Genomic DNA, 144,179 nt, shown 5'->3' on the forward strand with positions numbered 1-144,179 from the left:
TCGCATTAGAGCTCAAGGGGTAGGCACAGGGTCGTCCTGTGGGGGCAGTAGAGGGTGGCGGACTTAGGGGAAACCGAAAACATTTTAGTATGAATTTAGAACGACTTCGTATTCAGTAAAGGTGTTATATTCATTCGGAAAAGGTCCATCGGGTATTTTTGGCATAAAAAATCAATAGAACAGATTAATTTTGCAGGAGAAAACACAGTCTTTGAGATTGTCCTTATATCAAGACAAACAATACTAAAACTTGTTTGTACGAGATAAAAATAGCGGAAGGAAGACTTTTTCTCAATTTTGTTAGCAAAAATCTTCTAGTTTTATTATTATCTAATGTGTTCCTATATTATTATTATTCACTAAACTTCATTGTTTTTCTCAGACAAAATATTGAACACGGATTAGTTTTAAACCAATATTTATATTCTTGCTGTCATTCAGACCTACCACTGCGCAGATATGCCCTTTTAGAAACGGACCTGCCCGTAGCAGCCACTTAAAGTATTAAACAAGTTTAAATAGTTTACCAAAGTACTTAAATTCCTGGCAGGTTCAATTTAACGTGATGTACTGCCAGTCCTGCATTGATTTAATTAGTTTTATGATACGTGGCTTGCCATCCGCATAATTCCGGGAAAATATGGCGCCGTTTTATGCATGTAATAAACAAGGACTCAGGTGTTAATAATTTGCCTTGTTCGTGAAGTTTTGACATAAGTTATCCAGGTTATAAACACGGACTAAGATAGTTTCATGGGAGTTTTTAGGGGCTGTTCGCCGTTCATGAACCCCGTCCTTATTATTGACTTGCCCGGATCTGCGTCGCTTGTTTGAAGACTATTAATTTCATTTAATTATGCCAGGGCGTCAAATTTTTCAAGGTCAACGTTCGTAAATTGAATTGAGGAACTTAATTTTGTAATGAATAGTGTAGCATCCCTTTTGGTCTGCGGCACGTCGTAAATAACAATCCCAAAGATATTTTAAAAGACGTCTTTTTAGAGTATGTGCCTAATTATGTATAAAATATTAAATATTTATCATCGAAATATTTACTTTCAAGCAAAATACTACTTTTTTCTTGCATCCTTGGTCTCGAACTCAATGAAACTTGAGTGTCACCGTAATTTAACTGACATTTAGGTAGTTTAACATATATATTACGTACTGTAGACGAGTTTTTGATTTCAAGGGGAGGGACGAACCCCTGCTGCATAGTAATGCAATTCAACATGCGATCTGACGTGATCTAGACAACAGAATCCCTTGAAAAATGGTTTTTGGGGGCTTTCTAAAACAGATAAGATGTTGGCAGATACGGGAAATAAGTTTATTTTAAAATCATGTTAAGATAAACATGAGTTATGTGAATTTTCGAGTAATATAAATGTATAAAATGAAATTACGTCCCAGTAAATATTCATTCAGAAAAGGGGAGCAGGTTTTTTGAATTATTTGATATAGTAGTTCATCTGTTAAATGTAGAAGCTGTATTTTGTTACTTGACAGTTGTACATCATAAGAATCGTGACCAAAATTGTCTTTAACCTACGAAGTAGTGGTTTACCGCCCCTTCTGCTGCATTATAGACTTCTAGATGAATCCTCGAGTCCAAAAAACGAAAAATAGAACATTTATGTTCTTATTTCACGTTTGTGAAAGTACCCTGTCAGGAAAATGAACAATATCACCCAAAAGCACACGCCAGATCAACCCTCTTTATAAAACGATTACAGAATGTTGCCGCAGGCCTAACGTAGCAACCCCCATGTAATAGTATACTTTTACTAGTTGTTATTCAAATTTATTAATAACCAATCCGACCGCATAATGGCCAGATATTTATAACAGCGGTGCCCAAGGAATATTACTCGTTATTTACGTTGAGGTTCTCTACGAATTCCATTTAAAAATATGCAGATGAGCGCGATGGGGTATCCTGAAACCGGATACCCGCCGAAATGGAATTAAAATCACGGAAACCTCGAACGCGAAGCAAAGAGTGCTTCGGGAGATTAATTAAGCTGTGGTAACTGGATTAGTAGCCACTGGAACGTAACAAGTTTGTGACAGTGTTCTGAGGAGTACTACAAAGGTCGAAAGAAAGTTTGGTTAAACGTTGTTGTACATAGTATTCCACAAGGCACCGTACTGAGACCTATATACTTTATTTTGCATATAAAAAAAAATAATATGGTGATTGAAAATGGCCACAGCGGTTCTAATAATTTCCCGTTTCTGTGTAAACCATCTAATTACCATTCACGACATGAGGATAAGTACTTGGGGTATAAAAATAATTATGTTCCGACTTCCTCTACTTCAACATTCTAATGTGAATCGTTAAGAGTCGTAAAAGTTCCGTTAACAATAATTAGAAATATGTGTCTGGCTTATGCCAACTAATTGCTTATTTTATTTCCATTTAATGTATTCACTTTTCTTCGAAAGCTATAAAAATGGAATGCCAGGTTCTTACCTGCATGAAAATGTGGGTAAAACTATTTGGTACCTCATCAAAAATATATAATATTTTGATTAACTCAAGAATTTGTAAAGATTTATTGACTGGCACTAAAAATTAATATACCCAAGAAGAAATGATTGACTATGATTCCAAGAATCTATTAAACATATTGACTGTGTATATTTTTTATCTTTTTAATTATATAATTGCTTTACTAGACCAAGTTTTTATACAGTTGCGAGCTAGTTGTGGGTCAACTTTCGAACGATTTACAGTTCATCTATAATAGCTAAATTACGGTTTTTATTTCTTCAATGGCAATAAAACACTCGGAAAATAATAAATCATACTTAAAACCGAAAAGCAACGCATTGCACTATCTACAAATGGAATTCTAATCTAAATCAGGATAACAATCTCTAGCGGTCTTCAAATATTATTACTGTTAGATGACAAATAATTTACTCTGAAGAATGTGTATTACTGGGGGATAATTCTTGACAAATAAAACAAGCCGATTACTAAAAATTCATCTTACTAGAAGACAACGGAAAACGAAAGGATGTTTTTGTTAATGTGCGTGTTTCTTTAATTCGACGATTCTTATGAGTTGACGATGAATGTGACAGATGTAATGAGATAGAGATGTCCTAAAAAAGTTTGTACAACTCTGTATGGGGAAAAATAAATAAAAAGTACCGGAACTCGGAAAATGTGATTAATATGCGCACCACGCAAAAAGTTTTTGTTTCAGGTAAGAGCATTAAGATTTGTGGGACGCTGGGGCCGTGCTTCCTCGCATTATCCTCTTCCGCTATCTTCAAGGAAGTAGGAGTAATAATCTTTTAAGATATATTATATAATACACCTCGCTAATTATGTTCCAAGCAGGCATAAATCAACCGGAGAAAAATGTTTATATAGTTCCCTGCGCAGTAATAAAAATATATCTTCCGGGAAAACGGCGAAAGTAATCTTGGCCGGGTTTTAACAAAGGCCCTTTGTTTCGCCCTAAGTATAAAAGGAACTTCTAGTTTTATAAAATAATCTGCGGGCTTTTTATTCCGGGCACATCTTTACTGGCATGCATCACGGGATAATCTAAAATAGAGCTAAGTTACGTTCTACTTAGGCCCGCTTTGTTCGTTTTTTCGGAAAACATAGATAACATAAGAAATGAGCGGCTGCTTATAGTGCGGGAGCATGTGTAATTCATAATCTAGTATTATATGTATAGGTTATTACCTATGTTAAATTTATAACACGTTTGTTCAATTTCCTTAAATTTCCATCTGACCAGAAATATCACTAACCGCTATTACCCTCAAAGGTCATACTAGTGCAAATTCGCACCACTGAATACGTGTCGAATAGACTAGAACATTGTCAATAATTTTTCAAAGATTTTTTTGACTAATAGTTTAATTGTAACATGTATTTGTCAATATTTATGGATAATATTGTTTAAATTAACTTTTTTATACAGGGAGTTTCAGAAAGACCTCCCGTAAATACAGGAGATGATAGCATGTCAAAAAATTAAAATTTTTTGTCATATGAACTATATAGGTATGTCTTTCTTGTTTTCGAGAGAATTAGTCATTACTTATTACAATCACCAAATATCACTAAAATTTTGATATAAAGTTAGAGTTTAAAATATTACTAAGAATGTAAGCGTTGTTTATGAGACATCCATCAACAAGTTTTGACAGAAGCCCACTTCGAGAAAAGTCAGTTATTTTTTTATACACCATAATATTGTTGTAAGAGTTGAATTAAAAGCCTTTTTTCTTGAAAACCGCCCACATTAGAAAGTACTAACAAGAGTACCTTATCTTTAGAAAATAAAATTATACATTAGAAAATGAAGCCCCAATGGTAAAAAATCTAACTTTAAAAAAATTAGAACTGTATATGTAATAGGAATGTAGCATAACTAGCGCCCTCTATGATCTATCCAAAAGATAATTAGACCAGCGTATTTGGCGTCCTTAAAAACCCCGGAATACCAAATTTCATAAAAATCTTTTGCACCGTTTGGAAATTTTCGTGAATATTCTATTAAAAAAAAAAATATTTTGTCGCTCTGTACCTCTGAAAACTCTCTGAAAACAAGAGGAGATAGACATATAGTTCATAAGACAAAAAAATTCTTATTTTTTGACGTACCATCACCCCCTGTATTTACGTGAAGCCTTTCTGTAACAGCATGTATAAAAGAGTGCGAAATAAACATTAATTTACAGAAAAGAAGCCAAATATTAATAAACGTTGGAAGAAATCTTTCTCTTTTTGATTTGATTTCTTCCGTTTATTATTTTTTTTTAATTATTTTGAGAAAAAAGTTCATATAAACGTAGCTCGAAATATCTTCGTTTTCGAGATACAGTGTTTAAATTTTAATTTTTTATTTATTTTTATTAATAATTTCAGTTTTAAAGATATTGAAATTTGAAAAACGCTTTAGAGGGATAAATGTGCATTTTTCGGGGTTATCCGAATATTTATAATTGCACCAGTGGCGTTCGTACGAGAATGCCACAAACTTTTTAATTATAAAAAATAGTACGCCACTGACTTTTTCTCGTTTTAATATTTTTTTAGACATCCGCCATCAATTCTGAATGAAATTGGTCACTTCAATTTTTTTCGTAAGATTCACCATTTTTGTGGAAAAAAATAAAACATATTTTATTGCAAGTTGTGTATTTTTAATTTCTATTGATACATTATCTAGTAGGTTGCTGTCAATATTTCTAAATAAAATACAACCATCAAATTTCGAGTCAATATCCTTAAAACTCTTTAAAATAATTAATAAAAATAAATAAATTAATTAAAATTTAAACTCTGTATCTCGGGAACGAAGCATATTTCGACCTACGCAACTGTGAACAACACTATTAGAGACGATTATCTCCTGGTTGTTAATTTTTATCCAGTGTTTTGAACTGATTGAAAAACATCGCTGATGTTTTGAATTTCGAGACAGTTGCGCCGTTTCTACGAGTACTGAAACAATATTAGAACTAAACAAAGCTTGAAATTAGTCGACCGGTACAGTTTCTGCCTCGTGCCCCGCGACTACGCCCGACGACGCGCATCCAAAAAGTTTAAAATTCAGGCAGGTAGCCGAGGTGTGCTCCGGTACAGACGAGCAGCAGAGGTGAATTTTAAATGAATATTACGGCGATTATTGCCTTGTTTTGTGAGCATACTAATTCCGCTTGTTATCTTGATTGTATTAATATTCTCGAAAGCCGAAGGGCCCAGATCGGGAGAGCAGTTTGGGGGCTACGTGGCAGATAAAAGTAATGAAGGCTTCCTTCCGAATTTTGATAGGAACAATGAAGGGTAAAACGTAAATGCAGATATTAAAAGTTCGGGGTGTGGAAGTTCCCAGCGACTTTCCAACTTTAAATTAAAGTTTTACGTCGGGAAACCTTGCTTAAATGTAAACACTTATCTCAATTGTGCTCTCCTCTGATTAGGCCTTTCATAAAACTGCAGACTTTTCCTCTCCTCCTTCTCTAACGTTACACTGAAAAAAAAGTATTTGGATCGAATGAGCAGATAGTTTTAAATGGAATTATTTGCCGTAAATGTTATTTTATTCTATTCAAATGTAGGTATATACTTTCGTCAAACTATGTGAAATGTTTGCTGTAACCTATATAACTTATATTATTTGTAAATATGTATAATTTAATTCAAATCTTTTATAGTTTTGAAATATATTATCTCGGCCTTTAGCTATTATATAATATTTAAAATTTAGTATTAATGTAGGAATTATTCAAGGCAAATGTAGCATATTATAATCAAACTTATGTTTTCTTGAAAGAAAATTGTAGGTCACAGAATGGCGAATAATACTTAATAGAAATTAGCATACAAATGACAGCAATAAGACAAGTGGAAGACGTCAATTATTTGATTTTCGTCTAAATCGTACTTAAGAAACTTTACAGCTAAATTAATAATACCTGTAGGTACTTAATTGTAATTTAATGCAACAGCATTGGAAGTTTCAAAGCCAAATATCTCGAAAACGGTGCGAGATAGCTACTTTAACAAAGTATACCTTTGTTGTGCGAAAAAAGTTGAAAAATAAGAATTTGTTACCAAAGATGAGACACCTTAAAGTACAAAAAAGTTATGTCGTTTTTAACACATTCAATCTACTGTAGCTAGCGCCCTCTATGAATTTAACCAAAATGTGAACAGATTTCAGTTCCTCTACTCAAAGAACTCCAATCCCCAAAATTTTGTGAGGATATTTGCATTTGTTAAGGAATAAATTAAAAAAAAACTGGAATAATATTTTACATTTAACACCCTGTATCTCTTTAACTATCAACTTTTGGACTAAGGTAAGTTCGGCTAAATCGCAATATTTTTACTTGGGGAATCTACCCATGAATTTTGGCCCATTACCAAAACTATTCAATTTTGTATTAAACAAACGATACATTAATATACAATACGAAACATGTTAAAATAAAATTAAGAAAAAAACTCGTTTAACTGTAAGCATCAAATATTTATTTTAAATGTTGCCTATTTTTAAAATAAGAAATAATATTTCTGGGTAGAAATTTAAATTATTTAAATAAATAAATAATTTCCTTGAAAGAAGAAAATATTTTATTATTATATAAACGTAAATGTTGTATATTTGAGTCAAGAAATTTTTTTTGCGTGACAATAGCTGAATTTTCGAGAATGTTTTCGCGAATTGTTTTCGGGAAATTCGTAGTTAGATGACTTCATAATAATTTTCATCAGCAACACCACAAGCCATACCTATTTCGGTTTGTGGGAGTGGCTATAAGTTCCTGTCAAAATAACGAATTTTTGCTAATGATATAAGTATTGGAATTAATGTTGGATAAAAACTGCTTTTTAAAAACAAGAGACTCAGTTTATAACACTAAAAAACATTTTTGTTTATGTTGAAACATTTCAGTCCGATTTCTTTTTAAAATAGTTAACTCTACAGAAAAAATCATATTTTTTACCAAACTGTGACAAGTTGACTTCATTTGCATACATAAATAACTGGCAAAATAAAATATAAACGTTCTAAGTCTAGTCTGGTCCTATCCTGCCAACAACCAAACTCCGAATAATTCCGTAATATATTTAAAAAATAATTGTGACATTAAGGTCACAATACATACAACTGTCTCCATCTTAATAACATCCCACTCCGTTCAGAATTCGCTTTCGGCAGTTGTTATATCATCTTAAATGTTCTGTTGTTAGCATAATATCCTTATCTATTCAAATTTAATTATTTCGTCCTACCGATCCAGACACCATCGCCTGCGCGCATTAGCACAACAAACGCCGGGGACATTATTTATTTTGTCACCTGTTATAAATCGGGTACGGGCTCGAGAATATTATAGGCCGAGATGGAGATAAGGGAAATATGTTTGTTTATTACGTGGAGGAAAATTTGTTCGGGAAGATAATAAAGTAACTGGGAACTAATTAGTATAGGTGGGCCCGATTTGCATTTTTGGTGATTTGTGGGCACCCGAACCGCTTTAAGAGATTACTGGGATCGGGTTTTTACCTGGGAATGCGGTAATGAAATCACATTTAGGATAACAAAAAAAGGAAATGAAGGATAGATCAATATTGTGTGAGTTGTTAAAAAATATTATCTTTTTTGCCAGTATACTATACTGTTTTATTTTTCATAAAAAAATATTAGTTGCATTTATTAAACAAGCATTGAACTCACGTTTCCTGTGTCGAAAATAAATAATTTCAAATGAATACTGGAATTATTTTTACATGTTAAATGCATATGTACGTGCAAATATATTTATATATTATTTATAATCACATCCAACTAAACAATTTTAGAGATTTTCCACGTCCATTAATTTATAATTCTGATCATTTCTGAATTTAAAATAATGTAATATATTAGGTTCGAATGGAAATGTTGCATTAATTAAAAAAAAAACGAAATAATTCTATTAAACATTTCATGAAACAGTAAATCGTTCTTTGTTGGGCCCGAAGCCAGTTAAAAGTATTTTAAAATCCTGACTGAATATAAATAAATGTGTCAATACCCTCAGCGGGATTTATTGCATTAATTAAAATAAATTGGATTTTATATGTATGGAGCTGAATAATGGTTACAGGAAAAAAAAACGGACGGCGTGGATTTGTGTGGGTGACAATTTTTTGAACGTCCAATTTTACTGAGGCATCGATTTTTATATTTGGCAACGCATAAATTTGCAGTTAATTGCGGGAAATATCCGAAAGGTTGCTGTCAGTTGTTGTTGTTAAATTATTTTATACACAATCACCTTATAATCGGACTTTTATTGACACATATGAACCGTCTAAAGTGATACTATGGAATAAAGTAACTTTATTTCACTAGTAGTATAATAAATCAAATTTAATTTATTTACTTAGTAATAGATCTTTCGTTTTTTGTCTTATCACATTTAACTTACTTTCCGTTAATAACAACCCTTGTAGCATTGTTGCCATCATTTTTGGAACTCTTAACATCTACCGAAGTTTGTGAAGAATTTGCACAAGTTACGGATGTCTCCTAGTACCTACATTTTTGATTGATGTATCTTTGCTGTTTTTAAATTATTTATAGAGTTTATTTCTAATTTTACTGACGTTTCCAATTAAAAATTTCTCAACATATACATCTTATAATTATTTTTACTACATCAGGAAAAACCAAAATATTGCTCCACAATTTCCACCTGTTTATAAGTTAGCCACCATTGTTATTATTATTTGAATCGTTTGTTTGCTCCAAAAAATGCACAACGAATATTCCACGACTGCAGCAAGCAATAGCCCAGTTCGCGTCGGCAATCCCGCATTATAAATTCAAATGGACCAACTTTCCGGAGGACAACAAATGGAATTCCGAACTTTCCGATTTTACTAGCCTAAAAAATGTTTTACATTAGAATTCACTTAAAATTCTTACTTAATCACTTTTTAATTCGGTTCTTTGTCATCTCTGTAATTTTTATGGTTGCGCAGCTTCCCGTTTTACGAGCTAGACGCGTCCAACGGTGGAACAGTCGGCTGGTCCCACTAATCGGCGCATAATTAGATTCTAATGGCCCCCGTGCGACAGCTCCTAATGCGCTAAAACCCATACAAAGGGCTTAGGATAACAGTTGACGGGATCTGAGGTGCCAATTAATTTTCGTGGAATATATTGCCGCGGTAAAAGATTGAATCAATATACTTCGGCTTATAATGATAATAGATTGCCCCCTCCTCTGTAGTTCTGTATTACATTTTTAATAAACTGGATTCGCTACCAAAAATTAATTTTCTCAAATATCCTGAAAAAATTTGCAATCCGGCAATACTGTACCATTTTACCCAGTGGCGTGTCGGTGTTTTTTTTTCCACTCGATTATGATATGTAAATGCGTTATTACACAGAAATTTGAAGTTGTCACGGAATTAATTGGCCGCAGATAGACAGCGTCGATAAGGCGACTACTTCATCATCGATCCTTGGACTTACCCACGTGATGTCTCCGCTAATTCTCGGGTGTTTTTTTTTATTCTAATGCCATCAATTAGGCCGTGAAATCGGCCAGGGATTTGCATACATCATGGGAGTGCGTGGATCGGACGATAAAAGATTGAGGTAATTAAGACATACCTAATTTTGACGTTTTATCTGATGAAGGGAGATTTTCTGAATTGACTTTTCAAAGCACGCCATAGTTACGGGCGATACAGCGCGATATAAGCAGTATGAAGGAATAGTATTCCGCAATTTTATTTATCTACATTGTTTTTAAGGATGTAAGTGGATTTTACTGTTGAAGTGGAAGTTGCTATGGACAACGTGAGGTAAGTGAGGTAACTTACCTTCCTAGGGAAAAAAGCGATTTTCAGTTAGAAATATTTGTTGAACATTACATTTTATTAATTATTATGAATGAATATTTATAGTAATTGTACAGTTATTACATTTAGTAACATTTATAAAATCTGGATAAATATTCCCCTCGCGTTTATTAATTGTTACATTTTTCTCAAAATAATTTGACCGCTCCATTTCAGTCACCGAAGGCTCAATATTATCTGACTGATCCATTAAAACAGCATGATGCGACGTACTACTAGAACCTAGAGTTGAAGTGTCATTGTAATGTAAAGAATCCTATTAGCTATTTCATTTTTGTTACTTAAACTGTCAGCAACATAACTTTACAATTGTGGCTGATTTCCACCCACCATGTCTCGTGATTGCTACTACATCAACGCCTGTATTAGCCAGTCACGTTGCCGATGTTCTTCGGAATGAATAACCTGTATATGTTTCAGGATGTTCTAGTTTCAAAAACTATGCAATCTTATTAGGAATCATAGAAAGGGTATTCTTGTCGACTGGTTGGTTATAACATCTACCTGCTTGATAGCGCATAAAAGAGCGTGAAATTTCAGTTTTAATTTCTAATCTAATCTTGATATATTTCTTAAGAATTTCTAGGTGAGAAACAGAACCCAGACGAAAAGTAATTGTAAACATATATGACATACCATTTTTACAATCTGGAATTGTAACATGTTATTATATTTCTATAAATTTGTCGTCGTTCGTCTCATAAATATTCCGCATTGTATATTTAATTATGTAGTCACATTTATAGATTGTCCCGAACGCTATCTACATAACACTTTTATTTTCTAATTTATAAACTTGACAGAAATATTTGTTCCGGCATGATTTATCATCGGCTATCAAAATAAGGCTGGTTAACTATATTTAAAGTTTCTTGTTGTGACACACATTTAAAATATTTCAAATATGACGAAGAATTTTATGAAGGTGTTAAGCTGACTTAACACTCCAAAAAAAAATTGAGAAAAGCTTTATTTATTGTATAATTAAATTAAAAAAAAATATTTCCTCATTCTTTGTTTTAAATCAACCTTATAATTCATATAAATAAGTAAATAATTGCAATTATAAAATATATAACGATAATATTGTGGGAAAAAACTACTCTGCGAACTATTGTCCCGACCAGCACCGAATGTAGTAAACAACTAGATCATTCGTCAACATAACCACCAGACATATACTGCTGCTGCTGATTGTGGATATAATTCAATACTGACTGGGGCTTTAGTCCGCAGAGTAGTTATTTCTCGCGATATTATCAGTTAAATATTGTTTCGAGTAGTGGGGGCACAGGCGTTACAAAATAGCAAGTTACTTTGACCATATTCATAGTTTATTACATTTTTCTCTAAATCTTTCAAAAAATATATTTTAATTTCTTCCATAAAAGAAAACATTGAAATAAATTTTTTTCACTGTCATTATTTTGAAGCAATTTTCTTTCGCATTTTCTAATGTTTTTTTTTGCTGTACACCTAGAATCAAAATTAACTATTTCTGATGTTTTTGAAATCGAATTCCGTAACGTCATTTTTTCTTCTTTCGGAAATCCTTTACCAAAAGAAGGAGACGGCTCCTCTCCTCATTTTATTTCTTCAGTAATCGAAATAATTATCGCATTAAAAATCATGTTTTTCCAGTCGGTATCATTATCGTACAATGTCCGGAGCCGTCGAATAATACGACTCGCAGGAATCGGAGCCAAAGAAATCGTTGCCACGTTATCATAAGATCAAATTAAAAGCTATGTACATAAATAAATCATTATTGAAGAGCGATCAGCATCTAGTTATAAGCGCTATCTGGCCTGCCGATCTGTAGGTGTCAAGTCGCTAGGAGTCGCAGGCATTTGAATCGACTGCCCGCTTTGTGATCATTATTTTACCATCCCGAGACAAAAGTATTTGTTAGTTGGGAAAGCGATACCATCGAACGGTCACGTCAATTTTTAGCATCAATGAAGCAGTAAATTTAAGCTGAAAAAATGGCCGGCGATCTCGCCGGTGGTTTTCTCCGGGCAAGCTAAAAAGTGGTTAATTATGCTGCCATTTATTTTAGCTTCCTTGTGACAACTAAAAAACAGGATCACCGCCGACTGGCGGTCGACCGTTCGAGCTAGAGATAAGAATGCGAGGATGAGGTACATCCTAATTAGGGAATTACATAACAGCAGTTGTTCTCTCTCGTCTCTGCTTGCTGTTGGATTATCTCCGATCTGCCAAAAGATATTGTCCTATACGTTGCAATTGTCTGATATTAATGTACTAATATTCTAAACACTAACATCTTTGTAGACGATGATTATTATCAAATGAGTAAAAATTGATGATATCTCTAATACTTCTATCGCACAGAGAGAACTATGCTCGGTACTTTTCATGAATGGTAAAAAAGATAAGGATGGTATAATGTTGTATCAGTTACCCCGCAGCCTTCAGGCCTAAAGGTTTTTGTTGGTCTCATCCTTCCATTTCATATTCGAAAGTATACTGAAAGACAAGGGCGTCCCATCCGACACCTGCTCACGAATCCGAATCCAATCGCTGCGCCACCAAGTTCGAGACCCACGTTTCCGGAAGCGCAAGCTGCTGTCAACTTCCGACACCATTAACAACTTCGGCGTACAAACTGCGCGCAAGGCTTAAAGTTGGAACGGTTGAACTGGGATCGGCCTTTCCGCCAAATCCGGAGTTGCGAGTTTCGTCACGTATGGAATTATATCGAGTTGAGGGATGCCCCGATCATCCCCCAGGATGATTTCTAATCCCCGGGACGGCGTGACGTTACCCTCCCCTTAGTGCCCTTCGGGGATGCGTAACTTCAGCGCTACCCTCGCGGTCAACGCGTTAATGGAGTTTTTCACATGTGAAACCGCCAAATAATAATCAAAGTGGAACTGGTCCCCTAGGAGGGAAGATGTACGCGCTTGGTTTCTTAATTCTGGGAATGTATCGAAAAAAGCACGCCCTAGAAGAAAAATATTCATATACAGGGTGTCCCAAAGTGACGAGCCATTGGACATATTTCACAGACTACTTCGATTTTAATTTTGAAACATTTGGGCATGCCCTTCTCTACTAAAATAATGGCGTCCACCTAACGCTTCCGGTTATCCCGGAAGTTGACGTTATCTTCCTTATTTTAAATAGAACACCCTGTATATTATTGCAATTTTTAATTCTACGTCAATTTTTTGGTGAACTTTCATAAAGGTTTCCTATTCTTAAAGTTAACCGTTTTTGATATATTTAATTTTGTTTAAAAAGAATTAAAATAACACTGCCTAATTCAAAAAGATGCGTATTTTACAATAATAAAGTTAGAGCGATAAAATTTATAAGGGACATAACTAAAACTCTAAGCTTCCCTGCCATAATTCCAAAATGACTTTATTTCATACAGGGTGGTAGAAATTTAATGCCGAATTTAGTCAACTTTAAATCATCTTAACTTATTTTTTTAAATAGAACATCCTGTATATTTTTGGGTAACCTGATGAACAATTTTGTTCTCTTTCGAATGGTATAATGATTCCCTATACCTATCTCTTCAGGTGTTTTTCTTCTGGTACTGTTTTTCGTGTAATCAACGGATATCGCATAATTTCTTGCGAGGATGGCTGTGAAATTTTTAGTGAAACTTCAAAACAAGCACCTAATCTGTCACCAGTTTATTGTTATCCTGTGCGAAATTCAAGAAAAAATATCCTCAAATGTTTAGATTCTGGATGATTAAGATGTATTCTTATTTTTTTCAATTCAACTTCAGAGATGTAAATCGTTACATATTTTAAAATCACCTTGTATATGCTACTGTTTTATTGGAATATAAACTGTCTCGCAAAAGGTGTATAACAATATCAAACATTTGAAATGCAATTTTATTCTTATAGCACACACCTTTGCTCGGGATCCAACGGTAATCATTTGGTGGTCGTTGGTTTCCACCACCCCGTACACGAGGCGTCCTTCCGTGCCACGGCGCCGTTTCCTCCAGGAACTGGCGATATTTTACCCGTAATAAGGCAGATTACATCTAAATGACTCCGAGGTGGCACAGACAACGACCCGATTGCTTATTTGGAAGCTCGGATAGACCCCTCCCGACAAGTGACACGGAATGATGGCTTCATTCCTCCACCCGTCGGCTCTTGGGCTACCTGTGACCGCGCGCTAAGTGATTTTTTAAGTTTTTTAATACCTCCAAAGTGCTGCTGCTGATAACTCTCCCCGGCCGATGATTATTCCTCGTTACCAGCCGATCGGCCAGATAAGCTTAATGGGTGCCAATTTGGCTTCGGAAATGTATCGGCGAGCCGTTTTTTGTGGATTATTTTGACGGCTATAATTAGTAATTTATTGGGTCTTAAGCCCCTTATCAGTTCATTGCCGCTTTACGGGAGCAGCCCGCGTCCGTCTTTGTCGAAATAAATCTGCTGGTATTTAATCAATCGGCGTAATAAATTCTAATTCCTATTGGGACAAGCATTTTATTTTACAAGTCATCTACAGCGAGGATTATAGACACTCAAACGAGTTTGATTTCTGCTCGTCCAACTTTGGTTGAGTGTAAAAACTGATTAGTGGTGCTTGTAAAGTACATTTATAGATAGAAGAGAATGATTACTTCGTCGCATTACCACTATATGTCATGAAACAAGCATATCCAAATGGGTATTTGTATTTTAATAATTTATTTGTTATTTAGTCGTCCTTCATCTGTGGCTTGGTGTTTTGCCCAGAGGTTTCTGGTTAATAAGTTGTAAGATATCAGAGTCGACGATCAAACACCTTCTATGGAGGTTCTGCAGTGGTTTCCACCCTTACTTCTGGGCATTTGGCGTCTCCGGATTTTGCTCATCTTTAGAATCTGTGCGCTTCAGATGGGTTATTAACCTGTAATAGTTCTACTTTTTTTAATTCGATAAACTTTTTTAACTTAGGTGGTTTTTCTGAATGACCTGCGTGTCGTCGACTGTCGCTCTGCCAACAGCATCGGCCTCTGTACCGTCTGTTGCGGCTTTCGTAATTGTATTGATGATTTGGTAATGAATTTAATTAATATTTTTTAAAACCATATGGATTGAGATGTAGGAAAATCATTTTTTTGAATTGTCTAATAATTTAAAAGAAATAAAATAAATGTGAAGCTGTCCATCCTCCATTGTTAGTTCATTAAACCCTAGATCGTGTCTTTAAAAACGTTACCTTTCCGTAGGACATTATCCACCAACTAAAATTGTCCTCTCATTGTTTAATACACGGTACCCCGCTGCCATTATAGTTCCCTCAAAAGGGTATATTACACACATTGTCGAAGACTAAGTTAACTTTCCCACAGTCCTACACACACACTAACTAAGCAATAAATAGGCGTACCTAGGGACACTGGAGCTTTAAATATCATTCCTGGCTGTTCCATGATTAAATTTAATGGATATTTGTTTTTAAATACCTTCGGGATCCCCGCCGTAACCTGCAGGTCGGGCGAGCAGGTAATCTACCAAAACCGGTAGCTATAAATAGGATAACGAGGAAAACGGTTGTTAGTGCTCCTATAAAATTAATTCCTGCCAGCAGGAAAGATGTAGCCGCCGTATTACATAAATAATATATTAGTTGCGCGCGCGTTACTAATTTTTTTTATTAAATATGTGACGGTGCGGGTACGTTATACGTTTATTCCCTATTCGAAGGAACGAGAGAATAGTGGACAGTTAATATTAATGTCCAAAAAATCCTGTTGTGAAAACTGTAGGAAATACTCGCAATTTGAGCCGCCTGTGGACAAAGAAGCTTTATATATTTTTTACTGAAATGTACAGTTTTCTTCCAAGCGGCATTGAATATACAGAGTGTATTGAATAAAGGTACCACGAATTCCTAGGGAAAAAAGCGAAAAAAGCGAGTTATAAATGCATATTTTATGAACAAATAAATATAAATATTTGATGAACATTACATTTTTTATTAATTATTATGAATTAATATTTATAGTAATTGTACAGTTATTACATTTAGTAACATTTCTAAAATCTGGATAATTATTCCCCTCGTGTTTACTAATTGTCACAGTTAAGTAAAATTATTATCACATTTTAGCCGTAGGTTTTCGAAAAAACGCAACACATTAAAATTATTTGCAATGATTCACTGTAACACACCATAATCTTAAACTTAAATACTGAATTCTGTAATTAATATTCGGTTACTCTTTGCTCAACTCCGAAATATTCCTTGGTAATTTGTACCTAATCCCTCACCACCACTTAACTTCCCAATCATTGTTCACTCATTCGCCACTCACCTGTCCCTAATTAAAGGATATTTGGGCAGGACTCGCTCCTCTCAGTCCATTAATAAACCATACCTCTCGGACCCCCTGTAATAAATAACTTCGGTAGCGTGAACCGTCTTCGATAGATTCCCGATGTCGATAAGGACGAGCCCTGCAGTATCTCCTAAATACAAACAACGAAAAAATATTTAATCAAACTAAATGAAGTGCTCAGGTCGTGCCGGAGCTGTAAATCAGGGGAAGTCACTCGGATATTAATGGCCTGATTTCCATACGCGCCTATTACCACCAATTTAAGGTACATGGAAGATTGGAAGGGGGAGGGGGAGGCGAATATATGGAATATGTCCAATAGAAGTTATGAATTAATTATAAGTTTAATTATTTAATACATAACTCAAAAAAAATTGGAATCGTAGTTATGTTACGTCCTTGAAGGTGTACTCTTAACCAGAATTAGTCCTTTTATTAAATTTTGATGGTGTACGAAAAAAGAAATAAGAGAATGACAAAGTTAAGGATACTACAAGAGATTTCAGAGGAAAGATCTTAAGAAGCTTAGATTTACAGTTACATACACGATACGATTTAACCGCGTGATGAAGCGAGAGTGTGTGGAGAGCTTAATTCTGTATTTATTGGTTTTATGTAGACAAATGAAATTGCGAGAGCCACAATTCTGTGTATTATCAAAACGTAAGAAGATATTTACTCTAAATGGCCCTCATATCGGCAATATTCGGAAAATAAGGGTAAGAAAAGGTAGCGAGGCAGAACGGGAAAACTTTTAATGCCTGCCCACACGTCTCATAACGAAATTGGCTTTTGTTCTCGACATTAGACGGAAAAGTGCGCGTCAGCCGGCAATTTGCGTGGATATTGCCCAACTTAACGGCACCTTTGCGCCCGAAAATAGGTGGCTGGCAGACGTCAAGCGCGAGGTGAAATGAAAAGACTGTATGGTTATTTTGTAAAAGTGAGTTATAAAAGTTTTAAGCGAAAAATTCCTTACGCGAACAACATAAAACTCAATTTCAGCCGTCGTACGCGTTCGGCGGGGGAAATTGCGAGATGCTGCCGCACGCTGACGAGTCGTAAAACTTCTTTCCCAACTCCTCGACTGCGAAGTTGTGAACAAACGGGCACATGGTAATAGCTACGTATTTTATATTTGTAGGAATGTGCTCGCGTAAGTCTGTGTTATTTTGACTTTTGGTAATGTTGTTTGTTATATTCTATGCCTCGGAAAGCTTGGAACATATCGAAGCCTTTCTACGAAAATATGCTACCTCAAATTAAGCTTGGAACACATGCTAGCCTAGATCTTTGAGTAAAAACATGCCATCTCAGTTTGACTAGAAATTTAAGTTGGCTGCATTGGCGTTGCACATTGAATGATTGAAATCGTGCACTTATAATAAACTTATATAATATATTTTTCAAAAAGTAAGGAATATTTATGTTCAGGTACAGTTTTTATTTTTTTCATTCAACATTTTTCAATTAATTTTGTTATCTTACTCTTATAAACAAATTTGTTAATTAAAAAAATAGAATAATAATAACACGTACGTTACTCGACACTTTTATTACCGGTACTTTATGATCTGCTGGATATCGATGCGACGCGCTGCATATGATATGCAGGTGCACATTTCCGCGGTTCCACATGCACACATCTTTATCAGACATATCATTCAAGTTTATACATTATATTTATATTCTGGTTATTATATTAACTCTATTAATCAAATTTTATGAATAAGTGATAAAATTTTTAGCTATACTTTTAAATAGTTTATGTATTAAGTTGTTGAAAAAGTATGTTGTAGAAAATACTCACAAATTTCTTCTATGAAGAAACATTTATTACATCACCTTCGAAAAATATTCACAGAACTTTTGAAAATCTCGTGAAATGGAAACAATATCGATTTTGGTCGTTTTTAGTTTATTTTTTAAATCCACGATGTCAACAAGTTTCCTGTCTTAACAACTGGACAAAATTTGGCTTGTAATCAACACCAGTAATCGGCTTACCAACCCGGTAAAAATAAACATACTTAAGACCAAAATTAATATTTCATTTGGCGACCTCGGCTAGAAACTCATCCAATTAAAGACTAATTCGACACAGCGTGGTCTCGACGTCTGTTACCTGCCCGCTTAAGCGGTGGATTTATGCAAATCCGACTCTCTTCTATTTTTAATTAGCCAGAGATAAAAAGGTCGGGTCGACGACTCCGCTGTATAATGTTTAGAAACATTTATCTGTTTGGGCGTAATACCCCATAATCATAATCCTCTAAAGTCGCATGAGAATGTGTCTGTTTCGGAACGTTTCGAATTTTTATATTTATGAGATTACTCTAATGACGCTAAGCGCTGGAACGACGAAGGAAAATATTTAATCAGCTATTTGAAGGAGGACTTGCCAGATCAAAACATACTGGGTTATTTTCGGAATATGACATTTCATGAATAAAGTCAACAGATATCAAAGTATTAAGGTAGGTATTAACCTATTATTATTATTTTATTGTTTTTTTTTCTTGTTAATTGTTATTGTCCTTTTTTTCTGTACCTTGTATGTATGAAACGTGTCGCAGTGGCTATAAAAACTCATCCAACGGCTTGCTTCGTTTACCTTCCTGACACCTATCTGGATAATCCATCACTTATTGCTTCGAGAATGAAAACCACCACGAAGGAGGCAAAAACAATCTTACTACGTAGTCTCCATGGACCACTATTCATTTTTTATAACCCTCCAGACTTATAAGAAACGCTGTTCAGAATTTTTATGGCATACTCGATAATTTCCTTCGCGAGGACGGTGCGTGTACTCCCATAACTCTTCCGGAACAAAATTGAATCAGAACGTCAGCAGTTAGGAGAGACATTGCTCTAATAATTCCTCAGAAAGTTGTGGAATTGGACAAATACGGGGTATTTACAAACTTGTACATGATTTTTAAAATATTTGAACTAGAAAACTGTAAAAGTAATTTATTAAAACTTATTGGGAACCTCTGGAATAGCCCCTGACGTACGTACCATATAAAAAAGGGTGAAAAGTTGCGGCTTTAAATATATAAATGCGAATTAGCTGCATATCTTTATTTTCAACAATTTTCAAAAAGGCAAGTACGCTTGTAAACAGAGAACTATCGGTGGAATCAGTGGTTCCAAAAATGTTTGTATCGTATCAGTGTGGTAAGTCAGTAGGTATTAAAAACAGTATTCCATTTCCAAAAAATATGTCAGCTAATGAGTTTTTGCACTTTATTCTATTTACTCTTCATATTATACTTTTCAAGATTGCAAACAACCTCTATATTTGTAAAGCGTATAGTCTTTAACTATCTATGTCGAGATCTACCTATTATTATTATTAAAAGTAATAAATTAAAAACAATTTGTTGTCACCCTTCAACTTTCTAATCAAATAAAAAATGGACTTGTTGTTGCCAAGTTGAAAAAATTGCATTGATGATGTCACTAACCTTATCCATAAAACAGTATCACATGCTGCTGGCTTGATGGATATAGCATCATTACTTTGTCTTTCTGTTTGTTGATTGGATACTGCAGCTATGGGAACATGATGTCACTTATCCATGATTCTTTGAACTTGTTAAATTATCGAGACAGAAAGAATTGGAGCAAAATTTGTACAGGGTGTCCCAAAATCTGTTTAGATAGCGTGAATCGGGACACTTTTTTCAAAATTTGGAAAATAAAAAAATTATTCTATTCAAGTCATCTAAACAGATTTTTACTGTAATTTTTCGTTTGTCTGTTATGGGCCCGAGACGCGAACTTTGAGACACCCTGTACACAATAAATGCTATGAATTCGGGGCAAAATTGAAATTGTTGAAAAAATTTCCATTATATTTAATGCCTCTATTAAGTCTAACGACCAACTTACTTACCTTATAAATTCAACAGTGGAAGTAATGGGACCAAAGACTAAAATTCAAAATCCCATTTTTAAGGTCCCCGACAGCTTTGTGTTCCTACCAAACCTACTGACAGGCGTAGACCAAATCGTTATTTAATTACAAGAGAGAATAAAAGCCCTTCCTATTATTTGGTGGCTCGAGAGGCTCGCTCTTTCCACATTATTAAGTTTCTGAGTTGATAACGACGGGAAGTGGATGACTAGGCGGAAAATGAAACCAGAATTTCCACTGATAATAATTATAATAATTATATTTACATTTAGCCATGGAACTGACTGATACCACGTTTAATAGAAAAATAACTTATATAATATATAATAGATAATTATAATACAATAAAATATGTACAAAAAAATTAATTTAATCGATGCCAGCGAGCGAGCGGCCAGACCCAGAGTTTTGCGACGCGGAATCACAGTCTTTTTGTAGAAGTGGCGGTTCGTGCGGCAGAAGATAGTTTCCCGAAGATTACGCTTCATATTTAACTGCATTTTATTTCTTTTTGAACATAATCGAAAAATTGAAGTACAATATTCTCTACGTCTATTATATTTTATATAAATAGACCAGGGTCGATAATTTTTGAAACCAAAAAAAGTTATAGTAGGATGAAACCCATTGGAAAAGGAAGAGAATATAACAGAAATGAAAGGAAAAATAATTTACGGGCGATCTGAGGTCGGGAAGGGGAAGGGGGTGAGTTTTTAAGGGTAAAAAGCGGTTTGTCTTGATTTCCGGAAAAACTACAAGTCCTATGGCAAAGTTGTAGGTAATAAAAAGATCTACAACTTTTGTACTTACACTTTTTTCACATAACCTCAAAATTTATGTGAAATTCAAATAACCAAGTTTTTGGTTATTTATTTATATTTTTTACAAAAAATTTGTTTTTCACGAAATTTAATGAAAACTTACCTATTTATGTCCCAAAGACGCTGTAATTTTTTTGATTTGAAATATTTATTTTTAACCTTATTTTTACTTAATATCGAAAAAGCACCCTAATTTTCAATCGAAAATTCTCACGTCAAAATATCTGCTTTTTTAAAAACGTCAGTGGGCTTTTTCTTCGTCGAAATCTCTACTTTCTGATGGTGTAAAAAAAATATACATTGCTATGGTAAGTTTTCTCAGGAAGTGCAAAGAAACGAAAAAAAAAAAGAATCCGAAAATTTTTTTCTAATCATTATGTACAATTTTGAGCTATTTATTAAAATTTACACTTTAATTACTCGAAAAACTAAGATTCCATGTTACATTGATAAACAAAAAAATTACAAGTCGAAATATACTATTACAATTAACAATTAAAGTTAATAAATATTTAATAAGACATCTACAATATTTTGAGAATTGTAGAATCTTCTTTCGTTCCTTTTTTCACTTTTTACCATTTGTGAAGGCTTAAGCACTGGTCTAAAATAGCGGCAAAATGACTAAAATTCATCAGAGACAAAAACAGTGTGGAGGAAAATACTTCTCAGTATAGTGGGTTTAAATCTTTTTTAAAATTTGTGACATGTCTATTTGGAACAAATCTTTTAAACAAAAACAAGACATATACATAGATTTAGGACCACAGTTACGGTGGATGGTGATGGATCGAACTCAAATATGTTTCTGTACAGTTTACATTCGCAGACAAAACTCTGTGTGTATGCCCTGCTTTTCAAAGGGTCTATAATAGTCCAGTCACTGAAACCTTTTGGCTACCAATTTTTTCGGATGGAATGGATTGACGCGAAATTTGAACTGTAGCTAGGGAATAGCCCAAGAAACGAAAAGTTATATAGTACCGATGTGTGCTTTTACCCTAGGGGTAGATGCCGCCCCTTCTGGAGGGTGGGAATTTTTTTATTAAAAATTATTATTCGATAGAGGGACCAATTCTAAACCAAAAATGTTCTATAAGAATTTTTTGTACAGTCAATACTTTTTGAGTGATTTGCGTCTAAACATGTTCGTTCTTAGAACAAAAAATGCATGTTTTTGGGTCAGTTTTCGCGAATATCTCAAAAACTACGAGTTTTTTCAAAAAATGATCATAAGCAAAAATGAAGGTAATTAAATAGCAAAGAGATTGTTTTTTTTTATTTTTGTAGTTAGCATAGAACCCGAGTTATGACTCCCAGATGTTGAAGTCAATTTCGAAGATAGCTAGAATCGAAACGTTCAACGCCCTGGAAAAATTAAAGGTTTTTCGAGGAAAATTTATGTAACACTTATTAAAGTTCTTGAAAAGACCTTTAAATTGAGTGGTGGTAGAAGTCGTTAGCATGAAAACAAATGAAGTTAAAATCAAAACAAAATGATTGTCTTGATTTTTGAGAAAAAAAAAATAGTATTAAAATTAATGACGACGGAAAAAAAAATTAAACGTATTCCTTCTGCAATTTTCTGTGTTAACAGTAGATTCTGGGAATTTGAACTATTTTAGAAGCCTAAATTTAAAAAAAAACGCCCTTTTTTCAAAATATTTCAAAAACTAACAAAATTATAAAAAGAATGATAGAATAAGAAATTGTAGGTTTTTTCTTACCGAACAATTTGCTTTTTTTAAATTTTTGTATTATAAAATGACCGTTAAAACTCAAAATTAAGCTCTAAGACTGCCTTTCCTGAGCCTTCTTAGCTTACAAATCTAAAAAATGAAGGGCTCAAAAAAACCGCAAATCACATAACTTAAAGTGCTTTAAATTCCCTACAAAATGGTTTTTTGAGTAAATTTGTAACTTTAAAATTACAAAAGTTATGGTAAAAAAATTAATCGCATTTTTTTTATTTTTTTTTGAGTAAGTATAATACAGTGTAGGAAAGTATCGATGGTCTATCAGAAGTTACGTGAGAGCGATAAAGTAAGCCATAGAAATCCACGTGATAGACAAGGATGGCTATAATGAAGGCGTCTAATAGTCAACGCCCATTTCGCCCTTCCACAAATAAGAAGTGGATCTTATTTGTGGAAGGGCGAAACGGGCGGTGTCTATGAGACGCCTTCATTATAGCCATCCTTCTCTATCGCATGGATTTCTATGGCTCTCACGTAACTTCAGATAGACCATCGGTACTTTCCTACCCTGTATACATACACACACGTATCCCAGTTCATATGTATGTGTACATTCGGAAATTGAAATTTTATTTGATATTAATTTAATAAAAAAATATTAAGAATAAATTCAATAAAATTTAAAAAAATGAATTATATCATCATACTCACATATAATTTTTAGGAAATTTTTCTATAAGGGGTAGGGTTTTTTATGAGGGGTAGGTCTTCCATAAGGTTTTTTTGGGTGGCTGAAAAGTTGCAATATATCATAGATCATTTGAAAACCAATAAAAAAGTTTATAATTCAACATATGCATACCATTAAAACATCTCAAACTTTCAATAGTATTTTTTTGTTTATTTTATTATAAGGGATGGTTTTTAAGGGTTGCAACTTTGTAATGAGTCGTAAGCTTTCTAATAGTAGAGTATGTTGGAGAGTTCTAATCCACCCCCTCCCCATTTTACCCCCCACCACTTTTTTTGGCTCAGCCAATCAGAAGACGGTGAGTTCTAATCCGCCCCTCCCACTACTTTCCTCCCACCACTTGGCCCCGCCTCTTTTTAACCCAGCCTATTAGAAGACGGAGANGGGCGGATTAGAACTCTCCGTCTTCTGATTGGCTGGGCCAAAAAAAGTGGTGGGGGGGTAAAATGGGGTGGGGGGGTGGATTAGAACTCTCCAACATACTCTACTTCTAATGAATAACAAAAGAAATGCAATGCATTGTGAATGCACCAAAAGAATATTTTAAACTGTTAAAAACTTTTTTCTGTTTTTTGGCCTTGTAAGGGTAGTTTTTAAAGATTTTTAAGGGTTGAAAAGTGAGTAAATTTCATAAATTATATTAAAAAACATGAAAGGAAATTTAAAATACGTAAATCTGTGATTTTCGCTTTTTTTCGTACAAGGGTAGTTTTCACCCCCAAAAATAGAAAAAAGCACACATCTAGACAATATAACTTTTGAAGTGGGGGGTCAGATGAGCTTGTATGCAAATTTTCAGGAAAATCCATGCTATCCGAAAAAATTGGGAGCTGTTACCTTATTTTCGCCCTCAGTGACTGGACTATAATTGTGACACAATAAAATGCATGTAAAACTGGTCCTAAATATATTGCAACTGTTTTAATTTTTAAATTACACAAACCACTTGAAACGGAATTTGACGTTTTAGAGTGCGTAATATTCGAAAAAACTTTCGTGAGCTTTTGATTACATTTTGCACAGTCCAAAGGAGATTAAATAAAGTTTTTCTTGCAATTAGATAAAATTTATCAGAAAATACGTCCTGCGCGCTATCGTGAGGCTGAGAGAAGTTCGCCCAGGTAAAGAATTGATTCTCTGGGCATGGCCGCCACCGCGCTGGATATGAGACAGAAGAGCACACTTGAATCATGAGGCTAACCTATGGCCAACACTACTTAGATGAGCTAGAGTCCGAATATTGACAATTACATTTTGATATTCACAATTAGAGTTTGATAAAATGCTTCCATTTTTTGATTTAGCGACCCCTAGAACTTAGGCGAATCTTATTTACAAGATAATTACAATTTCTATAGAGAAAAAAAAATCGACGTCCTAACAGCGCAACTGAACTCTTCAACAAGTGGAAATAACGTACGAGGTGGTCTTTCCCTTCATTGTAATAAAACTTTTTATGCTCGGGAATAAAAACTACTCAATTTTTCCCGTACGTATTCGAATAGCGTTTCATAAATATTCAGAGAATGTTAAATATTGGAAACGTTCGTATTATGTCGGAGGGAATAAATTTGTTTAAATTTTTTATTGAATAAATATCCTATGAATATGCAATGTCCACTATATAGACACGTGGAAGTTCGAAATTAATTAATTTTTTTATATTAACAGAATTCAGCCTAAGCAACAAAATATTTTCATTGTTTTCAGTAACCTTTCCATTTGTTGAGGAGTTCACACGAATATATATCAATAAATAAGTAAACATCTTAATAAAAATAACACAGTCAAAAATAAAACATGATCTTACATTACACTAGATACAATTTCAAGAGAATTGCAACGAATACACCATGAGCATTAAATCCACAGAGACTTCGAATGTAAAGTCGATTTAAAAGAAACGTTTAAGCTTGCACCTCGACATTTTGCTTCTTGAGAATGTTCGACATAGACTAGTTTTTATACACATATACATTTATTTGTTGTCTTTTTCCGTCCGCCCGCGCGCGGCGCTATTCGCACAACACTCTTCGTCTCACTCTTTTAGGAACTTTCCGCGCGAGCAGCTAAGGCGTCGCTACTGTGTCGTCACACCTGCACAGTCTTTTCACTTTGGACTAGGAAGTTGCTGTTGCCCTGGAAGGCCACCTCGGGGGTGTCGCTGGGGCTCGGGTTCAGCGAGGGCTCTATCGAGGGGCCCATCACGGTGATGATCGGATGGAAACCTGAAAAAAAAACAGTAGTTTAGAGTCAAGTTAGTGTCTACTTTTAACCTCCAGAAACTACTTAAGATTGTCCGCACAGGGCAAGTAATAAACATTAAGACATTCAGTTAAATCGTTAATAAACATAGCAAACAACGGTGGCCCCAGAATTGATCCTTAAGGAACTCCCGAAAATTGAAAAAAATTATCTAATTGAAACGTACTGGATAAACCGGTGCCTGTTATTGAAATAGGACGTAAACAAAGATAATATAACATGGGAAATACTATGTGATTCCAATTTCACTGGTAAGCTTCAGTAAACTGGGTCTTCGCTCATAATATTTGATGTAGAATAACGACCATTTATAAATATGAAAAACTGTTTCAAGACTTTCAGAGATGGCTAGTTATCTTACATCGTTCTTAGTACCTTTTTGTAGGGGGCATATTCACTACACTTTCCATTGTTGTGGACCTTACTTGAATTTAATTATGGAATTAAATATGATTATTTAATTACCTTTGATTTTCTTAATTGCGTGTGATTATGTTATCTGCAATAACTGCGACAATGTAGAGTATAAGATGCAACAGACGACAAAATGGATGTAATGCTATTCTGACTATGATAAAGTAAAATTGATGCAGAAAAATAATTGGCAAAGCGATGACAATCAGGAGGATTGTTTATATGTATATAATAGTGACTTATAAAGGATAGAACTGAGGTAGAACTAGATCTTGAATTAACATAAGACCAAAATCTTAAACTAATGCAAGATTTAACTTCAGTTCTTATTTATCTAAAACAGATTTAATCATCAATGACTTTATTAATAATGTTACCGTTAAACCAAACCGGACAATGTCTAAACTAATGCAAAAAATTAAAGGGTCAAAAGAATTTCCGAAATTTTTTCGTGATTTTTGACAGACTGTATTTAGGTGAAAAAATGCATTTTGAAGCTCTAAGATTCTAGTTTTTAGATCTTTCGGTCAAAATTTTTTAGAAGCTACGGTTATCATGCAATTCCACCAACTTGGAATTTTTTTTCAACTCTATTCAACTTCAACTTCAACTTTATTCATCTTCAATTTCCTTTTTTATTAAATTTCGATACGTTAATGGAAAAGGTTCTTTTTTTTCTTCAATCATCGATATTTCGGCGACAAATAGTCATACAGAGAATTGAAGGGAAGTTTCGAAACCTGGAATAAATTTCCTATATGTTGCCGCAACTTTTCGGAAAAGAATTTTTTTTTCATCTCTTCTTACACGTATTTTAAAGAACAGAAAAAAATGGTAATTCATGTTTTTTTTAGAAAATTGACTGCTAAATTAGAAATGTATATTGTTAAGCATGACTTTTACAGTTCGATATACCCAGAAGAACCCTGTGAAGTTTCATCTCGATCTAGAGAACCGTTTCTTTGTTTCAGTCAAATTTTTGAAAAAAATTAAAGGGTCTCGTTTTTTGAGCTTAAACACTTCATAATCAAGATTAAAATGGAAAAAAAAAATTTTTGAGGTTTTCTCACACTTTTACCACAAATGCCGTTTGATGAAAAAAAAAAAAATTTAATTTTTTTTCAGAAAAGAAAAAGGTTAGATACTTTAAAAAAAAACCGACAAGAAAATTGAAATGACTTCAAAATGCATGAATTTATTGTAATGGGGTTTTTTGAGTCTGTGATTACGAATCTGGACTCTAAATCACGAAATTCAAAATGGCGGATTCAATATGGCGGACAAAAAAATTAAAATGTCTGAAAATGCCTGAATTTTTGTGTAGTAGTAAAGTAAAAAAGAAAAAAATAACAATTATATCAACTTGTAGATATTATATCATGCTTGTAGGTGTATATTGACTTCAAAATCGTAATTAGCGACCCAAAAAACTCCTCAACACAATTTTTCATTGTGAAGACATTTTAATTTTTTATACTCGCCAAATGGGACACCCATAGACACACCGGCCCTCCCCCTTTTTTCGAAATATATATTTTTTTTTTGATAGATTGAAACGTAGTGCAGGATACTATAATCATCCTCTTTTAAAAAACAACGCAGTTATCAAAGTTGATACAAATAATATCAAGAATTCTATATTTTTTATTTATAACGTGATTGATTTGGTCAAATTAACAAGAATATATGTATATCAGGAACTGACTACGTTCATCTTTCATCTGGGTGGCACTGCAGCTTATTTTATCCCCTTAATTTCCATATTTAATATCCACTACGAACCAAAAGAGGCAGCAGCCCTATCCAATCGCTCATTGTTATCATTTATTTTAATGATGGCAATAATTCATGTACAAAAGTATATCTAGAAGAAGACTGGGAGGTCAGCACTTGGCTGTTTACTTCACCGTCGTCAATCGTGATCAATTAGGTGAGACTACATGACAAGTATATAACCGATCACCGCCATATACTAATTGGTTTGTTCATAATAGGCTACGGCAGAGATCAGTCGATAAAATCGTCCGCGAGTGTTAACACTAACTAGAACACGAGTTTTCCGAAACTTCCTAACCTTTGAGTCGGTTAAATCCCTATTTCCATTAATTAAATCGCAAGCTGCAGAGACATTACATACCGATCGCATGTTTCTTGGAGCTCTCTCGGGGTTCGGTCGCATGCTAGTGCAGCGTAACTACTTAACAAGCCTTTATAGGGTATGGAATCCGACGGGGAAGTCTGGATCCGCTGCTCTTATTAATTGAACAAACGCTGGTCATGCAACCCTCGGATCTTTTCATATTTCCGTAATAGGAAACATGTTATAATGCCGCGATATCGATCTGGGAGTTAAAGAGGATAGAGCGTTACATATTATCGCTTACCTGTGTACCCCGTGAAGTCTTCCACGAGCTTCTGACTCCGCACCGTCGTAGACCCGGTGATCATGTTGTCTATGGCCATTCCGTGCCTCTTCCGACACCTCCAAGCTACCACCGCCAACACTATCGCGAACAACAACACAGCGGCGAAACCACCCAATACAAAGTCAAGGTTCTGGTACTTGTGTCTAGCATTTTCACCACGCATTGCACTGAACAACACCGAAAATAACGGAGATTTCACGTTAACATCATCGGGTGCTTCTTCCGGGATAATATTCATGTCGGTCTCTGTAGACACCTTCTGCGCTCGGCCTGTGTCCAAGTCCATCATCTCAGACTTGAGATTATCAACTCCTGGTATCCTAGACACCAGTTCCACTTGGATATGGTAGATAGTATCAGGCCATAAGGAAAGGGTGACGCAGGTTGAATCTGTAAACAGATTTCCTTTCAACCCACCACCGTCCACTTCCCAGGTGACCAGGTATACCCCACGAATAGCTTTCGGCTCCCAAGCAATCTCTCCGATCACCAGGACCTTCTGGTGGATCAAAGAAACTTCTCGTAGCATCCAAGGAGCGTCAGCGTCAGTAGTTGTGGTTTTACTAGTGGTTGCTTTTATCTCTGTGTTAATAGTCTTCTTTCTCTTCTTGTTTTCACGAACGCTAGCTTCGTCAGGACTGTAGATCGTCACCAACCCTTGGGGATCTACAACCAGGACGCGTAGCATAGCTCCGCCTTGGTCTGAATTCATGGGCACTCGCGTCGTGTGGTCCAAAGTCTGGATGATCTGCCTCCACGGTCCAGACTGTGACTTTCTCATGACTACGTAGACCAGTGGAGTTTGAGAGTCGATGGAAGACGGCCTTGGCCAGCGCGCCAAAGCTCCAGAGACTCGAATAACGCCCTCGCCTTTGGTGTGGATGACCGGCTGGGTCTGTTGGGTGCGGGTGGCCGCTTCGGCGTGGAATCTGCAGGCTTCCTGGCACCCAGGGAACTGCAACAAAAAAAATTATTGTTAAATTTCATTTCCAAATTCATTGCGATGATTCTAAGCTATAAGATATACTTTATACGGTCATTTTATGTGAAGGTAAGATCATACAAAGAATGTGTACTGTTTAGGTCATTAATTCTGGTTCTAAGCAAAAAGAAATAAACGGATGCCATCCACATCTGCAGACGCACGCGAGAGGTCGGCTTTCCTCTCTTTTGTGTGATATTTAAACTAAGGTATTTCGTAATAAAACAAGCGCACGAAACAAAGATCAAAGAAGAATATAAGTGTAATTTAATAAAGGTTATTCTGGTATTTTATATGGAAGGTCTTTGTGATGAGTCGGGTTGCAGTCTAGGCATTCGCAACGGATTTAATGGAGACACAAGACGGAAATAAATTAGTAAATAACGTCGAAATTTACGGAGGATCTCCTTTCGGTAGTTTCCTTTTTTATAAGCAAATAATGTTACAAAAATTGAGAATACGATTGCAAAAATGTGCTTGCTTTTTTGAGGTTACTAAATACTACAAATGTTACTACAAACAGCTACATACCATTGACTATAAAGTTTATAGTTTATAGTCTATGGTATGTTTATATAAACGACATATCCCCTTGATTTAGAAGGTTCTGAGCACTATTGCAGCCTCTTACAAAGGCAGACCTTCTCAAAAAGAACCAAGAAACCCCTATTGATTTAGAGACTCTTCCAAGAGATAGCAATCGCGGCATAGACGACCGTCTGCCGGTATGTGGGCCAGAGCTCGCTGCCTATCTCCCGAAGTTTAATTGCAGCCGCCTTATCTCCCGACTGCAGGCTCCCGAAGACCAAGTTGTCGGTCCCGGGGAGCTGCATATGCATCAGAGTTCGACGTTAGTCCGCCAGACAGATTAATTCTTCGACGGGCGCTCCGTCAGTGCCAAGTTGGCAACCGGCGAGGCGGACAACAATGGATGTCGAAACCCCAAACTAGGAAACTCACTTTATTTGATTAAACGGGCGTCTGGATGTGGAGACCGCGCCGCGGCGGGACGCGAAGGTACCCAAAGCGGGGAGAAAAATAAGCGCGGTCGGCGGGACACAACAAACGTTTTAGGTGGCGCGTTTTTGCGCCCCCCTAATTGTGTCGCTAATGGGAAACGCCCCGGAATGGATCGCTTGACGAATATTTACGATTTAAACGCATAAAATAAGGGTTTTAAGCCCGCATTAAGCGGGGTCAGACATATAAGTAAAAATTAATTTGTCAAATTGCAACTTAAGAGGGCTTTATAGCAAATAGGCAACCAGCAATACATTTTCTTAGATTTTATTACACAGTGTGTGTGAATTAATGTACAAATAACAGACTTTCCCTCATTTTAACGCAGATTTACTATAAAATGGACTTAGTTTGAAAATCAAATTACTTTTTGGTGTAAAGAAATTTTTAATTTGCCGCTTTTGAACAAGCTTCTAAGATCAAATTGTCATCAAACAAACGAACGCTATTAACAACTGAAATGAAAACTTAAAAGTCAACTGAGTACGTCGCTGTTACGAGCCGCGTGCGCCGAACTCCAACTTCCATCGTAAAAAAATATTCAATATTCAAATAACTTCCACTTATTATTTTTGTGTTTCTGGTGCATTTACCCCTGTGTCGTGCCGACGACAATTTGCATATCGACCGTTATTGTGCTGTCGCAGACACTGAATCTGTTTAGCATTTGAATGAAAGATTAATAGTTTTAATTTCGGTATGCTAGTGGAGGGAATCCCCCGATAGTACGCGAGCTATTCATTGCAGTCGAGAATTTGAATTTTAAGGAGTCTATTAGATGAAGTTCGCCCCCAGAAGATTTATATTGTACTTCCACGACCCACGGCTTCAGCCCGCTTCTCCCAGGAGGTGAATTAATAAATAAGTTGCCGGCTCGAGCTCCAGCTGCTGAAGACAGAGCTTCGAGTTCTGGGAGAGAGAATGTGAGATGTTATTAGTTTATGTTAGTTATAGTTTCTGTATTATTATTCCGGAGGCGCATACTTACAGTAATCAAGCATTGGTAAATACGGTGAATGTAGACAAAATGCTACGACCGCAGAATGTAAACGAATAGTTTTCTTGCCTTGTGTTGCAAGAGAGAAGAAATACTACGATTCATACAAATAACCGTAACATTTGTCGTATTTTCTTAAATTAATTTTTAAATGTCAGTATAAATTGTCGATATACATTGATATAATTATTGTGTCAAATATTAATATTTCATTTTCATTGCACCCAAGTCTGTCAGCGAAACATAAACATAACAGAGCGTTGTGATGTTTATGGAAAATTCATTTATTTTCATAACGGCTATTATACAGCCCAATATCCTGTAAAATCCAGATTATTCACTGCATGGTATTATAATCAGTGATCACCAACTATTTATGAAAACAGCGCATCGTGACAGCTCCAAACCGTCCAAACCGAAACACTCGTACACGTAGTCGTACCTCCCGCGCCCGTCCGAACGTCCAAATAAAATCAATAATTCGAACTCTTGACGTTCCGTCGCATGACAATCCCTCATTACGGCCGGCGTGAATGCTCCATTATGCGAGGCGATACAAAGCGCCTATTATGCCCCGTTGTATTTGGGCAGTTGGCGGTTCGAGGGCGGCCCACCGTTGCTGTTTAATTTATTTTTATTTACGCCTCTCATCGTCCGAACGGGACCGGGAAAAAAGCAGTCCGCGCGCTCTCGGGTAAGTCCGCGGATTTGTCGGCGGGGACGCGCGGGCGTGTGTGGTCGCCTTTAAGCACGCCGAGAGTGTTTTTTAGAACATTGAGGTAAAAGATCAGTCAATATTTTAATAAAAAATGTGAAATTTTGGCAAATTATTGTTAATTCCCATATACCTAAAATTTTCGATTAGTTTGTTGAACAAAAAATTTCTTGGGAATTCAAATTCATTGTTATTTATACAGGGTGTTTATTAAGTACCTGTACAAACTTTAAAGGGTGAATCTTTGACTAATTTTGGGATAAAAAGTTCATATGAACTCAACGGCTTAGTTCTCGAGATACAGAGCGTCCAAATTTTTTTTTTTTGTTTCAGCAATTATTGTAAATGTTATTAACTTATTTGTAGAGGTAGTTTAGTCTTAGTCTTGTAAAGGATCTAATGTTTGTCAAATCATAATACAATCAATAAAAGACACATTTTTTTAACTTGTTTTTCAAAAACTTTTAATAATTCAACTTAAAAAATTCCAATTCAAGTTTAACTTTAACCGTTTTTTTATAAAACTGCTGCTTTCAGCGACAAATACTAAGGGTACCTTTGTACGTAAAATTAAATGGAGAATATGTATGTATACTAGGGTGGCCAAAACAAAAAACGATTTTTTTTTTCGTGTCTTGTGAAAATATGTTAGTTTATCATGTTTTAAGGGCCCCCTCAAAAATTTGCTCAAAAAAAATTTATTTAGAGGTCGCTCAAGATTTTAAAAAATTTCCAAAATCGTCAAAAATTGAATTTTTTTTCTCGTTATTATATCATTTTCTAGGTTGAAAAAGATCTCGATTCTGAAAATTTCAAATTAGAAGATGATAAAATAACGAGAAAAAAATTTAAAAAAAAATCATATTTTGACAATTTTGGAAATTTTTTAAAATCTTGAGCGACCTCTAAAAAAAATTTTTTTTGAGCTGATTTTTTGAGGAGGTTCTAAAAACATGATAAACTAACATATTTCCACAAAAGACACGAAAAAAAAATCGATTTTTTTGGGCCACCCTAATGTATAAAAATGACATCCTGCTCTACACAAAAAGTTATGGTTATTTAACTCCAGGTACAACACTGTATGTGGCGCTCTCTAACATTAAACAAAAAACTAATATTTGAGTTTCTCATCATCAATACTCTTGAGTTTTCCGAATTTCGTAAAATTACCATGTTATTGAACGGAAATATAATCAAAATACCAAACAAAAAAATTTTTTTGAACGTTCTGTATCTCAAGAACCAAGCTGTTCTGGACCCATGTGCATATGAACTTTTTATCTTAAAAATAGTCAAAGTTTTACCCATTAAAGTTTGTACAAATATATAAACCCCTGTATATTATTTAACTTTTAACCGAAGAATTACTAATCCTGTTTTTGCTGTATATCTTAAATTCATAAAATACTTACACAAATCTCCTTCTCTTCACACATGGCACCCCACACTTGGAAGTTGGACTGGAGCAGCTCGCAGTTTTCCCAACACTAGAACAGAAAAAAATAAATGAGCTCCTATATCGACAAGCAGCGTGCCTTATGGCGAGATAGTTACGCTGACGCAAGTGTGAATGATATATATTAAAAGAACACATGATACGTGAGAACAAACGATACATCAACGAATCAACCATAGGCGTAGCCAGTGTACAAATTAAGGCTATGAGAAAAAAACGTGTTTTTTAATAGATACTTGTTTGGAACTAAGCCCAATTGTCTTACAAGAACATAACATTAATTCCAATTCCCTCTACCCATTCAGAACAATCAGACATGCCTTTAAAACGAATTTTATGGTGTAAACACAATTTTATTCGATGTTTATTACCGACACGTCCATGGGTTCTAACTAAAAGGCCATATGTGACTTTTACGAGTCCGTAATCACTTCACAATGGCAATTCAAATAATAAACCGTATCTCAATTAATAAAACTGATAACTACTTCCGCGCCATGTTCGTTTTACCAGATAGACAAGTCTTAAACTGGCATCACTATACAGCCTTGTCAAAGAAAGAGGTAAACGTACAACTTGAGATAAGGATAAGACGTGCTACTGGGGCTTCCGGACAAATAAAACTTTATTGGGTTTTTAATGCTCTGTATATCCTCTTGTATGATGTTTTACAACCTCTGTGTTTATTGTTTAATGACTCGAGTCAGACTTTAGTGTGTAGTGAAGTCTGTAGTTCCTTCCATGGAAGAAGCAATCGGTTTCGTCACCGAAAATATTATCCAACTGCGAAAAAGCTAAGATTACATACACTAATTTCATAAATAAAAAGTTTCTGTCCTTCACAACACAATTACCACTTTATTGAATACTAACAAAAATAAATGACACCACTGGGATGCTGGCAATGACTTTCGGAGAGAATCAGACACCCGCTATTGTGTCCCCTAATGAACACGGCCTTTCACTACAATCGAACGTTGACGGCGCCATATTTGAATCCTTTTTTACGGAACACTTGATTCACGTCAACTCCCGACGATGGGGAACACGAAACATATGCCCCGTCCCAAAAGATAACAGCCGTTGTTTTGAAAATAAATAGAATAGTTTTTTTAGAATTAACAACGCTACACAATGTATTCGGAGTGTATAAAGTTATAGTCAGCGCGCTCCCACTCGGTGGAAAATGATTTGTACAGGGCAGGAATAAAATATGTTTGGACTTATCCAATAATAATTTAGGAATGACTGGAGATTCAAAAGACATGCATTTATTTAACGAAATAGCGATAGCAAAGAGGAGGCCCAAGTGACACCGATTTGTGCCACAAAAAAAAATGATTAATGTCCACTACCTGACCGTGAAGGTCGCCATATTGTTGCGATGGCATCCAGTAATTGAGTTTAACTTAACAATGACCCTTTAACAACTGCCTAACCTCTCCTTCGAGCTAGAATTAGATCCGAACGACATAAAGAGAATCGTTTATTCCTTATCATTCCGCTTAATAGATGCCATGGAATCGTGATACAGTGATTCTGTTCTCGACCGCTGTCTCGTTGAAAGCGCTGTGACAGGTTGAACAAATATTGTCTTGCAGTGACACCTCGACAATGGGGTGCAGCGAAAAATTTTACTGACAAAGGGACAAAGGACTGTGGATCGGTGGCGTCAGCATTGCAGTGGGAGGGATATTGAATTTTAATGAGGCTATTTGAAGGAGAAAAACAACAATTGTCATGTCAATAAAATTGCTAATAAACCAAACACTTGTAGAATTGTCCCAAAGCTTTCTCACTTTAATGTATAACTGTCTTGGATGATTCAAAAGTATGTTGAAAATGTTGCCAGCAAACAACTTCGACTTTACCCGTTTCGCTGTGTCCCGAAGATAACCGGAGCATTCTAATTGCGAAATATTTATAGCCGACTCACTCCAAGTATATGATTATGACTATACACATGTAAGACCGCCTGCAGATGGCCAGATAGATAGATCTTAGTCATAGCTTAGGTACAGTAGCAGGAAAAGATAACCCCGCGGGTATCCGGAGATCTGAAATCAGATGTATTGTATTTAAAATCAAGCCATTACATACCGGCGAGATTAGTTGATTGCCTATCGAAATCACCATTCACATTGGAGCTCGCATATAATGCCTGGACGTATTGCTGCAGATGGAGATAGAGCGGATTTGCATAGTCCTTAGTGGTAAAGGAAAAATGACTGTTGTGACACTGTACGCAGTACAAGTCGTTTATTGTTAAGAGTTAACTTGGTTTTGTTGCACCAGCTACTAGGCTCGGAAAATTTTCTCAGCCCAAAGCAGAATTATTAATGCAACAGAACATTTGTACATATGTCCGCAATATCGTTAATACAGACAACAAATAGAGAGAGTCTAAGTATGGAACTTTGGGGAACACCTAAAGGTTGTAAGAAAGTATTAGATTTGAAACCACGGTATTGCACATATTGGAATCGATTACACTAGTCTAGACGACTGCATATAACTACGTTGTTGGGTTTAGTGGTTTAGATCAGTAGAAATAGTCCAGTTTTACACAGTAAGTTTAAAATTGAAGACTAACCTTGAACGGAAGCATGAGATTGTTTGAAGGTGTATCAAACACTTACTAAAATTGTTGAAAATATTAATATACCGCCCCTTCCCCACACAAGCCTTCGATTTCCCGGTTTGAGCGTTGAAATGTGGATTATTTCCGATAGGAACGTCTCCAGCCCGTCCTCCTGAATCTAGTTCAGAGTTTATAAATGCGGGCTTGAGTAACGACGGAATAAATATCACGCGATATCGCAAAGTCACACTGGTGCTCCTTGAGGGTCTGGGTGGCGGAGGTGAACGCGCTGCCAGCTGATAAATCGCCGGAATGAGAACGCATTCATTACGGACTATCATTCTTAATAAAGAAAATAAACAATTTACATTGTTGCTAGTAATTGAATTACGCTCATCTAATAATAATAATACCCACATTGTCTCGGAGATTTAACTAGATTAAAATTCATAATTGAAATGAATTATACCCACATATCACCCACCTAGCTGCGTGAAAGAGGATCTCTCGACCGAGAAGAAGGGCTGGTTTCGAGACTATGTAGTCATTTCTCATAAAAAAAAAACAACAGAAGGACAAAGTTATTAAAAAAACAATTTATATATCAACTTTCTGGCCCTATAGGTTATTGAATATGGGATTTTAAAAGGAATTATGACGTTCAAGATATTTTATTACATGAATCGTTCAAATGGTCATTTTAGATGAAGAAACCGCGGAGTGCTATTAAATTATAGAGTGGAAATTGGAGATAGAGGTGAAAATGCACCCCTTTGAGATTTTTAATTGTAGCTCGAAAACGAAGCAAAATTTCGCTATGGTTCATAGGAAAAATTATTTAGAGAATTGAATTTCCCATCGAAATGGCTTATTTAAAAAAATTAAAAGGAAAATTTTATGAAAAAAAAAAACGTTAATAAACAATTTGGAAAAAAGGAAAAAATTCAATTTTCTGATTTTTTTTACTTATTTGCCTCTAGTTTTCTTTTGAGTAAAGATAGATCATAGATAAAAAAGTAGATAAAATTTCCTTCAAAACAAGGGGTTGTAAAGTATTTTTGGATGAAAATTGACTGATATATGGACGCCCAAACTTAGCCAATTTTTCGATTTTTGTCGCGTTTACCCTTATACGTTTTCATTCTCATATTTTCTGCAAACAAGGAAGGAAATAAGACGTTCAAGGATTTTCATCACATTACTTGTTGGAAGGGCCATTAAAAATGAAAAAACGCGAGGTGCTATTAAATTATATAAAGGGTTGAAATTGAAGATAGGGGTGAAAATGCACTTCTGCAGTTTTTTTAATTTAGCACGGAAACGAAGCAAAATTTCGGTATAGTTCATAGGAAAAATTTTGTAAAGAATTAAATTCCTCATCGAAATGACTTATTTAAAAAAAGTAAAGAGAAAACTTTATGCAAAAAATCGTTAATAAACAATTTTAAAGAAAGTAAAAATTTAGATTTTTTGATATTTTTACTTGAGAATTTAAGTACAATAAAGTTTATTAATAATGTACATATAGTGTGTCCACGGATGGAGTTGACAAGATGAGAAACTCTTTTGTTTTTGACTTCATCGAAAAATGTCACTCTTTATAAAAAGTTCTGCCCCTCGAAAAAATGAGACTGTCAACCAAACATCTTAGATATATAGGGTGCTCATAAATTAAAAAAAAAACACGAAAATACTCAAGACAGAAGTACCTACCATTATTTATTATTTTACCCAACATTTTTATAAAACAACTCTGTTTATAACCTCAAATAATGTCCTAATACAAATTTTTAAATAAAAATTTCAATTCTAACTTTTACTCTATATGTATAGCTACTTCCCATCTCAAAAATTGAAATTTTCATTTTAAAATTTGTATTAGGACATTATTTGAGATTAAAAACAGACTTATTGGATAAAACTGTTGTGTAAAATAATAAATAATGGTACTTCTCTCTTGAGTATTTTCGTGTTTTTTTAATTTATGAGCACCCTATATATCTAATCTAAGACGTTTGTATGACAGTCTAATTTTTTCGAGGGGCAGAACTTTTTATAAAGAGTGACATTTTTCGATAAAGTCAAAAACAAAATAGTTTCTCCTCTTGTCAACTCCATCCGTGAACACGCTGTATATACATCTATACTAATATTATAAAGAGGAAAGATTTGTATTTTTGTATGTATGTTTGTTACGAATAAACTCAAAAACTACTGGACGGATTTCGATAATTCTTTCATCATTAGAATGCTACATTATCCCTGAGTAACATAGGCTATATTTTTTATATCCTAAAATGTTTAAAATAAATTTCCACCCGTGCGAAGCCGGGACGGGCCGCTAGTTATTAATAAACTTTATTGTACTTAAATTCTCAAGTTTTTACTAAATTATTTTATTAAAAAAGTAAAAAAAAATCAAGATCTTATTTTCTGCTTTCTTTAAAATTGTTTATTAACGATTTTTTGCATAAAATTTTCCTTTTACATTCTTTAAATAAGCCATTTCGATGAGAAATTCAATTCTCTACAAAATTTTTCCTATGAAATATACCAAAATTTTGCTTCGATTTCGTGCTATATTTAAAAAACTGCAAACGCGACGAAAATGGAAAAATTGGCTAGGTTTGAGCGGCCATATTTCAGTCAGTTTTCATCCAAAAATACTGCAAACAATCTCTTGTTTTGAAGGAAATTTAATCTACTTTTTTTTCTATGAAGCAATGCCTATGATTATCTTTACTCAAAAAAAAAAAATAAAGGCAAAATAGTAAAAAACAATCAGAAAATCGAATTTTTTGTTTTTTTTTCAGATTGTTTATTAACGATTTTTTTTTGCTTAAAATTTTTCTTTTAAATTTTTTAAATAAGCTATTTCGATGAGAAATTCAATTCTCTAAATAATTTTTCCTATGAAGTATAGCGAAATTTTGCTTCGTTTTCGAGCTACAATTAAAAAACTGAAAGGAGAGCATTTTCACCCTTATCTCCAATTTCCACCCTTTTAATAGCACTCCGCGTTTTTTTTTTCATCTAAAATGACCCTTTGAACGTCATAGTTCCCTTTAACCCTGTTTTTTTGGATATATTCAATAGCCTACTACGACATTTGGAAAGAAAACAATTAAAAATTAATAATAAACTGGGAAACCAAACCGAAATCAATATCTCAGACATCAAAATCGATAAATCTTACATCCTTGTCACTCAAACCGTCCACTCCACATTGTCATTAGTATTATTTCATATATCTTACGCTGAGTTATTGTTCCTCGGTGCCCACCGGCCGATCCATCTTTCACACTTGAGGAGTTTGTAAATCCAAGTGTTATATTAATCAAAAGCTACCTACTGCTCCCTCGAGCAGCGTGTTCGTGTCCGACCCCTGGCCAACTTCGATCCTCCGCGCCGGACCGGCCGCGGCGTAATTGTTTTTTCTCCCACCGAGCTTAATTATCGAATCGGATGATGAATGCGCGTTTACCGGCACTTTGTCACTTGTTTTCCAAGGCGCCCATACCGCGGACGCTTTATCATCGCGGTACGACTCCGGCTGCCCCCTAAAATTAGTTGCGTTCGCGAATTTAAATACAAAATGGCGAAAAGAGACGGTTCCTCATTTCCTCGCACAGAATATATTTGGATACGGTCCTGGGAGTAATGTAAAAAATATGTTCCCTGAGAAAGAGCTTCTGCGAGAATTCCGCACGGAACTTTTTGCGAATTAAACGTGTTGGAAATGTAGGCGTCCGTCACACAAAACGCGACTTTCCTTCAACTCTGAGGTCTATATAGCGCCAACTTAGCAGCGCTTAACGCATTTTCTGGTTTGGTTGTTTCCAACAATGAGCCTTTTAGAAAATAACTTTGCTTTAAAAGTCGAAACGAAGATGAATTGCCCCCGGAGTGGACGAGTGCATTTTTGTCATTTTCGGCGGCGAAACTGGATGTGGCCAGTGGCGTGCCGTCACTTTTTCAGCTTCAATCGAATTGAAAATTCAATACTTTTACTCACTAAATAAAAGTTCCGCCACCGTCAACATTCTCTAAAAATCAGTAAGTCACGCTTAATAACCGTCGTAAATTAATCACAGGTCAACAAGGGTCAAGAAGCAGACACACTAATACGCATTCCCGAAGGATTTTGGTGCGCTCTCGTCAGGTTTTTGAGATATCCTAACCTAAAAGTGCAAAAAACAATGTTTTTCGTCATATTTGAAGTTACGTAGTAATGCCATCTATACTTTTCCAAAAAAACTAATACATTGAACCCAAAAGTACAAGGCTCCCTCCCAATCCCCCAAGGGATTGCAATTCATACTCAGAAACATTCAATACATACGAACTCAAACCCACAAACTCCAAATCCACCAAACCCCAAACCCACAATCCCTAAACCCACAAACCCCAACCCCACAAAACCCGAACCTACAAACTCCAAGCTTATAAACCCCAAGCCTACCAACTCCAAACCCACAAACTGTATGGGTATGAAGTTTCTGAATTGCAGTCGACTGCTTGATGTCTAAGGGATCCTTAGTAGATTTTCGCATATTAAAAAACTGATAAACTTAAAAATTTCAACATGTGATATCTCAACGAAAAAAAAAATATTTGAGCAAACTCAACGGCATTCGAAGGAGGGTACATTACTACATAACCTCAAATATGACGTAAAACAGTGTTTTTGCACTTTTAGGTTAGGATATCTCAAAAACCTGACGTGATAGTGCAATTCTGCTGCCTGCTAGATTCGGATTCAGCGCACCTAAATCCTTCGGAAATATATATTCAAGTTTCTGCTTCCAGAAAAAGTTAAATTTTGTTGGTCTGTGAATTATAGAAAATATTAATGAACTTAAATATGTATGTAAATAAATATTAACTGAATTTATAAATTAATTAACCAACACTTTACCTCACTTTAAGTGGAAAAATTAATACATTTGACCAACATCTGTCACTTAACTTTCTGAAATATAACTCTACTCTTGCAGAATTATTCAAAACATCGGCAGCATTCGCAAGCTGACAAACGAACATCGGACGTCGTCTGTGCAAGGTATAGATTAAACGACGGTACTTAACCCCTTCCGTCGACGCGTGACGCCCCTGGAAGAGCTGGCAGCGCAGATTGGCTCCCATCAGCCTCTCGCTTTCCGTCGTGTTTCGTTAAAAGCTACAATTTCAACGGAATTACGTCACAGAAGGCTCCGAACGCGTTCACTTTTTATTACACACACTTAAATTACAAATTAGTGACCGGTGCATTCTTCAGGAATTTATGTAAACGGAACGTCTTCGCGAGTTATATCGACGCACATAAAAATTCACAGCGAAGAAGTTGAAATTCAACGCAGGTTTCACAAGAATTTTGGTTATTATAATGGAATTGCTACTGTTTAATAATCATGAACGCACTAGCTGTGTTTGAAATGCTCGTTTGTTTATTAGAAGCAGCCATGGTTGTTTGAAATGGACAAGGACGATGCGGTGGATACACCGAAGCAGATTTGCTTCTCGAGTGTGTGTGGTCGTCGCTGATGACGAGCATTATCTATGTACAAACAACCATACATATTTTTAAGTTAAATTCATTATTTAAAAAATAATTATTGTAGTGGAACATACGGGTGATAGAAAACCCTCTACAATGCCACAAAAAACTTGTAATAAATATTGAAATCAGAATATTTACGATAACACGTGGAGATTTTTTTATGGAATTGCAAACCAAATGAATTCAATGGAATATAAGAGTATTTTATCGAATATTATCTCATTTTTGGTTAGGTTGTTAACATTATGTATATATTGAGATGATATATGACCAAAGAAGTTATTTTTTTTATTATTGTTGCCAATTACAGACAGATGAACTTTTGGGATTTTGCTGGAATTGTAGATACATTAAGTATTTTTTGCTCGGCATCCTGTACATAAAAAACAGCATATAAAAATAGGATGCTATCACATATTATATGAGTTAGCATTTTGTGTAAAATTAGTATTACGCTTTAATAAGAATCAACAAAGTCACTAATAACAAGTCCTTAAAACAGAGGGCTTAATATAGAACCTTTGGGTATCCTTTTTGCTTTATACAGGTTGGGGTGTGAGAAAGTAAAATTACTCCCTTGTTACTCATAATACAGAAAAAAAGTTTATATAAAAGTTATACAGAATCAAGAAACCTAAACTAAAAAATTAATTTGATACATACAGGGTGATAAGCAAAAAAGGGACACGCCAAATATATTTTTCAAATGGAACACCCTGTATATTATTATTCTATTTTATTCACATATCGGTCCACTTCAACTATTATAAAGCATGTTCTATATCTAAAATTGTTAGTTTTTAAGATATAGCAATATTTCTGAAAAAACTTAATATTTATTATTTTATAGAATACCACAAATAAATATTAACTAATAAAATTAACTCGAAATGGAATGATAAATTATGAACTGACAAGTTGACACAATGCGACAGTTTTTATTCAAAGCGATTTCGTGCGACCGAAAATAATATAAATTAGGTTTTTCCAGAAATGTTGCTATATCTTAAAAATTAACCACTTTAGGTGTAGAACATACTTAATAAAAGTTGAAGTGGACTGATATGTAAATAAAATAGAACAATAAAATACATTTGAAAAATTTTTGAAAATCAAGTTTTCTTAAAATGATCGTATTATAAAAAATGACCTGTATAAAATATCGATATTAGTTAATATAGGAGTCTTTGCCTAACATTTGCCTATAACTCTGTCAAATATTTTTGCTCCAAGTGTTAATAGTTGAAAGTTAATACAACTTCTTCGAGGTCATGTTTTTTACAAAATTCGAAGAATTTTCTACATAACTTGGCAACCCCGCACTAAAATGTTAAACTGTTTATATAGAATTTTCTCAAAAATCCATGTTTAAAAATATATAGGGTATTCCATTTAAAAAATGTAATATTTGGCGTGTCCCGTTTTTACTGTGTGTTTCAAATTAATTTTGTCCTTTAGGTTCTTTGATTCTGTACAACTTTTAGATAAACTTTTTTTCTGTATTATGAATAACAAGGGAGTTATTTTACCTTCTCACACTAATGGCCCACCCTGTATGTATTACAAACTTTATTTAATCTTACTTTATAGTTGTAATATAGTACGTTGATGTCTACATATTTTAATTTACTGTATACGGAATTTTTTCAACGTTGGTTCCGCTCATCAAATTAGCATCATCTGGAGAAGATTGAATAACTGACTGAATTAAATTGAAATATATCTCAAAGGAAAAAGGACGTTTTTTGTTCCGTTAGATTGATATTTCTTCAAGATATTTCGAAAACTTTTATTCTCTCGGGTTCGTCCACGTGACTGTTCCTGCCCGATTTCAGGATTTCGTTAAAGCTCCCGACGCAGTCATTATTAGTTTTAATCCATCGGGAACGTGATCAAGCAACTGTTCCAGCAAAATAAGATTATAAACTTCCTGTAGGTGTTCCATGCTTCAGCCTTAAAAATAAAAATGACAACCCACAATGATAAATAGTTAAAAACAGTTCTGTAACCATAACTACGTGTACGTAAGTCTTGTATGTGGAGGGGGAGGTGTATGACTACTTTGTATGCGTTGTAAATATTTGATTTGGCTCATAAACAGTTTACGATGTATACATCCACGTTCCATCAAACACTAATTACGGATGCGAAGCCGAAGGAACAGCCGTCTAGCTTTACGGCATCACGTCGCATAACAATTGAGACGAGGAATTTTATTTCTAAACACCGACGGCAAGCAGCATCAAGCGAACAATAAAACTTTGTTTATAATTTGATGCTGATTCACTTTGGAGATGATTTAGACGCTTTGTTTACTTGACAGCCTTAAGCCGTCCTTTCAGCGAGCACAAGGCTCGATCGGCGACAATGCCGATGGTTATAATTCGTAATTACTCGATAAACTCATTGGTGGGGAAAGGACGGTGTCCATTTGCGGACGCTTAGGGGATTACAATCAAGGTATATTCAGCAAAAGTAAGAGTATTAGTGAGACTGCATTTTCTAAAATTACGCATTTCCGAATGCTGTTTAGCGGTAATAAAGGAACTTAAGGTAATGTTAGCAGAATTAGCGATTACGGTCTTAATCCGTACAAGTCAGGACCGTCTTAGGGTATATTCAGAAGACATTTGCACATATCTAAAAAAAAAGAAACCTGGTCTGTTACAAAGACTTATCCTTATACAGCAGTACTATCAATTATTTAGAGAAATACAATAAATTATATCTTTTAGATTGTATTTAATTAACCATATCTTTTGAACTCGCCAAATCTAGATGTGCCATAAAAGACAACCGCTAGATATAGTCACCAATATATTTTATTTAATGGATGTTGAGGTTATGTCATCTATTTCCACAAAACAGCGACTGATCACGGCTCCTGCGATTTAATGGTACCACCAACACAAACGGCATCTCAGCAACAAATCAGATGGTTGTCTAAAGTGAGCTGCATCTCTATGTTGAAGCCCGTGATTGTTTCAGATTTATGGTTAATTAAAATTTAACTGTTTTTACACGGCCCTGGTATAAAGTTAGATTTATTTTTATGGTGTATTGAAATGACTCCCAAATGGGCGATATTGAAATAAAAATAATGGCGTTTGCTCACAGTTTTATGGTACGTCGAGACAAATTTATGTGACTGCGCGGCGAATACATCAACCCGGCATTTCAACACTGGCTCTAATTAATCGTCCGCGTTATAGTTCGACGAAAACCGGGGCGGATTTTCTCAATTTGGCTAAAAAATTGCGCTCAACCTTCGGGATTGATTAAATTTTTAAGCCCCGGCGCTAATTAGACGCATTTTACGAACTAAGACGCGTTGACAGGAGTCGGTGTAACGAGCCGCCATAAATTCCCTCGACTTGTTTATTTTGAATTACGTTCCTCCGAAGCTCTAATGCCTGGAGAAATTCTAGACTCTGCGCTCGCACCCATCTCGAGGATGTGACAAAAACTATTTGTCATGTCGGATTTGGGTTAGACACTTTCTGTTTTTATAGCACCTCCGAGGATTACATTGCATATTTCCAAACGGATTTTCGTCATATTTCTTGCCGAGGAAAACCTTCGTCTTATTAAGTTCTCTTTTTTACCTGCGCGTTAAAAAAAGTCAGATTTAGAAGTCCGTTGCTCACAGATTTACATACATTCGTACATAGCGTGGTTTTTACACTTTATACAAGTTATAACATACTGCTATAACTCTAACCAATATGTTTGATAGGGCAAAGTCCCGGAAACTGACTGGCTGATTGTCTTTAGATGGGGTATTATTTTTGGAATTGTTATTATGGTTTTTTTTCAATTTTATTTGTGTTATTACTAGAAGAAAATTTTATTTTGTTGTTTTATTACATTATTATATCTGCATTTTTTTAAATGTGGAATTGTTACGATTTTTTCATGAATACTACTTGAAAAAACTTTTATTTTGTTAATTTTAGAATGTTGTTTACTGGAGAATTGTTAATTTAATGTGGAAAATAGGGCTACTGGCTATAAAAAAATGGTAACGCACCCTAAGCAATACTTGATGAGTGGTGTGGAAACTTGCTTTTATTTTATTCACGTTTTCTCATAATGTCGTTTAGTAGATTTTTAAAATATCCATCATATTAAAGGGTAATACTACTGTTCTTGAGCCCTTCAGAAAAGAAAATCGTCCCCGCATATGGTTCAGTCCGATACTGCTAAATTTATTGGACTTTGCACTATTCAAACAAATTAGTTTAACAGAAAATATATATCTTTTTGTGAACTTTAGCACCCTATATCTCGAATACCGAGTCCCGCAGGAAAAAAGTTTGTACTACTTATTTTTTGGTAATTTAGTCCTGCTGCTTCTGTATTTAAAGTGAAATCACCCTGTATAGCGTGGTATTTTACATTTTCTAGAAGTTATAACATACCACCAGACTGATATTTGGAAACTATTTGAGACAACCAGAAAGCAACAGCAATTAGTCGTAGCAGAACTTTTTACATTGTCAGGGGTACCACAGGGGTCCCATTTGGGACTATTATTTTTTTGTGTATAGTAAATGACTTAATAGATGTGGTTGAATTTTTTCTTTCCCATTTATCTTTATACATATTTGCCTTTTACATTATTTTGTTAAAGATTGAAATCGATTATTGGATAAATAAGGGCTGCAAAAACAATTTAAAGGCTCCCACACACGTTTAGTATTTCACAAAACAAATAAAATACCCTGCTAATACGTTTGATTTCTATAAATATCCTCGTTTTCTCCCTATTATTTTCCCTCAGTATTATTTATTTTATATGTGTCTTCCTCCCGAGTTATTTTTGTTATTTCGAAATTAATCCCCAAGGGTGAATTCTCGTTCCAACATTAGCATCCGCCGCGAAGGCGAAACGAGGGCAAAATTCATTTTCCGCGAAATTGAACGGTCGCCCAAACGTGCAAACACCAACAAAGGGCGACGATCGTACACAAAGGGCATTTATTTTGGTTCAATTTGTCCCCGAAACGTCCACAATTGCGACACACCTGGGCCGAGTATACCGTTTGTGAAAATTAACGTAGAGGAATTCTATTGGATCAGTTCCATGCATGACACTTTCAAGAAAGAGGCTTATTTATTCCAAACAAGCCGGTGAATGGGGGACCCAGGTGTCGCCGCGACAAAGGAGGGTTTCAAAAATTTTAATCCCGGCTTAGCGATGATTTCTGGTATTTTTGTCGACGCGTCGGGGTCCTGGAGAAGCTATTTCAGTGAAATGTTTACGGGGTATTAGGAATAGAGGACACAAAGCGCCTTAGACGCGGCTAAGCGCGATCTACAATTCACCAAAGCCAAAACAAAATATTGTTTTCCTTTGAACGCCTTTGAAGATAACTTAAAAATCTAAATAACAAGTCGACGGGGTTTTGTTTTACGTATTTTTAGATTTATTTAAGTTTTTTTAAATTCTTGTACAGTGTCTCAAACTCGATAGTAGGGACCTACTGCGAGGATACAAAAAATTTGGGACACGTGGTGTTAAATGGGATGAGGTAAACTCCATTTTCAATAGAAAGTATTATCTTTGGGATTTGACAGAAACCACCAATGACGTCAAATCCCGAATTTTCACCACCAAGAACGGCGGTGACATTTTTAACATTAAGGCGATGTTTTGCATCGTATTAGCACAGACAAAATAGCTATTGCCACAGACCGCTACTCGAATAGGCCAGCAGATTTAAATTTTCGAATTGCCGATAGAGTGCACCACCAGCGGAATTTTAGGAAGAATCAAATGCAGCGGCCCGCATACCTACGCGTATCCTAGCAACATATAAACAAGACTTTGATAATGTTGTCAGGCGTACTTACTCACGGATTTCTTTTGTACACTTTTTTATCAATATCTGTTTTTTGCGTTACTGTATTTACTTAAATGTATGATGTAGGTATTGATAAAAATGTTTTTAAGAATCAACGAATATCAATGTATGTATTTTCATATGATACTCTGCAGCGGTGTTACAATTAAGTTATTTAATCATAATTTCGTTGATTAGCTACCTACTATTTTAATTTTTTGGTATTGAAATACTGCAGAAAATATATTTCCAAATAAACAAAATTCGTAATGATATTTTAAACAGCTTGTAATATAATTTTTTTAATATTTAATGATGAAAAATTTATTTAATATACAAGGTGGGTTATTAGTACGTTGCGGAATGTAGGTACAGGTTTTTTTTTGTATTTTGACATCCACTTATAGGTTTAATAATTTAAAAATAGAAAGAAACTTTAAATACAAAATTTTAATTTATTTCTTTTGACATCAAAATTTGCTGGCATAAAATATATATGTTTAAAATAAAAAAAATCACTAAAAAAATTAAAATTCATCCTTATGAAAATAACAAACAACGATTTTTATAGCTAACCTTTACAACAACATAAGGAGAATACCTAAAAACAAAATAACATTAAAATACCTACAATTTTTCCAAATCAACATACAAGTAATTGTGATGATACAGTTGAAAATATGTTTTAATTTACTATTAATTGCTTCAAAAACAAATTCAAAATGATCAAACATTTCGTCCTGTATTTTTCTTTCAATACTTGTAAATTTTCAGGTCTAATAATATATTTTGTTGAAGTGTCCTCACAAATATATGTCTAAAAGGCTGAGATCGGGGCTGTTTTGTGGCCACCTAAGGTTTCTAATAATATTTTTAGTGTTCGTTGACGGGATTCTTCCTCCAAAATAAATTTGCCGATATTCCTAAAGAACTTTTGCACATTATTGTTATTTGAATAATACAGTTAATTACGTTTTATTTTTCGTCATCAGAATAACCCAATGAAATTTTTTTATTTTTTAAATTAAATTAAATTTGTAAGTACTCTCATCCAAGTTGGTCTGGTATATGGACTAAAAAAATCACCCAGAATAAAATCCATATTCGAATTCGAATTTACTTTAATTTTCTAATAATTAACTGTAAACTAGCAGCAATGCTAACCAGCGCTGATTATCAATATTAATTAACAACTACACTACAAAAAGCAATAATTAATAATTAAAATACAAAATTATTAAATACAACTGTGTTAAAAATCAATATAAAAGCACTGTATTATTTTATTGCAAATTGGAGTGCATTTACATCAACCAAAAACAGTGACCCTAAAATGAAAACTTATCCGTTGAAACCCTAGTTAGTTGATGAAAGTAGGACTACGCCAGATTGCTCACGAGTACATTTCGATATTAGAGATTAGCCTTCTCCTTGGGGGAGGACCACCCCCTGTTAACCGCGACACAATCCGAGTTTCGCCTACTGAGACAACCGCGATATCGCGCTTCCCAGCGCGCTGTCACGTGACTAATCCTGTCAGGGGCGCGTAAAATCGTTACTCGCGTCAGCGAAAACCCACAGATTTACTACTAGGGGCTTTGCCGTGAAGATAAAAGGTGAAGATTGTGAAAATTCGTTAAGGGGAGTGTGTAGCTGAGACTGTGCTCAAATTACGTGGGATTTTCACTCGCTCATTCAATGAAGGATTCTATAAATCTCTGTAACAATTCGTATAATTAAATTTATATCAAAAGGTTAAAGAATATGTATTAATATTGACAATATACTGCAAAAAATAAACAATAAAATAAATCCTTGCGCCAATATGACCCGTCAAGGGTTCCTTTTATAAAACTTGTTTTGCCTATATAGTTTCAGCAGGATATACTGTAAGAACAGCCACTGTTGTTCATTCGCCGTTTAACTCGATAAAGCCGTCGAGGCACATTTGATTAAATTTTTTGCATGGGAAACTTGGGGTTAGACAAAGACCGTCCGCATCGCCACCATCGCGAACCGTCTCAGCATGTAAATGAATCACGAGGCCCGTCGCAGCGTAGGCGAGGGCTTATTCATTTGTATAATTAAATAAATGCGTTTCCTATATATCTATCCGATCCGTCAGACGTCGCGTCACCCCCCGGGCTAGGGAAGGACAGAATTTAATCTCTGGAAATCCAGCCGGGATCTTTTATTGCGTGCCGTCTGGTCCCGGCGTGACGAACGCATGTGTCAATGGCATAATGAAGTAGGGAATGGATATTAGTCCCACTACGGGCGGGAAGATTTATGGGCGGGACATCCCGTGTCCTTGCCGAGACCGGAGTGAGGTTAGTCACAGTCGAGCAGCGTCGGGATGCGGATTTTCGCTCTTCAGTAGCTTGGGATGATGATTTTGGACTTTTTTTGCTGAATTAGAAAAGCATTAAGATAATTCAAGCAAATTCAAAATATTATAAACAAAAATGAAAGCAAACAATGTTCTTGGACAACAATTCCTAGTAAATTTTACAGAACTGCAAAGTACCAGAGTCGACGTTCGATCGCACCTCATGGTGGTTTTGCTAATTCACGGGAATTGGTATTGGGTATGGATCCTGGCATCTTGATTTCGGTTTCAAGTCATTCATGGCTTTGACTTTCGCGTCGTGGAATCTACCTGTTATTTTAGATTTATGTAAGGCAACTCGGCCACGTGTCCCAGTAGTCCAGACGGTATCTGTTTCAAAAAGTCCATATTTGGGTGAATCGTATATCCACGGAGATTTTTGGCTTTATGGCTTTCAACTATCACTAGAAATGAAAATTTTTCTATGCGCATAAAAAAAACGTGGGCTTAACTTTTGGCGGCACAATATGTTAAAAAAATTGAAAAATATCATATCTTTTCAAGAGTTGATTTTAGGCGAAAATGAAAGAGGAAAAAAAATTTTAATTCAATTTTTTACAAAATATGACTAGTTACAAATCGAATGAATCATGATTATTACAGTAAAAATCGAAAAAATCGCCAAAAATATGGTTAAAAAACTTTACTTTTTAGGGAATTTCTTTGAGGTCTTTAAATTGGGTATATGACCTTCATACTTGGCTTAAGAAAACTTCATGTTATGTAGAATCGTCACATCAAATTTCATCAAAATCGGTTTTATAGATTTTGCAATCCAAATTTTGAAAATAAAATTTGCAAATTTTCAAAATTTTGCACAGCAAAAACCAAGGCCCTTAGATACTTGAAAATTTAATCACATATAGAAGGGCTCTCAAACTTTCAAACGCTTTTTGATAAATTCGAATCCGTCAATTAGGACAGCTCTGGCGCTTGTTTAAACATTCGTCGAATTTTTGTACTTATAAACAATTAGAATAACTGTGTGAATATTCAACTAAATCAAATTTTTTAAAATAGGTTTTAAAAGTTCTTGGAAAGATGCTTCTTTAAAAAAAAACAGATCGATTGGTCAATTAATTACATAGCCGATCAAAGTTAATCGTCATTTATACTAAATATACTGGGACATCCAGGCTAATTTTTTGAAAAATACCTTTAGTATTCCGAGTACTTACCAGGTCTAAGTTTGCAATACTTTTCTTCATTGGCAACCTACTTTAAAACGTGTTAAAAGTTATTTATGCAAACGAGAAATTCAAGAAAATCGTATTTTTAAGTGTGTCGCGGTTTTGAACTCGCCGAATCAATTTCGAGCAGGACGAATCTGCCGCGCTCTCTGTTTGGAAAAATATGACATTTTTCGATTTTTTTTTTAACATATTGTGTCGCCAAAAGTTAAGCCCACGTTTTTTTTATGCGCATAGAAAAATTTTCATTTTTAGTGGTATTTGAAAGCCAAAAAGCCAAAAATCTCCGTGAATATACGATTCACCCAAACCAAAACAGTCTACAGTTCGAATTACGTGACATTCCTGGTGTTTTCATGAAAGAAATTCAAAACGGGTGCAATTTAGTACGTCTCTCGAGTCGTCCACGATCACTCTGCCAACAACATCGACCTCCTGATGTTGAGCTGTTTACGGATCTGTGGGTAGTTTATCTACGGTTAAATTCGAAACATGGGTGAAAATTGTGACTTTTTCGCTTCTGTTGAAGCGGCAACTGTTTTTGAATGAATTTTCTTGAAAACAGTCGCAAGTCACAGATTCGAAAGTTGAGGAAATTCGAGACTTACGGCACTATCCAACACACTGCGTCATTCCCAGCGGACAACTTTCGCGAGACACCCTGTACGCGAGGAGCGACAGAACCCGCCACGAGCAATCGCCGGCCGCGATCTCGGCAACGAGTGGATCGAAATTGAGGCCGAACTAATGCACGGGGTCTCGGTGCACTCGGCACCGAGCTGAACTAAATTATTTTTTCATTACTACCTGGTTAAATCGAGCCGAGATATCGGGTTCAACAAATTGCAATGACCGTGGTCGTGCCGCGGTCATTACTTAATGCCGATATCTCACGAATTGAGCGGCTCTCGGCCGCCGCCGCGCGCTCCGAAGGGCATGAGGCTCGCCACCCACCGCAGATATGTGCAATAAATTCATATTTCCGAACTGGGCCGTTGTGGGAACAGCGCGGGCTCACCGCTGACCTCTCAGACAATGCCTGTATTGTTCTCGATAACGAGATCTCTTAATACGTCCGCAGTTATTACGGAAACCTCGTCGGGTACCCAAGTAGCTCTCCTCTCGACCCGGCACTGGGATACGTAAAAGTCCGGTAACGGTGCCGCGGCAACCGCGATGGGACGGCCAGGAAATGTTATTAAAACAACATTAACATTCGATGAATGGGCAGATTGAGAGGATTTTGAATAGACATTAGCGCGTTATGTCGGGAGATCGACGTGGCGTGGGTGGAGGTTATTGACAATTCCGTACTGGGACTTTCTATATAATATAATGTACTACATGGTTCGAAAGACACTTGTAACTGTACATGAATAACCTTTTCCACTTCTATATTCCGATATAATAATATATGGAGTGTCCCACACAACAGTGACTAACAGTAACCCCAATTTTCAAGGGTAAGTCAACCCTTAGTCCAAGAATGCTTTTAAAAAATGAATAAAATTGACAATATCTTTGATATACAAGGTGACCCACTAAAGTCGGCGAGGTACCTACGATATTAGAGAAAGTGTAGGCCCTAGAGCTTCGGGAAAAAAATTTTGATCAATAAATGGACCAAGAGAAACGCTGGAAATAGTTTTCAAGTTCGTAGCTCGGACGCTAGGGGGCGCAATCTATTTATCCAAGTTTAGGTTGTTTCCCGTATTCTTAAAAAAGTAAAATAGCAGGATAAAACTTTTTATAGGTTAGCTTAAAGAGTATAAAAATAGCTACATTTTGACGCAAAAAAGGGTTCGATATATTTTTATTATTATTTATTAACCCAGATGAAGCCAAATGCCAAAATAATAGTACATAGAACATATTTTTGTTTGTAGGCTTCCGTGGCTGTCGTTAATGGTTGAATGACTTCCGGGCTGATTGCCACATCGACTCTTGACGTTTCGAGCGACATATCGCTCTCTTCTTTAGAAGTTACTGTGAAACTGAAGATCTACTAATATTGTCTCTATTTATATTTGATGTGGTCGCTGGTCATACGGAACATCATGGACCAGTGACCACATCAAATATAAATAGTGACAATATTAGTAGATCTCCAGTTCCAGAGTAACTTCTGAAGAAGAGAGCGATGTCTCTCAAAACGTCAAGAGTTGTAAATCGACGAGGTGGCAATCAGCCCGGAAATCATTCAACCAGTACCAACATATTTTGCTACTGTCCTTTTAAAAGACATCTTAAAATATTCCTATATTACCTTAGTTGTGATATTAAAAAACAGATGGCTTTATTTGTACTTCATTAGAACTACTTAGTAGGTTAGAATTTAGACATTGGTGTTTACATTCAATCCACGTGTTTTAATAAACAGGTGTCCAAAGTGAAGCGTTGCAAATTTAGAAAAACATAGCTTGCTCAAAATAAAATAAATTATATTTAATATCTCAGCAACATACAATCTACATTAATTTTTGCATGCATACATCAATATATTTGCTTGACAACACATATACTGTTTGATAAAAGTTAGAATTTTAGTTCTAGTTTATTGATGGCGTTCTTTTAAAAGGACGGTGGCAAAATCCATTACTAAAATGTGTCTATATGAAAATATTGGGGAAATGGGTTAGTTTTGAGTCAAAATAGTATTATTTTATAAAGATAACCCCTGAAAAGTTACTATCTAACAGCAACCTAGATTACCATATTTTCTTCGATAATTTATTTACATTTCTACCGTTACTATTAGAACTAGGGTTGAGAGGTGTTAGGGGAACAGGAACAATTCGTGAAGACCGTATTCCCAAAGACTGCTCAATTATGTCATCTCAGAAAATGAAGAAGGAACCTCGAGGTAGCTTTGACTTCCCTTCGACAGAAAGCAATGAAATTATCATAATATGCAAATGGCACGATAACAATATTGTAAACATAGCGTCAAATAATACGAAAGTTCTTTCAACATCTCAGGTAATGAGATTTCCTCAGAAAGAGAAGAAGATTGTTTATGTTCAACAGCCCCATACAATGAAAATATATATAATATAAAATATGGGAGGAGTTAATCGTGCTGATCAAAATATCAGCTTATATAGACTATCAATTCGAGGGAAAAAGAAGTTGGTACTTTCCCTGATAAGTCATTTTATGGATATGGCTGAACAAAACGCTTGGCGTATTTATAAAGTAAATGGTGGAAAGATGGATCACCTCAGTTTTAGAAAGTCTTTAGCAGTAGGAATATTGAAATCATTCAAGAAAATATCACTAAGGGTGTCTGGCAAACTTCCTAAAGAAGCTGATTCCTTTCCAAAGTACGATGGAATAGATCATCTTGTGGTGTATGTACTAAGAGAAGCAAACTCGCTGCATATTTTGTCATAAAAAATGTAAGAAACAGTAACGGAAATGCGAACCTTGTGAGGCAATAAATATTGGATAAGATTTAAAACCACTGACTAACATTGTAACAGTAACAGACAATTTTAATCACTGGCGATAAACTTGCTGATTTTTCATGGTGACTTGCGGTGAGCTCCAATCAAAAAATGGGACCACCGGTTCGCAACCGCGGAAGCTTGACTTTCTCGACGGACCTCGAGGGATACTCAGATTAATTCGAAGCATGACTCGTTCTTTTTACAGATGTGTAATGACTACGCCTTTCTGCACTACATTTCTTATTAGATCCGAGCTCTCTCTCCGCATTTACGACCCGATGATATCTTCGGACGCAGCGTACGAGTGACGAGATGCGATCTGATGCGACGATATGGATTTCCCTCGGTATCTGATCCGCTCCAATCGCGGCAGATCGCATACTTCAGCCGAACCGTCGAAGTTTCTGTAATTACTGAAGAAGTGGCATTGTGAATAGTCGCGTCGTGTCTAGGCTAGATCGCGATAGGGCGGGAGAAACGAACACGACGCCGTGCATTATTGTGCATCACTCAGATCGAATCGGCAATAACAGTTCCTTCACTGCGCTGGGATGCAGATGGCCTCCGTCCCCTCCCGGCGCGATCGGAGAGGCCCCGCGAATGCTCTGAAAGACCAAAATCGTTCTTGTTCCGAGAAAGAAGCCTCTACACTACTCCAGTACCAAACAGCATAGATCAAACCACAGCATTTACTATTTCTTAAACTGATAAAATAATTTTGTGTAGCTCTACATGGGCATTGTAATGTGCTGTTTATTTCGCATATTGTTCCGATAATGCGAGCATTTGTAACGTCTTATTACAAGCGCCTATTTCTAACGCCTTGTCTCAGTTTCCAGCTGAAGCGTGTCAGTGCGTGTCATAAGCGTATAAGTACAATTTTTGTAATAGTGTCGCATACCGAAAACAAAAACTTATTAAACATTATTGAAAATTACTGTTCTTGTCCATTAGTTTTTATTCCATAAACATGTGTGATTGATTTTTAAACGTGAGTATATATATTTTAATTTGGGGGACGGTCTGTGCTCGCCGCACGCCGCTGGGCGACGAATTTATGCGATCAGACAAATAATTCATGTTCAGTTGCGCCACTATTGTTTCCATTGCTGTTTCGACTGTATCTCCTGCGACAAATATCACAAAATTCGTTATCGCTGATTTACCGACTTGTACATACATATTTCGCGGCCATATATCTCCATGTAATGGCGTGTACTTCAATTTTTCATCGTTTCGAATTCGACCGGAATTATTCCCGCTCGCTGTTTGCATAAATACACAACCGCGATCCACAACAGGAAGATGAATTACTCCATGGTTCCCAAGAATATAACAAGATAGACGTTTTATGTGGCCTACAAAACTGCAACTGTTGGAGAAAAACATGTTACGCACAAATACAGACGAGTTTTCCAACCAAGTGATCTAGATCCATATTAATTTGAGATCACTTAAAAGGGAAGCTGCCACTAGTTTTAACCTCAACAACGTCAACAGTAGTCATTGATCTATACATTGACAGTATCCTTCAAGTCACCTGTTTTTGATGAACATTACTAATTAACTTTGTTCCAACAACCAAAATTAGCAACACTACGCCTCCCGCAGCCACCATCCTATTCAGAAAGTGACAAATTTCGCAACTCCACCACCCGGCATGCTTACAGCCCCTGCAGACTTGACCGAAAAAAAATGAACAAACGGCATAATTGACTGTAATGTTCCTAGTAAATTTACGAGGGTTATTTACTGCATAGGGGCTGTCAGGTTGGCTTCTTGCCCCCCTCCCGAGTTAGTTTACCGTCACTTCTATTTCCAGGTTAGTCAGTTAGTGGCGGGGCGCTGCGCCCGCTTTTGTGCCGTCCTTTTGTGGCTGTTAGACAAATTTGTCAGGGTAGGTGATTGATGGGCAATTTGCAACTTTATTGCTCCGGAGAGGACAGTAGACTTCGAGGAAGCGCACTGCATTATGTTGGCTTTGAGAAGTGACTTTCGAGTTGTCAAAAAAAAAATTAAAAGATCAATTTCACTGTTGTTATACAGGGTGACTTATTAATAGCTGGTAACCACAAGAAAATGTAATAAAATTGTTTTTTTGTAGTTTCTTTCTTTTCAGTTTCGTCATGTCATATTCGGTTACTGTAAAATTCCTTTTTCAAATACCCTTGGCGTTTTATTTTTTCTTCGCATTTTACACATGTACTCCAAAATTAATATAATTTCGAATTTATTGAACGTTATTTTACACGAAAACAATAACGCCCGCAATAAAATTCTCGTTCCTCCGCATTGAATCGACTTGCAGCGGGAGCGCCACGAAACCGCCGCTCTAAATCGAGTCCCCCGTGGAATGCCTGGCTGGCAGAGCGGGCGGGCCGCGGCGCAGGTAATATCAATGTATCAAGGCGGCGGAGAAATATATGGTTAATATAAAAAGGTATATTTCCGGGATACTGCCATTACTGTCAGAGACAGTGCAGCGGGGTCCCGGCTACGGAAATTTGTTTCGTTCGTGAATGCAAGCACTTATTCGCTAGGCGGAATCCGCCAGCGAGCTGTATTATGTGACACGGGAAGCACAACACCTAATAATTGGTTAAATATGGGCTTTTAGGGCTTGGGAACAGTTGAATGATTAAAATTCAGTAGATTGTTGCGACAGTGTCAACGAAACAGGTACTGAGGGAAAATGTAATAGCAAACCGTTCTAAAAACGTACCATAGAAATTATTGCACTGGGTGTTACGATTTCTGTGTCGCACGTAATGTCTGTTGGGGTCACCCGACCTCACCTCGACCATTAAAGGTTTTGTTATCAACGGTGGCTGGCTCGAATTGGAATTCCTTGTATTGTGCTGCACTAAAACGCGCATCGTGTTGCTGCCGCGGTTTTGCCAACGTGCTTAATGCCATTTTTGGGACCCATACGAAACGATCAAGTCGGCATCGAAACAAGTGCGGGGTTCGTGAACTGCCGGAGCGCAGGTGAGGTCGTGGGTTGTGAGTTTTCGAAGAAACGGGGATTACTCCTATCATTTTCAAAATTAGTACCATTATTTATATATCTACATGGTCAAACTTTAGGATGGAAATACTAGATGGCTTCAAATTTCACCCATGTTTTGAATTGAAGCCCCCAAAGCTGTGCATTACCGAGAACATAGACAGAGATCCAAACAGCGCCGGTCAACAAGCCAGAGCAGTGAGTCCGACTCTGTTGGTAGAATGACCGCCGAAAACCGCCGCGATCGTCCAAAAAAACACCGATGTTTCGAATTTTCTACAATTAAAAAAAATCGGGTTGGCGGAGTTCTCAAGACGTGTGATCAAACGTCGACTTTGGTTTTCTGCAACTAATTAAAAAGGTATATCGGGGTCCGAGGGAAGTGAGGAGCGCAGGGGGGGTCCTATGCTTTTCTTATGGGACCAAAACCCGCTGCCAGTTTGAAGAAATTAAATTCTATTGAAATTATTTGCGATAAACATTATCTATATAGCAAAGAAATCTACTCATATGCACATAGCATACATATTGACTAATTAACAACTTAAAAATATCATATTTAAGTAATTTCAAATTATATTTAATGATCGCATAAAGACTATGTAGATGTGGCAACAGCGCTAATAATTGACTAGCAGTTGTACACACTGCGAACCTACAGACCTCGGGTAAAGATGTGTACGCGTTCAAAAATGTATTGTGTGTAAACTATGTACAATATAATTATTATATATATCGTATTATCCTCGCGAAGATTTGTATCCTTTATTTAAAATCTGTAAATCATGTGAACAACGAGAATTATGTTAATTTAGTTCTAAAGAAATGAAATAACACTCGCGCCCATCTCTCGTCCAAGTCGAAGAAAATGTTGGATGCAATTTTGAAGGTTCTGTGATAGAAATGTCATTATTACTCACTGTTCGTGTTTTTAATCCCTACTTTAGTAATGTTACAAAAGTTTTGCAACTATAACAAATTTTTTAGATATAAAGTTTGCTGAGAAATATTTATGTTCCTTTGTTATTCCGTACAAATGCTTTTATCTCAAGTAATACTAATTATATTAATCAAGTAAAGAAAACTTTATGTAACCCTAAATATTGCTGGGTAATGATTACGATGTTTTTATAAACCATTAAATATATTAAAAGGATTTATCAACTGTATTTTTTATTCCAATAAATATATCACAGCTTCCTAGTCTTTTTTAATTAATCTAGTTTTTTAAAAACATTACAAAAAATCATTTGTTGTGGATAATTTATTGTTGATAACAATGGACATGGGATTTAGGAAAAATGTATACGTTTGAAATCAATTTCGTTTTTATCAAGTCTTTCAAATGTATTCCCTCCTTGCTGTCGGCTGATTGCGACGTTGCCACATTAATCCTCAAGTCAGACAGAAATGCAATTACTGGTTTCTGTTTCTAATTAATACAGCTGTACTATGTTCAAAACTTACATTAGTTTTACATCAAAAATAAGATAATACTGTGTACTATCTATGGAAAAGTTTTGTTTCACAATTTCTACATACATATTTTTCTCAGTTATGGGCAAAAAAAGAGCCGCGCACCGTCCATCTTCGCCATATAAACCTATGTTAAAATGAACAACTTTCAACAACATCTCAAAATCTAGATTCAAAATAAATTTCAAAAAAATATGACGCACAGAGGGTACTGGGTAACATGCTATATAAATTTCAAGTACATCTATGCATTTGAGTAAACTCGATACACCTCCTTAATTTCATTTCATTACATTGTATCATGTCCTCTTGCATGCAACTACATACATGGTGTATATTCAGGGATTATCTAGAAAACTTAAGAAATCATCTAAAACATTTGAAAACACATCCCAGTTTCCAAGAGTGTCATTCAAATCAGCATTACTCTTTTATCGAGCACTACTATTTGCTGAATTGTTATTGTTTCCACTTACGATACCTTATCGTATTAGTTGCGCAAGTAGCAGAATTTGTTTCTTCACCAACTTCTTCCCGTCGACAAACAAAAGGTCCATAAATAAATATCGCTCTTATTATATTCCACTTAAAAATTCATCAGGATCGAGATAAGACCGACGCAGACGATAAGGCTGATAGTAAACATCCATCCGACTAAATTATTAACATATTATAACTGTCACGGATATAAGGACAAGTATCTCAGGCGATAATTATTATTACGGTAGTGGATATCGGAGGTTTTTATTTATTGGTATTACCGTGTTATCTGGAGCCTGTTTTAAGCGAGGCAGACACTCTTACATTAGAAGGGCTGGTAATACAAAAGAACCTAACACTCGCGTTGATATCCATATACATTATTTCTCTCGACACTGCTTTTAAATAACGCAGACTGCACCGTACTGTCGTATCGTCGACGTAGAATTTCCCGTTCAATTAACTTCACGCTTATCCTCGTCCACACGTGCCATATTTCGCGTTAACCGCCTCCTCTACGGCGCGAGCAATGCACTCGCGAGGCATTTAATATAATATGTGATAGTGCCGTATCGGAACAGATGGTGTTAAACGAACCTATCCTCGAGCAAATGAAATTACAAGGTGCAAGGCACAATTACAGAGCTCCTTAAGCGGTTCCTACGCTACCGAAAAGATCGATATCGGCCCGATTGTTTCCCAAAGTGCATTGCATACTCGCACAACACACACGTAAGTGCATTAACTGCAGTCGCGCCGACCGGATGTCATTTTGCCGCCGCTGTGTAAATTGGAGGTGAGATGTAACAGTCGTGTAACAGTAGGTTGTCGGCTTAATATTGTCAGCAGGAATTGTGACTTAGAGTTTTTTTGTTTTAACATACAGGGTGTATATATGTAACGTTCACTCGATCAATAACCCAAATGGTGTGACGTTTGTATTACACTGGTGAATATTTGGCCAGGGAAGACACGCTTTTGAATGTTTCGACATGCACCATCAACATGATACAGCATTTGTTTACGTTTGACAAACATTTTTCAAGTGACAGTATCGTCTGGATTAACTTAATATAAACTCGCTTAAAAACTGGTTGTTTATTAAATAAACACCGATTTTTATGATTTCCGAAGATTTTTATATATTGTTTATTTGTTATTGTTTATTTAATCTTTCCTAAGTTATGAAAACCCGTATATGTCCTGTTTTTTAAAAGGTAGAACAAAGTTTACGTTGAAAGTTACAGATCTACCTATTACTATTTTACGTAGTCTTTGTAACCTGTTTGAAATTATTATCCTCGAAAATCAATACATACTGTTATATGCAAGCGTGAATATTTTGACATCAGTAAATCTCTTTCACACTTGTTGACATCATGTTTTCCCAATCCATCCAATTTTTACAATATATTTAATCAAACAGCAGGCGTGCCTCAGGGTTTGATACCTGGCCCACTGTATTTTTTTCTTTTCATAATGATATCGCGATTAATTTTAATGTCCATTTTTCGCTTTATGTTGATTAAACAATCCCTTTTAAGTGATTAGTTTTTATCGAGGGTGATAATAGGGCAGCAAAAATGCAGGATATTTCTTTGAAACATTACTTAACAATTTCAATATTTCATATTAATTATATTTACATACATTTATGGCCTAAATTAGAAAAATATTTTTTATTTGTTTGAACTAACTTTTACAATAGAGTAGAAATACTAGACCTGATAGAAGATAAAATAAATAGATATTTAGTTCTTTTTTTGGCAGGTATTAAAAGATATTTCTGCTCTCACAGTTGACATCGTCTATTTTCATTTTTTTTTAATTCCCTTTTTGTTTGTCAATATTTTCATTGCACTTCTGTTATTCATTGATAATTGTATATATGTATTATCTTAACATAATGAATTATTTGTATTTTGTTCTTTTTTTTATTACTGTTTCATTATTTATATATGCTTACTATTATTTTGTCCTGGTACCTCTAGTTTTTTTTAACATAATTCGTAACTTTGTTCGTATTTTTTTCATTGTTTTTATTGTAATTTCATTGATATAAGTAGGCTTAGTGCGGCGCGGAGTTTAACAGGACCATAGTCAGATTAAGAATGAAAATATCGTATCGTATATATTTTTTTGTACATCATCCATTATATCAAATTGTTCATTTAGGATTATAGGCTATCGATTATATCCAAAAAACAGGGTTAAAAGTAACTATGAACTATGACGTTCAAGCAATTTTATTGCATGAATCGTTCAAAGGGTCATTTTAGATGAAAAAACCGCGGAGTGCTATTAAATTAGAGGGTGAAAATTGGAGATAGGGGTGAAAATGCATCCCTTTCAGTTTTTTAATTGTAGCTCGAAAACGAAGCAAAATTTCGCTATAGTTCATAGGAAAAATTATTTAGAGAATTGAATTTCCCATCGAAATAGCTTATTTAAAAAATTTAAAAGGAAAATTTTATGCAAAAAAATCGTTAATAAACAATGTGAAAAAAAGCAAAAAATTCAATAATAAACAATTTTAAAGAAAACAAAAAATAAGATCTTTTGATTTTTTTTACTTTTTTAATAAAATAATTTAGTAACAACTTGATAATTTAAGTACAATAAAGTTTATTAATAATGTATATAACACTTTTATAAAACAAATCGTATTGCTTAGCATTTGTTCATCCTGTCCTTTCTGTTGGACGAAATAAATTGAATAAATATGTAAATAAGCGAAAAATAAATCAATCAGGTACTTTTTACATACTTCCAATTTGTCCACGAAAAAATTACTTGTTATCCACGTATAAATTTTCACACATTTTCGTTTCCGATTAGTCGAACGATAGACTGTAAATTTTTCCTAAATTGGCTTTATGGAATTTCCCGGAGATTTCGTAAATTTCCATATCCCGGCGCGCCGGCTTATCCCGGATTATGCAAAAATTAGTCGGCAAAAAGCACTCACCATGAAACAATCGGGTCCCTGTAGACACATCGACTCCCCGTTCGGTCCGTCATTGGAGAACTGGAAAAGAGAGGAAATTAAATATTAATATCCCAGATCCAGGCAAGATTAAAAACTTCATTAAAATTTGCATCTCAATAACATCGCCGGGGTGATGCCGTAGCGCACAATGCAGGCCGCCGGGCGTTCGGCCCGCTTGTCAGCGCTTTAGCCGACATGCACGGTCCTGAAATCGACTGCACAGTTTCATACGCGGAATTGTTTTTATTTCCGACGCGAAATCCCGCGCTGCGGGAATATGCCTTCCGGTGCGATCTCATAATCGGCTGCACTGCAGCATCGTAAAGGCAGGGTTTTTGATAATCTTTAATAAAAAGGTATGCTTTACGTACAAACAAATAGTTAATTCTCTGAAATGCAGAATAATAATAAACCGACCCCTCCCCTTGCCCACAGTTTTTGAAACTAGAACATCCTGAAACATATACAGGCCGTTCATTCCGAAGAACATCGGCAACGTAACTCCCCGCACAAGTTTTTAATGTCTGATAAGAAATATGTGGTGCATGCAAAAAAAATATATCTGCACCAGTATTATTCGCTTCATAGGCATATTTAATTAGGAGCAAATAAATAGTAAAAAAAAGTCGGCAAATATCAGCGGGCACATTTAATTTCTACCATCAAAGGATGTCCCAGGATATGTGGGCAATCTCTCAGATTTATACAGGGTACGTTAAAATAACATGACAAATTCCCATAAAAATTTTCCCCCTAAAATACTTTAATGTGTGTAATTTAATTATTTTTTAATACAATGGACAACAGATAAGGCTCCTTAAAAATTGACCCATGTAAACTTTGGCCTATTTGGTTTGCCAGGGTCGTACTAGTTGTAGCACAATAATGCCAATTTTTTACGCCCTTCACAATAAAGACACTTTTGGATGTAATATGCATAACAGTATTATTTTTTAATATTAAATAACATATTATATTTTAAAACAGGTGCATATCTTGAAAATATAAGTCGAGGAGAAATAAAGGAGTCCTCATAAGCCCCTTTATTATAACGCTAACAACCGCGTTTTTGCAGTTGAAAATATGCTATTTCTAATAAATAAATGCAAAAAACTCGTAAACAAATAGATATTTTTTTACCAAATTTTCAGGGATTCTTAAGCGCAACAAAATACAACTTTTACTGTACTTTAGAGACGATTTATCTTTTCTTCTATTTATAGTAAATTAAAATTTCATTGGTTTTTTGCAATTATTTAAACAAATTGTTAATGGATTTTAATTTAGCAGGTCTCAAATGAAGCGTTTTTTGAAAACCTATAAGTATAAACAAAAGCAAAAACTCCATTATTGGTAATTTTTACATTATAATCATTGTTTAAACAAACATCTTGTTGTTTTAGACCTTTTTGGGAAATATTGTTTCTTTTTGCCTAAACTAACGATTAAACCAAGTTTCAATCTGAAACGAATTTTTTTACAATTTTTTTTTTTTTTTTCATTTACTGGGCTAAAATGCATGTCGGCATATTCAGCAAACGTAAATTCCATTATGGTAAATAAAATAAATTCGAGGAATAAAAAACGGTAAGGAAAATTCACAAGTTTCTATCGTTAATTGAGAGACTCAAATAGGTACTGTATTTAAATAATAAATGTCAAAAAAAGGCAAAAACAAGTATTATTTACAATGTGGCATTTTTTAGATGGGTACAGAAATAATGCAAATTTCATCGGTTTATTTCTCTTTACGGATGTAATAAAAATCAAATTAAACAAAAATTGTTTTTTTCTCGAAAACAGTTCATTTTATCGATATCAACCAAGAGTACTTTTTTTAGTTTAAGGTTCAACCTATCCAGAAATATTATTTTAAAAAAATTGACATTATTATGCTAGAAGCTAATCCGTCCCTGGCAAACCAGATAAGCCAAATTGTTTTCATGGGTCAATTTTTAAGGAGTCTTATCTGTATCAAAAAATAATTAAATTTCACAAAGTATGTTAAATGTTATTAAAAAAATCGATTTTCAGGGGCATCTTTTAGGGGCTTGTAGCTCCGTAGGGGGCCCTCTAGGGAAAATTTTTATAAGAATTTGTCATGTTATTTTAACGTCCCCTGTATAAATCCGATTACCACATTTTCTGGGGCACCCTGTATAATTCAGCACAATCCTCGTGGACCCATTGAAATATTATTCATAGATAAAAAAATTTGTAAATTTCGTAGTACTGCGGTTGCTGTTGTTGACAAGACTTTCGATATGAAGCAAAACAACAACAAAAGCTTGCTGGTAACGATAACAACCCTTAAAACTTCCCCTCCTCCCCCGGGAAGTACATTACACCTTCGCTTTCGTTCGGCGGCCATCTGGCCGAAGATTAAAATTTATAGGCCATTCCGGCTGACCCCGGGGCTAAGCCGGACCTTAATAAGGACCAGCGGTGATAGCGCGAGTTAATAAAGCGCAGTTAAAAACCCATAAATATCCCTCTAGCGGAAGGGTGTATAATTACATCCCATACGTGGTCCTAATCAGATGATGCCGCGCCCGAGGGAGGTGGATTATCCCGATAGCGATCCAAATGGCGTACCGGATTCCTGATTACACCTAGAATTCGGAATCCGGGCTTCCTAAGCTGGCTTACACTGGCTTAGAACCGGGGTAGGGATTGTTTTGTTCCGCTAACGCCGTCCGTAATGCGACACAAACAAGGACTCTCACGTATCCGAGAAATGCTCCCGGTAGGAATAAAGGCCAACGCGGAATCTGAATGCCGAGGCCGCGGAAAAGTGCCGGATCGATTGCTTCCAAGTCGAGACAATCGCGGATTCTTTTTACCTGGCGGGGCGGGAGTATTGGGCGCTCGAAGTATTACACCGGATTTGCTTTTGGTGCGGGATCGGGGTTGTATGAACACAAGGAATCACTGCGATTGTGTCCTAACAGACCGCCAGTCCTCGAGCTTATTGAATCTACTTTTATTTTTCGTAGTATACGGGGTGTCCCAATAATTACAAATCTAGGAGACTTTGGAAATGCTTCGAGATAAAAATTCAGCCAAATACTGAACATAATTTTATGCAGGACCTACACTATAAATGAATAGGTGCGAGTGAAAGCTATAAAAGTTCGTAGTGAAATTATTGAGTACATTTTCACTCAATATTAATATCATTTTGATCAATTTACTCATTTGTGATTATATTTAAACTAAAAGTGAGTACTTTCACTCAAATATAGGTACTCCCTAAATAAATTCTTCACGTAAACTCGTATTTGATGCACTTGTACCTAAATCAGAGTAATTGTCCTCGTAACTGAGCGAGTTTAAATGTATATTAATTTCGAATAATTTGAATGGCGCCGTGAAGATGGCACCACTTACATATTGCTTCTGTAATCTCAACCGCAGTTGATAAGGTTAGATGCGCCAGAAAAGCGTGAGCGCGAGGAGAACAGGCCTCAGCCGGCTGGGGGCGGCGGTCTCAGCTGGCGGGTCTCAGCCAGGACAGGAGGTGGCCCCCGCGAAGAAAATTAATTTCAACACTGTATATCCTAATTAATCATTTATGAGCGATTTATTTTTGCACTAAAAAACCTGTCTGAATATAAAATGACTCAATAATCGTTAAATTTAAATCATATTAGAGAAAACGTCAACTCTAATTGGTTTTATGTACTCAAATAGAGTCAAAAGTCGCTTCACTGATAGTTAGCAGTAACTCGAATTTGAGTAAAACTCATTTATATCTGATGCAATAGTTTCACTCGGATGTACTCATACTAACAGAGTGAAAATTTCACTCAATGGGGTGTGGACAGAAATTGATACATTATTGAGTAAAATTGAGTGAAATTTGAGTGAATTTTTTTACAGTGTATGTTTTCTCAATTTTCAGCCCATAAACGAACTATTATTTGCCAACTGTAATTATCAAAGTCATTAATTAGCCAAATTTTCTTCATCATTTCTAATGCATACCAGATTTTTAAACTGAAACAAAAAATTAAATATTTTGCCAGTATCAAAAAATATTTCATTATAAATTAATGAAATTCGAGTGCCCAGAGTTTTAATAAAAGAATCTCTATAAATTGCTTCTAAAAAAATGGCAACCGACCATCAGTTGAAATTTTCAGTTACACACAGCGGAATACTACACAAACTTAACATAAAAGTTAGGTAACGTAATAAAAATACCCAGTACGGCACCCGTAAGAGTCGGAAGAGTTGGAACTGAGGGTACAGCTCGAGACAATTTGGATGGTTTTCAGATGAAATAAAGTCAACTGATAGCACGCAACGCAAAACATGTAATATTCCTTCAACTTCTCTTTGTTTATAAAAAATCCGTAAACGGTCGCAAACATCGCGCAATAAACGCGGGAATAAATTATTCAATTACGCTGTACCCTGATAAATGGGCGCATTCTGCGCTGTTACAGTACAATACCAGGTAATAGTAGTGAATAAATTGCACAACTGCATAACTACCATATGTATGTACTTGGGAATCTCTGAACACAACCGAACGTGACACCGGTTTTTTAGACCCTCGGTATAATTACGAAGCAGGAGAACAATGCGATGGTTAGAAGAGAAAGGTACTTAGTAATACTTAGATTGTAAGGCCTAAACGTTTAGCGCTTGACATCACTTCAACGATAACAAATATTTGCTCGATGCAGCAATATTTTTGTACTAAAAATTAAAAAAAAAATGGATATAAAATGTGTCTCATGGTTAAAGTGTATACTATAGATTTAGTTACGTACAAAAAAACTGTATAATGTTTATGTTTTCACAGGTATTGTTTTTAAGCGGAATTGGCAGTCACGAATTTTGTGCAGCACTGTGTTCAGTTTGTGAATCTGAGTGTCAATGACTTCTGATTCTGACCTAGATTAGGTATAGTTGTTACGATCTCAACTGGAACCGCATAAAAACATTTAAGTCGTAAATTCTACGGAATCTATAGACGTCCAGAAAAATTTTGCCCTGTCTCGTCTAGATATACTATATTCCGAGCTATATTACCATATAATTACCATACGATTGTCAAGTTTTTTAAGTTTAAAATCGCATTGTAATAAAGCATGTCGTAAAATATATAAAAATTTATAACTATAATCAGGATAATCGCTTAATTTGTCTCGAATCACGTTTAAAGTAGGAACTTTATTTTTTTTATACATATTATAAATTGTGCGCCGCATTACATCTGGTAAAATCGTCAATTTTCTTTAATTTTGTTTTTTCCGTTTCCTCTTTGTACCGTGATCAATCCTTTTTAAATTACGGGATAAATTGTCGCTTTTGATAACTTATTTAACTCGTTAATCCGTTTCCTAACTTTTTTATCACATTGTTCACTATTTTCAATTTTCAAACATTCATATATATTTAATATAATACGTTGACTTTTTACGTGTAAATCTTTGTTTTTAAACTCTGAGTTTGTTTCGATACTTTCGACAAAAACCGGTTCCACTATTTGGGGATTTTCCCGAGTTATTTCGTTATCCTCCGCTTCAAAGAGTCTCCAGAGGGCCACGCTAAATTACTAGATAATTACATGTAACATTTATTCTAATAACTATAACCCTTTACTGGTTACGATATGATCAAATAATAATATCAACTAATAAATGATAATACGTATTATACCAACAACATACCCCGCCAAGCAATGCTCTGCACTGCACTGGCAAAGCGGCAAAGCTAAGTGAACCCGTGTACCATACAAAAAAATTATTTACCACCTAGTGGACCAATACAGGCTTGCTTTGATAACCAGCGCGCCGCCGTCAATTCTACATCAGGTGGACTAGTTTACCAACACCGGACTCGCCGAATTGCTATTCGAGTATAAATTACGAGACACATCATGGTCAAAGCATAGGAAGAAATTTCAGGAGAAGTGCTTTAAGATTTACAGGTTCCAATTGACATCGTAACAACTATAAACTACATAATACCAATCCACCTGATGAGATGTGACAACAGCAGTAATGGCTGTGTGGAAAATTCACCCCTCTTATAAAACCCTGCGGCCGCGCCACTGGGTTCGCGAAACCAAAACAATTAAAAACAATCCTTCCCACAGCCGTGCACGACAATGACATCGGATGTGACCGTGGCGCATCATAGATGGCTAAGGCGGGCAATCATTGCCTTAATGGATCCAGCTACGAACACTTGGCATAATGAACGTCTCTCCGTCGGTCCTCGTCCTCCCTGCGGGTGAAAAAAGGACGGCGCTCGCATACGTTAAGCCCGATATAGCGATCATTATATAAGAAACATGTTTAATTATAAGGGAGCACCGAAATCGTGACGTTTCAGGTCGAATTCGACGGGGGAACTGCGATCGAATCACGCCTCGGTTGTTTTCTTAAGCGTAAAAAAGAAAATTGCGGCCGGCCGCTGAATATGCAACGGCATCGCAATCATCTACGTTCCCCGGCTCTGAAAAATCCACCGTTGCACAGCTACATCAAAGGGAGCATTTAAATTAGACCTCTTCAATGTTCGAAAAAGGGAAGATTGATACCATTAACTTCGGGACGAAATAATATTTTCCTATCAGATGTTCCAGGATCTATTCCGGTGCGTTTAAGTCTTAAATTGAACAAGTACATACTTGAGAATTATATACAGCATCTAACTCCTTTTTCTATAGACTGCTCCAATCTTCGGAATCGTATTTGATACATTTCAAAAGCTATTTATTGTGAGTAGTTGTTCCACAAGGCTCTGTTCCAAGGCATTTTCGGTCTATGTAAAAAAATACAACAAGTCTTACATCGAACAATAACGATGTTACCTATATTGTATTCAGTTGTTTTAGACTAACATTTAATTAGAAGTTGCTCCACAGAGACCTCTTCAGCATCATGTTTGATACATAATATAAAGACACAACATATAAAAGGACTTTCATAAAATAAAAACATATTAAAGGACTTATTTGGATGAAGAAAGATGTTTTAACAGTTATTTACATATTACCCCTAATAGCTTCAGATCCAGTATTAGCTGAACCAGAAAGATATATTTAATCGACACTATAAGTCTTAACTCCTTTTTCCATTGATTGCTCCAATCTTCGGAATCGTATTTGATATATTTCAAAAGCTATTTACTGTCAGTACTTGTTCCACAAGGCTCTGTTCCAACGCACTTTCGGTCTATGTACAAAAATACAACATACAAAGTCTTAAATCGAACAATAATAAAGTTACCTATACAGGGTGATTCACAACTTATCCAAAAAAATTTGGGAATAGATGCAGCATGAGAAATGGAATCAATATTGTAAAAAATTTTTTGTAAAATCCTTATAGTTTCCGAGAAAAAAAATATTGAAGTTATAGTACATTCAACCACTACATAACTGGACAACTGTAGTCTCTAGCAGCATTCGCCACGTGGCCTCAGAGACTCCGAATACTGAAATCGGATTTTGCAATCGTCGTTGCGATAGTGGTGGTTTACAAAAGGTGTTTAGTAGTTAGTGTCAAAAATGGGTAGTTAGTGTCAAAAATGGTTTGCGTGTAGGTATAGCAACTCGGAGTTGATGGATATCGTTTTAATTTATGGTGAAGCATTTGTGTTATGGTGAAGCAAGACAACATTTGTGTTAGTTTCAAGAAACTTAGTACAAGGGACCCAAATGTGTTTACCCGTTGATCAGGGAGGGTATTTTGTAGAAATTCCAAACAACTTTCGCCATTCAGTGGATTTAGTAAAATAACTGGTCCAATCAAATAACGATCAATAATACTGGTCCAAATATTTATCTTCAACTCGCATTGAAAATATCAAGGAGTTATTGCATAAGGGTCTACATCGGAATATTCATGAAAGTTATGAACATTTGTAATACCTCGGCGAGTAAAACAAGCCCCATTTTCTTGTGAAAATTAATATCCTGATGCAAAACAAAAAACTCACACAATGACACTCGTCGATCCAAATCCTGAGGCAACAACTCTTGCACTTTTTGGACAACTTTCTAAGAATTTCGAATTCAAAATTTCAAATTTAAGGCCCTGTAACTTTTTTATTAACCACAAATGGACCAAGGTAAGTTTGGCTTAATCGCATTATTTTCGTGTAAGGAATCTACCCTTCCTCTGTGTCCCATTAATTTCGGGACACCCTGTATATAGGTAAGTTTGGTTAAATTGCAATATTTTGGACACCCCTACATGCACCTGCTCTGTGTCGGTTCTTATGCGGGACATCCTGTATTAAAGGACTTAGTTGAATGAAGAAAGATGTATTAGCAGTTACTCACTACCATCGACTAACGACTAGTTGCTCCACAAGGACCTATTCCGAGTCATGTTCGATGCGTTTGCATTGAGAATAATACATTGGATGTAGGTACCTAGAATGGACAAAGCATAAGGTTTTAGAAGCTAGTTAAGGCAGCGTGAAGCAACAACAAAATATGTAGACAAAAGCGACATTTACAAAGTACCAACTGCCACTAGAACTGAACCTTTCCAGTGGGACACCAGAAAGTTGTTGGACTAGTCGCGGCAGAGGGAAGTGTGTGTGTGTGCCGTGAGCGTGCATTAATGCCGGTGTATTAGCGCTCATCTAAATCGAACAAAGTGGCATATAACTCGCGTCGAGCCTCCACAAATAAGAAGGCAAGGCAGGGAGTGCTTGAGATTGAAGAGGACATCGATTCAGACCGTTTATAATAAGGAGAGGAGAGTGTGGGCACGCTACACTTGCGCGAAATTTATGCATCCAGTCGTTCCCTGTGTAAAAATGTCTCACAGCTGGCCGTGGAATTCATTAGAGCGACATTTTGCACACGCCCAAACGGTTCCGGCCATTATGTATCGAGAAATATGAATGTTAATAGGAGTTGAATTGAATGTAAATGGTGCCGGGCGAAAAAGTATCGTCGAGAGCTGTGTTTCCAACGCCGTCTTTTAAATAGGGGCTCGATGGTGTCGCTTTTTATCACCGTTCCAAACCGTATTTGTTTTGCAATTCAAATATTCTGAGGTCCCATTAAAAATAGAAATTGAAGCCCTGTTTCGTGTGACAAAGGACCGCAGTACTCGCATAGATGTCGCTAGACGAAATATGTTTGCAGTAAAAAAATTGTATTACTTCATCCAGATTATTCGGGAATTTGTATGATCACAAAGACGAACTAATCGCCCTATCCACGTGTAAAAGAATTGTCTGAGCTATATACAGAACTATTTAAAGCATATGTAACTTTGTAAACCTTCATATTATCATTCTTTGGTCAAATCTATGAAGTAATATTATCCAATTCCTATTTTTTTCAATCTTCAAAGTTATTCTAAGATGGACTGGTTCCATTCCAATAATAATTATCTACGTTTTGAGATATCACGCCATTGGTCAAAGTCATCCATAGTATTGTCCACAACCCTTACATTTTCGTCACTTTACACAACGAATGGTTAAACTCCATTGACTCTAGCTTCCACCTACACTTCTACACCAATTTCACTTTAATAATCGACAATATTTACGGCCTGCCAGGCTGTCGCCGCTCGGTTGCAGGATTCGGGACCTTGGCGTGTGTGTGATAAAATCCTGTTATCCGTTGCCATGGCGACGGCGCTGCTGCACCCCTCGTAATTTGGTTAGAAGATGCCGGGGCTCTACGGTGACGTCGGCCAAACTCGAACTCGTTCATGCTGTATAAACACTCGTGACGCGTCGATATCGATGTAAGGTAGCACTTTGGGCTGTCGAGATTGTTTGTACACGTCGGTGTTCGTCGCTTCCCTACGTACCGAATTACGCGACGATTAAAGCTGCAGTCACACCAGGCGCGAACTTAATGTCGAAAAATAACCACTGATGAAGTTTTCCAACTCGTTGTGTGAACTCAGCTTTAGAACTGCTGGTTGCCGTGTAATCGCAGCTTCAGGATCAAAGACCAAATCTCTTCTGAGAGTTTCTGTTTAATCAATATTCAATTCGCCAAGCTTAGGATGTAGCAGCTAATCAAACTAATGTTATTAATAAAGAAAATACATTGATAAAAAAACTTGTTTAAAAGCCTTTAGAAAATAAACTTAAACTTTATGTCGCTGCTTCACTGTGTAGTCGCGGCTTTAGGATAACAGATTAACATCTCCTTTGTGTTTTTCCCTAAGTTGGTTGAATGAAAATTGTGGAAACAAACTGGCTAAAATTACAATCACCTTGAGGAATTAAAGATTGCCATCGCATCTATGTGTAAAACAAGCTTTAGGGTAACTATTCCCTTGTATAGTCACGGCTTTAAGTTCAAAGACCGACGTCTCTTCCGAGTGCGTCTACCTACGCTTTTGTGAGTCACCGTATGCACCAAGCCAAATTATATTCAGTACGGTCAGTTAGATTTGCACAAAGAATCCTAGAGGGATTCGAGATAACGCAAATAGGGTGAGTCTACGACGCTCGGGGATGGTTGGGGCCCCTTCAGAAGGGCAGATATTGGAAGTAATCGACTTGTTTCAAGTTTATTTCGACTAAGTGCGCATCTTTTCAATAAGGCGCGGGGAATGGGGATTAACAAGGTTTTGATGTTGCTCATGGATTGGGAAAGGGCTAAATTATTCAAGCAATTGGAATATGGGTTTACTCGGAGAGGAAATTGATTTTAAAAGGAAAAGCGCATTGAACATTGTCAATATGTAGTAAACTACAGACTTCCTTTTTTCTTATAAATAATTTCTGATGTCAAAAAAGTATGTATTGATTGTATTTAATAGGATCCAACAAGATCAAACAGTAATGACTAAAAGTTGGCGTACAACTTGGGAGATGGGAGTTTTTTAGGTTGCTAAATTTAAATATGTCATTGCTTTTGACGCTGCTTGAAGAGGACACCACCTATAAGGGTAGGTTTGAATTAAATTGGCCCTAACTTTTTTGCTACTCTGTACATTGACATTTCGTATCAGTGCGTTTATTTCCCTATCAATTTTAAGCAAAAAAGGTGTACTTGGTCGAAATAAATTAAAATGAAAACGCAATCGGCCAACACAAATAAAAGCACGGACGTCTCTGATTTGACAGGTCGTGAAGGTCGAAAATCTAAGAACACGGAAAGTAATTTTGATAAAATGGAAGTAAATTTTAATATCTTTGGTAACATTTACGTGTGAAGTCAGCTTCAATCATTCTGGATCGTTCGGTATAACACCTATATTACCAAGAGATGACGATTTGATTAACTACAAGGTTAACCAATTAAATGGACCTTTAAATCGCAATTTTGGTCAACTCGCCTGAATTTTTTTTAACATTTTTCAAATTAATGCAATAACACGTTCTTGTTGTTGTGTACCACTGTTTTAAATCATAAAGAAAAGAAGTTTTACGCGATTTAACATTTTCGAACATCTACGCGTGGTCTACGCAGGTACTATTATGACAACCCCTCCACCCCATCCGGTAATGTACCCAAATTGATACAGCACTTTCCAATAACATGTAAACACAGCGAGGGCGGGCAGCCGAGGGCCCCCAGGTCAGATCTAGCCGTGTGTGTGCGGGACACAAAAGATAATCCAAAAGGATAATTCCCATCTGGCGCGCAGCGCGTTGGCCCTTTGATGATTTCCTCTAGTTAACCGGCATTTGCAACACAGATACATAAAGAGCCCGTGTGTCCGTACACCCCGTTAAATAATTTATATACAGATATGTGCTTTTGACGATAAAAGCTTTTAATATTAACGAGCGCGGTGGATGGACAGACCAATAAAAATATTCAAATCTGTGCGAGTGAGTTGTTTTCAAAGCGAGTCCACGCCGCGTAATTTTTTTGTCGGGCTCGTTTAAAGCGAAAAAAGCCAAATGTGCTTTGCGGTTCATACCGTGAATTATTTTGAGAGAAATACGATCGATATGTTGCAAAACAGATATTCTATTAATAAAATCAGGATAGTATTGTGGATAGTATTATTTTTGATAACCCTGTATAACCACGTTATGTAATTTTACATGAAGTTTTGTAAATCACATTTTCGCTTTGTAATGCATCATTTTTACATTGAAAATTACAGTAAGCGTTGACGACATAATTCCACAATATATAAATATTATGTAAAAATCCTCATATTATGTTTAAAGTAGGTTGTTCGTTTTATAAATAGCATTTTCTCTTAGATTTTGAGGAAAATCTCCAAGATAGTTCCATATTTCATAAATTTACATATTTTTTATACAATAATATCTGTAAATTACAATTTTCCTTTGTCATGTAATTTTACATCGAGTGCTGTAAATTACATTTTCACACTGCACGTCTCTTTTTTACGTTGAAATATTACAGTAACACTTGAACATATAATTCCATAACATATTTAGAATATTGGGTAAAAATTCAGTAATTTTTAATGCCAGTTATTAGGTTGATTGTCGGGATTGTACTGTATTTGATAAATTTACATACATATTATTATATATTGCTGCTGTAGCTCTGTAAATTACATTTTTTCGTTGTAATATTATAATTTCCGCTGAGGATATATATTTAATATGTAAATATTAAAGAAAATTTCTGTGATTATTAGGGTAATATTTGACCATAATAAAAGTTAGGGGGAAGGGGGATTCGTCTAACCTTTTTTAAAGATGTTTATAAAAAAATAGCAGATTTAATACAACATTGAAATCATCTTTTCTGTAATCTCAAAAACAACATGTAACCAGCCTCATGTGAAGTAATTTATATGTCATGTAATTTTACATTAAGCTCTGTAAATTACATTTTAAGGCACTTATAGACGTGTCATTTTCATATTGTAATATTACAGTAACAGTTGAAGATATAATTACGTAATATACGTGGTAATTAGGTAAAAATTCGAGCATTTATAAATAGCCTTGAATAAAACAAAGCAGCTTCCTGGATTGAATATCGCTATAATGACAAATTTACATATTTTTGAACAGCAATAGAATTCGCTGTATCCCGCCAGAGATAAATGTAACTTTATCGCGTTACTTATTACATTTATGGGCACTAGCGCTAACGGGGGCTGTTAAATAATATCCGAGCGAGTTTATATTAATTAAAAGCGTTTCATCTCTTCCATGGAAATAAAATTACTTTCCAGGGCCCTCGGCAGAAATACAATGGAAGTTCTGAGGCATTGTTGGTGTAATTTCTGTAAATTTTTAAGGCGGACTCAGATAAGAGGGTTGGGGCGACCGCCCCGCCGAAAGTTTATGTAAAATCGTCGGCGGGGCCCGGCACTTAAAGGAATTTAGATTAAAGCGAGCCCGGAGCCGTTCGCGGTGCTTTGCTGTCGAATTTACACAAAGTTCGGTAGCGCTGAAATTGTACGACGCTAAGTTGTGTGGCATTCCGTCGCATCATTAACATTTAATGGGAATTATACCGAAGCGCTGCCCATATCTCAGCTCACAAAAGGAACATATGTTCTCGATGTTTCGTATAGGTACCTACAACGCTCAACGAGGCCATTCTTCGCGTTTAACTAATGCTGCCCAAAGTAGTTGTTGCCTTTTTCGACTTTTCGAGCAAAGTCTCTGAAAGGTCGACGGTGGAAAGTTGAGAAATTCACGGAGGGTGAAACAGTCGCGCTTCGATTTTCAATTTTTTTCCTCGGGCGATAAATTTAAACTTTGATAAACGAGAAATAAGTGGTAGGCAAGCAGGATCTCGTGAGATATTAAAGAAAGTTTTGTCAAGTTTTCTTTCGTGGCATTAGGGTAACAGAAAGTTGAAAATCAAATATTATATAAACCTTGTCATGTATACAGGGTCGGAAAGTCCCCATGGTTCATCAGCCGTTACGTGAGAGCGATAAAGTAAGTCATAGAAATCCGTGCGATAGAGAAAGACAGCTATAATGAAGGCGTTTCATAGTCACCGCCCATTTCGCCCTTCTACAAATAACATCCACTTCTTATTTGTGGAAGGACGAAATGGGCAGTGACAATTAGACGCCTTCATTATAGCCATCTTTCTCTATCGCACGGATTTCTATGACTTTCTTTATCGCTCTCACGTAACGGCCGATGAATCATGGGGACTTTCCGACCCTGTATATGGAGGGACCATAAATCAGCAAATTCTAAACTTTTTCTTCATGTTCAAAAAGTTATGGTCCTTGCGATAGAGCATTAGAAGCATTTATGTTTGAAGTAATCTATTTTGTTGTACAGAAAAATCCCAAATATTAATGTAGAATAAGAATCCGAGTTTGCTTATTCCAAAAAAAAACATTGCAAAATTCAGGGGAACAACAAACATACAAAAAGAACTTAAAATGACTCGTTTTTCGACATATTTTTCCCTGTAATAAATTGTTTGTGGAATTACGAAAATTTTTCGTATACATGATTACAATTATTTACACAAAATAGAAGTACAATGCAGTAATTTTTACAGTTTGTTGGCAAATAATATATTGTAAAAATGTTTTTGAATAAAAAGATACTAAGTTACACCACGAAGTATAGTTGAATTATTTAATTCTATTCCGGAAACATTACGTAAAAACCATATTTATATGATTTGTATCTCAGAAGTAAAAACTTTAAGGTTATGTTTCATACGCTTCGCGTTTTCCTTGGACAGACTTTTTGCGGTTACGTTTATAGGAATTTCATTGATCTCTTGAACAGGCGTATGCTTACTTTTTATCAGTTGATAGTACAGATTTAAAAATGCAGCAAATTGACCTCTGGTTGATGAGGTTAAGTCTGCAGAAATCCGTTTAATTCCACAAACAACACTGCCAAGTGTCAAAAATATTTCATTGTATACCTGTCGTGAAAATAGTAGGGTGTGCGCGTCAACCGACTCAATTTCTGCGCATGACGTCACCTGAGACCAGCTCAAACGTCAAATTTGTACTATATTGACACCACAGTAGCTATATATTATATATAAACTGAGAAATTATGTTGATCGCGTACATAAAACCTGTAATTTCCACATTTATAAGATCAGTTTAGGTATGTAGAGTCTAAGGTTATGTTCAATAACCTTGAATATTGTATCAGGTTTGAAGTTTGAAGAAACATTATGTTTTACATAATAAAATGAAGATATTTAGGCTGAAACAGATTATTAGAGAAACGACAGAAAGTTATATTTTCATGCCAGTATGTGCCATAGTTTCCTTGGTCTTGTTCTCAAGTGACGTCACCATATGCGCGTAAGCACTCCATACTATTCTCAGATCACAATCGTGTCTAACGATCAGTCGATTTTAGAATGGAAGTTTTTAAATTTTGCTTCTCGCGAGAGGATTTCTACTTGGAGGCTGTTCAAAACTTTGACACAGACAGCAGCGATCCCGTACACAGAAGTGTACCCAGGCAGAACCAGATAATTGCAGGTGATTGCGAGACGACATTCTTACATGTAAATCGACTCGGAGTGACGTATTTAATTCCGCCGAGCAATATAAATCCAATCAACGGCTGTATAATGTACCTGCGACGTCACAATTGTTTAGCCCGAGTCGAGTAACGAGAGCTCGGTTGGCTTTGTTCGACGCCGATGGATTCGTTTGTTTACGTTCGGGCGAGGACTGCTACGAATTAAGGTCTCATTGCTCTGCCTTAATAGCGGCTTATCGGAATACCTTCCTCGGTCCGCTACGTTCATTTTAGACGATGCCTACTATTCGAATTGGCCCGAATAACCAGCCGCGGGGCGGGGTGGGCGTGGATCGGTTACGTGCGAAATTAGAGCACGTAATGCGATTTTTAGGCTTTAATTAGGCAAATTGTACGTTTCCTAAACAAGGTTTTGTTTGTGAGAAGGACAGATGCCTTTTGTTCTATATTTTCTATGGCGCCCAACATTCGCATGTTGGGCGCCATTACAAAATTTACATGCTTTTTCCTGAGACCACCTCCATTTTTAACTATAGCAACGAAACGATTACGTATTTAAATGCGTCACGGAACTAATACCCTTGCACTGGGCAAAATTCAAATGCGCTTCGCGGATAAAACTATCTCCGCAAAATACGACTTCGTGTCTGGCAACGACAATCCGCCACGACCGCGACTTCCCGTTGCAACTGGAGCATCAGAATAAACCATTTAACCGTATTAGCCGGCAATCCAAGTACCGAACTACATCGTCAATGCCGCTGTGACCTCTGACATCCCCCGATATGAACCTAGGCTGGATCCGGGGCCATTACCAATTCAAATGGATGTAACTTGTTTGTTTCGCATAACGTACGAGTCCCCGACATCACTCTATTAGCCTAAGTGGCGCAGTGCAGTTAGATCCCATTGTTTCGGCTTCGCTACGCTATGTGCCCCGATATGAAATATGCGCAACGAGAAATTTTAACTGCAGGGAACAGTTTTAAAGGACGCGCTGTTTCTAGAACAGGTAATTGTTTGTCGTCCACTTGCTGAGCCGTTTGTAGAGCCCCATCTGCAGAAAACCCACTCAAAAGGTCCTCGAGAAATTGACAGGGTCAACATGAACCGGGATCGAACGTCGACTTTGGTATCTTGTAGTATTATAACCAGAGCAGAAGTATCTGGTCAGTGTGTATTCGATCCGAATTCGGAATAATTGATTCTGTAAAACTATGGTTATCTTGAACGATTTGGAAAAGTAAATATAACTACACCATCTCAAACCTCCCCCAAAAAAATCAAGTGTTTTTGCGATCACTTGCAGTTACACAAGCTAGATTAGATACTATAGATCTAAAACTAAAACACAAGAAACTCTTTTATGCACAAGTTAAGAAAGTTAAGATGACAGTTAAGAAATAACTAATTTTAATGCGAGTATTAGACAAATACAGCCAACAAAACATTTTAGACAGTTTAACGATGTTTTTCTTGCACTATATTAAAACAAATGCTGTATTACATGGTATTACAATCAAGGCAGCATATAGTTTATTACTATTATTGCCGTCATTCCAATTATTCACAGTGCTGTGTACAAACATGTTACCGGCTCCTTGTGAATTCCTCGAGCTACCGTCTCGGCACACTAAAACTCGAGTTATCTCAAGAAGTGTCGTCTGAACAACAGACATTCAAAGCAACAAATCCAGACAACAGTTGAGTTTAATGTGGAACAGTTAAGACGGCTGCATTGCACTCTGGGGCGAAATTGCAACCTTTATCTGAGAAATGCAAGTCTCTCCGTCGTGCTTAATGTCCTTTTAGGAGGACTCTACACGAAATGCATCTCAGGCGGATGTATTAATAGCGCGTTCCGTCTGAATTTCAAGTCTGATATGGCGTGGAGGAGAAAATACCGTTTCTTTTGCTATTCAGCCAATGGAAACGCATCTCACAAAATTAAGCACTACGAGAACAAAGTGGCACCCCAAGGATCAATTTTGGGGCACTTATAACTCGCTCTAAATAATTGATCAAGTAGTAAACCCAGAAGAATTTTGTGGAACATAAAAGGAACTATCAGAATATTAAGTTGTCGAAAATATTATTTCGTTTACGGGAAAAATTCAAAACAATGTTATAAAGTAATAAATACACGTCTCTTCCACACAGACAAAAAAGACTTCATTAAGATACAAGCACAGACATTTTGTGTAAACAGTTAGCTTACATCGTTTAGATAGGGCCCACTCTAGAACCTTGATGGACATCAATTATTAGTCCGTAAATTATCTCACGAATGAAACTTCCTATTTACGAAACTATAGAAAGAGATAGTTGTAAAGTTCCCGTGAGTGAGAAAAGAACAGCAGACGTTGGCCCTAAGAAACACCGCTGAGTTTTCGATTAACATGCTAATAGAGAAATTCATTACGCGTAGCTCTAGGTATCTATACCTTCATGGGTTCAAACCCTCATTAAGTCAACAAATATAGAAATTGCCTTAGACAAAGCAAGAGGAACTAAAACTAAATAAAACAAGATCAAGAGCAATCTACTGGCTATTTTTTCGAGACATACTTAGCTGATAGGTCGGTCTGACTTTGAAGTGTAGGCCTCTTAACAACGCGATTGATATCGAAATATGGCGTACGAGATAATCAGCGATTCATAAGACTGGCAGACGGACAAAAACATCGGAGTAACGGTACGGCCTCTGGGCGATGCAGATTTCAAAAAAGTTGCGCATTTTTAACAGACGCGAGACACTGAGAGAATACTAAAACGAAGCAGGATGTTGCTTGTAGCTACAGGGTGTTAATAAACTTATGTGTCAAAAATTTAATTTTCAGTGAACATGTGGACCGGTATCGTTAATGACACTTTTTTCGGAGAGACTTTCTAAACCTTACTTTTCCCTGTCGCTTTCTTCTTTTGGTGGGGATATGTGAAAAGTGTTGTGTATTCCCAGCCTGCATAAGGTACTGAAATTAATAAAATCCGTTTACACTAACGTACCCAGAGGGTTGCCACCCCTAGACGGATATTTTTGAATCGCAGCGCACTGTCCACTGCCGACAAACGACAATGTTTACTCTCCCACCAGTAATGACTCGTATTAACACACATCTGGCACACCGAATGGGCGGTTTTGTCGTTACGGAACGGGTCCCAGCTAATAACAATAGTCATAGCGCTGGATGGGGTTAGAAATGGATCGTTAGTTCGAACTGTTTATTTGCAGAACGCAAGATATATAATATCTCACCGACTGTATTCTTTCCAGCCTTATCGTATCGTTAGCTGTAACGATCTCGTTTTCCGAGTCATTTGCGCAAAGTGGTTCGTTGGTGCGCCATAAACGTCGAGCCGCACGCGAAAACGTAGGCCTGGGTAGAAGAATAACATCTGAGGGAGAAAAATCACAAGTACAAGCGCGGTGTTGAGACAGTTTTTCACGAAATAAATAGTGTCATTATAATAAGGCTGGAAATGGGGAATATGTGCAATGCCTCCAATTTTCAGGTGTTCCTCGAGGCTCCATACTTGGACCTATTCAATTTATTATCTTTACTAACGATATTGAAGTAGATATATTTTATACTTTGACAATGTAAAAAATTTTGTAACATTAATCCTATTTTCGTATTTAACTATGTGTTGCATGACATTTTCTGAAGAGAATCATGTCAGTTTGGAACTACACTACTGGTGATAAAGTATCCCAAAGGCACGCGATAATCAGCAGCATCGACATCGAGAAGACAGATTTAATGTACTGAATTGTCTCAAGCAAAATAAAACGGTAACAACGTTTTCCCGCAAAGCCTTACACTTAATCGGTTACAAAAGCTACCTGTCGCCAGAACACTGTAATTTACAAGAATTCCGAGGGAAACTGTCATTACCTCGCGTCGGAGTGCTCTACTACCATTCAGTTGTCCACATCCTGACCCAGAAAGAGATAAATGCCTCGCAGAAGTTGTATCATTAAATATCAAGATCTAAAAGTTCTGATGGACTTCTGATTGGTGGTTTAGTTAAATATGAGACAAGTTCTCCGCTCGGGATCATAAATTTAATCCGGTTCCTTGGCCTAACCACCTCTTTAGGGTTTATCGGTCCTTCTGTCCGCTAATGAAGGACCTGTCGTTGAAGAGGAGCTCCCTGGTTGCATCGACCTGATAAGGTTATCTACGGTTTTAACGACCCCAGAGTGAAATAAACCATTAAAGCTGGAAATCTTTAGGAAGACTAATGCTCAAAGAGAGGAGCCACTGTATTTGGATATTTATTATATGTCATTTAGATAAAACCAGTGAATACTATTCTGTAAATTGGCTTCTCGAGCCACAAATATGAAATATTTATTGGTTAATAATCCTAATAGGTACATATCAAAACAATAAACCACATTACTGAAATTTCTAATGCAGAAAGGCCAATTATTTCTCCCATAAAAGTAATTCAAGCCAAGATTAAACGTTGCGGCATTATTTCCATGGGACATTTCGGAAATTGCAGGGGACTAATTGTCACCGATGAGAAACGCGACAAGGGACAATACCGCGTCTTGTTTCAATTTGTAATCCGTGGCGTTGGGGTCGTAAAGTTGCGATTAACAATGAGCAGATATAAGGTGGGCTCGGGACCGACGGCCAGATCCATTCGTCTTGCCAATTAAGATACACCCAGAGCCGCGGCCAGATCGCAAGGTTTATGGATGCTATAAGCGGCGTTGCCTATTCGACCAGAAATCCCCAGATCTCAAGAACGGATTCTGTCAATTTCTTCCATCGCTCAGGGAACGATATTTGGAGGTGAGGCTAGCCAACGCATACACTGGATTCGAATCCAATTGACAAAAATACATAACGTGGATCTACTGAATATTCCTTCAATCTGACAACGTGGTTCGACTGTGCGCTAGGGTTTGCGCCTATCCAAACAGCCCGGGTACGATTCTAGCGGAGTTAACTGCTTATTCTTTATTGCAGTCGTAAACTAATACCGGCCGTAAAACGATTATGCATATGTTTTATTCCTCCTAATGCTACATAAACAACCGCTAACAAGTCATCCAGAAGGAAATAAAATCATATCTGATGGCTTGTTCCCCGCTATGAGCAGGCAAGGGTTCTAGCGTGCCGCTGTTATATTTTCTGCTCTCATTTGTTTTTGTTTGCCGTGGCGATAAAAGTGATACATCACGTTAACCGACACAGAAAAAAAAGGTGAAATCGGGAGCATGCATCTCGATTTTGTATTTCTGATGGATTCGAATGACATTTGCGCTTGAATGTGTCCCATGTTTTATAGTTCATTTCTTTTTTTTATATGACGGCCTTAGGTACAATTTTTATATGAACTACTCCAATTAATGTTCATCGACGATCTAGTGGTAAAATTTGTGCAGTTCTTTCGGAGACATCCCATATATGAACCCTGCTTTATACATATTTGATATTTTAGAAACATCGAATATGAAGCATACCTCAAATGAACAACTTCAGGTCGTCCGCGTAGAGTAAATTGACATCGGGGCATAAATCATTAATAAAAATAACAAACAACAGTGGCCTCAGGATTGACCCTTGCGGAACTCCTGAAAATTAACGGAATTTATATGATTAAAAGCCATGGTACTGCACAAATTGGTAACTATTACTAAAATAAGATTTATACAGAGATAATACCATGTGACTCCAATTTCAATGTTAATAAATTATGATCAAGCCGATCGAAAGCTTTGGAAAAATCGGTACACACAACATCAACCTGACTTTCCATACTTGTGAATGTTCTTTATATGTAAATATAGAACTGAATACGGTTTTTAAAGGTTTTGCGAAAATTGTATTGAATGATATTAGAGATGGTACGTTTACACCGACTATAACAATCAATTCGCGAAGGATAAGTCATCAAGGCCCGTCCGATTCGTAGCATTGCGGCAGTCGACGATCTCCATCGCGAGCAGACGTCAATAATTTAAATTTGATGAGCCGATAAAAATGCATCCGGCCGCAGTCGGACGGGTCTCTTTAAACAATGACATCACACACGGAGGGCAATCAGTATTATTCTTCTTGCCCGATTTACATTGAATGCCATACGTCTTGGCCGAACACGAAGGCAGAGAAAATTCGCAACACATAAATCCTCGAGGAGGTCGAGCGGCGGGATAAACGCAGTTTTATTGGGGTCCCCGTGCATATGAAGGTTTTATTTGGGTGTAACAAGGTTGCCGGCGCGAGCTCGGGCTTGTTTCGGTGCCGGAGACGACGGGGAGCATACTAATACGAGACGAGGGTCGAGGAACTCGACAAAGGATCGTCTTCGATGGGAACGAGAGCGGGAACGATCAGGAACGCGCCTAAATTGTAGTTCTACTACTTTGTGGCTTTCTGCGGTGGTACCGACCCTATTTTCAGTGACGGACCAGATGGAAATAGCGATGATACTTCAAAATAAAGAAAAAGGTTGAAATATAAAATCTTCAACAAAATTTAATAAGGCTAAATTGTTTAAAATATTACTTTTTAAAAATCAACAAGGTTTCCAAGACCCGAATGCTTTCACAGAACCGGAAAAAGCTTAAAAACACGATCCAGTAGTGCAGTACATGCCTAAGCTGTCCACGGACCCTCCAAACCACTCCCAAAAAAAAAACAAAAAAACAACAGATTGAAGGATCCAAGCAACGTCAGAGATGGACTAAATTCGGAAAGTCTAGATGTGGGCATCGATGCGAAGACCACAGCAGAACTTAGCGGAGCCACCGCAACGTGTGATCGAACGTCGACCCTAGTATGGTCCGGATAAATTAACTCGGTACGGTCTACAAACCACGGGACTGTCGAGCTTAGGCAACCAACAGTGCAGACCTGGTACTAGTAAGGAAAAATCATAAAATCGATCGTACATTTGCCTCTACGGTTACTGGAAACATAATTCTAATGCGCAAACACCCACGAACTACGTCATAAGGCGCATTAATCCAAAATAAAATACCCGTTAAACATTTTATGCAGACCTTAACCTTGTCCATCGTCGCCACCTCAACGACCATCACCTTCGGAGATCTTCAGCGGCGATAGCTCTCCGAAAGCGAGCGCCGACCGAGCTCTTGCACATTACCACACCCATCCAGAATCATTTAAACCAACAAACTGAATACATCATAAATCTAATTTACCCCGCGAACGAAATAACCTGTCAGATAGCCGGCAATAAATAACGCTCATCACCTGGTCTAAACAAACTGGCGCAGGGGAAAATAGAGCTGACAGGGCCGCGTCAGGAGATTTGGGGCCGAAATTGAAGCGATTTAATTAATTACGAAGATTAGAGAAGGTAATTAAATATATACAGGGTGGGCCACCAGTAACGCCTCGGTCGCTAGTGACCAAACGGCAAATGTTACAGAAACCTGTTTAGGTGGGTATGTGTAGGTTGATTACGGCTACATTTTAAAAATATTTTGAAATATACAGGGTGTCCAGGAAAAGCGTACCATATCAAAGTTATGTTTTTTTAAATGGAACACCCTGTATTTTACTGCATTTTTGAAAGCACCGTAAAAAAATAGGTGAACTTTATTAAAGGTTCTGCATACCTAGGACTTACAGTTTGTGAGATATTTCAATTTTAGTGAAAATGCAGGCATAGCGTAGAAATTTAATATTAGCAATAAAAAAATAATTTTAAGGAAGCAGCTTTGGAGGGTCTATTTTAGATCCTTGAAGTTATAAATTGTTATATTTGTCGTCACTTAGTATTATACAGGGTGTTCAAAAAACTGCTGAATACTTCTCTCAACTTTAAACAGCAATAACTTGGTTATTTTAAATGGAACACCCAGTATATTTTTACTTTGGGAGTTGGGAAATTTAAAACTCTTTCAAACTGTGTATAGGTTCCCTATACCTATCTCTAACGGTATTGGAGATATTTGTGCCGTTTCGTTTTTTATCGATTTTTTTTGTAAGATGTATCCACGTGTCTTTATCGAGGTCTTTACTGAATTGGTTTGGGTTCTTTTTGATGACGTCTCTTTAAATATATTGAGAAAAATGAGGATGCAATTAGATGGCGCACCTGCAAATTTTTCATATTCAGTGAGAAATTATTTAAATCGGAAATTTAGTAATAAATGGATAAGTAGGAATGGTGCATGTCAGTGGCCACGTAGGTGTCCAGACCTCACCGTAATGGACTTCTTTTTTGCGAGCTCTATAAAAAATCTTGTATACAATGTTCCACCTATTACATGCGATGATATTATAGGGAAGAATTTGAGATGCATTTGCGTGAGAATATCATTTGAAGATAGAATAAGATGTATTCAGGAGAATGGTTATCAATTCGAACATCAATTAAAATTTTTCTTTGTTTTTTCTAAAAGTAGAAGTCCCTTTTATCATTATCATGAAAATATTCAAAAAAGTTTTCTAATAAAAAATATTATTTTATAAGCAGAATAATTATAAAAAGTTATTAATTTTGTATAAATATGTTTGTAGTAAGTAACTGAATTATTTATGAACATGAAAAATATTTATTAAAGAAAATTTTACTTTTAGAAGAAACAAAGAAAAATTTTAATAGATGTTCGAATTGATAACCATTCTCTTGAATACAGCATCTTATTCTATCTTCAAATGATATTCTCACATTCCTTAGAATATTTGGGGTGATTGTGGCAAATGCATATCTAATCCTTTCCTTCATATCATCGCAAGTAGTAGGTGGAACACTGTGTACAAGATATATTTTTATACAGCCCGAAACAAAGAAGTCCATTACGAGAGGTTTGGACACCTGTGGTAGCCACTGACATGAACCATTCTTACCTACTCATTTATTACTTAATTATCGATTTATATAATTTCTCACTGAATATGAAAAATGTGCAGGTGTGCCATGTATTTGCATTCACATTTTTCTCCTTATATTTACAGAGACGTCATCAAGAAGAACCCAAACCAATTCAGTAAAGACCTCGATAGAGACACGTGGATACATCTTACAAAAAAAATCGATAAAAAACGAAACGGCACAAATATCTCCAATACCGTTGGAGATAGGTATAGGAAACCTATATACAGTTTGAAAGAGTTTTAAATTTCCTAACTCTCAAAGTAAAAATATACTGGGTGTTCCATTTAAAATAACCAAGTTATTGCTGTTTAAAGTTGAGAGAAGTATTCAGCAGTTTTTTGAACACCCTGTATAATACTAAGTGACGACAAATATAACAATTTATAACTTCAAGGATCTAAAATAGACCCTCCAAAGCTGCTTCCTTAAAATTATTTTTTTATTGCTAATATTAAATTTCTACGCTATGCCTGCATTTTCACTAAAATTGAAATATCTCACAAACTGTAAGTCCTAGGTATGCAGAACCTTTAATAAAGTTCACCTATTTTTTTACGGTGCTTTCAAAAATGCAGTAAAATACAGGGTGTTCCATTTAAAAAAACATAACTTTGATATGGTACGCTTTTCCTGGACACCCTGTATATTTCAAAATATTTTTAAAATATAGCCGTAATCAACCTACACATACCCACCTAAACAGGTTTCTGTAACATTTGCCGTTTGGTCACTAGCGACCGAGGCGTTACTGGTGGCCCACCCTGTATAAATAAAAACAAATCATTTATTGACCTAATTTTAAATTTGTATTAAATTTTGTGTAGAATTCCACTTATCGAGCGTCCCAATTCCGACGGGTCCGGGGGCCTGAGTGCGGCCCTGGTTATTCGGTCTCCTGCTTGCCTCATTCCGACAGAAACAAATAAAGCGACTTTAACACATATCAATCATGCGAGTTATGCCATTAATACACCCCCGGGGGGCTGAAAATTTTTATAACAGCCATTTATCCATCCGAAAATTGTTTTTCAGTCGTTCTTTTGCCCGTATACGCCACCGGGATTTCATCGTCGACGACGTGTCCCATTCGTTTCAAAAATAAAACGCCCTCTCTCCGGATTTTAGGGCAAACAGATAATATTTCTGTCGGAACGATTTCGCAGAACAGGGCCCACTTGCGCTCAGGGTGTCAGGGTCAAACTAAAAAAGTGTGATTATATTAGGCGAGCGGTTCACCCATAAAAAACAAGGCATGAACCGACTAAATTTTTAAAACAAAAACTTACAGCATGAAACTTTTTTTATTTTATAAAGTGTATTTTTCTGATAATTTACATATTTGTTTTATATTTTTCGGCGTGGTCAGTCAATTGTTATAAACAAAAAATTACTCGCCTAATGGGTTTGAAACAGTTTTCCTTTATAAAATGGACCAAAATAAACACTTTTTGTTCTTTGCAAAAATTCGAAAAACGCATTGTTTCCGAGATATTTACAATTTAATGTGAAAAAAGTGGCGAAATCGGAGTCTTTAAATCAATTAAAACCTTGAAAAAAATTGAGACCCACCTTCTTCCTGCATTTTCTGGACTCCCCATACTATAATGACTTTGACGGTGGATTTATCCTCCTATTATTTTGATTATTATTAGTTTCTCTTCATGGTTGACCAATTTTTTTACGACTCTATCATTGTTACATTTATTGCCACGGCTTCCAATTAGACAAATGTCATCGATCTTAAAGGGTTCCGCAAGGGTCACCTCTGGGCCCATTTTTGTTTGTTACCTTTATTAATGATCTAACTGCTTGTTTACGTGTCCGAACGATTTTAAGTTGTTTTTTGGAAGTTTAATATTCTATTGATTGCAATATGTAATAATTTAATGTGAAAAAAGTGACGAAATCGACAAACTTTCGGAATTTTTTTCTCAAAAACTACTGAACATAGTTTAATTCTAAAAAAGCATAATAATCGGCAGATCTTCTACTTTAAAATATATTTTTTTGGTATAGGTCAATTATTTTATTGATGGTCTAAAGCGAGTAAAAAACAGTCTTTTAAAGAAAATCATGATAAACATACGCATCAAAATGGTGACGTCAGTGGCGTGCGAAATACTTCAAATTCAAATTTTCTTTTTACAATATCTTGGACTGGATTATATTTACAGTAAATATAATGTTATTAGGATATTTTTAATAGATATATAACAATAACATTTAATGATTAAATCGGTTAATGCGGAAATAAAGTATTTTAATAATGCGTGCTATCAGTGATGATACGACATGTTCGATATCTAATATTGGAAAAAAGACTGCTTTAAAGGCTTTAAATAAACTTACAAATGATGAATTAAAAATATTTGCTAATTTAGAAAGTTTAACTTTAGAAGATACGCTTGAAATTTTGACGTTATATTTATCAAAAATTTACGATTCTCAAAATAAATGGAAAGATTGCTCGAAATCTATAAATAAATTAAGACATACAATTGCTTTAAAAAAATGCTGCAAGGGATAGATTGCTACCTTCGTATTCAGCATTATTGCAGCATTATTTGAGGTCAAAATGGCAATTAAGTGAATGGAAGCAGGCTACAAATAGTGAAATTGTAACTCTAGATCCATTGACACATGGATGGAAAATCGAAAATGCTTGTTTGGATTTTAATTATTTGTAACTTATAGAAAATCGTCAAATAAACAAAAAATAAAGAATGTTTTTTTATTTAGGGTTTACTTTCAATGTTACAAGGAAAAATATGTCGAAAAACGGGTAATTTTTCGTTCTTTTTGTATGTTTGCTGTTCCCCTGAATTTATGGCTTTTTGAAAAAATAATCAAACTAGAATTCTTATTCTACAAAATATTTGTGATTTTTCTGTACAACAAAATAGATGACTTCAAACACAAACGCCAAAGCCTACTTTTACTGCTCTAGTGCCTGGACTATTAGTAGTAATAGCGACAACTGACCCTATATCATGCAGTGCGACGTAGTCAGGTTGTGCCAAATATCTCTATAACTGGTGATACCCAAATAACTATTGTGTTTAAGTTATGTATTTGTTTAATTTTAACAAACCTGATGATATTTTTGGTTAAAATGAGAAAGAGTTTCGTATAAGATTTAGTTAATTTAAATCCACGTCATTATTTATTTTTTTTTTACTCACCACCAAGAGGATGGAAGCACAGAACAGTACATACCTGCAACAAAAATACGATATTAGTATTTCAAACCCACCTAAAGTATATATGATAGAAACTGTTCAAGAATTTGGTCAGCCGTTGCTGATAGTTTACCAAAAAAAGTCATAATATCAATTTCATAAGCGACAGATGACACAAATTTGTTTCTTGATGTGAGAATTGTCTTTTTATAATAAAACTGTAATTATAGAAACATTCTTAACTTACTATAGGTACTATTATCTTACTATAACTTCAAAAAACGAGAAGGAAAGCGCGACTAATCTCGTCATTTTTCCACAGAAACGTCCACGACCGACCTCGCTCCGCACAAAAACAATCGTAATCGAAGCCCTGACCACACAACAACGCAACGCTGTGTACGTGCTGCACCGAGTGGCCAGCCAAACAGAAAACTGAAAGTCACCGTCGACCGAACAGAGGTTGTTCTGTGCGCCCGATAGTCAATTAATCGGTGTCCGGATCGATGACATGAAGAAGAAAAGGTTAATCATGAGATGCACGCTCCGGACCACACATGAAACGGGGATTTTGGACAGTTGCCGGTCACCACTAGACGACCAGGGCACTCCGGGACCGACAGTCTTCGTATTTCCAGGTAATCGTTAAGGTTCTAAGGCTCGCGGGTATTTTGGTCGAGTTTACCGACACGTCTTCACTTGTTTTTTAATTGTTTTGGTAGTTGTGGTTTCGCGAAGACGATTCTCAACAAAACGAGACAACTATTTCACAGTAAATCTTTTCGAAATCCATCACATTTTACTTTAATTCTTTGTAGTATAGTCCCGATCTAAATTGAAGAAGCACGAGGTTGCCAGTATGTGCCAGGTTCGGTCGCTGACGCAGAAACTTGGCGCTGCAATATTTGAAAAACATGAGCGCAAGGGCAAACGCGGTACAAACACAGCCGCACTAGGCGACCTAGTCATAAATTCAGTTGTCAACAAATGGCCTAGCAGTGCAATGCAGCAATGCGGAATTTAGTGCGATTCATGTAATTTTAATTTATTATAGGCACCTTTTATTAATCATTCATATTAAAATTTGGAAAGGAAGAAGTAAAAGGGATATTTTGTTCACTAGTATTATTACAACATGGCATTTTGGAGACCTTTTGAAAAGGAACAAAACGAAATTTACCATCAATATAATAAAATTGTTTGAGGACATACATAATTAAAATATGTTGTTGGCCAAATGAACATAAAATAGAAATTTTCTACACAAATTATTGATTTTTTTACCTTTAGCAGAAAACTTTTTTAAGGACGCCTATGAAACTCATTAAATTTTATTGCTAGGCGTTTTTATACACGTTCAACTGACTTCGGAAAGACTATAGCAGTAGTTACTTTTTTCGGAGTCTTTAAATCAATTAAAACCTTGAAAAAAATTGAGACCCACCTTTTTCCTGCATTTTCTGGACTCCCCATACTATAATGACTTTGACGGTGGATTTATCCTCCTATTATTTTGATTATTATTAATTTCTCTTCATGGTTGACCAATTTTTTTACGACTCTATCATTGTTACATTTATTGCCACGGCTTCCAATTAGACAAATGTCATCGATCTTAAAGGGTTCCGCAAGGGTCACCTTTGGGCCCATTTTTGTTTGTTACCTTTATTAATGAGCTAACTGCTTGTTTACGTGTGCGAACGATTTTAAGTTGTTTTTTTAAGGTTAATATTCTATCGCTTGCAGTAAATTACAAAATAATCTTGTTAAATTGAATAGTTGGTGTTCAAATAATAGTCTGCCTCCGAATTTAAACAAATTATATCCTGCAGTCGGACAAAAGTTGCTCTACATCTTGATTGACCCAATTTACTGCTGTTTGTGTTACATTTGATACTAAATTATACAGAGTGATTCACAACTTACGTTTGTGCGATAGTGTTTACATTAGTTTTTCAAGTGTCAAAAATGGTTTACGTGTATAGCAACGCGGAAGTTGATGGATATCGTTGTAATTTATAGTGAAGCAAGACAACTTTTGTGTTATGGAGAAGCATATGTGTTATGGTGAAGCAAGACAATATTTGTTTTAGTTCATAGAAACTGAATAAGACGGGCCCAAATGTCGGTGGACAAAATTTTGAAAAGTTCATTTTCAAATTGCCCTTTTTGATTTTTTTTTCCAAAATTGTATTTGAAAGAGTCCCCTATACATTCATATATTTTTTTGAATAAGTTCTGAATCACCCTGTATAGATAAATTATTATGTAGCTCATCAAAATAAAAATCTACAACTCTTGTATTTGTATTTGCAAATTTAAGATCAAATTTTGCGGTAAAATGCTTGTACAATTAGACATTTTATAAACTAAGTATCATTTCTTGAAGAAATAATCCACATTGACTCGTTTCTGGAATTGAACCATCAGCACTACGCGGGCAGTCACTTTCAAATTAATAAAATTCCAAAAATGCGTTTTTTGAGCGACACTTGGTCAATGCTCACGGACGAGCCTAATTAGAAAACAATTTAGTAGCGGTAATCGAATTACCTGATGGGTTCCGAGGAAATAATGCTTCGTAATTCAGCAATTTAGTTTTTATGTCGGACCCATGGCTACGTTATCTCAAGGCAGTCGACTGTCTCGGGCCCATAACTTATAATTAAACCGAAGCTGGGCTTCACATTTCGATGTACCTGGTGGCAAGCCAGAAGTATGCAGAAGTAGATCGATTCGAGAGATACGTAACGTCAGGAGCGTTAGAAAAAGTTCTGCGTCGTTTCTCTAGCGAAATTATAATAATTTTTTGGCTATATAACAGCCCTTAAAAAACAAACCACCCTGTACAACATTAATTTGGACAAAGATCTACCTGGTTTAAAATTGCAGGCAGTTTTTTTATTTTGAGCGTAATTTTTCCTCAATGCACAAACCATTCCGTTCCATCCAGTTTCACCGACTGGTACCAATCACGGACACTTCCGCTACTTGTAAAAATCGCGCGCTTTGGAAGGGGCCCAATTCTGACCGTCGAAACCGACGGACAGGTGGGGCCGGTCGCAACAGATCGCCGCGAATGACAAACGCGCTTGTCCGCGTCTGACCGGAGCTAACGCTTAATAAATCACCGGTTTCGACGGGACGCGTCGCTAATCGCGTTCTACATATTGGCAGACGTCCCAAGACGTATGGTAACGCCTGTAAACTGGCGACGCGAACAAACGCGAGCCTTGTCCACGTGAATTTAGAACTGTGCAGGAATAAAAAGATATATTCGTTGGTTTCAATTTTATGTTTCTAATATCGTTGCACGTTACACTGGTAGAACTCTGTACGATGATTTTCCTAAATAGAATTTTTCTTTGAAAAAAAAAAGTGTTTCAGACTGGAAAAAATGATTATCTGGGAAAAAAATTGTGGTTATTTAAGACATACTTTCACCAAGTTTCGTCAAATTTAAGTTATTTTTGCGGAAATGAGAAATAAAAAACGAAAAATAAGAAAAAACCTGTTTTTCGCATTTTTCTCGGAAATTTTGAGGTTATCGTAAAAAGTGACCTCTACAAAAGTTGTAGATTTTTGCATGATCTACAACTTTTACAGTGGATACTTTTTTTGTTTGACATCAACTTTCGCCAGAAATCCCAATGATACAATTTTTCACAACTTTTCAACCCCTAAATCAACCCTCCGCCACCCCTGCTCACGCATTTATTTTTTTAGGTTTATTATAAGCCCTTTTACCATTTCCACTTATAAAAGTCCAGGTAACATTTTTTTTATTCTCCGAGTGTAATTAGGTTGGACTAAACTTACTATTGCATATTCTATTTCTGTCTTTAGTACCTGGTATTCAATTTTCAACACAGAAATAATTATTTGCATTCTAGAATACGAAGTACTATTTTTATATTCAAGAAAGGAGCGTTTTTTGCGAGCGCCAGTATATAACTGTGTGTTAAACAATATTTTTTGGCGAAAAAGGGAGTAAAATATAAAATTTTATCATCCTGTACCCCAAAAATAAGGTGTTTGTAGGTCTATGTTCATATAGAGGTCAGAGAATCGCCTGTATAATATTGTTTGTCGAATATTGCAATATTCTGCCCTATATTTAGTCCTGTAAATATTCAGAAGGTAATTAGAGGCTTCAGACTTTTTTCCGAAAGTTGTATTCAAAACTACCAGTTCGAATTTGTTAAAAAAATTCCCAATTATATGTTTTTACGTTCCAATTCCTGTGTCCAAATTAATCTGAAATTTTCCTTAGGACAATGTACAGGCTGTTCCAGAAATAAGCGCCAAAATTGAAACAAGCCAAAGTGACAAAACAACTTTTGTTTATATTTTTGAAAAACTCATTTTATGTAGCGTATTTTGTACCCATTAAAACAGTGCTTCATTACCATGTAACAATTAAGGAATGTATTAGGATAGAAATAAAGAGATATCCGAAAAAAATATTTAACAACCCGTTGTCCAAATAATAAGGTTTAAAAAATAAAAAATCTTTATTTATTCCGGTTTTCGAGCACAAGATCTTCGATTTGATTAACGTGTTATTCATCAGTTGACGTTGATGGTTGTTTTCCCTGCCTTCTTTAAAGTCTTTGTACGACATTTTTTTGCGACATAACCTCATCACTAAAGGCCTTCTGTAACATCCTTAACGTTTCCGCGGCAGAATATTCATTCCGCAAACAAAATTTAATGCAAATTCTTTGCTCAACAACATCACACAGAGGAAATGAGTAAACCCACTTTAGTATATTTACAAAAACACGAGTAGCTCTGCAGCAATGAATATTTTGACTTGAAATTCTGCGTAGATATTAAGGACAATGCTATCAACCTACAAAAAAATAATTGTATGCTTTCATAATACAGAACTGCTTATAATGGATTAAATGAATTGTTAAAATTTTGGCAGTTAATTCGGGATCAGTATTTAACATTTAGCAATAAATTTAATTTGATAAAAATATTTGCTGACCGCACAAGCAGATAAGTTGCGTACAACAGGAAACATATCCTGAGTTTTAGATTACAACGTAGGTAGGTAGATTAAAAATTTATAAACTCAGCACAGGAAGTTGTAAATGTTTTAATATACATAACGAATTTTGAGATGGTGTCTGAAATTAAAGAACGATGGTTGCGATATTGTCTGTAATTATTTGTCAGTGAAATTTTCAGTTACTTTATTTTATTTTATTTGGTATTTCTGCCACGGAATCGTTGTCCCGAGAACAATAGTCGCTTCATTACATCTATTCAATTAGAGTGTCGAATCGTACGATATCGATATCGAGACTACAAACGTGTCAAAATTGGCAAATTGATACGGAGATTCCAGTTTATCAAACAATTTGAAACCGGCAATTTGCCCGGTCGTATAATTAAATTACCATATTTTTCGAAACGCGATATCTTTGTATAGGACGGTTAACTTTTGATGGGCCGTAATCACGGATAATCCCTAGCGCGCAACAATTTGTGCAATGTTATATGCAACTCATAATGTTCAGGCCCACAACCTATTATTACTAAAATACTCGGCCATAGACCCATTCCGGCTAATTCGGGGGTACGCGCGTCTCGCAATTATGCTGCCCAAATTTATTTACTTTAATAAAGCTGTAGCCGTTTTCAAATTGCCCGGAGAACGCGAAGCGGAGTGCCAGCCGTCGTGTTTATTTTTTGAATTCCTCCAAGTCGTTCCTGTTATTTGCGTAATCGAAAAAAATCGACAACGTTCGAATCTGGGAAGTTAGGAGGCCGTCACAATTGAATGATGTAAAGTTACACGCGCTTAAGTGAAGTAAAGTCAAAAAATTTAATTGTATTGCAAAACTTTCTATTGTTGTTGAATAAATTCTTTATATCATTTCTCAAAAAAAAAGCAACAGCCTTTTATATGGATAAAATATATTAATGTTAGCTGTCGTTTTCCGAACTATTTTCGTGACAGTATACGATCATTTGGCAAGCTGCAGGGTACCTCATAAATGAATTCCTAAGGGAAATCTTGTTGTTGCAGCATCTCATTTAATATCTAATTCCCATAAAAAGAGGCCGAGAAACAGGTACGCTGTTTCTCTAGCATTTGAAATTATAATTTAAAACCAAATGTTTAATGAATGAGCCGTCGTACGTTATATAAGGTAGATGGCCGCCGCAAAAGTACCTCATTAATATCAATTTTTACACACGTACTAGTAGCTGTCGCGATATTTTAATAACTGATTTTCATAAAACCGACATATCTCAAGGATTTTTGCCGTCGTACAGGTTCCCATCGCAGTATATCAGTAGCTTCTAAACGGCGTTCCAGTTAATATAATCTTTCCGAACTAATATGCAATCCTATTCGTTCCTGTTCGTACGAATATCGGATACAGTCACGTGAATTCCAAAAAGGTTGGAAAGTGTAGGTGTTTTTTACGACTATGACAGGATTTGCCGCAAAAGATCAATAGCTAGCTCATGCAAAAGCTTTTTTCAATTTTAAACCTGACTTTTCCTCTCTTGTCAATTAATATAAAGGTAGTTGAGATACAAAATGAAAATAACGTGACGAATAAACACTTAAAACAACGAACAGAATTGCAAGGAGAGAAATATAAATATTTAAGATGATCATGGTCTTGATGATGATGACGACTTTAACGATAATACAAAATTAAATTAAAAGAAGCATCAGAAACAATTATTTGGAATAACAATAATACAAGTACTTCTCCTGAGATATTCATCCAGAAATGAATGAAAGATGAGTTGAAAGAGTTGATCGCAAACCTATTGAACGAAGTTCCAAATCAGAAAGATAACAGTGGGATATTGCAGACTCAGGAAACATATGAGTGAGATTGATCTGGTAGAAAACAACCCGATGTTCTACCAAAAAGAACAAAATACCGCAACGCTTGTATTGGGTATGTCTGAAGTGCTTTGGAACAATTTAGATCACTGTGAAATGGGATATTGTATCTTTTCCACGCAAAGTTATTGAAACAGAGTTATTTTTAGGTACCAATCCACCGTTTGGCAAACAGAGAAAGCTTTCCCAAAAGAAAAAAGTCTTGACAACAGTACTCGTCCCGTTGCTGAGTATAATTGCTTAACGATACCTAGACAGAAAAACAAACGCATATATTTATGCACGTGTGTCTCAGGGCTGTGCGACACAGAACAATAAGTATGCAATTCCCTGCATAATTACCCAAGAAGACGTCGCACGAACGAAGCGTTATTGTCGGGGCGAGCCTTTGTTCATGTCTGTTTCATTTCTGGACTGGAATCCAGTTTGCTCGCAGATTACTTTCTCCATAGATCTTCTGGTAAATTAATTTCGGATACGCCTGCCCCTCGCCGAAGCCCCTCTTCGGTTTTATTAAAAATACTGGCTAAACAGCACGCAGCGTCGAGCCGTTTCGAGTCAAATAATAAACTGCGAAGGCGAGGGAGACGAGCGCTGATGTTGTTCGTTAATAAAAGTTTCCAATGCTTATTTACGGCGCTGTCTAGATCTGATTGCGTACCGTAATTCTTTAGGAAAGAAAAAGAATTGAGGTGGCCACCAAAAATTGGCATAATCATGGTGCTAAACTGAAAGGGTTACTAATTTTTGCAATAATTGTGATTGGAGAAGCTTCGGTACCAATTGCCGGGATTGCTTTCGGGGTGGGAATCGAGGTCAAACAAAACAGTGCGAGGTGCCGGGACTGCTAGGCCGAGCGGACAAAAACTGGCGTAAGTATCCCAACAGCAAAACCCATTATTATTAGAGGCAAAAAGCAAGTCACAGAGGCTGCAATAATAACGTTAGTGGAGCGGATGGCACTGCAATAGCTTATTTGGCACCAGGGATGTTTATTAGTTATCATAGATTATTATTTTCAGAAGGCTTACACAACAAATTAAACTTATACAGGGTGTTACACTTTAATATTCACCAACCGGATATCTCGACAACCTAGAGACAATCTAAGTTCTGCAAAAAGTTTATAGTGTAGAAAATTGCTCCAGTTCTGAGTATAAATGGCATTACTCCTCATTGCGATGTACAGTGTGTCCTGTTGTTCAGGTTATAACACCTCTGGAAATGTGAGAAAGCTGTGGATTTTCCGCCGACCAATTTTTTTACAAATAGTACCCTGAAGGGAGGTTATATTCTACTAATAATTTTTTTGACGTGACAAAAGCCTGGCCTACTAGGATTTTTTAAAAGAGTCGTTTTTCCAGAAAGTTGTATTAGGCATTTTTTTTCAAAAAGATAATATTACTAGGCTGTTCAACGCCCATCAAAACACCCATATACCAAATTTGATAGACAAATGTCTACTGAATGTTTTTTATGAGGTGCCAAACTTCGAAAAATCAAACTAAAAATTATAATAAGCAGGTCAAACATTATCATGATAGTGAAAACAAGTACCAATCGGACAAAGAAAAAATACAAACACTATAAATTTAACACTTCTAATTGCGGCCACAGTAAAAATAATAATTAACGTACAAAAAATGTATTGAATTATAAATACTAAGTTGTTAAAAAAAAATTCAAAACAATCTAAAATAAATTTTAGTTTTCTAAACCAAACCTCCTACCAGTCGAACACATTTTTCCAATCGTCTTCTTAAATTTAAAACTACTTTACATATCTTTTATTCTGTAAGGATAAATATTCTTCCATAATTGGAAGATATTCTTACGTATGATAGTACCAATTCTCCCAATTTTTGCATTTTTTTATTTAATAACATACCTAATTCATTACATTTTTAGTACATAATTATTAATTTTACTATGGCCGCAATTAAAAGTGTTAGAGAGATGTATTTTTTCTTTGTCCGATTGGTACTTGTTTTCACTTTCATAGCAATCTTTGACCTGCTTATTATAATTTTTCGAAGTTTGGCACCCCATAAAAAACACTCAATAAACATTTGTCGATCAAATTTCGAATATGGGTATTTTGATGGGTGTTGAATAGCCTGGTAATATTATCATTTTTATAAAAAATGCCTAATACCACTTTCTGAAAAAATGACCCATAAAAATCGTAGTAGGTCAGGCTGTTGTCGCATCAATAAAATCATTACTAAAATATAATCCCCCTTCAGATTACTATTTGCAAAAAAATTGGCTTGCGGAAAGTCCACAGCCTTCTCACATTTTCAGAGGTGTTAACCTGAACAACGGGACACACTGTAACTGCAACTCAAACTTTTTCCGTAACAGAAATATATGATTCACGTAACAAACCAATATATTTTTGAAAAATTGCTAGGTCCCCACATATTTCAACCTAAATTGTATTTTTATGAAGAACTACTTATATCCTCAAAATTTAGATGCGGCTTGCGGGTATTTGAGCTGGCTGAGAGCTTCAGAGGAAATTTTTGGAAACATGGGTGAAAACTTTAATTCTGAGCCACACCTTCTGCTCCTCCTGAAAGCTAGTTAGGCGCTCTTACTGTTTCTCTACTTTCGCCCCAGTATGAACCCTACGAAGAGTAGTAAACGATGACTCTGTAGTTCGGATTGGAAAGTTTATTAAAATTTTGAAATCTGCAACACAATTGTTTTATAATAAAAGTGAAACTTCACTCGTAATGTTGGTTTCGTTGCAAGATAAAGACCTTTTCAGCGTAAGGAGGTGGTAGTTTACGACATCGAGCATCCCAGCGACATTTTTAAGACTGTTCGTTCACCGCAGCCTTTCTGTCGGACACAAAGGCGCGAGCACAATATTTAACCAACACCGCGTCGCGGCTCTACACCGGGGGCCGCACTAATGGAAAAACGGTCGAGTCATCGCCAATATATATTCAAATTTAAATCCCCTTCAGTCTCTCCCCTTCGAAATGCATTTCTGTGCACGGAATACAAAGATCAATCAAAGGCACTTTACCTCATATTAGAGGCACGCACGGACGGAATGCCTTTGTCGAACGTATTACGAATAATTGTTATTAAAAAGCACTGACGCGCGGATTGTGGCGAACACAATGCCGTCGCGTATTGTGGTGGCCAATTTACCGGCCCCCTGGCCTGGCAGTTACCGAAAAGTAGCCGAGCTTGCGCAGAAGTTAGACGACGTTTTACTTATTCTTCAGCTTGCCGAGAAATAATTAGTACTTAGCTTACAAAAATGTAGAGTATTCAATGTTCGCTGTGGGCGAGGATAATACGGGTATTAGAATTTACGACAGCCCACGACGACTATGCGAGAATACGCGGGATCGCACTTAGTTCTTCGGCGATCAGAGCTGAGCGCACACCCGATTTTTACGTCCTCTCCCAATAATGACTATAATCAGCGGGCATATGATATAATTCTAAATTTATCTAGCCTGTAATAACCTGTAAGCACTCGTAGTTATAATGCCATCAGATGGAGAAGATGGGTGCCGGAGACAAGGACGACCAGGTACGGAAAGGAAGAGCCACAGACTGGCCGAGGGCCATCTAGAATGAGTAAACGCTCGTGGAGAATAAAAAAAATAAAAAAACTGTACAAAACGGTCCCAGATTTTATCTGGGCACTCCGGTGATTGAAATAGTAGCCGTGGTAGTTTGTTTCGTTTTTAAAATGCCTTATCGCCGGGGACAATCTGGTCGAGAGTAAAATCGGATTCTTTTCCTCCAAATCGTAGTGAACCCTTAACTGTGCGGAGTGTAGCGGGCTGATTTTGACGAGATATTCTCGAATAAATGTTGCCAACTTAGAGCCAAATTAATTCCAGTCCCCGAACTCTGCGGCTGACAGAGGTTGAAATGCAATTAAGGAAAGTATGTATTACACAAAACCTAAGACCACTTTGTGTCTGCGTTGTTCCAGATACCAATTATAACATCAAAGTATGGATTTTTTTAATTAATAATAATAGAAGTTTATTTCCCAACAAAAAATTATTAAATTAATTATACAATCCTAGAAGCTAGCAGGTAAACCAATGGACAGTCTCGATTATGATAAATCCTCTTCATTTTGAAATCAAGGTGTTTCATAAACCTACGCTAACTTTTTTCTAAACCTTGCAAATATATGTCATTTACTAGATGCCAGAGAAAAGTATAAAGTTTTAAATGTTTCAATATTACTCAAAATTTCTAATAATAAAGCGCCACAACTTGAGAGCTGCATTGAAGGTTACAGTGGTCAGCAAATAAAGGCTTGTTGCCGTCTATAATTTCTCACAAATCATTAATAAACATCAAAGGACCTACGTTGGACCCTTGTGGCACTCCTGAGGTTGCTAAACATGTATTAAATTTGAAACCAAAGTTATCCTTGCAAAAAAAAGAAAAATAAATATATCAATAATCCTTTTGTGTATATTAGAGTAAGTATTTGCAACTGTTGACGAATCGTAAGCTGGACTTTTTTGTCTATAGAAACCCTGCGACGAAATAATGTTTAGCGATTTTTTAGAGAACTGGGAGAAGACCCCAATAGCTGAGGGAAGAATTCGATAATGATCTAAAAGTTTCCGCTATGCATCTCGACTTGACAATGCTAATGAGTCTCGGCAAATACGGCCTATAATTAAATTTCGTCAGGTAATCGGGAAGTTCATTTTAAAGCCATAAATCATCCTCTTGCTATTAATCAAAAAGTAAAAGTGACGAATCGGAATGTCGATATGCAAATACGCGTTCTGAAAATTCTTCGGATGGAGGGGTTGAAATTAAAAGTTTAATGGGTCTGATAATTTCTTGTGACGTGAACTATTAGTCCGAAACTTCGGGAAAATTAATAACTCCTCTGGTGTAATTGATGTATGGGGAGTCGTTTTGGAACTTTTTGTTTTCGCGAGATGTATAACGCTTGCCAATTTATCAATTACAGTCAAAAGTATGAATCGGAATGCTAATGTATCTGTTAAAAATAACCACCACTTCGAAGAAGAATTTAATTTTTATATGAGCGTTACAAATGGCATTTGTTTTTTGTATTTTTTGGCATCAATAGCAACATAACAACAAACACAACCACTTCATAGTTATACTTTTCATAACATATACTATTAAAAGAACTTATTTAGAAATCTATATATTAAAAAATGCATAATTTTTATGAAAAATAGGACGAACTACAATTTGTCTCGAAAATTCTATGGAAAATTCCACGTAATCTATGCACAGTCTAAGCTGCACACCCTCCTACTTTTGGGACATCCTTTATAAAGTGATTATAGGATCAAATCACTTAAATTGAAAGAGCCTTAAAATCTTCTTAGGTTCCTTTATAATCGCATTTTGTTTTGGTAATTAAATGTATTTTCGTTAGCGCGTCGTATTCCCCAATTCATTATCATTATTTATTTTTTGCTCACTAATTTGCGAATAACTTGATATCAAAAAAAAGATATCGAACCCTTTTTGCGTCAAAATGTAGCTATTTTTATGCTCTTCAAACTAACCTATAAAAAGGTTTCTCCTGCTATTTCACTTTTTTAAGAAAATGTGAAACAACCTAATCTTGAATAAATAGCGCCAATAAATAAACAACATTTTAGTTAGAAATTTCAAACTGATACTATATTCATCAATTTTTTGTACTGAATTCATTTATGTAAAGAATATTATAACATTGCATTTAAAATTTTTGAGAAAAGACCATAAAACGGCATTCTTTTGAAATAACGCCATCTATTGGTTTCCATATTGAGGTAAATGACATTACGCATTCACCACGAGATAAAGCATGAAAAGACTTTTCCAACGATGTGTAACACTATGGGCTTTTGATGAGACAATCCTTAAAAAAAATGCATTTTTCTGATCAGACATTACGGGCTTCCCCCACCCTTTCTGTCGAGCGATAGAACAAAATGTCAATAACAAAAGTTATGCGCAATGAATCCAGCTATCCGTATTTATACTATTAGACTAGCTGGTATCTGTTTTGGTTTGGGTGAATCGTATATCCACGGAGATTTTTGACTTTTTGGCTTTCAAATATCACTAGAAATGAAAATTTTTCTATGCGCATAAAAAAAACGTGGGCTTAACTTTTGGCGGCACAATATGTTAAAAAAAATTAAAAAATGTCATATTTTTCTTCCTATTTAATTATGTATCTTTTCAAGAGTTGATTTTAGGGGAAAATGGATCAGGCAAAAAATGTTTGTAATTAAATTGTTTACAAAATATGACTAGTTACAAATCGAATGAATCATGATTATTATTGTAAAAATCGAAAAATACGCCAAAAATGGAGTTAAAAAACATTACCTTTTAGGGAATTTTTTTGGTGTTTTTAAATTGGGTATAGGGCCTTCATACTAGGCTCAAGAAAACTTCATGTTGTGTAGAATAATCACACCAAGTTTCATCAAAATCGGTTTTATAGATTTTGCATAATTTTGCGCTCCAGATTTTGAAAAAAAAATTGCAAATTTTCAAAATTTTGCTCAGCAAAAACCAAGACTCTTAGATATTTGAAAATTTAATCACATATAGAAGGGTTCTGAAGCTTTCAAACGCTTTTTGAAAAATTCCAATCCGTCAGGAGAGCTCTGGCGCTTGTTTAAAATTTGGTCGAATTTTTGTACTTATAAACAATTAGAATAACTGTGTGAATATTCAACTAAATCAAATTTTTTAAAATAGGTTTTAAAAGTTATTGGAAAGACGCTTCTTTAAAAAAAAAACAGATCGATTGGTCAATTAGTTTACGTAGGTATAGCCCATCAAAGTTAACCGTCATTTACACTAAATACTGGGACATCCGGGCTAATTTTTCGAAAAATACCTTTGGTATTCCGAGTACTTACCAGGTCTAAGATTACAATACTTTTCTTCATTGGCAACCTACTTTAAAACGTGTTTAAAGTTATTTATGCAAGCGAGAAAATCGTACGGGTGGTGGTGGTGGGGCAAGCAGAGAGCGCGGCCGCTTCGTACTTCGTATTTTGATGATTTTTTAAATCGATGTCTCGCGATTTAAAAAAAACAATTAGCGTATTTTTTCAAATGCCTATGGTCCTTCAACAGTCCGATAATTATTTACCTTCAAACTTCCTTTAATTATCAACTCTATTTTTTTTATTGTATCAAAGGTAAGTGTATAAACCTATATACTGTCTATCAAAGATCAAAAACAAATTTTTTTATGCGCATAGAAAAATTTTCATGTGATATTTGAAAGCCAAAACGCCAAAAACCTCCGTGGATATACGATTCACCCAAATATGGACTTATTGAAACAGATACCGTCAGGACTATTTGATATACCTGAATAGGAAACATTTCTGAGAAAAATTCAACTCTATGTTTTGGTATGTAGATTGCGCCCCCTAACGGCTGAGCAATGAACTTGAAAACTATTTGCAGCGATTTCTCTTGGTCGATTTATCCATCAAATTAATTTTCTTGAAGCTCTAGGACCTATACTTTCCCTAATATCCTACCCCGCCGACTTTAGTAGGACACCCTGTATATTTAAATACATTGCGCAAACTACAAATGGATTCCTAGAGACACCCATGTTTCCACAGCAATTAGGATACGATTTCAGTAATCTGTCATCTGAAAATTAAACCTCTGTGTCTCGTCGGCGAGACCGTGCGGTCCCAAAAAACCGTAAAACCAAACGCCGTACCGCCTTTGCGTGGAAAAACAAACCGTAACTTGATGTACGGCCAGTTGGGCAAATATTTATTTTGAGCGGCATACCTTGATGCTGTAATAACCCGGGAAACACTCTGTTGCAACTCATTAAATCATTACGCGCGCAGCGTTGTAAGGTAATATCCAGTAATTTTTGCAATATTTGCATTATAATGCTGCTACCAATTGCATAAATTATGCATTCACTGCCTGGGCACCGGTCAACCGCTATGTGATACGTCTGATTGCTAATTCGCGTTTTTCCTGTCGTCCGAATTGTTGCCGCTACTGCATTCTATGCCTCAAGCTCCCGGTCATTACTCTATTTGACGCCTAAAGCGGTAAACTTCTCTAAAAACACTGAAGTTGATACCTTCTTTATAACTTTTCGTAAGTTTTTAGGGTATTGCAGATTTGCACTAGTTGCTACTGCTGACCGTTGTTGGCACTTCCAATTTAAAAACATAATATCGCATAACAGAACTCCAGCACTTATATTTTATGAAAGCAAGCCGCCAGCTTCACCTCATTTCGCATATTATTCACCAGCTCTGCGTCACCCATCACATACGCCATCCTCAAGGCCTGTTTCCCCCAAATCTGCTCGAAACCGTGGCGAATTTCGGAGAATATTACCGGGGTCTGTTATTAGACGGCTAAAAAACCCGGCAATTAGCTGTAGAGACGTCCGTTTCTTTCTTTTCTAGCGGACGCTGTGTAACATACCGTAAAGGCCCTTACCTGCTGCCCAAATTGCAGCCGACGATTTGCCTCCGGCCGAAACGATTAGGAGCCAGTCGATTAAGTCGGGTCGCAGCAAGGCTAATGAATCCAATTTTTGGATTAAGCACCCCCTAAGAATGCCCGAAGATTGTTTATTGGGGCTATAGATAACCAAAATTGACTGAGGGGATTCGGGGAAGAATAGCTCATTAAAAGTTTGATAGTGTATTGAAGGCGAATTAGATTAACGTTATAATTAAAAACATGTTTGTGCTTCCAATTTTAGATTTGATACATCAGCATTGGCTTACGATGTTATAAAAATTGTAACAGTAATTCTGCATGATTTTATATACATATACACAAAATTTCAGACAAGGCGTCCATAGAACAATTTAACGGAACAGAAATTAAGGGTTATTAAAAAATCCCGAAATTTTTGGTGATATTCAAAGAGCCGTAACTTGGAGGGAAATGATCGCAGAGAGAATAAAAACAAAGAAAATTGAAGTTTCAAATGTCTAGTTTTCGGATCTGGAGTTTAAAATTTTTTAGCGTCAACAGTTTTTGAGTAATCATAAGAAAATCGACGCAAAAAAAATTGCAAATTTTTGCTTTTCTTTAAAAAGCCTACAAACATTTTTTTTTGGTAATTTGACCATAAACTTCTTTTAGATAATTTAATTCTCTTCAATTTGAATGGTTCCGGAGTCCTGTACGATGATTTGTCGCTAAGTTATCGTCCATCAAAGCAAAAACATCATTTTTGACATTGACAATCAATTACTCGGAAAATAATGGTCGTACAGAAAATCCAAGCAAGGTTTTGAAAACTGCAAAGTATTCTCTACAAACCGTAATTATCGGTTTTTGATAAAAAAAAAATCGAAGTGAAAATGTTGGTTAGAAAAAGGGTAAAAAATTGCATAATTAGGGATATTTGAATAACTTGGCATAACTTTGCAAATAATGAATAAATTAAGGCTATCGATTGCAACTTTTCAACCTCAAAGTGTTCTAAAGAAACCCTGATCATTTCAAAACGATGCAATTTTTTTTTCTTAGTGCCCGGAATGTTTAAATTTGTCGTTTTTACTGAAATCAATGTAATAAGTAATTTTTCACTTTTTATTCATTTTTTTAAAGTTAAAAATTGTTTTTTATCAATAATCCTTATTTTCTTCATGAAATTCATTATTCAAAAAAAAATTGTTTTTATCAAAAACCCATAATTACGACTTGTAGAGTATACTTTGGAGTTTTCAAAACCTTGCTTGAATTTTCTGTGCAACCATTATTTTCCGAGTAATTGATTGCCAAAGTCAAAATTTTTGCTTTGATCAGTTATAACTCACCGTCCATAGGCCTTTTTAAAGAAAAGAAAGAAAATATTTGCAATTTTTTTCGTTGATTTTCTTATGATTACTCAAAAACTGCTAACCCAAAAAAATTTTAAACTCCAGATCCGAAAACTAGGCACTAGACGCTTCAATTTTCTTTTTTTTATTCTCCCTACGACCATTTCCCTCCCCAAGTTACAGCTCTTTGAAAATCACCCAAAATTTTGGGATTTTCTTAATATCCCTTATACTGTGCCTAGTGTATGATTAACATATGGTAGAGTTAGATTCAACGAGAAAAAAAAACGACCTTTTCGATTTTGTTAAAACTTTGGGATGTTAATCTACTTTCAATTTTATGAATCCGGTGTTTCTTGTTTCTTCACAAAAACAATTTGTCTAGCTCGGTGGCGTCATGTCAAAATTTGCATCGGACAACGTTATTCCAAACATAAAAATGCATATTTTTTTCAAATGACCGTCATTTTGACCCAAATCATCTGATCAAAACGTTTTTGTTTTTTAAAAATATGCAAAATTTTTATCAGCTTTTACCTGTTTTTTTTTTCAGAATTCAAATTGCTTTAAAACTTTCTGAGATAAATGAGAAAAACGGAAAAAAGTTATTTTTTTCAAAATTGATTTTCTCAAAAACCCCACCTTTTATTTTCACCAAATTTAGATATGTTTTTCAAGGCCAAATGAGCTATTTTTTAGCTAAGCGGCAATATGTCAATATGCTTCGTTCGGGAGATACTGTTTCGAAAATGCATATCTGGTGAAAATAAAAAGTGGAGTGTTTGAGAAAATCAATACACCTTTTTATTATTTATTTATGGAACAATATTGAGTTTTATAGTACCTAATTAATTAATAAATGAAAATTATATCCATGTTACTGAGCATGCGCATTAAAGAAAATTTCATTTATTATTGTATTGTATTTAAATTTAGGAATATTCTTTTATATCGTTGTTTGTAAGCGATAAGCACATTCGTGTTATCTATTTTACGAAACATGTGTTGGTTGTCCTTAAATACTTCTAAATTCTTATAAAAATAAATTAATTTGAAGTTGCTCATTTTTATAGCATCTATGTAAATAGTACATAAGGGTTAGAATGGTCAGATGCGGTCTATTCTGAAAACAAAAATGATTTTTTTTCGTTTTTCTCATATCTCACAGAAATTCGAATTCCGAAAAAAAACAGTTAAAAGCTGATGAAATTTTCCACGTTTTGAATAAAATCCTTTCCATAGGAGGATTTGGAAATGTGGAAATAGTAAGGTCTTTCAATAGTGGCTATTTTTAGTCTTTGTGAAGGGTTTCCAATCTGTTCTCTTCAATCTTTGGGTTCAGACGACCCTGCTATCAAATAGATGACCCCGCCGCTGGCTGGACTTAATTTACAAGATTTCCAGGCCTACTTTTTTGTTTGTCCCAGGTGAAATTCCCAGCCCTATTCATCGGCGGGGCCTATAGGTAGGCAATAAAAAATAAATTGGGTGCACGGCGCAAGACAATGCGTCTCGGTCGGGGAAAAAACGGACAAAATGAACCGTTGCGTATTGATTAGGTTCGGCTCCGTACTACAATTAATAATGGCTTTGTTTATGGATGGTGGCGGCGGCAACAAAGAGGGCCGCATAAAAAATCGCGATCAGGTGCCACGCCACAATACGTGCACCTGGAGGCGGCACAAAGACTTCTCATGAATAATGTTTTCACAGAAACAGTGGCGAAATTCCTGGAATTTGAATATAAAATTCGAGTCCGTTCAGTATTCGTTGGCGAGAAAAGCATAAGCCAATAAAGTTCGGTTACCGGAACTACTGTAACAATTTACCGCGGCAGGGGAAATTTTCCGCGATAATTTCTTCGAAATCTATGGATTCTAAATACGTTTATGTCACAAATTCGCCAATAAGACAAACTCTTGGGGTCATCGTTCGCCCGACAGTGACGTCAGGCGCCTATTGAAGTACTTATCCAACAAATCACATTACAGATAGCTTTCATGTGAATTTCAAAATTCATCCGATGACAAGCATTACTATACAAATCCTTTATTTAACGTCAACGCAGTGTCCGACAAAACACTCCGATTCTTCTCCCAAACCAATCTTATCTGTCTCGGGGCCCATCGCCATCTCGACGCGTTCTTTTTTGTCGCGACCCGTAAACTATCTCGGCGCATTATCAGCGGCCACGAGCAACATAACCTAAGTTTGAACCGCGCTGAGCTATCAGGGACTTTTTGTAACTACATCACATCCGTATCTTCGATCTGGCCAGATGGGATCTTGTGCAACTCGTGACTGCGGCTATCAATGTTGCTGAATCATAGAGTTCAAAGCAGGTGCATCTAATAACAAAAAAACGGAGTTTCTTTGTTCCACTATCGCGCTCGCGAACGCCGGGAATGTTTCCTATTGTTGGAAGACGATCAGGTGGTGCGGGGTACTAAATTCGCATTTCGATACGCTTCCGAAACATTTCGCTACACTTTTGAAATATTTTGCTGCACTTCCGAAATATTTTACCTTACTTTCTATACAGGGTGCCCCAAAAGTGACGCCCGTCCTTATGGATTTTGATTGAGGGGACAAAAACAAATCGAAAATCAAGAGTGGAAAATTTTCCGATTGTTAAAAAATTATTCAAAAAACTAAAAATAAACATTTGGGCTGGGCTATTAAATATTTATGTAGTTCAAAACTGTATTTGCTGCAGCTGTATGTTTTTAAATGAAAACTTACCATTGCCATTGCTGCATGACGTTCCGTTAGCAGTTAAACTAAATTATTGGTTTCAACATGATGGAGCTCCATCACATTATGGCTTACGAATATAAAATTATCTGAATCAAAACTTCCAAGACAGATGGATTGGAAGAGGTGGACCATGGCCTCCTGGACCACCAGATCTGAATCTCCTAGATTTTTCTTTTGGGGTTATTTAAAAGAAAATATTTATAGTCCGTATATGCGCTGCTGTCGCGTTAGTAGACCAAGAGATGCTACAAAGAGTTCATGCTTCAATGTTGAATCGTGATAATCTTTGTCTTGAAGTAAAAGACAACTTATTTGAACACCTTTTGTAAAAACAATTTCTATTATTTTAATTTGTTTTATTATAAAAAATATTTTTCTCTAACCTTTTCAGGTTAAAATAATTCCTTACACCAGGTACAACCGACAATCGAAAACTATACTTATCTACTATTGGTTATAAATTATATGTCTTGGTTCCTATAAGCACAAACCTCAGTTTTGAGACAAAAAAATGGATTTTCACTTTTTTAGGTTTTTGAATACTTTTTTGAATAACTCAACAACGGAAAACAATTGGAATATTTTCCACTCTTGATTTTCAATTCGTTTTTGTCTCCTTAATCAAATCCTAGAAGGACGGGCGTCACTTTTGGGACACCCTGTATATTTCACTACAGTTTCCAAAGAAAACAGCATTCTTGATAGGAACTAAAAACTAATTTTCATTCATTTTAAAATGACAGTTCCAACGAAACTCTCACAAAAGATCTAGACAAGCCTTCAGGTTAACTCATATTTTTCTTACACGTAACTATATTTTCTGATTAAAGCGAAAAACAAACATTTCGAATTTCTGAATATATAATTTTCTTCTTTGATGGGCTTTTATGTGTATACTATAAATTCTTGTTATCTGAATTACTCGGAAATTAAACGAAACTTAAGTAAGCAACTACTAATTAAAACTTTATATAAATAGATTCATTAAACAGTAATATTATTTACCATTACGTGTTTACATGTTTAATAAACAAACATATGAAATAACCTTGGAAATAACGGTCAAAAGTTTGTAAAAACTTTAATCTAAAGAACACATTAAGTACACATAGATTGCATTTTAAACGAAGATTATTATAAATATTGTAATTACATTCTCAAGATAATCCTTAAGTAGATACGTTTCTGAAAACATGTAATTACTTAAAATGCCATCAAACCTTGACAATGTGATTGATAACAGTAGTTCGAAACAGACTTCTCCAATTCACTGAATGATAAAGTTTTTCACAGAAAATAAATTACTTTTAAAAATAGTTTCCATCGTCAATTTTCTGTAATTGTAAGTTGGATTTACTCCTTGGAACTCAGAAACCAGTCAATTATTTAGCTATTAGTGTGCAATTGCGAGGGGCATATTTCAGATATTAAATAGCAATTACAGAAATTGCCGAGTTATTGGTATGTTAGTTTTATTTGTCTTTGAAACGCCATGACAGTATGAAATACGACCCGAGAAATTCTTGATGCGGTGCGTATTGGAAATAACCTCGGAAATAACTTACTCCACAGAAATCGAGACAATGGTGAAATATCTATAATTTCCTTAGTATTGAAAAAATGTATTTGAACCAGCGATTATTTTTAATAGTTGCCCCTCAGAACTTAATATTTAAATATTTATAAAAATATATATGTATACGCAGAAGAAAATAGAAGATTTGATGACACTTTCAGTTGAAAATTATTGACAGTAGATGGATTAAAAATCGGTATAACTGGAAGCAGAAACAGAAGATTTTCTTGGTAAAAATGAAAATATACTTCATTTCCATTATCAAAATGCCTCTGGACAAACAATTTTTAGACGTTTTATTGCCAGTGTCAAGGTTTGCAGTGCAAGCGAATAAATATCAGTTTCTGAAGATCTTGAAGATGATTTTGGATATGATATATACATAATCCATCCATTTTTTCCAACTATCATTTCTAACAGCTACACTTTGGAAATGTGTAGTATTTATGAAAGCATAAGCTTCAGAAAGACAATAAGAGAGTTTGGGAACAGTTTTGTTTGCAAACTATCTGTAACGAATGGGAAATTCTGAACTATGAACTAAGAACCAATATGAACGAAAGCACAAACAGGTCTTCTTTGTAAAAGTGGATAATTATTACGTTTTTTTAATAAAAATGTCTCCGAGGTAAACAATTTTTCGACGTCTTGCTTGTGAGTATAGAAAAACGTTGCAATATCGACCTTTCAATTTGTGCAAGCACACGCGTATAAATATCAATTTTTAAAGATGATTTTGGATTCATGTTAGACTACTAAAGGAGAAATGCAATGTTTTAACATTGAGAAAGACGCACGTAAATCAAGATTTCAACTGGTGCTCATTTCTTGCACCTATCTTTTGGAATTGGATAAGTATTTTTGAAAGCATAAGCTTCAAGACGCAGATAGTGACTTTGAAAACTGTTTTGTTTACAAACTCTTGACAACAAATGGGAAATTTGGAACTCTGAACTAAAAGGCAATACGGACGGAAGCAGCAACATACGGTTTCAGCATCAAAACGTCTTTGAGATCAGCTTCAAGATATTTTTCATTGCCAACACTTCATTTGGTGCAAGTGCATGTTACAGCAACGTACTGTCTCAATAATCCAGGTTGTCCACCGCAGCTTTAGCTACAATGGAGCCCGGCGTGTCATTTTACGTCGTATCGCCAGCGATTTCCGCGGTTCTATTCACGAACGAGCCCAACAAAGGCCCGAATTCAAACATGGCAGACAGCTTACCCTTTCGAGACAAGTGGCCCTGCACTGGGCAACCCTCAGGGGACTCCCCACATCCTGCTCTCCGCCAATAAAAATGCCCATGCACGACGTGAGCGTAGCGAGACAGACCAGCGATCTCCTGAAGAGGGCCATCTCGGTCGTGGAGCGGATCAAACCAGAACTCTGCCTAGCACAGTAACCCGGCACATGCACAACGAACACAAATAATAGAACTGAACACAAAACAGAAACGGCCGGGGTGTGGGGTTCGCGTACGTAGTATCGTTTCGTTAGACTCGCTGGAGAGGATCATCGGCGTACAACCTCACCCGTCTGCTCTTCGCGCTGAACTGAGCTTTGAGCTTAGCGGAATGGGAATCCTCTCTTCTCCGGCGGGCGCAAGAAGTAAGTGGGAATTCGGCCGTTGTCGGGCGGGTTCGGCGCACTCACCACTTCCAGGGGGTTGGAAAGGGGTTATAGGCGTGCGGTGCGTCGCTGTGTCTTCGGTTGGGAAGCCGATGGTGAAGGAGGAAAGGCTAACTAAAGACAGATGCAAGGACCGACAAAACTTCAATTGGACAAAATAAGATGTTATAGATTTGATCGTTGTTTTTTTTTATGTAACGGAACGGCCATAGGGGGTTCAGGGTCAAATTGGAATAACTCTGATTCAAAGGGATTTAACAACAATATTTGCAAGACTGTATCTACAAAATTATCAATTTATTCCAAAGGAACGTACTTAACAAGTTAATATAAGCCTTTTCATTTTTTTTTTCTTCATAAAATCGGTGCATGAAACAGTACGTTAGATTTTTCACTATTCAACTGTTCACAAACATGAGACTTTTTCGAATACATACCAGCTTGTTGACTGTTTTGAAAATACCTATAGAAATGTCATTTATAACAACATTATTTCTAGAATTTAATTTTTGTGTCATGTTTTGCATTACTTACACTTATCCTAGACAAAGTTCAGAAGGTGTGTTATTATGGTAGTTGTAACATTTCATATGCTACATCTTCAGAGTAAACGTTACGTCAGTACATGCTAGTAAAAAAATATGAAGAAATCGAATATTAATTTTGCTTTTATTTATTATTTAGAAGTATTTACTGATTTTTATGCGTAAGTTCAAGAAAATTATTGGCTTTGAAAATCTAATATTTATCTGTCTATACAGGTTGTTACAAAATCGCTTCTCACTACAGGGATCTTGGAAACGGTAAGAGATACGAAGTAGTTTAAATGGGGGCAAAGTTGCATAATCAGGGGATTAACATCCTAAAAAATTAAGGCTAACATCCTAAATCCTAAATTAAGGCAACATCCTAAAATTAAGGCTAACATCCTAAAAAATTAAGGCCAACATGATTAGTTTAGAAAAAAACTTTTGGAAATCCATTTTTGTTTGAGGTGTTATTGAAAATGGAAGAACACTTTCTCATGGCAACTTTCTGCGCTCTATCAAATGACATAATCAATTTTTATATGTAACGTTTCGTCTCTCCAGTACCATCATCAACTTCATTTTTTTAAATACGACCCTGCAAATTTTATTTTATTACATTTTTTGCAAGCCTTCATGACCCCCAATACTGTACTGCCTCAGCCCGAACCAGATTCAGATGTTTTGTCTCGAAAAATTCATCTTCATGTATTCTTTCCAAATTTATCTATTTTTTTTTTAGATTTCTGTGTTTATTGAATAATCGTACACTCGAATTTATTATTGTAAGTGTTGTTAGACCCTGTGAAATCCACCTAGTTATTTAAACTATTACCATGACACATTACAATAAAACAATATTAGAGTTTTTATCCCGTGCTCATTATTTCTAGGTTTCTCGAGTGCTCAATATTCAAACAAATTTCGATCTAATTTTTTCAGGATATTCATACAAGTACATCTGACATGCTGTTTCGCAGTTGCGGTTACAGGTATAATAAATTCCGATCATTTACTGTAATTTTTTTAATTATAATATTCATTTGGAGTTTTGGTTGTTCATATGCATTTTTAAGAATTAATTTGCCATAATGTAATTAAAATTGTAATTTTGACGCAACAACTTATCGAGTTTTAACACATTTAAGCTACTTCGTATCTCTTACCCTTTCCGAGATCCCCGTACTGAGAAAATTTGTAACAGCCTGTATTTTGCTGAATTATACCCAGTTTTCTTCAATGCAATTTAAATACTTTTATCAGTGTAAGAATATAAAATATACTTCAACAAAGAGGGATTTAAAGAATAGCTTATACAGGGTGTTTTTCTTTCTTGAAAGCTCACCACCTCAGCAATTTTTTAATTTATTGTCCCTTTTTAACAGTTTTTTTTTTATTTTAACATATAAACAATTGTTTAGTAGCCTATTAACTTTGAAATTTTCTGAATTTAAACGAAATTATCGAATTTTTACAAATACAGTCAATTCCCGATACAAAACAGACGAATTCTAGGAACTTTTCGCCCGGCAACCGTCCCCGTGCGTATCTCGCCATCTCCTCAAACTTATTTTGACGTTTTGCGCTAATAACCCATCCCCCTTTCACGGCAATATCTAACACCGAACCCGTCCATCCATCACCCCGACCGTAAGGGCACTTTTTGCCCTACCGGGGACAAGGGAAAGGGCGACACATCCAGGTTATGAATTGTTTCGTCGTTTCTTCACCACGCCTATGGGTTTTTAAGAGTCTTTGCACTCTCCGGCTAATCTGCAAATACCGCCACGCGGAAGGGGCTGCGACGGGGGACGGGCGCTGCATTGCGAGATAGTCCTGCGACCAGGACCTGCATGCCGTGTCGCGTTTTGAACTAGTCATTTTATAGACATACAATAGTTTAAAACTTTGTGATAATTATCCTTTTCCCCGGGCGGTAACTATTAGACTTTCTTTATCGCTCTCACGTAACGGCCGATGGACCATGGGGACTTTCCGACCCTGTATATTATTTTAATTATATGACCCGGTAAAATTGATGGATTTTCTTCATTTAAAATAAATTGTTGGCGCTTGTGTTTTATACACTGGTTCAGTTCAACATACGGACTGATTAAAATTAAAAGCCGCATGTCATTATCTTAACACATTAACAAAACGACCGATAAGTTTTTCAAGCGTTTGACCAAATTTGTGATTTATAACAGCGATTTAAATGGTACTCATCATAAAATAATTCATAATACTATAATCATATGACCAACTCAAAGCTCACCAAACGTTATAGAGCTAAATTATATGGCGCTGTTGGCGTAATTTACGGTTGTCCCTAATGTGAGATTCTTGTTGAATTCTTGTCACATGCCGAATAACGCTAATGATACAGTTAATAATGTGGTAAAAAATTAAATTTTATTCACAGTTAAACCAAACAGATGATTTGTTTAAAGCAGTATATGTCACAGGATGTTTTATGTAAAATGTATCGAAATATTTCTACTTTATTTGCCTGAAAGGCAATTGGTGAAATATGAACATATTAAGGGAAATAAACGTAACACATTCCATTGTAAGTCGAGTAAATAAGTTTCTCGATTTTTTAACAAAAAAAATAAAGCTTCCCCTTGTATAGCACCCAATTCATCACCCACTTGTACTGGTCGCAGAAGCGCCACGTACCAGTTAAACTCCTGTCCACTGTGCATTCTGATAAGATAGCAGCTCCATAAAAAGATACTCATTTAAATGCTCAGTCTGTGCACGACTATATTATGCGATTGCGAGCATCAGTTTATTTACAATTAGGGCCACCGTTCTGTGCGCCACAAGATGAATCGCGCAAAAAACAGGAGTTTGCTCCGAGAAAAAGTATGCTTAGTTTAGTTTATTACTTGCGTTTAGTGCATATGATGAAGAGGACGAAACCTCACAGCTTAGAGGAGGAAAATTGTACGATTTATTTTATTGTCATTAATTTTCTGCTTTTCCTCTTTTTCGCACACTAATTTCTTTATACATTTTAAAAATATTCTGAAATATACAGGGTGTGCAGGAAAAGCGTACCATATCAAAGTTATGTATTTTTAAATGGAACACCTTTAGCGTAGAAATTTAATATTAGCAATAAAAAAATAATTTTAAGGGAGCAGCTTTGGATAGTGTATTTTAGATCCTTGAAGTTATAAATTATTATATTTGTCGTCACTTAGTATTGTACAGGGTGTTCAAAAAACTGGTGAATACTTCTCTCAACTTTAAACAGCAATAACTTGGTTATTTTAAAATATTTTTACTTTGAAGGTTAGGAAATTTAACACTCTTTCAAACTGCATATACAGAGTGACCCATTTCAAATTTGGACACTCTAATAAAAGTTGTATTTAGCTCTGCACAATTAATTCAATAACTTTTTGACTTCGAACTAAATTCAATTTTGATGAAAGCAATTTGCAGTAGTTAAAAATGTATAATTTGGACTGTCGCCGACATACCAATATCATAGTAGAACAATTCACCCTGTACAATGTACTACTGGAAATACTGTAAGCCTTTCTAATTCCTAAATCTCTGTAATGGTACAAGCGTTATATATTTTTAAATCTTTCTAAGCTTACTATAAACTAAGAAAATCCAAGTTAAGTATGACGTCCGGCCGAATGCTGAATACAGCTCATCATAAATTTGACTGGGTCTTAAATGGGCTAACACTTTCGACGTTTTAGTTAATCAAGGAACCTTTGAACGTCATGCCCAAAAAAAAAACAAGAGATCAACAGCTAAGTCTCGTTCACTATTTTGAAAAAAAGATAAGTTGCTTCATTAATTTTTGCCACAATTAATAAACAAATGGAGCTAATAGAAATGTCAACAATATTAGATTTTGAAGATTTTATCTTGTTTAAATATTTTGGATTCGTCATTTTTGAGACTAATCACAAAATAAATAACCATGTCAACATAATTAAATAACATAATGCTTAAAGTTTATCTGAATTTAATTGACTTGAGATAATAGCGCAGGACATGGTAAACAAAGGCTCAATACGATACTTATAAACAAAGTAAAAAAATTTAATGGTGCATACTTAAAGGCATTTCGCCACAACAGCCCGAGGCCTCGCCGATTTTTGTAATCAATGCGAAATTTCATTAAACCATTAATATAAATTACATGCAATTTGTCAAACTAACAATTTCCATAATAAATCTTTCCCGAGAGTTCGTCGAACCCCAAGGGCATACACGGTTCTTCGGACTTGGGCATTTTCGTCACTGCACCCAGAAAAGCCGAATTTCGGGGGCTGTATGCGACTAACAACCACCGCAGGATTGTATCGCCGTACGTGCTACAATTAGTATCTGAACCAAATCGCAATCACGTGGAATTCCCATGGAGTTTAAATGGAAATAATATAGCACAAACATGCTACCTAGAACATAACTGTACGTTGGCTAATAGCTCGGATATGCTAATGGAATGGATGGGCACAAGCGTCCTTTGCCTGGTTGTCTGGGGTCTGTTGAGACAGCAGGCACAGCTTCATCACTAACTCGTAGATATTTACATCTACGTTTACAGTAAAAAGAAATGTTTGTAATAATCGGGAATATTTGTAAGTTGATTGATGATGAATTCCAAACATGAAGGTCATGAATTAGCTGTACTGATATGATCGAATAACTTCCTGGCTGATATGATGAAAAAATATCTTCTAGGTCTATGTGAGCAAATATAAATAGTTGGCATTTGAAATAAAGGTCAAGTTTTCCAAAGGAACTGATGAGTCAAGGAGAATGAATGACTAAAGTACCTTCCAAAAGATTTAATTTGATATTTATAGTTCCTCAATACAGTTGCCAAGAAGAGCCAATTTCGAAGTAAATAACAATTGACGTAAAATTGGTAATAGCAACGTCTAAAAGACGTAATTTCCTTTTTGTAGTTTCTCAATACATATGACAACAACCAGACCAAATCAGTCTAGGAGCAAGTAGAACAGGTTTCACTGATTATAGGTCAAGGAAAATAAAGCGACAACTATTTTATAGTTCCCCGACATGGATGGTAAAAAGACATCAGTTTAGAAGCAAATAGGAATTGATGTTAATGTTTTTCTAAGATTAGTCAAGCAAAATGAGTGACCAAAGTAGCACCCAAGGGATGTAATTTCGTGTTTGTAGTTCCTTAATATACAGGATGTTAATAAACTTATGTCAAAAATTTAAAAGAGTGAAAAAGGAGCAAAAACTGAGTTAATTGATGTCACAAACTTATATCGGACGTTTAAGGTCATAGAGAAAAAAGCTAATTAAAAATGTGTTTAAAACTGTTTTGGAACTGCTGAAATCATGTATTTTATCGCGGCGAGTACTTACAAAAAATCCTGTAACACTTTTTACAAGTTTGAAGGTTTCTTATGAAGCCGGACTGTATTCGAATGTCAGTTTGTAGTACACTGTTGTAGTGATTGCTGTGCTGTTTTTCTAGAGTGGGCCTGTATCGTTAATGACACTTTAATAGGATATTTCGAATTTCCTGGACGCTTAGACGGTGCTTCATTTTTTGCAAAATCGCTTGCCGGAGTTATTGGAAGACGTGCCATTAAATATTCGACCAAATATGTGGTTAATGCATGACGGAGCCCCTGTTCACTAGGAAGGAACCAATCGTGAAGGGAACAGAAACAGAGTTATTTCAAAGAAACAATTTCTTATCAACTTTGACATCCTCTAGCTGCTAAACGAAACAACTTAGGTCAACTTAGGTTAAGTTTAGTTAAATCCGCTTTTTTCATCGTAGGAAACTATTATATCGCCCCATCTTCAATCAATTCTCACCCGAGACTTCTTCCCACAAATACATACCTTCGGATAAATCCGAAAGGGTCGTAAAATAAATCGGTCCGCGCTGGTGGTGGGCCGAACGGCTTCTGAATTTGTTTATTGTAATGAGGTGCAACGTTCATAAATGCTCCTGGGTGTCAAGTTTATTCGCGTCGATAAGAAAGCACTGACAAATTATTTGTGAAATTGTGACCAGTTGGGTACGCTATCGCTCGAATCGCTTGTATTGACGACCGCATAATTATGGGCACGGGCGTGCTGGAAGGGTCGCCAGTCGGTTTATTTGCTGAACACCGTGGAAAAAAACAGAACCGGAACAGACAGCAGATTTTCAAACTGTAGATGCTACTGATACAACATAAGTTTAACAAATGTATACGAAAACAAAGTGTAAAGTCTACTATTAATATTTCGGATGTATATTAACATTCGAAAAATTAAATTTGCTGCAAAATTTTCACTGAACTGTCCCGATTTTATTGTAATTGTATGCAGTGGACTTGCGCTTTTCGTTGCAAACTTTTTTTTAGTCTTTGCACAGGAATACAACAACAAATCTAATTAGTTATTAAAATTTAATAGAATAATTTCCTTTCAACCAGTTCAATAAGTTTGCTGGTAACTAATGAAAACATATTAATATTAAAATAAACATTATTTATTTCAGTGCATTTTTAGCAATATTTTATTTAATATTTACAATTCATAAAGTTTAATATTAAATAGTCTTGAAATGTGTAAGATTTACTTTTCGTTTATTTAATTTAAACCACTTTGGTACTAGATAATAATTTTCCCAGTGTACATTTACACTTTTCTCTATTTTTTACAGTGTCATCTGTATGGGGAAGTACTAGTGTACTAACATTCAATTAAATCTGACAAGCCGTTCCAAAGTTATCTGAAAGGGACATTTTTTTGCCAACTAAAAGGAACAACTAAGGACAGAGGTAAGTTTAGCTAAACCTGTTTCTTTTTATAATAATACTCCACGTCTACTTCCACACAAGATCTTTCATGCGATTGCACTGTATTTTCACAGGCCGCCCCTATTCGATTGCAGAATAAAACGGAATTTATCCGTAAACATCAAACGGAGCGGAACGAGCTTTATTGGTGGTTTGTGTGCGTAGGATTCCATTACAAAGTTGCAAAATCCGGGTGTAAATGCAAATTTAGTATGCACGGAAGATATTATTGGTTTAAAATGGCTTTTAATTTATTTATCAGAAATTGTTTTCGTTTTCAATTTTGCCCGCACATTGTTCTAAATTGGAAAAACAAATGGGAATCTACACACGGTTAGGTTTATTTTGTCCAATTTAATCTAGAGTGCGCAATTTGAAAAAATAGACTCTGTTTCGAATGACGTGCCAGTAATGCATTGATGTTATTTTTAAATAACCTATGTCGCGTATTGCCGATGCACTTTGTTTGCTCATCCACATCATGACATTAAAAGTGCGTCAATCAGTGTTTCGTATCAATATTTTATTAGCAATGTAGACGTTCATCAAATGTCTACTAACAGCAGAGCAGCAGAATAGAGCAAAGTATAGCGCGAGGAATAGCAGAAACTGCAAGGAAACAATCTAGTAAACACAAGCAAAGAAAAGTGCTTTCCACAGATACATGCTTGTATAGAAAGGTCATCCGGTGTTTTTTTATTATTCACCAATTTAAAGTGAAAGTTCGAATTAAAATTAGAAATTTCGATTTTGAAAGAGGAAATTCGATATCAAATAAAAAAACTCGAAAATACAAAATTTTGAACTTTAATTTCGGATTTAAACAGGAAATTTCAAGTTCAATCCCAAAACTAGAACAAAATTTGAACTAGAATTTCCAGTTTGAACCTGAAATTTCGAGTTCGAACTCAAAATTTCTAGTTTTAACTCGAAATTGTAGTTGTAAAAATAAAATTTCGAAATTAAATTTATTATTTCGTGATTTGTATTTAAAATCAAACATTTCATTTTGAACATGAAATTCTTAATTTAAAGCACAAAATTTCGTATTCGATAGGCAAAATTTCAAATTCGAACTCAAACTTGAAATTTCAGATTCAAATTTCAAAAGTCCAAACTCAAAGTTTCAATATCAATTTAAAATTTCTGTAAAGCAAAGAGAAAAAGCACTATGTTGTGAAATTTCTAATTTGAACTGAAAATTTCTAGTTTGAATTCAAAAATTCGGGTTCGAACTCAAAATTTCTAGTTAGAACTCGAAATTGTGAGTTTAAAACACAAAATTTCATGTTTGAAAATCAAAATGTCAAATTTGAATATGAAATTTCGATTTTGAACATGCAGTTTCATGTTTGATCTTGAAATTTTTTGGTTTTTGAGTTCAAACTCAAAATTTTTAGAACAAAATATCGAGTTTGAACTCAATCGCGAAATTTCACATTCGAACTTCAAAATTTTAAGTTCATAATCGAAGTTTCGTGTTGAAGCATCGAAATTTCAAATTCTTACCCGAAATTTGATATTTCAAACCAGAAAATCTCAAATTTAAATTCGAAATTTTACGGAATATTGTAAGCAAAAAGAATAAAATTTGATGACCTTTCTCCATTTTTCAGTTTCAGTCCAGTAAAACGAAAAGAAATTGTTTTATATGAGATTTACTCAAAAATTTAACATAAGCAATTGTTATCGTAAATGAAACTTTATGCTTTATGAAGCTAAGTCGGAAAAGGTACATTTCCCAACCAAGAAGAATGTTTCCTTAAAATTTGCGTACGTTCTCCGAATATCCCGAATTAATTAATTTCCATACACGAATTTCCGATCAACTCTGAAAGCGTCACACGTTGCTAGCATTATTAATAATCTGCTGCATTTTTAAAAGCCGTATCTGATCCTCTCATTAATATCCCAGCTTCGGCCAGCTAAGCCGATCACTTGATTAAGCATCGCCCAACAAAGAGTCATCGAATAGACACATAAAAATAATCTCCCGTACCGTTAGCTCTCGAAAAATGCCAGTGTTCCTATATCTCGTCGTCCTTTCTCTTAATTAATTCAATAATTACGGGATTAGTCGGTAAAATTCGTTAATTAATCGATGAAATCTGACAGGCCGTAACAACAAAGGATTATTCTAGTTATGAAAGTGATTTACGCCGGTTGGAAGTCGATATCTGCGTAGGTATCGGTTATGGGAAATCGGTTCTACGAAATATAAATTTATGTCTAGTTTCATAACCTCAATTTTTTGTCTTTACGTAACATCCAGCCAACAAGCTTTTGCTAGATTAATAAAATTAATTCATTAATACCAAATTTCTCCTTTTAAAATAAGTCTAGATATTTTATTACCGGGTTTTATTACGACTGACAAAATATCTAAGATCTATGTGGCGATAAAAAGTCTTAGGGCGTCGGATAATTAATTTAAATAAAAGGTAACAAAATCGCCGAAATGTGCCTAGGCCGACGTTTAGAAACAGTAAAAACAGTCATTAAATTACATGGCAGTAAACATTTTGGAGTATCCTCAACATGTGAAGGCAATGAAACGTATATTTTATTGTTTACACAAGGAACAGAGTTGGGGATTGTTCTTAGGATGCTCAATTAACGAATTTTAATTAAGCGAGAGTGTATTTTATTTCTATAAATTGGATTGAAAGAGAAATTATACGCGCCAACTAATTATTGTTTAAAACAAATTTCGCCTTTTTTTCCAATGGTAGGAAACTTAAATTTACAGACCCTGCTAATTTAACCCTACCAAGCGCTTGTGTGACTAAATCTTTAGAGATTTTCGCTACACTTTGACTCGACCCTACTATGTCAACCTAGACCGGTCTAATCCAGAGCGCGTCACTGAGTTTTTTTAATTAAATTCGGATCAGTGTCTTCCCAATTACTTTTACGACTGCTTACAGAATCTCAGGGATTTATACTAATATAGAATTAAATGGAATAGACGGAATAAAAGTAGAAATTCAGACCACCTGAGCTTGGAATCGCATCATCAGCAACAAATAGTGTTTATGCTTAACATATTTTACAGCTACAATAAGTATTTAAAATGTCATCACTAAACAAGTACAAGAATTCAAAGAGTTTCGGTGTCATTCTTATTTAATGAGCAGCGAGACGAGGAACAACACTACCAGTATCTACAACAGTCTAAGATGCCGCAGCGTTTTGTTTAACTAGTATTGTAATGTAGAGTTATGCGTAATTCAAAATATAGCGATCAACATTTTATTTGTTACATAAAATAAGGTAATGTTCGGAGAAGTAAATTGTTCTTTTTTGTATGGAACATTTTTTATTAATTTTGATCTATACTATAATATATTAAACACGCTTATAATACGAGTGTCGTATATATTCAATCACATTTTTATTCAATTTTTTTGAAATCGTAAGCTAAAGATTGTTGTATAAAGGATAATATTGGATTTCCTCGATATTTTCGTCTGGCACAAAGGAACACAATGTCGAGTATATCAAGAATACGGCATCGCGTGAGGCTCACAACCGACTGAAATATAAAATTAATCTGTAGGAATTGAACAAAAGGAAAATACATATTTACGTAAATGCAATTCCCGAGATTTCAGACTAATGGGGAAATTGCGTTGCTGAAAGCCAAAACAAACACCAGAAATTTAATAAAAATAAATTGGAATCCGCCCGTATCGCCGTTCGCGATCTCCGGTTTTGCTCTGATAAATAGAAAGTAGGTGAAATTCAAGTTTACACTTGCACACGCAGATCAAATGGAAAAGGAAAAAATTACAGCGAATGTAGTTCAATATCAAATACTTTAAGGTCTCAAATAGTTATATCTTTTGTCTTAATTGACAAAAATCAGTGCAGCAAACATTTGTCGTTACCAAAGCTATCGATGGAATCTGTTACAAAAAAGTTTACATCGTATCAGTCATTAGAAAGATATTTTCTCCAAACGAGTTTTTGCATCTCGATTTGTTTACTCTTGAAATATCCCCTCCAAGCGTTTTACGGTTCGATATTTTCCTATTCAGTTTCTTCATTCTACTCTTGAACTCAACTCAACAATCTCTCAACAATTCATCTGCATTTTGACAATTCCTGTCCAAAGTATTCGTTCCCTAACGCTACAATCAAGACCAATTTGCCAGCGCCTCTTTCCTACGCAGACAGTTGGAAGCAGAAACTAGTTTTTGTACCGGACCGCCATCTATGACGAGTTCAACGAACTAGACGGTTCCTGACGAGCGCGGAAAGTGGTAATTGACTCCTGATAACTAGTTTTATACAGATATTAAACTGCAGAACGATCGCGGGTAACCTGGTTCGTAGTGCTAAACCGCGGTTTATTCCATCGACTCACCCGTTCAATTGATCTGCCAAGCACTTGGTGTAGGAAAATCGAATATGTTGCAACTCTCATAAATTTATAGGAAAAGTCAAATTATGAGTAACCTTTAAAGATTGTTTAGTGCCTTGAATTCTTATGGAAACCGAACACCATTACCATCGTTTGGACTCTGACTATGCCCCTGTAAAGCATATCATTTAAATTAATCATCTAATGCAAGTTGGTCCTATCTAGAGTCCCTTATCAGAGCTACTTAAAAAATATTTAACTATCCCAATAAAGCCGTAAACACCACGTTAAATATTAGTGTTAAGTACAGCGACAACAAAAAGATAGCTCCTGCTTTATTTGTCCGGTAAAACTCGAACAAACACGACCATCCCCATAAATCCTAAAACAAAATAACAGTAAAGATAAACAAGAGAATACAAGGTATACCTCAGCGCCATTACCGGCCAGATAGAATGCGCTGTACAGGACAACTCCACCGACCCGAACGCTCCTTATGGCTTATTTATTGTAACAATTTATTAAACAAGCAGGCCGCGTCTGTTGTGTTTATTGTATAATTATTATAACAACGCTAAATGTTCCGGACCGTTACAACACTTAAGATACAAAAGAAGCAGCGCTATAAAAGCTAACACACTGGTCGACTCGCCGTAACCGTGTATTTATTGTACGTATCAGTGATAAAAAGGAACCTTACTAAGTGATCAGCAAAGCTTGGAACTTGAGAAACCGTAAATTCGAGGGGAATGAGGACTGCGTTCTAGACGGCCGAGTAGCTGTGAGTAAAATTAAACGAAATATTGAATACTTTCGGCAGTTCGACAATAGATTTGGTTTTGGTAACGAATAACTAATGCCTCTTTGTTCCTACCTTCGTACTAGAAAGTAATGTGTCTGTTTCAAATCCAAGATATATCAAGCACATCACTCCTCAGAGTTTGAACTTGGGTCCAGTACTCTTCCTTCTATTAGTTAAAAACCTTGACAGCAAGCAAAATTGCGATAGGCCTCTTAGACCAGGGCGGATCTGTCAAAATATCTCACAACTTGGATGTAAGAGGGGGCAAGTTAATTTTTGTTTGAAGTTTTTTCCTTATATCTTGGAACCTATGCATTTTGGAAGAATGTTGAAGAGGAAAAAAGTTTTAGAATTTAATTTTGCTGTAAGTTAAAAACAGGGATGGGCGTTTACGCGTCGACTTTAATTGTCGACGTCTACGTGTAGACTTCGCGTAGACTATGTAAACAACGTAGACAATGTAGACAATGTAGACAAAGCGGAGTTTGCGCTCTAATTTCAGTTTAATCTAACCTATATTATATTTGCGTTACATTTACGTATGATCTATTTTGTGCTGTACTCAATTCATCACTCAACTTTTTCTGTTTGGCTGTTTTTACATAAACATAAAATGAGCGGACGTAAAGCAAATTATAATTTTGGTCGGTTAAGATTAAGAAAGTGAAAACTTTCATTTTTGTATACTTAATATATATTTTTTAATATTTTTTAAAACAAAAATTATAAAAAAAATTATATAAATATATAAATTAAGACAGTCAGTAAAAAACAGTTTATTTAATTTTAAAATTTGTGTCTCCATTCGTGACCTCATTAAGTGAAAACTAGGGAATACATATAATACTCATATATGTATAGAGGTACATATACCAATAAATACACATAATATTTAGTTTGAGAAAATGCAATAAAAACATTATCTTGTGCCTCTGCAAATATTTACAGAAATATGTTACCATTTATCGTTTATTGAAAAGCTCAGCTCTATATGATCTGTATTAAAATCTTAGATCTTATATATTTACATAATATGATCTAGGATTGAAACAAAAATTATTTTGAAAGGGTACCTATATTATAAATTAGTAGAAATATTTAATAAAATTTTTTTCTATTAATTTCTGTAACTCTAACACCTTTAGAAAAAATAAAATTAACGTGTTCTAACTAAACTAAAATATCTACACAAAGTGTTCTTAAAACTTAATCAGATATTCCAAATTGTTGCTGACTTTAAAAATGATAAAATTTTCATTAAAGAATATATGCGACATATCTTTATTTAGAGATTTTATAGAAAAAAAAAATTTGGTCAATCTGACCTGACCTAAAACTATCGAGGAGCATCAAGCGAGACACACTTTTTTTTCTCGTGAATTCTCGGCAGATATTGTTTGATCTTTTGTACTCGGTTCATACATTTTTTTTATAGATGGTTGTGATAGGTAGGTACTTTTCCAAATTCCAAATTTTCAATTTTTCTTTTTTTGCAAGAATCACGAGTTACAGCCTTACGAAATTCTTTTTTTGAGGTACATACCTACCACACCTTTTTCTAGTTTTGAGAGTTTCTTAATTGTTGACATTGTCGACATTGTCTACATTGTCGACTCTTCCAAATTAAGTCTTCATCTAGATCATTGTCTACGCGTAGACAATTGCATTGTCTACGTCGACATTGTCTACCCGCCCATCCCTGGTTAAAAATGCTTCAATTTTTTACCGATGTTACAAAATAGCAATAATTGATGAAAACTGGGAAAAAATTAAGTTTTTTTAGATAATTTTTTTAAAATATTTTAATTGCTTCGAGGGCATTTTAATTTTGGCAAAAAAAAACTTTAGAGTACAATAGAACAACACACCAAATTTCATTAAAATCGATTCTGTAGTTTTCGCAAAATAATTTTTTGAAAAAAATTTTGAAAAAATTTTTCGAATTTTCAAAATGTTGCACAGCCTCAAATAAAGCATCTAGATTCTTGAAAATTTTTTCACATACAAAAGACCTTAACCTTTCAAATTTTTAAAAAATTGAAATTGGTTGATTAGGACAGCCACAGTAAATTTTTGAAATAAATACATACTCTTTTCAACACTAAATATTAATGTATTTTCTTATAATTATTACAATTATTTAAATAATTTTTGTTTAAACAAATATAATTTTTTTTTATTTGGAAACTAATTTTTTTTGTTAAATAGGTACAAAATTTTTGAAAAAACTAAATTGTAAATTGATAAATGTAATCTAATTGTTTAAAAATAAGAAAAAAGAGTGTTAACTTTAAGAATTTATTGTGGCCGTTCTAATCAACCGATTTCAATTTCAATCAAAAACCATTTGAAAGGCTGAGCGGTCTTTTCTATGTGAAAAAAATTTCAAGTATCTAGATGCTTTATTTGAGGTTGTGCAACATTTTAAAAATTCGAAAATTTTTTTCAAAAAATTATTTTGCGAAAACTATAGAACCGATTTTAATGAAATTTGGTGTATAGTTTTATTATACTCTAAAGTTTTTTTTACCAAAACTAGAATGCCCTTGGAGCAATTAAAATATTTTTAAAAAATTATCCAAAAAAACTTGATAATTTTGACTTTTTTTCATCAATTATTGCTATTTTGCAACATCGGTAATAAATTTAAACATTTTTAACTTGCAGTATATTGTACAAAATTCAATTCTAAAACTTTTTTTCCTCTTCAATATTCTTCCAAAATGCATAGGTTCCAGGATATAAATAAAAAACTCAGATAAAATAGGTATTTTTTCTTTAAATTTTTAAACATTTTTGCAATTTTGACAATGTTCCGGACCTCGCCTAGATCTAGGGATCTACACTTTATCTTGTGAGTTGTGAGTTGCTTGCCCCCTTTCACATCCACCTCAAAGCAGATCCGCCCTGGTCTTTCTGTATTCTGACGACTTCCATCCATACACACCTAGCTTCCACCTTCCCAGCAAATTAAGAACCGCTACAAGAACTCAGCCGCATGTAAATATCTCGTGACCGTAATCACCAGTCATTTAGGCGATGCTTACGATATAACATTACGAGATGCTTATGTGCAGGCAGCTTGCTTCCTGTGCGCGAACCGAAGGGACAATTAAAAACGTCATAATTATTGCCCGGCACTCCGCGAGCAATCGCAGCGGAGGCAAACCAACAAAAAGTCTCGCCGGAGTGGATTTACGGCGTTATATTAGGCTCGCTCGAAGAACAAGCACGTCAATAAAACTCATACGGCACAATGGCGACACTGGTGCGCAACAAAAGGCATTAATAAAGCTGTTAATACGGTACCGAGTCGATAAGGTAAAATATCACGTACGGCGCGTATAAATAGTTCGTTAAACCGTAAATAGAAACAAGTTCCTATTACTTCTCTATAAACACCACTGCGGAGTCGTATTCCGAGGCACGATTCACGTTTACTGCACATAAACGGCCTTTTAATTAAACCTATTATGATATGGCGATTGGCGATGGGGTGCTGCAAGGTCGGGACTCTGACCTCTTGCTGAATAAAAGCGACGCAATCTTCGACCGATCTCTCTTGAAAATTTCGCCTGCAAAAGACAAAACTCTTCAAACATGCCATTCATATTCATCATAAGGTTCTTCTGCCTACACACTCTTATACAGAGAGATCGAGAATGATTGACCGGATTCTGAACGTACCCTGTCTCAATTGCTATCAAAACTGATTTCCGTTTGCTAAAATTACTTTTTTTTCCGTGCGATTTCATGGAGTTCTGTGGCGATTTCACAATTTGACGTTCTGTTCATTGGCGCACGGATTTTTTGGCTTGAATATTATTTTGTAGATTTTGTTGTTACCTGATATATTTTGCGACATTATAAAACAGTATTTTTCAATACTACAGTTAGAGTAGGTGGATATTATACGTGAGTAATTAATTTATTGCGTATGTTGTTCCCTAACCTAATCGGTTTTTTAATTTAGGTTAACATGGCATTTTCATTAGAACATGATACATTTCTTCTGGAGGCTTATTTTCGTAGTGGACAAAACAATGGTAATGGTTGGAAATATTCGATGAATTCGTGTCATTTACAACTTCAAGAACAATTTCCAAATGATGAAATTGATTATGAAATTTTTTCGAGACACGTGAAGAGATTAGTGGAATGCTTCCATAACACTGGAAGTGTTTGTAGAGGAAAATCTCCAGGCAGAAAGTCTATTCTTACAGAGGAAGTCTTGGAAGATGTTGAAAACCGCTTACGAGCTAGTCCAACTAAATCACTACGTCGGTTATCTGCTCAAACAGATAATAACAAATATTTATTCTAAAATTTGTATCATTATTCCTAAATTGTTTATAGGAATATCATATGGATCATGCCATAAAGCAGTAAAGAAGTTGCATTTTCATCCTTATAAAGTCAGTGTTGTGCAGGAACTACTTCCGTTAGATTTTGGAAAACGTGTGCAATACTGTAATTGGTTTAACGAAAATCTAAATGACGACGATATTCTAGATCTAACATGTTTTTCTGATGAAGCGTGGTTTCATTTAAGTGGGTACGTAAACTCCCAAAATTATCGCTCTTGGAACACAGAAAACCCTAATATTTTGCGTGAAACAACTCTGCACCCTATTAAACTTGGTGTTTGGGTAGCTATGTAGAAGAATAATCGGACCATATTTTTTCCGTGAAAATGTAACTGGGCAGGTATATCGGCAGCAAATATTGTTATCATTTTTTGAGGAACTTCACGACGATGAAATCCATCATGGATACTTTCAGCAAGATGGCGCAACAGCTCATACCTCTAACGAAACGTTAGAGTTGATTAGAGAGTATTATGATGATCGAATAATTAGTCGAGATAGATGGCCACCACGTTCTCCTGACCTTACACCCTTAGACTATTATTTATTTGGTTTTTTAAAAAATTCAGTATTTGCTCAACGGTTACACACGATTGAAGAACTTCAAGAGGCAATTACAAACGAAATTAGGAGTATTACACAAAATGTTTTACAGAATGTATTTAATAATATGAAAAGAAGAATTAATACCTGCTTGAAGAACAATGGACAACATATTGAACATTTATTGTAAAAATATAGATATTTTTATGGATTTTATGTAATTGTAAGGTAAAATATTCAATAAAATGTGAAAAAATTCCAATTACTCTGTTATTACATATTGCATGTAACTGTTGTTTATTGCTCTCGGTCATACAGACAATCCTACCATCTAACATAATCAAGCACTTCCAACTGCTTGCATTTGCTTGAAGCAAACGTTTTTAAGACACTTTTCCTGAATTTCGACAGCTAACTAAAATGTTCAGCATAAATTTTTGGGCTGGATCGCTTGCGCTGGATATTCAGAAGTGTGAAAGCAGTAGCTGCAAAATAGTCGTCTTATAAGCATACAGCAGTTTGCTTTGATGAAAAACAGCAGCTTGCAGCGTATCGCTGTATAGCTGAATCGTCTTAGATGCCAAGAATGTAGCCACAATAGTGCTTCTGTTTTAAAATTAACTCAAAACGTTTTAAAAATAAAATCGCTGAAGCACGTACAGTCGTTAGCTACATCAAACTTTGATTTAAACGTTTTTCTAATTGTAAATGAAATAAGAATTTTGGAAAAGTTAGGCTAAACCTACATTTGATTCTGTCATTCTCTTTAATAATAATAACAATAATAACATTTATTGGTCCATCGGTATTGCTTAATTTGTGCAATAACTTTGATTTTTGTTAAATAATTGATATTTTTATTATGAATTTCCATTTTGACAGTAACCTAATTTATTTGACGTTTTAACGTAATTATTTGTTTACCATTAAAATCCCTCAACCTGCGCTCATGATTCTAGTATTGGTATCAAAAACTGGTATGCCGCACATCAAAAATCAGTATGAGGCGGCACGGTCAATCATTCTCGATCACCCTGTAGTAGTCGATGAATTACAGATTGTTGATGAGTCAAAAAGCTCATGTTAATTATTGCCTTAAAAGAGTTGAAGGCTGTTTTTCTTAAATACTTTAAACATTACTTATTCGAGTAACAAGACTTTCAATTGTATCTGGATCAAATTATTTAAGATTACTCTCACATAACAATAATCACAGGAGTATTCTTCATTTTTGCTGAGTAGGTATTTATTACCAGTCGCCATTCAGAGTAGTTATTTGTGATTTAAACATTTTATTTCAGAATCTTCGTATGCTCCTTTTAGATTAATGATCTGCTGAAAAACACCAAAATCAGTGTTAAATACTTATCTTGAACTGTTTTAAATGGGTTGAAGACTATATCTTAGACACCATTTAATAACAAGACTTGCATATGTATCTGAATCAAATCATTGACAATTATTCATACAATACAACATATGTATTCTTCATTTTAATGATTATTTTACAGTCTAGATCTAGTCTTCAATTAATTAAGTTACTATTTCAAAATCCATATTGGTCACCAATGATTATATGTTTTATTTAAGATTATTCGTAGCAAGCTAATTAAACTGACAACAAAGAATTTATTTTTACTGTAGAACTGAATATATAGTAAAACTTGTTAGTAAAATTCCAAGCTAACTTTGTGTTATGAAAACTCCATTTGGCAATTCCTATATCGTATATTGCCCAGGACCATTAAGAACTTGGTAAGTCTTGTCTCGAATCCTTATTACTTACGAAATGAAAAATTCCTTCTCAAAACGCTCCTCGTGACACTTCCTTCCAGCCCCGGCATATTGTTATAAAACTAGGTAAACTAATCTTAAGCGATGCGGAAGTTTGCAATTTAACTTTTAAATTTCTACTTATATACGATTTAAATAAGAAACGCCATTAAGTTTCTAGTTGATTTGAATTTAAAGTTAAGAAGTTTTAATGAAAATACTTTATTGTTGTACTCCTAGAATTCAAATATAACCGGCGGGGATGGTTTTTTCGGAGGGATGCAGCAAAACTTTAATTGCGCTAGCGACTCGGCTTTCATTATTTTTCATCCAGAAAACTTATCCTTTAAACCAATTAGACTATAAAATGAAGTAGAAATAAATATATTAGCGAAACCTATTCTTGAAATGTCTTATTATTGTAACTGAAACCACCAAACAAAAACGGTTTCCATTTTGTATAAACGATTCTACTGAGCAAAAAGCAAATTGAAATAGAGGTGAATAACTAAACAATAATTTATAAAAATAGCGATTTCTTGCCCTACGGCATTTTTGTTTTTGAGACACATCTCAATAATACAAATATCATCTGGAAGATACCATCAAAGCTCTGTCAGCCAGCGAAACTATAAAGAAATAATCAACACGAGTGAAACCAGGTAACCGGTGAACCATGGAAATGGAAATTATATTAGCTCAAGACCAACGATGGATCCCTGCCTTAAAAACTGTTCTATACGGGGTGGTCTGGACCACAAAATTATTGTAAGGAGAGTCGCATTGCATTCTGAAAGATCTCAACAAAAATCGTAAAACTGGTCGCAATGGAAGTTAAAGAAATAGATACAGTATCAAAAAATTCTTAAATAAAAATTGTTGCGGTCTATGTTCAAGCCATCTTCAAGAAAAAATGGTAAAATAGTAATTAAGATTCTTAAAAGTCTCTACAACATCGTGATATTCTCAATAAACAATCACCATACAAAATTTACTACAGTTTCGAATGGCTTGACTTCAGGTGACCGCCCTGTACAGCTAGCCGGTCCATAAGCCGCCTTACCAAGAAAGCAGATAGCCCGATGGTTTGTTTGCCCATAATTAGAGAGGTAGAACAATTTGCCGCGACCTTCTGTTTTTGTCTAATGATACGATTTAAGCTGCACCAAGCTCGAGAAGTTCTTAGCAGCCGCCGCTTTTGAAAAAAAGACGGCATTAGCATAGTCACTCGGGTATGTAATTGCGATTTATCCACTGGGCTATTATTTTTTAGGCAATCTAGATCTCGATTTCGTCCGGTTGACATCCAAAAATAAAGGAGCGTCGGAGGATTTTTTCACCGAAATATTTGAGATTCTGAAGTAAATCAATAGATCGACGACGTTCGGAAAACTTGTAGGGGAGAGTTGGGTAACACCAACCACATTTGAAATAAACATACGTCAAAGATATCAGTAAATAGCAAAAAAAATAACGGGAATCATAGTATCTTTAGTCATACATCAAACAGCCCGAATACGCATTACAAAACTGACTCGTCTCATAAAATATTTACCCACCCCGGCAGGTAGCTAGCTGGGTCCGCCTCCCTAGACGCTTTATGCTCGGTATCATAGAGTGCCCTGACCGAGGAGGCAGGAAGTAAGCTCCATGTTCCGGTGAGAGCGGATCGTAATGTCCGTAATTACACGTTAATATGGAAGCATCGCCCATCTAACGGCCATGGGGGACTCAAATAATCTATTATGTACGAATTTTTTTGAGGCTTCTGCAGCTTCGTCCGGAGATATACACTTTTAATTCGGCCCATTGTGTAAGCGTTTGTAACCGCTCAGTTTTTAATGCTTCTGGATGAGCAGTTAAAGAAACTTAGAAATAATTGTGCTTAATTACAAAAAAACAGAGTCGACGTTTGATCACACCTCTTGGCGACCCCGCCAATTCTCGGAAGTGGAGCTCCGCAGTTGTTTCTTGGTTTTGGCCGTTCTTGATTTTAATAATCCCTGGTATTGTGTTGACGCGTCGTTACATGCAATTGGATTTCGTGCTGTTTTCCTAAAAAAATTCTAAAGATTGGTGATGGTCAACACATCGGGTTTTCTGAATTGTACTTAAAAAAACGACTATATTATTATTTTTTAATTAAATTTAGCACCCCGCATCTACATGTTAAACACCATCTCAGCACGCGTCTGTGTAAGCAGATTTATATATTCTGGCATTATTTTTCTTGCCATCCTAATTAAAAAAAGATTTATCCTGAAAAGCAGCTTACATAAAACAGATGTTGGGACCCACCAAAAAGGCGGAGTTACGATGTGGGTGTCTCTCGTTTATATACATTAGTATAATTTGTTGGATAAATAATAAAAAAAAAACTCCCAAAGTAATTTAATGAACATATTTCAATTTTAATATGCTTATAAATGTCTGAGAATGAATTAAATAATTAAATAACGACGCAGGCAAATTATAAGCAAGGAAACTTTGATTTATGCAAATAGAAAGGTGTAGGAAAAACACAATTTATAAAGGGTGTCTACAGATTTGGAAATTGCATAACTCTCTCTCTCTCTCTAAGTGCAAAAATAGCTCTCTTTGAAAGACTGAAATTCTATTTGAAAACAAATGTAGTCAAGTATGACCAATTTTCTTAATTGGTGTTTGGTTTTAGGTGGTGGACGAAATTAGTTCTCGCAACTCAACGAATGTTTGTTTTTCGGCAAAATAGGGGTAATTTTACAACTTGTTGAGCACAGCTGTACAAATACAATTACTACGAGAGCTCCATCGCAAATTTGAATTTATTCTCGTATTATCTCGCAACGCGGAACCCCATCACGCAACAACACCATCAGTTCTACGGAGCACAGGGTCGGAATAGCACGCAAAGTAAAATACTTTTCTTAAAAAAAGTCTTCCCTATCTGTAAATGAATATTTTCTTAGAAATAACTGAATATTTTCCGATCTGATTTTCTTCCTGTTGAAAAAAATACAGAAAAAAAATTTGTTCTTGAATTTGACTAATTGTGATTGTGTCTCTAATGACATTCTTTTGGAAAAGACAAGTCACTTTGAGATTGGAGGAAGGAATTCACATTTCTCTGATTCATTCCTATCTTAATAATCTGTTAAACTTGAGGTTCCACGGGGTTCTGTATTGGGGCCTCTAATTATTCGTTATTTACACCAATGTTCGTACCATTTTACATTGCCGCATAATTTTCTGCTCGAAAAGAAATTGCTAATAGAGCAAATGAGTGATTCTAGACGAACAAATTAAAACTGAATTCAGACAAAAATTAAAATGTTAAAACTAATTGGTATCTTTTCCATGTAGTACTCCGACCGTGTCGTTTTTGGGCCGTGCCGGCCCTGGCGCCTCCTGGCAGGCGCCCCTCAACCATAAAAATCCTTACGTGGAAGGGAGTTTTTCGAGGCGATCTTTATCTTTCGTCTCACTCTCGAAAAAAGGGGCCTTGTTCTGAAAGAGTAAAGCTACTTGACAGGAACCAAGACTGCTAATTACCTCTTTATGCCGGAGTCTATTCTTTGCGCCGAGGAAAACTTTTTGCCGTAAAAAAAAAAACATCCCCGCGCCACCCACCGCGAGGGCAGGCACGAAGGACGGCCCGTGTTGTGCCCGGACAATCGCCCGTTTGTAATCCAAACAAACTTGAATGAAATAATTAGTGGAGCTGAAATGATAAATCGCCGGCTGGCCGCGAATTTCTCGCTTCTTATCGTAAATTGTAATTTTCCTCATATTTTCAGTCGCAGAAACACAATGAGGTTAATAACGGCCGAGATAAGATAAATGGAACTGTTATTCTTACTGGTCGCTTGTTTACAGAACGTTTTTTACAAGCCCTGTAAAAATATCGCTGCGGCTTTACTGCCGAAAGAACAAAGAGGCCGTGTCATTTGTGGAATAAAAATTAAACGTTAAATACCCAAATTAAATTCTAATCGTTTACGGGTCATCGTCAGTTGGTACGTTAAATCAGAAAGCATTAAACATTTCGAAACATTTTTATTTTAACTTTGATTATTAAAACATGAGTATCTACATTAAATTTTAACTAAACGTTCAATATTAATGTGTACGTTCAACCATTCTAAATGTTTAGCTTTAAATATTAACCGTATAAAAAAACTTTGATTGAATATCTGAATTAAATATCAATCGTTTAAATAATTGAAACAATTCAACGATAATTTATACGTTTAATCAGAAGCCTTCAGATTATTTTAAACATTTAGCTGTGATGTTAATCGTTAAAAAATTATTAATTTTCTAGAGTACTAATAACTTCTCATGCATCTTTCACGAGGATCATAGATGCCACGTTATATGTATAGTTTGTACGTTCAAGTCGTACGTTAAACCACAAAACATTAATAGTTTTAAATATTTCTATCTGTATCTCTGTTTATTTGACTAGAACTTCTGGATTATTTGCTCATTAAGTTTTATACGTTTAAGTATTTAAATTTAATTTTAATTTGAACGTTCAATCATTTTAAATGTTTAGCTTTGAATAAATCAATAACGATTCATGCAGATTTCATGAAAATATAGACGTTAAGTTACATGTAGAACAGCAAAACATTTAACATTAATTTGTACGTTTAATCAGAAGATTTCAGATTATTTTAAACATAAAGCTTTGAATGTTAGTCGTTAAATATTATGAGCTTTCTAGATTACTAATAACATTTCATACAGCCTTCATGATGAACATAGACACCACTTTATATGTAAAGCATGTACGTTCAGTTTATGCGTTAAACTACAAATTAGTTTTAATCGTTTCTATCTATATATCTCGCCTTATTTGTCTGGAAGTACTCAGGCATATACTCAGTGGATTTTAGACATTTAACATTTGTACGTTCAATTTGTGCGTTAAATTACAAATTAGTTTTAAACATTTCTATCTATATATTTTTGCTTATTTGTCTGGAAGTATTGAGCTCAGTGGGTTTTAGACATTTAACATTACTTTAAACGTTAAATATTAAAATTTGTTATTAATTTATTCATTTTTTGAGCTACACAGAACATTTTTGTATTACTTTATATTGCCTATTTTAAAATTAAGTATTAAGCCAACCCCACACCTGCAGATTTATATGAGATAACGCACACCAAAACTTGTTTACAGCACAACACAGAGCTTTTCGTGTGTGGTCAGCTTTAGCCGTGTATTGTAACGGCTATATTTTAATTTGTAGTCTTTTAACGTTTAATTTATCAGCAAACGCTTTCATTCTTTCTACGCGAACATATTTTGATTACTAAAAGCAAATATATAATTCATGCATACATACCTTCCATTTTTTTGGGTACATACAGACAGGCCCCTAGAGACTAATACATTAACAAGAACAAGCTTCTGGGCTACGAATCCGTGGACTAAATATTAATAATACCGAGGCCTTGTATCTTAATTAAAACCGTCGAAAATTCGAAATGCTTCATCAGCCCGTCGGCATAAAAAATTCAGTAAATAGCGTTCTGTTTAATTAAAGGAAGAATATTACCAATTAATGATATGGAAAGGGGCGAATGTACGGCTTCCTGGGAAAACCTCTTAAAAATTCCTTCTGAGACTAAATATGTAGCTAAAAGTCCAAACAGGCAAATATCAACTGAGAAAATTCAGAGCACAAATTTCTCCCTTTTTATACACAAGGAATTGAAGTTCTTGCATTTAGACAAACAGTTTCAATCGTTGTCGTGAAGCTTTGAGGAAGAAAGTAATGGAACAACTTTTCATACGACTTCTATTTTTTATATGCACTCACATAAAATAACCACTTTTTAAAAGAACATCATAGACCCGCCTAATGCCTTTATAAACGACGCGACGAGCCCGAAACCAATTATATTAATATCATTATGCCCCATAATATGTATGCACATTACCAACTACGTTCCTAGCAATAATAGCTCGAGTAATTTCCCATTTTGTTGGACAAAAGATGGTGATAATAGCTTTATAATGGTCCCTCTGAGCGAAACGATTAAAACTATTTTTTAAACGGTCCAAATAGCCAAATTATGAATGGTAGGCTTAATAGTCCTTCCACACGAAACTACCTGAAATGTGCTGCGACCCAAATTGTACCAAAAATCGTCTTCCAGAGCTGAATGTATTGAATGTAACACGGAAATGACGTATTCTTTAACAAATTTGATTATTAGGCATTCCCAAATAACAGCAAATCAATCTCCATTTATTTTAAAAGTGTGAATGATCGTTCTCAAAGAATTAAAAAGCTTTTAATATTGCTCAAGTAAAGATGGGAAAAGAAAAACCAACCACAAGTCTCTCTAAATCGAGAGATCGATAATGACGTAAAGAGAAACAACCGTTTTGCTCAATTTAGCATGTTTTTAAGAACAAAATTGAAAAAGTAATGTTTTAGTTTTGTCCAAATATTGTCTTAATGTTAATGCTTCATGTAAATTGATTACCTGAAAGGGCTGTTTTCTGCTTCGTTTTTCAGCGTCCGACAGGTTTTCCATTGTTCTGCGGATGGTCCAGAGGCATTACCATAAATTTTTCGACAAATTGCTCATCAGGCAAATTAATTTAAATTTTAAACAAACTGGCAGGGCCAGCTCGGGCATATTAAAGAAAATAAACGCCTTCCACTTATTCTATCAATTCCGTCCAGGTAATTCGTTAATTACCGACCCGTCTAGACGCATGAAATAATGTTTTGTTAGCGCTCCAAATAGCCGAAATACTATAATAACCGAGTACCTCGGCGCAATTTTGTTTTGCATGGGATAAATTTATTTAAATTAACTGTAAATGTATTCCTACAAATTATCCTATTTTGAGAAACTTTCGCCGAACAGTTGGGGGTACTTGAATATTCTAACTTCTTAAAAACTATTAAAATTATCATACCATCTCGCATAAACTCATTTATATGTATTCATGTAAATTGGTAAATTGCCGACGATGTTTGGGAGGGAGCCAGAAATCAGTATAGCAACGCCTAGAATGAGCACGGCCGTAAATAAGATGAAATATTTACCTTCATTGCGTACTTTAACTCGCTTCAATAAAAACGACAAAGTTTTAAGGACCCATTATTAAAATATAAGATGTTTCTATATGCGATCGATAAATTTTATTGAAACGACACTCTAAATGACAAATTTGGAGTGGCTCAGCAAAAATGTTTTGTGACGCCTTTTTATGATCCCTTATGAATTTGTTGCACTGCCGTTTGGTCTAAATGATGTACCTGTGTAAGTGAAAAATTCTGCAACCAAAGATTTCAAATGATTTTGAGAAATGAATTTGTGTGACGCCTTTTTATGATCCCTTATGAATTTGTTGCACTGCCTTTTGGTCTAGATGATGTACCTATGTAAGAGAAAAAATCTGCAAGCAAAGATTTCAAATGATTTTGAGAAATACACTTCCTGTAATTATTTGTGTCAACCTACAGTTGTATTTTCTATACCTTTATGTCATGTGTATTGTGAGTTGTATTTTCTATACCTTTATGTCATGTGTATTGTGAAAAGCACTAAAAAAATGTCTATCGTGCAAATCTATCAATATCCTACAAAGCAACGTTTCTCTCTTGAAATAGGCAACATTTTCGTGTTGACAAAACAGCCCTGAGATTCAATCGAGCAGCACTGGATGACTTCTTATAAAAATGAGTTTCCTATGAAAATTTAAAGAAGCCAATATTGATGAGGTCTAAGGGGGGTCGCACCGCTGAATCCGAGCGATATTTAAAAACCAAATCCGGATGCGCAGTCACGTAGAGGGTCCTGGCACAACTCAGATATTTTTATGCATTAAATGTCATATTTCCCTTGAATTTTAACGAACACTAAGCGTGTTCAGATCTTTTCTAGAGGAAGTAGGTATAGAAAGAATAACAGTACAAAATAAAGCAATATTTGCTGCTTTGTTTCTACTTATTCCTCTGTATATTACCATGAGGTGAAAATATAAAATTTATTGTTGTATTTGTCTGGCAATAAGAGTGTTTTACAAAGGTCTCTTTCATTTTTTTTTTACCAATAGACTGAAAATATTGTTAAGCAAACCGCAACACTTATCTTGTAATTACAAAGAAACCTCTTGACCCAAAAAATCTGTCTAACCTGGCGTTTAAAATGTTGCGGCGTCTATACCTATCCTCGATAGTGTTTTGTTCTACAACCCGACATTATCGTTATTGCCTCCATATAATTGTGGTTACGGCAAAGCCAACAAACGAGGGATATTTCTAAAACTAATAACAGATGGTATAGAAAAAATAGTGCTGACTTTGGAAGCAATTCGAATCCGTCTGGCTTTAGACAAATTGCTATTGTTTTTATTAATATTTACGCTTCTGTAATTGGACGCAAGTATTATGAGTTGTAAAAAGGAATCATTTTTCAAAAAGACAGTGCTTGAATATGTACCTTTGATGCAAGTTTTTCATCAACGCAAATGGAAAATACAAAATAGATGATAAAACTAACACACTTTCCAATGGGAAATTTCGGAAACTATATACGGCAACATTGTCCTGAGTTTTATTAGGTTGTTCGACTTTCAAGTATTTTTAGTAAGTCAAATTTTATGTACATAAAGTCGAGTAACAGAAGAAAGTAAATCTACGTCAAGCAACAGTCAGCTTGAAAACTCTCTTGTATCTTGTCAAACACACTTAACAGCGGTATCCTCTGAAGAATTTGAGCGAGTCCGGAGCTTGCAAAACGGCGTCGCCGCGGAAAAAGTCTTTTTAATCGTCCCGTTAGCTGAAGGTATCCATTACGGCGTATTCCTCCGTTAAGTACTACAAACGACCTGCTATTTATCAACACCCCAACAAAAACATTAAGTCCGTGAAAAACGCACGCAAATCCACCCCGCCGTACCCCCCCGGTCCTAACGACGTTCCACATAAAAACCCATAAAAGCAGCAGAAGCAATAACGCGGGCTTAGAAGGGTTTGTTATAAAAACAAATAAAAGAAATAGAATGTCCGGGAATAAAACAAGGGGCTGTATAAATGAAATGAAACAATATTTCGCCGGTAATCCTCTCAGGTAGGGGAGCGGGTCTATTAGCGCTTCGCCTAGCTCGCGCTCCTTGGAAACGACCCTTTTCATACTTCAAAGTGAGATAGAACGCGAATTGACAAAATCACTCCAGTTTCGAATTTTGGAAACTGAAAAGTTCTCGGAATGCTACGAAATTCGATCTAGGGAACAACGGCTTGCTGACAAACCACCACATAGGACAGGCAAGAGTACACAGTGACCAAAGGTGGAATCCTAAGTCGTACATCACCAACTGGTGTGATTGAACGTCGACTCTTGCGCTTTGCAATTCAGAAACAAGGAAGAGATGCCTAGACAGTACATGTGTACGCTCCAAAGTATTTCCATTTGCATTGCCAAATATTTTTTTTTCAAATTTCCTTAAACCAATGCTCCTATATGATACATGACTTTAGAAAATTGTACTTTGTTGTACTTTCTAACTTTTCTACTACATATCGTTGCCTTTTGCAGCCTATTTAATTCAAAATTTTACATTATTTAGTTTATTTTGACAGATTGATGTATTCATCTAACGATTTTGCCATTTTATTAAACAAACTTATTCTATATGTAAATTTTATCTTTCATTTTCTCATGTCTAGTATTTCACATCCCTGTTGTCAGTTTTTCTCTACTTTTTCTAACGTGAATATGTCTAAATTTTCAACACTACGTTATGTTATTTTTCAACTTAGAATATCATAACAATATTTAATCAATAAATCATTTTTTCCAATCTCTGCGAACACGTTGCTTCCGGTCTAGATCTTACATCGAATTGCCACATCGCCCAGAAATTTCTGAGACTGCGCCGAAAGTCCTGCCTATACATCAACCTCCAAGAAGCTTCCAAACATATCATTGACATTTGGTTTAGGTCGCGAGCAAATGTTTTTGTTTTTGCACCGAACATTTGTAAAAAACTTATGAATAAATTCGTAACAAAACAAATGCAGCGATGCACGGATCCCATTCGGATCTCGAGACAAAAACTAATTTCACCGGGCTAGTATATACGAAACGAACTCCTTCGAGTCTCGGCGGATGCGGAAAGGTAGCGCGTATTCGTCTGCGAGGGTCTTCTGGGAGTCGGGGGTCGCGTATGCTATATACATGCAAATGCAATCCAACTTACCCGTCGTTCACCCGAAACAGTTCTCAGTCGGGCGACACTCTTCAATCGGGATCATATAATATTAATAGCGGTTGCCGCGGAATGTCTCCACCAGTCCTGCACGCAAGCGGCGGTTAGCGGGGAGTTTTATTCAATTCCTGCTCCGCTCGGTCCCCTGAATTCCTGCAGTGCCGCAGGGTTGTTTGTTGTGTACCTAATCGCGCCACCTGCCCTGTCGGGATGAAACCAACGATTTCGTGGTATTCTCGAGAAGATATTGAGAACATTTTCTAAAGAACAAAATCCGAATTTCAAAAAAACAAAAATAAGCACAACGAGAAACGTTCTTGTTGAAGAAAATGAAAGACAGGTATGTTTTAAAGTGTATTAGAATTAATTATTCAATCCAATAGTATTTTCTTTCTTAAAAAGAGTCCAGAGAGCTGCAAACTGTTCCAAACACACCCAACCAAAATAGACTACATCCAGAAAATCCTATGCCGTCGAAAGCCGTGGTAGGGCGCCCAAAAAAGCGACTTAGTCTCGAATTTTCCGAGAAACTTAAGAAATATTACGAAATTCGAGCTGGGACAGACGTTATAACGAGCTTTCAAATAAAAACGTGGTCAAGTTGGTTCTGAAAATTTGGACGTAGGGCGTAGCGTATAGCAAATGAACTTAAACGTCATCTGTCAAAGCGCTATATCGCCGCTATCAAATTGAATATTTTCGTTTTAAAAAGCGTTTAAAATGGTGTTTTCTCAAGAACAAAAAGTGTTTATCATAACTTACCTACTTTACGCAAGATTGACGGAATATGGAAGTATTCTATTGAGGAATGTTTCATAGAATTTCAAAATCAATTTCCCGGCGTTGTTGAGTACAAAATTTTTCAAAGTGCAGTTCAGCGTTGTGTTAATGTTTTTCGTGAAACGGGCAGTGTAACAAGAAAAGAAGGAAGCGGCCGACCTAAAAAGCGAACTGAAGAATTAAAAGAAAATGTCCAACAAATAATGGAAAATGCGCCAAGAACTTCTGTACGTGTTTTATCACAAATGGTGGGAGTATCAGTCGGTACCTGCCACACAGTGTTAAAAAAAGATTTGCGTTTGTTCTCCTATCGTTTAACTTGTCAGCAAGAACTTCATGAAGTTGATTTTCCGCGACGGGCTGTATTTTGTGAATGGTTTTCAAACAACTACAGTGAACTTCATAATATCACCTTTTTTTCTGATGCAGCCTGGTTTCATTTAAGTGGTTACGTAAACTCACAGAATATGAGAATGTGGTCTTCTGAAAAACCAGATAACTTTTTTGTCGAGGGCCCTCTACACGCTCAAAAAATTGGAGTTTGGTGTGCTCTCAATCGAAGGATTTATGGACCTATTTTTTTTAATGGTACTCTTACTGCGCAAAGGTATAGAGAAGAAATTATCGCTCCTTTTGTTAACCAGCTGGAAGAAAACGAAGTTACAAACTTTTACTTTCAACAAGATGGCGCAA

At 35.5% G+C, this 144,179-nt stretch overlaps 1 protein-coding gene across 1 annotated transcript; it reads right to left on the minus strand.

Annotated features, from left to right (window-relative positions):
* Window positions 1–24,734: 24,734 nt before the first annotated feature.
* LOC108910305 lies at window positions 24,735–113,191 on the minus strand. The gene is made up of 5 exons (XM_018714870.2): window positions 112,884–113,191; window positions 63,158–63,217; window positions 34,168–34,242; window positions 28,997–29,993; window positions 24,735–26,161 (listed from the first exon to the last, which is right to left on the minus strand). Exons 1-5 carry the CDS (start codon window positions 113,013–113,015, stop codon window positions 26,025–26,027), a joined length of 1,401 nt encoding a protein of 466 aa, XP_018570386.1. The 5' UTR covers window positions 113,016–113,191; the 3' UTR covers window positions 24,735–26,024.
* Window positions 113,192–144,179: the final 30,988 nt, after the last annotated feature.

The sequence above is a fragment of the Anoplophora glabripennis genome, unplaced genomic scaffold, assembly GCF_000390285.2.
Source record: "Anoplophora glabripennis isolate ALB-LARVAE unplaced genomic scaffold, Agla_2.0 scaffold86, whole genome shotgun sequence".
Taxonomy (NCBI): domain Eukaryota; kingdom Metazoa; phylum Arthropoda; class Insecta; order Coleoptera; family Cerambycidae; genus Anoplophora; species Anoplophora glabripennis.

Bases quoted from the DNA above. Each gene is read 5' to 3' on its own strand.
- LOC108910305 (XM_018714870.2), bottom strand. From the start codon at position 113,015: ATGGCCCTCTTCAGGAGATCGCTGGTCTGTCTCGCTACGCTCACGTCG. The intron at 63,218-112,883 runs GTAAGCTGTCTG...TCTCTTTTCCAG, and splicing joins GGGCCACTTGTCTCGAAAGG to TTCTCCAATGACGGACCGAA. The intron at 34,243-63,157 runs GTGAGTGCTTTT...TTTCTGTTCTAG, and splicing joins AGGGACCCGATTGTTTCATG to TGTTGGGAAAACTGCGAGCT.